At 41.6% G+C, this 144,179-nt stretch overlaps 1 protein-coding gene and 1 long non-coding RNA gene across 3 annotated transcripts; one reads left to right on the top strand and one right to left on the bottom strand.

The window, feature by feature from the left end:
* Positions 1 to 37,184: 37,184 nt before the first annotated feature.
* zeb2b (zinc finger E-box binding homeobox 2b) lies at positions 37,185 to 115,709 on the bottom strand. 2 transcript variants are annotated; one of them, XM_079263789.1, is made up of 10 exons: positions 115,493 to 115,709; positions 114,109 to 114,247; positions 57,665 to 57,916; positions 52,928 to 52,996; positions 50,279 to 50,467; positions 48,614 to 48,828; positions 45,665 to 45,773; positions 43,082 to 45,096; positions 40,241 to 40,421; positions 37,185 to 38,503 (listed from the first exon to the last, which is right to left on the bottom strand). In XM_079263789.1, the coding sequence occupies exons 2-10, from the start codon at positions 114,179 to 114,181 to the stop codon at positions 37,935 to 37,937; spliced, it is 3,672 nt and encodes a 1,223-aa protein (XP_079119915.1). In that variant the 5' UTR covers positions 114,182 to 114,247; positions 115,493 to 115,709; the 3' UTR covers positions 37,185 to 37,934. The 2 variants fall into 2 exon arrangements, with proteins under 2 accessions (XP_079119915.1, XP_079119916.1); XM_079263790.1 differs by having other exon boundaries at positions 40,319 to 40,421.
* A 300-nt stretch (positions 115,710 to 116,009) lies between these two features.
* Positions 116,010 to 117,459, top strand: LOC306773767. Its single transcript, XR_013771810.1, has 3 exons — positions 116,010 to 116,123; positions 116,498 to 116,553; positions 117,339 to 117,459. It is a non-coding gene; the product is annotated as an uncharacterized lncRNA (long non-coding RNA).
* Positions 117,460 to 144,179: the final 26,720 nt, after the last annotated feature.

Below are 144,179 nucleotides of genomic sequence, written 5' to 3'. Positions count from 1 at the left end.
TAGTTAACCCTGAAACTCGCCACACCATCACCTAGGGGTAATTGTTATTGAATATGCAACAAATATATCCTGCAACTTGTCACTATGTTCCAAACACAACAGGCTCCTTTGGCTGAGGAGTGTGTATGACATACATCACATGGTTGATGTTTCTATACAACTGTCATGCAAAGTGTGTCAAAAAACTCTTTGGGAAGAAGGATGTGATTAAAGAAGAGAAGCAAACTTCTGGTTTCCAGACATTGTATGGACAGTGAAATTGAGGTTCAAGAAGCTGCTTGAGACCAGGAACCATGTGATGGGGAACCATATTCCTTCTTAACATACACCTCTGCAACTTCAACAATGGTCAATCAGAGCACTTCCGTAAAAGCTGAGTAAATAAGAATAAATAAATTTGAAAAATGACATTGCAGTAATGACTACTATATGGTGTTCCCCATAATTGGTCCATCAAAGCCACTGTTGTGCAACAACTGGTTAATCGGTAAGAGCAAATAACTTGACAAAGTGGAGGTTGCTAACTTGAAACATCAAGGGAAACATAAAGGTAAAAAAAGTAAAACAAAACCAAAAGATTTCAACATGTAAGAAAATTGGAATTCATCTTTCAAGGTTGACCATGTTCATATTTTATATTTGTGCAACCAATTAGAAGAAGTCAAATATTCATGACATTCCGAAAATCTCATAAAAGCTGCTTCCATCCCATTTATGCTCATCAACACGGCTGGATGGCAATGCAAAGTAGTTTTTCAAAAAGTGACTGGTAGAAGATATAATTTTGCCTTTGGGTGCAGTTTGTGGGAAAATTTGGGTTGCATCTTCAATACTGTAAGACAGTTTGAGAATCAAAAGGATTCAGGCAGCTTTATCTTTTTTTTTTTCCATTTCACCTGACACCCATTGTGTTTAGACACTTCTGTAGCTAACACTGTAATAAAATAAAACCTAACGGTAATTATGAGTCAATGAACTACTGAGGTAATTCATTCGAAATGCCTCCTTTGACCCTTATGAAGGCTTTCCAGACTTACAGCCAGGTGTTTGAATCTATGTGTCTTTAGGAATGACAGAGTATCAGGATGAATACAAAGGTTATAAAAAGCCCTTTAAGCCCATCTTATCCTTTTAGTTGCTGAGTCTATAGTTGAATTTGGAGCTACTGTCAACAATATTAAGTTTGTGGACAGGATTGGGAGGCAAGCAAAGTTTAAGCTATACAGTGCCAAACTAATGCCAGTTTGATTAAATGCTCAGGACACAAACAGCAGGGGGTTCTGATCCCTTCACCATTGTAGTTTTCCAGGCTCACAGAGCTCCAGTCATTGTGCCGCTCCCTTTCTGACCCTTTTCAGCTGAGGCCAGCCCATTGTGTCATCAGCTGGAGACTATATTGTGTCACTTCAATCATCTAAAAATACATTAGTGACTTTGAAGCTTTACTTTCTAGCAGCTGAATGGCAGTGAATGAACATTTGTTTACATCGCCAGATACATGCAGCGTTTATTTGATAGTAAATTGTCACTTAGCGATGCCAGCTCCAAGTCCAATAAGCCACGGGTCTTTAAAAGTCACAAAGTGCCGCTATGTTTAACAGGGTTAAACACACAAACAAAGATGGATTTAATGTGTAATTTGAAGCATTTAAATTTGGTGTATGGGAGAAAAAAAAATATCTGGAGGAGCCTTACTGCATATTAATTCTTATCATGGTGATGAATAATCATGCTTCTTACGAGGAAGAGTCAGTAGAATACAGGAGCACTTTGAGCTGTCATAATTAACAGACTCTCTCAACAATGGGCACATTCTCAAAGAGACTTCTTATTAACATAGACATAATGGCTAAAGTGCATATTAAAATGGGTATTTAGAGTGGAAGGGATCAAAAACTACCAATGAAAACTCAGCTTTATGCTCGACGTATTTCATTGTTTCAACATCAACTGAATGTCAGCAGACAAGCAAGGTCTGGGCCGTACTGTACCACTGCCTTAGGGTGTCTAAAAGCTTTGGCGTGACACTGCCATTACCCAAGGGGGCCCATGCACACCTCATTAGCAACAGAGTATCCTTTGGCCACCCATGGGCGAGATTCAGTCCCTTAGTGGCTTAACAAGATCACATTTAAATCTGCAGCGACATGGGGAATCGCTTCCTGATGAACATTCATCAGCAGCACACAATTATTTCCAGACTGGCTGAATTTCTGATCTGGTGTTGTGAGAAATTCATAAAGATCTTGATTTATTTCCTGGAAAAAAAAAAAAAATATGGGGATGAAAGTGGTTTAAGGGTGAATGCAATCAAATGATGGATAATTGCTAATTTATGCACATTTTGTGGCATCAGGGCATGCAGATTTATTTCTGAAATACATGTTCTTAAAGCTTCTGCTTCCAAAATGACAGTTTTAACGGAAAAGAAATGCTTATTTGTAATAATATTGCAAATATCAGAGTATTTAGCAGCAGTATGTTTTGTGTGGGTGACGTACAAGCCAAAGAATGGTGATGAATGATGCTTTGTCTTCTCTGTTGGTGCCCTTGAGCAACTGACTCAGTCAAAGGGAAACCAACACACATTCGCACAGGTAAGTTGCCCCCAATGGTGGCAAAAGAAACTTAAAGAAATCCAAACAGAAAGAAAGAAAGAATGTCCATCTTCTGAATGTTTCCTCACATCATAAGACGGATGGTTGAGGTCCGTCATTCAGTGATGAGCCCTGAATTCCCGCTGAATAGCCTGTTCCACAGTGTGCTTGTCAAGGGTGATTACAAGCTTAGCAAGAAAAATGAGATACTGGTTGACCTATTTCTGAGCACATTGTTTCATGCTATTCCCCTCCCCATCATCTCCCCCCTTCCCACCATTCCAGTCCTTTCTCCCATCCAGCTTTGCCCGCTCCTTTCATTTTTTATTCCAACCTCTCTGCCCACCGGTCGTCTCAGAGTAGGGGTCAGGTCAGAGGCCACCTGGCTCGTCCACATTGCAACCTGGCGACAAAGGCCTCCACTGTTTGGGGCTCTGTTGCCCAGTGCCAAACTTTCACCTTCACTCCCCCCCGCCTCCCCTCTCTGTGAGCCCCTCTGTGAAGAAAACCCCTGCAGGGATGCTTCAATGGGGGGCCTGTGAGCGCCGGGTTCTCTCTGCTGCAGTAAAGTTTGGATGCTGTCATGAGGAGAGTCACACTGGGAACTCACGGGTGAGAAAAAGGTGGGAAATAAAAGGAGGTGACGCACCTCTGCTTTGGCTCGCTGACAAAGGCGTTCCAGAGACGATGCGGCAACCCTCAAGGCCGACACATAATCGACACCATCGGATGATGAGAAGCCTCATTTGGCTGTCAGGATTTATTTTCCCAAATGTGTCGAAAACACCACTTGAAAAGCCTTTTTTTTTTTCCTGTTTCAAAAACAGATTTTCAAGCGACTCATAAAAAATAAGAGCCTAATTGAAACAATATGCTGTGTAATTAGATGAAAGAGTATTAGTTTCTGAGGGCCACTGATGTCCAGAAAATCCTGTGTGTTGAGTTTTGCAGATAAGAAACCGAGTCTGGCAGTGGGCCCGACGCTTCTCACATCCTCAGCAAAGCAACATGGGAGACCAGGGGTTTGGTCTTAAGAAGAAGTAAGTAGAGTTTGTTATTTCACCGCCTTTGACTAAGGTCATATCAAATTAACAGACGACTGACTGAATAAAAATAGCATACCATTAATTCTTTTTTCTCCTCTCTGCTCAGAAATCTTAAAGGTTGACCTGATTTTTTAACGTTAAACTATGTGGAGAAATTAAAACGGAGGAGGACGAAGAGGGGGGAAGAAAAAACAGTCAAAAAAGCCACATGGACTAATTTTAACCATGTCGCTGGCTCAGGTTTCATGTGGGCTCTGTGGGAACTAAAAATATGTTTGCTCTTTTGTGTGGAAACAATTTAAAAACCCTCACAAACACAATGCTCAGTCAAAGCATTATAACGGGCATTTTCAATTACGCCGGCAGAGATTTTGAAACTTTGTGGTCAAGCAATGCTGAGAATTATAATCAATTTTCAGGTGATAAAAAAAATAAACAGTAGGAGGGGGGGGGATGAGCCATTTAATTGCCACCACATTTGTTAACAAGCTTAACTCTTGTCTCAGCATTGCGCTCCACACTCAGCATTCAAATAGATCCTAATTATTTTCTCGTTGAAGGTCTTAAGATTGCCAACTCTCGTGTTGGCCGATGATAAAACATGGTGCTTTCAAACTTAATCATTACAAGTACATTCAACGAGCATAAATGGCTCAGAGGTTAGAGCTGTATTAACTCTCGTTGTCCATTTTGGTTGAATGGCCTGGCATCCGCAAAAGCAGATTACGTCTTCAAATCAAACCAAAACTGATGATCGTGCTCATAAACAGTCAATTATGGAATGTTTACTACGGCGTTGTTTGTTTCTGTTCTCTTGATAACATGCTAGACCGGCTTTAGATTGACAAGGATTTATGGGAAAAGCAGCGCATGGAGTAAAAGCCAATCACGTAAAACACCAATTACAAGTCCGCTGAGGAGAATTAAAGCTGCCAAATCAAGATTTATTTTTGTCTTTTCTTTCCGGTTTCTAAAACAGACAAAAGGAAGGCGAGGTACCCTGATGTTTATTGAGGAGAAGGGATGATGGGTAGTGCTCGCATCGATAATATGCAAATGAGAATTATAGGAAATGGTGTCGGATTCACTTGTGGACCGTGGTGGATGGCGATGGATAGGAGGTCTGCTTTGGGAAAACTGGAAAGCTAAACTTGTGTCATCATATAAGAAAAGAGGATCAACATCTATTGTGAATGATCTTTTGAAAGGGCTGACAGTACGGTTAAGGTGCAAGGGTCAAACTGTCATGACAACCATTTCCATAAACCAACTAGAAATCTGTTCAAGCTATGATGTATAAGAGCACCCTGTTGGAAATTATCTTCATTTTTATAGAAAAGCACTAAATTTTAACTTTTTTTTTTTTTTTTACAGAAACAACAAAAATATATCTAATTTTCTTGAATGTTATGTAGCATTATAAAAAAAATATAAGTAAGATAGTATCTCACATCTTTATTGAGTTTGCATGTTTTCTGGGTACTCCGGCTTCCTCCCACAGTCCAAAAACATTCATGTCATTCATGTTAATTGGTTACTCTAAATTCTCATCATATGAGTGAGAGTGAGTATGAGTGTGAATGGTTGTTGGTCTCTCTGTGATGGACTGACGACCTGTCCATGGTGTACCCTGCCTCTCGTTCCAGCTTCCCTGCCACCCTTAATTGGACTAAGCAGTTAGAAAAATGAATGTATTTGTTATTTGACTGCAAACACTGATGATGATGGTCGAAGCTGTGGTCATGTACAGTTCTGTACTGGGTAAAGACACCCATTAAATCCAGTAAGGCTGGTCCAAACGGGCCAGTTAGAGGTGATCATGCTAGCTGTTAACAAAGTTATAATGAAAAGCTCAAAACACGTCAAGAGCTGCCAATACCCTGGTTTCTCCTTTTACACTACTTATGAAAGTGATTGAACTTGAACTTTGAGAATTTCAAACAGGAGTAAAGTTGGTTAACTAGTTGTGTTCTCTGGTTAAAACAGCACATCTCTAGTTTAGTTATTTTTTTCTCTTCCCGAACATTATTCATCAACAGATTGCTGATTTTGATTAGCAAATAGTTTATCATTGGTTGCGGGCAGCTATCCAGGTACTTTTGGGTCATAATTAGCGTTTTTGGACAATAAACAAATAAAACACAAAGATTACTTATTTAGCATACGCATTAGTCCTAATATTGATACCAATGCAGCCGACACAGAGACACCGTTTCTACACTTTGTCCTTGAAAAGTTTCTTTCATCTGATCCCTAATTTCTCATGTATGCTCTATTTCTATTAAGCTGCATTTTCAACAGTGCACTGGAGTACATTTATTTTCCAAACAAATGACCATAAAGTGTCCTACCACTCATGTACCTGCTAACTTACTAAATAGTTTTAGTGGTTTTGAGTAGTCGCATGCTTGATATTCCCTTTTAAAGGAACACAAAGATCTGTGGGGTTCATATTCACATATGGATCTGCCTGAGCCAAAATACAAGTGCCAATTTTCTGTCCCGTACCACCCTGCAGGTGTGTTTTTATAAGTTTAGGCATCAGTAGGGCGACAAATTTGTTTTTGACGGAACGTAACCAGAGCAATGGAAGTCAGAATGTTAAGTTTTAAGTCTCTGACACATATGCAGGATTTTCCATGCTTAGTATTCCTGTTCTACCTTCAGACTGTGTGTAAGCCCACTCAGAGTTGAGCTTATATTCACACACCTTCCCATATGCTGGTACAAATTGGTAAATTTCACACATTGCATGGTGATGTTCCTACACACTCATTATGTACACATCTGTGCATGAAGAGGGTTAATAAACGGAGGGGCCTGGTTACCATATGAGAAAATGAAGATTCCTGAAGACTATTAACATTTTCCAACAGGATGATATAAAGACAGCTTGGGCGTACAGAGCACTGTAACTGAACAAACATTTTCCCTCCCTTATAATATCATTGAATAAACTGATACCAAACTTCTGATCTTTTTGAAGAAAAAGCAACATCATGGAAAATATTAAAGCTGTTCTTTTTTAAAAAAAATCAGAGTACTAAAGGACCGATAATGAGATAAAAACAAGAAATATTAGTAGTAAATCCCCTAGATGCCCTTTTAGCTTGTAATCAAGGTGTAATTTTCTCTGAAGCTTTGAAAAGAATCCTTTCATTCTGCCTCACATTGCTGTCGTTCAAAGACAATGGAACAAGTTGAGAGCAGAAACAAGAACTCCACCGAATGCTATTAATAAAAGACACATCTCGTCACTCTTAATATGGCAGGCCAACCTAGCGTCCTTTGAAGTCCTCCCCTCTAGCTTAACTTAACCCAGTCTCCACTCATCTCTCGCTCAAACTCTCCCTTTAATGTGGCGAGCCGACGAGCCTCCACGTACCGTCCCAACAATCACATCACTGGACGTCTTCAGAACCGGGATTATTTGCATTTCCTGGTCCGTTTGAGCTTCAATCACACAAAAGGAGCCAGAACTGCTGAACATGGGAAAAAAAAAAAAAGAGCAGGAAAGAAACCACCCCTAAAGTAATGTGGTGCAGCGCAACTCAAACCAGATGATTCCTCTCTATTTTTACCTTTTCCCATTGCCAAGGAAACATCAGGCACATCCTGTACGCTTCAGCGAAGACGGGCTGGCTGCAGCTTTCCAGCAAGCAGACGGAACAAAGATGTTCAACCCCCCCGCCCCTTAGACACATCTCCCCGTCCAATGTTTGCATGATTCTGCTGTGCATGATCTTAGAGATGGGGATATTGAAAATGATATGAACACACACTCATATGAATACACTTCTTTGGGGATAGAGCCAGGTATAAGACATGCAAAATCTCTTCATGTGGCATCAAAGCAGCGCAGGAAAGGTGAAAGACAAAAGACAGAAACCTGAGATTTTTTGCACAGATGCAGATGTCAGCAAAGAAACACTTCAAAGAAGCGGAAAAAAAACACATAAAAGCTTTAAATTCATTGTTAAACATCTAATTTCAGATGCTGTCGGTTGCAGATCTGAAGACTTGATTGATTTCAGTGGCACGACACTTTCAAGAGACAGTTTGAGAGGTTTTATCAAGAAATCAACACAAAGAGGTATGTAGGATCACGGTAGAAGTTGCTGCAACCGAAGAAGCCAAGGGAAATTTTAATACGTTGTCTGCCATTTAACCAAGAAAGTAACGATGACAGATTACAAATGGCGGAACTTGGAAATGTGGAAATGACACATTTCCAAGTGTCATTTTTATAGACCTTTAGCATTAAAAGTTAGCATTCAGAAGCACTCCAGCTAAGAAAACACCAAAAACATGAGAACCAGGATGAAGAATGTCCAGATGCTGCCAATCACAGGAAAATCCAGGTGATGTTAACGTACACTGAGGAAAAAGTCAACCAAGTACCCCTACCCACTCCTTGATCTTCTACAAATAAAGATGGTAGGCTGACCATATATCGGATGAAAGTTTTCAGATAATCAATGCAGTCCACCAATTTGCTTATTTCCTTGATTAAACACATGTTTAGCATAAATTCTATGAGTAGAAATACTTATTCTTGGGCATTTTGGGGTGGATACTACTGTAGATCACAGATTGGATGTGAAAGATGCAATACGTCACTTTCTAACCTTAAAACGCCATGTCCTGGACTTGTTTAATGACACAGCAACATCCATCATGTGCATTTCTATAGCCGTTGTTACCCTGCAGCCTCCACCGCACTATATAACTTTTACATCCAGGATGTATTGTGATGTTGCAACAGTTTTGCAGCATGGTAAAATAAGGACATGGCTGCTGTTAACACGCAACATTGCTGATTAAGTAAAGAAATGCAAATAAAAGATTAAAAGAAAGAAACAAACAAAACAAGTCATCGTAAGATCGTCATTTGCTGGCTAGAGAGAGCTAACAGGTCAGGTAGGATGCAAGATGGATGCCAAATTAGCCGTTGATAGAGGGCGCGTGATGGGGAAAAGGGCAAAAAAAATCTTTTGTGTGTCTTTAAGGAGTATCTCTGAACTTCACTCCAGAAGTAAATGTGGAGAGTGTCTCTGGGTATCTTTTTTCTTACTTTTACCGATGCAAATGTATTTTTAAAAACCTGAGAAATCTGTGTTAAACAGACTTGAAATGGTTTCATTTGTTGCAACAAAGCTAATGGACAATAACTTAAATATGTCTGGAAACAAATATGGAAAAGGTAGAAAGTTTCCGAGATCATCCCAGAAGACCTCACCTGGACACACAACACCGACTGATTAAGACTTTCTACCACTGCTCTGTGGAGATCATCTTCACTCATGATGTCCTCATCTGGTTCAGTAACAGTTGTACATCCAACATGAAGGTTCCACAGAGAATCATCCAATCTGCACATGGATAATTAACACTCAACCACCTTCTCAGAAAGAAATCTTTTACCTCCCGCTGCCTCCTGAAGGCAAAAAACATTTGGAAGACTAATCTCACTCAGCACATCATCTCTGAACTGCCACCTTCGGGCAGATGTTACAGGTGTCATAGAGCAAGGACAAGCAGACTTTTGAAGTTTATAACCCCAAGCTGCCACCAGACCTAATGCCAGTCTTAAACCATAACTTTTCATTTAAATTAATGAATCCACAGCAGCTGTACTGTAAGTCGGCATTTGCTGTTGTGTGTGTGAGAGAATGGTGTGTATTTTTTATTTTATTTTAATCTATCAGGATATTTTTTTATCCTTCACATGTCATACAATTACAGTAAAGGTGTGTATATATCTGTATATGAGTGTATATATACTAAAGAGCAGCATCCAATGAATGCATTTCTGTAAAAGTAAACCTACATACTGTTGCAGTTCAGCTTTATTTTTAATTAGATATATTTATGAGAAAAATGTGCTAAAATAGACACCTTGTCAAGATTTTTTTTTTTAATTAAACCAACTTTAGGTCCACCTGTTCTGTGGCTTTATAACAGCGATGGCTTGTCAGCCCTTCACATGGCATCAACTCAGTGCATTTACTCATGGAGACGTGGTGAAGATGACTTGTTGAAGTTCAAACTGAATGACTCAGAAAGACGCTGGTTTGTTGGTAGACAGGCTGGTCGGAGTATTTCCAAAACTGCTGATCTGCTGGGATTTTCAAACACAAGCTATGATTCATATCCAGTGAGCAGCAGTTGTCTGGGCCACGATGTCTTGTTGATGTCAGGGGAGAATGACCAGACTGAAAGGCAAGAAGAACTCAAACAATCAGTGGTTACAACCAAGCTACGCGGAACATCTCTCAATGCACACCGACACATCCAACCTTGAAGTAAACTGGCTATGGCAACAGGAGAAGACCACAATGGGTACTACCATTAACTAAGGCTATAATTCAATGATACTAACCAAAACTGGAGAATAGAAGATGGAAAAGCATCATCGGTCATAATGTCACAAAGGTCAAACCATCTTCAACATGGCAATTTCACTGTACTCCAACGGCCTCCACAGTCACCAGATCTCAGTCCAGTAGAGCAGCTTTGGGATGAGGTGGGACAGGAGATTCTTGTCATGGATACAAATGTGCTGTTGTGTCAGTCTGGACTAAAATCCAAGTTTCCAAGACCTTGATCAATCAATGCCACCAAAAACTAAGGGAGCTTTGTAGGGGGACAAGGGTCCAACCGAGTACTTTTAAGATCCCCCCCCCAAAAAAAAAGTGGCCTGTGATTGTTCAAATTAGTAGTAACAGGTACGCTTTTTCAGTAGTTTGTGCCACTTGTCTTTCGTAGCTTGTCCAAATTTTTCATTAATGTTCCTTCAAATTCTCGCTGCTTTAGAGGATAATCTTGACTTTCAGCTAAAATTCACCTCTTCGTCGCAATACTCCCCTCACAATGTCTTTTTTTTTATCTTTATTTTGATCTCTTTTTGAAAGTATTTTACACTTTCTTCTTTATTTTGTCTCTCATGTTTGCTTCCGTATTTTGGTTTCATTGTTGTATTTGTCTTTTAAACTGGTCCCAAAATTGATCCTGTGGATTGCAATTTAATTCCACTCATGTCAAACATGACAATAAAAGATTGTTGATTTCTTTCATTCTTTAACCTACAGAAGCCCCTCCACTTCTTAAACACACAAAGTTTGTACAGCGCAGAATTATCACTATTTGACCAAACAGTTTTAAAAGCAATATGTGATTTTTTTGTTTGTTTTATCATTTGCAAAGGACTTCTTATTTGGGCTCCTTTTACTGCATTGTTGCATTTTAAGACTTAAAATGTGGTGTGAATCCACATCAATCATTGCTCCATCGCACCAGCAGTGGTTGACAACAAAACAAAACGGCAGCATACAAAGAAAAAAAAATAACTTTCCTCCATCCAGCGCGCTTCCATTCAGCCAATGAGATTACTGCTTCATGTGTAAAAAACGTTTGCGTAACTAAATCTCCAATCCACTGATGGCCACATAAAACAGTCTTTCATTCTGAAAAGACTTGTGTGCTCTCTTCCTGCAAAGAGAGAGAAAAAAACCCAAAACACTCCAGCTATGTTTTGCTTGATTCAAACAACATGGCACCTGTGACTATTCAACGAGGGCATTTTCGAAATAGTCCGTCATCAGTAAAAGCTGCAATTTCTGCCACAAAAAAAAAAAAAAAAAAAAAAAATGGGAATGAAGATGCACAGCCTGTGAAAACACACACGGACCTCAATCACTGTAATCAGATTGAAATTACACACACATTCCTGCTGCTGTGGGGGAGCACTGATATACAGCAGGACCACATCCTGAGCTTAGTATGACCGAAATATTATTAATTTGCATCTTTTTTATGATCATATTTAAATTAACGGGATAAGCAAACATCACTGGCTTGAAACTGAACTTTCTCACATTCAAGTAAAAAAAAGAAATCAGTGAAAACTGCTTCCAGATTCATATCTATCATTGCTTTTGCATATTGTTTCATAAAAAGTGAGTTGTTTCACACACAGATGAGCACACACACACACACACACACACACACTTACTCAGATCCATAAATGTGCGTAGGGGCAGCAGAGATTAATGTGTTGTGTTTAAAGCTAACCTTTTCTGGAAGTCAAGCGCTCTGCCGGGTTATTTCTAATTTAAAACTGGAGCCGCGGCAGCCCCCTTTACATCCTCATCCTTATTAAAGACATTTCAGGACGTGCTGTAGCCAGGAGGCACGGCTCAAATATATATGATTCAGTGTCATGTGCAGAGGAAATCTGGGTTTTACAGGGAGCTAATTCTGCTTTTTGTGAGTGCAGCTGTGACAGATGTACAGTATGCAGTCCAAGCTTCTTTTTAACCGAACAGCACGAGGTGCTATTGTTCTTGTAAACTGTCACTAATTACAGCACAACTTCATTCAAATGCTCTTATTAGGCTTTAATCCTTCCTCCAAGCATGCTAAATACTGACATACCAGCGTCAGGACATATATGGATAATTTTTTTAAACACATGAGCGCCACACATGGGAAGGTATTGGAAGATGCTCGTTTCCTCGCCAGGAAGGGCGTCAAACATTCGATTTTGTCATTAAGTTTTGGAGGACTTGTTGACTGTTGCAATGGCGTTTTATGCCGCAGAAAAGCCGCTCTGCAAATTTATGTCCTGTGTTCCTTGCAAACAACTGGAAAACATCCATCTGTGGCCGAGCTTCGCATGTGAAAGAATCATAATTTAAACTTCTAAGAGAATTGAATGGGAGGAGTGTCTCAAACTTAAGCGTTTTAAAAGGATTTTTTTTTTTCAGCACTTGTAAAAGAAAGAAGGCTTTTTCTTTCTTTTTTTTTTTCCTTTTTCAAAAAGTCCCTTTACAGAGAGCAGAAGTTTCTGTCTCAGATTTTTTATTTAGTTCATTTATTTCTTTGACAGCTCAAAATGACAAAACTTGTGTGCAGTCTTTCTCCAGCTTTCATTGAAAAAGACCTGAAAAGTCAATGTGCGATTCTGGCTGCAATCATAGCAGAAGTTTTAGTGGCTAAAGAGGCAGATTTAATCCCCACGGAGGTGGAGACAGACGCAGCTAAAAGAAAGAATGAATGCTGCACTTATTTTTGTCAAGTGTCAAAAAAGACAATTCATGATAATTACAGTTTGATGGCTTTGTGTCAGCTGTTCTCAAAGAAAAAAACTTCTTTAGAGTAAAGTTTTCAGCAGTTTCCTGCTTGGAGTTTATGCTACTTCACTTTGGGATCATGTTGGACCCCCTTTTACCTTCAGAACTGCCATAATACTTGGTTACAAAGATTCAACCAGGTTCCACATCCCAATCGTGCTCTGTTAGATGGAGATCTGGTGACTGTGGAAGCCATTGGTGTAGAACAAACTCATCATGGTGATGCAGCCCCGTGCCTTCTAATAAGAAGGCATCCAGTGTGGTGTTCTGCTGCTGTGGCCCATTTGCTTCAAGGTTGGGCATGTCGGGTGTTCAGAGATGGTTTACCTTGGTTAGAATCAGTGGTTATTTGACTTCATGTTGCCTTTCTATCATCTCCAACCAGTCTACCCAATTTCCTCTGGTGCATTGTTTTCCTCTGAAGCAGTTGTCTGGACCAACACAAGACGTGTTGGTCCAGACAACTGCTCTTAACTGGAGACCATCCCCTGTAAAACATGCCATGGTGAAAGTCACGTAAATTCCTCTCCTTCCACATTCCGATGCTCAGTCTTAACTTTAGAAAGTAATCTTGACCATTCCTAGATGCTGAAAGCCATTAAATTGTTTTTTTTTTTTGTTTGTTTTTTTAAGGTTTTTTTTTGCTAAAAAGCAAGTGTACAGATGTATCTAATAAAGTGATCTGGCATGTGAGTAAATAATGTTGGTTTGTTTTGGAAAAATACATTTTCATGTATTTTTTTTATATATATATTTTTTTTAAGATGAGTCTTGTACTCATGTAGCAAGTAATAAATTTGGTTTCTTCTTTTATCACATCCATATTACAAGTGTTACAGTTCCTATATTTAGGCTTCTCACCTGTTAGCTTTGTAACAAATGCAACTTCCTGGAGTTTTGTCAAATTTGTCAAACTGTTTTTCTATTTTTTTTTTTTTTTTTTAATTTATTTATTTTTTCTTTTATGAATCCAGTAAAGTTCCAAATTCATTCCTGGAGTAATACTCAGACGTTTCTGAACATCCAAACTATTTTCCGGAAAGATCATTTTACACTTGTGAGAATCTGTTTTTACAAAGATAAATAATATTCAAACTAACTATCTACAATCTGAAGCCAGAGTAAAGGATGAATAAAACATTTCTCCTTGAAAAGTAGTGGCTTACATGAACTGGAGCCTTACCTGAGTCATAGACATGATCTTTAAGGACTCTCCAACTATGACATACCTAGAAAAGTTGAAAACAAGTGTTGCGAATTATTTACAGCTCCTACTTCACTCGTCTCTGGTATACATTCCCAGTGTGTTTATTTGAAGTGAAAGGGTGTGGCAAAAAGCTGGATAATGAAGCCCAGCTGCATGCCACAGAGACACTGGATGGCTTCCTTCATAACACGGGCCAGATATTGGGGCAGACTCGGAGGATAACTCAACACGAAAATCGAAAAAAAAAAGAAACAAAAAGGACGGATTTTGCATTCAAAGGAAAAATGTAAACAAGTGGCCGCGCTACTACATACAGATTTTTTTCTTTTTTTTTTTTTAAATCAGTCTGACAATGGCAACCAATCAGCTGCTGGTTCCTCAGTAACACAAACCAGTCAGGACTCACTAACTTTATCTGGAATGATGCTTTAAGACAGAAAATGTTGCCTTCCTCACCCCTCGCTGCCATTCGAACATACCAGGAGAAGCGTGAATCCTGAGTCGCCCCAGCTCGAAGGAAGAACGGAAGTTTAGCTTTAGTGCATTTTAAAAATCACAAAACGAGAGTTTAAACATGTTTTTGCCATAAATTACTCCTAACTGTGACAAAATTTCTCAATTTTTCCAAAGTATTCTAAATGTCCCTAATATCCGAGAGCTCGGAACGCTTCTTCCCCAGCAACACTTCCTAACCGCTCCAAAACTAATCATTCCCCTTTGTGGAGAAAGAGCTTATCATATGCAAAGTGCTCAACATCAATGTCTTCATATTCTCGTTTGAGGAATTCATTGCGTGGTGAATTCCCTCGGGAACGTTGCTGCCAAGTTTCTTCCTTGCAAAAGTTTTTTTTTTTTTTCTTCTTCTTTTTTTTTTTTTTAATTCTCACTTTAATTCAACTTGGCACGTTATTTCTCAGAAATACCATCAGGCTCCAGGGAGAAACATAGACGTGGTTTCACTTGTTAGTGCAGGTTTTAGTGCTGAATAAGGATCAGACAATGGCTGAGGGGAGAGGGGCTGCAGTGAGGTATTGACACAGGAGATATTTCCTGAACAAAGTGGATCCGTGAGAAAAGAGAGCCAGCGAGCGTGAAAGAAGAAGAAAAAAAAAAAGAGAGAAAGATTATCTTAATTATCATTCAGGAGCTGCTTAGTGCAGCACCTGTGCATGAATAATGTCATTTATAGGCACATTGAGATGTGCATAATTCCCCCTTAAATCATACACATTAGCGGCATAACAAGGGATGAACAAGTTGGGCTCTCGCAGGCTCAACAAGGAGCGAGGAGCTTCATTGTCAGCCCTTCACCTCCACAATAAGAATGTATTTCTCTATTCAAAGGCTCCACTCTTCTCTCATTTAACACTTGCTATTTGGTCCAAAGGAGCTACGAGGCTACATATCCTGCTTCATATTACTGTGCTGGATTTCATTTCGGCACTGCGTGACTTCAGAATAGAGGATCTTTCAGGGCTCAGAGCATGATTTAAGTAAAAAGTAGCAAAGAGCTCCTTCTAATATGCATGAATCCCTGCAATGCTCTTCTAGGCCAGAGCTGGTGTAAAAATGGAGCTTGGATGTTTAACATGGTGGATATTAAAGTTTTTTTTAATTTTTTTTTTTGTGTGTGACGAAGCACACACACATTGTCTTTTGAACTTTAAGTGGTAATGCAGCTCAGCTGACAATCAGGTCATGAATGTGTTTGTAGTGTTTTTTTTTGTGTGTGTGTTGTCCAGCATTTAGGTAAGCAGAATGATCGTCTGGATGCATTGTTCTGCAGAGAGTGATAGAGATAAAGAGAGAGGAAAAAATACCTTAAAAAAACAAAAAAAAGACAAAGAAAAAGAAAAAACAACATACAGATGTATACCTATATATTATATACACACATATATACACATACATATATACACACATACACAAAATGTTTGTAATTACTGTTGTGCTAACAGAGTCGTCATGGTGAGATTGTAACGGTTGGGTGGATTAATTTTTTTTTTTGTCCCCCACAAAAGAAAGATGCATTTTTAGAAATAGTTCAAACAGACCAACGCTATCAGAATTCCTCTCTGAAATATCACGATTATTAAAGATTAAATTTCTTTGCAACACTTAGGCTTACCGTATTTACTTGTACTTGAGTGCTTTCATCGTTCAGATGCCAGTTTGTGCAGCAGATACTTTGAAGACACGTTACACAACTTCCCATTTTAAAAACTGTGAATTCTGGATTGGTTTGATGGTGCAGTGATATTTGTTAGTGTTGTTATCTGGAGTCACTGCCCAACAACATTTACACACTAGATCCCGTGCTAGCAAGCAGATATAATACATACTGGCAATTTTGAACATGCAATGTGGCTTATTCCGCAAAAAAAAACACAGAAAAAACCCAGAACAAGAGATAATAAACCAAAGATTATGAGATTCAGAAACCCCGTGATCACTGCAAACTCTAGCATGCTTCGTCAAGCTCCTCTAGACCCAAACAAGCCTGTTTACATGACATAATTTTGCAAGTCCTTGGCTTTCCCTCCATTTTTAATGGGTTTACTGGGATCCTTGTGGTAATCTTGATCAGTTTCATGATTGAAACAATTAAAACAACCCAAAGTGAAGACCAAAAACGTCAAAGCAGGACATTTTGCAGGGATGAACAGCATGTTATCCACATGCGAGCTGATATATGAACAGCAGGAGAGATCATATTTCACCAGTTTTAGCCTCTCTACACTGGCTCCCTGTTAAATCTAGCATAAAGTTTAAAATTCTTCTCCTCACATATAAAGCTGTCCATGACCAAGCTCCATTGTACATAAAAGATCTTATAACTCCATATAGAGCCATTCCAAATAGAGCACTTCACTCTCAGACTGCAGGTTTACTTGTGGTTCCCAGAGTCTCAAAGAGTACTATGGGAGGAAGAGCCTTCAGCCATCAGGCTCCTCTCTTATGGAACCAGCTCCCACTGTGGGTTCGGGAGGCAGACTCCCTCCACACCTTTAAGATCGAGCTGAAAACCTTCCTTTTTCATGATTCTTATAGTTAGGATATGAGCATCTCCTGAGTTGGAGTCTGCATGTACGGGACCCAACTATCCAGGTTTTGCTCTTTGCTCTTATAGTTATGGGTAGTCTAGCCAACCATTACTTATGTAGCAATGGGGATGTTACCTGATGCACCTCGCTCTATTTCTCTAATATATCAATGTATAAATATATGTCAATATTGCCGTCTCTAACTTATTTCTCCTTTTTTTCTCCGCAGGTTTTCCTGAATAAGTGCAGTTGTACATGTTGTTCTGTCTTTCCTGTCCTCTCCATCCCAACCAGTCGAGGCAGATGGCTGCCCTCCCTGAGCCGGGTTCTGCCGGAGGTTTTCTTCCTGTTAAAGGGGAGTTTTTTCCTTCCCACTGTCGCCGTGTGCAGCTCAGGATGGGGGATTGGATCGAAGTCATGACTCCATGCAATCAGTTGGTTTCTATTATAGGATATGTAGGAATTGACTTGAAATGATGTGTATGTTGATTCGTGTATGTAAAGTGCCCTGTGACAACATTGTTGAGAAGTGGCGCTATACAAATAAAGTTGAATTGAATATACAATGAACAAGGTTGAAAACCACTATGATGTATGTCTTACAGAAATTGGTAACAATGACAAGCCAGGACCTAAAGTTAGTTAATCAAAGTTGATCCTAGTTTTTTCTTAACACATTTACTCATCTGCTCTCCGACAGAAACCATAGCAACATTAATACAAAGTCCCAGCATTTTAATCCTGAGTTAACATGCATGCTGGATATAGACAACAACTCCTATGTGTTAAATGCTAAAAATGCATTTCTCCCAAATGTCAACCTCTCTGAATACCAGCCTTGTTTGACTGCTGCGCACATTGAGGAAGGATTTGGGGGTCACTAAACTGAATGGCATGCATGACAACAGTGAAGTGAAGGGTTATACTCGAGGCTCTGCTCATGAATCGCTTGTGTAAACTTGAAAGAGCTTTTTCATACTTGCAATGTTCAATGTGTCCCAAAAGAGAAGATCCACGCCCAGGAAGTGTCAAACAGCTCTGCTCAGGCTTCAGTTTTGAAGCACTGGCTGGAGTTTGCAGAAACAGTTGGAGCCGGAAAGCATTTGTCATCCAAATCAGATTTTTTATGTTGCCACGGGAGATCCGCAAGGAGAGGATGCATACAGTACAAAATGAGTAGTAACAAGGTTGTCATCACAGAAAAATGTCAAATATTCCACCCCCCACGCAGTCAAAAGTTCACAACAACAACAGAGGGCATTGTGGGTTTCCTCTAATGAGAGGGGCATACCCATTACAGCCAAGCTCTTCTGAATTCTAACTATGCCAGCAGAGATATGCAGTAGGATTGAACTCTGCGTATTTTGTCCTCCTCTGTGTTGAGGCCAAACTGCAATTTTAAAACACTTTGAGCACTCGCTTTCAGCTTGGGTGGAGGACCTGGTGGGCGGGTTTATTCATTCTTGTAAAAATGTCAGTCGGTCACAGAGAGACGCGATTGGATAGACTGAACCCTAGGAGGAGAAAGCGCACATTCTCTCCCATGTTATCAAAACTGAAAGCAGTTGCAGTCATTGTTCGAGATGAAACAACACTTCCTGAAGCCAGAAGCCACAAAAACTCACTTCCAAAAAAGAAGCCTCACACTGAAGATGATTACAAGTCTGTGATGCTCCTTTTGACACCAGTAAATCATCAACATATTCATTTCCAGACATGAGTAACAACACAAAAATCTACAGGGGCAAACAAGACAGTAGGTTTTTTTTTTTTTTTTTTTTGTCTTTTTAAATATGGAAAACAAGGATTCAGTCAAAGCTGGAAAAAGAAAAGATCATGAAATGGTGTTGCAGCTGTTATGAAAAACAGCAGAGTTTCAGCAGGGATGAAAAAAAGCCGAAGTACAAGGTGAAAGCTTCTCCTATTTCACAACATGAACAAAAAGCAAAAATATGTAAATATTATTCAGTCATTGTCTTGTTTCCTGTTTTAAAAGCACAAAGATTTTTAATAGTTCTTATTGAAAGAAATGAAAATTTGCTACAACACACATGGATTGTTTTGGACAAAGAAAAGAACAACTAAATTATTTAGGTGAAGGGGGATCAGTTGTTGAATTCAAATTGTTAAAAATGTGTTTTTGATCTTGTTTTATTAATTTAATATGATGGTCAGTAGTTAATATTTCCCAATGTTGTATTTTTGCTTTTATTTGTTTAAATGATCAGACTGCTTAGTGCTTAAAGTTCGCATCAATGTCTTCATCTATAACATTTAGAAACAGTAAAAATGCTCAAAGACGGACCATGAAACATTAATTTTTACATAAATGACAAAATTATTGTAAAAAATATTTCGCACCCACCATGGCGAGCAGATTATACAACAGAAGGCCTTCAGTCAGAGGCTTCTTCAGGTTCTGTGTCTTAGCAAATAGAAAGTATTTCCGCAAGGTTTTTTTTTTTTCTTTTTTTCAATCAGTTTACTTCTGTTTTGCTATTATGGAATAAATAAATATTCTAATGACTTGTTGCAGTTGAATTTCCAATTTCAGCATCTTTGAAGTGCTGCCAGGGTCAATTAATTTGCTCCAGATGTAAATTTATGTCATTCATGGACAATTTTTTGGTTGGAAAGTACTTGTTTGAAAAATTATACAAAAAGTTTACATTTTAAAGATATAAAAGACCACTAACCAGTGATGTTAAAATAGCATTGTGTAGGTTTGAGTCCGTCTCCATCGTGGCTTTCACCTCCACAAGCCCTGTGGGTCCAGAAGATTCTCCTCCACTGGTTCCAGATCATATTTTTCACGCTGTCCAGCTCCAACCTAGTCACCAGAGGAAAACATTACCAAGGATATGCACAATCCTAATATTTTGTGGTAAAAAATCTATAAACAAACAAGCTGTGAATACAAGGTTGGAAACGCCACTGGAATGTCCAGAATTCCACTTCATAATGAGCCCAATGCTTTAAGTTCAGGCTCAGATGTGAGACCACTGTTTTACTTCTGTTTCACAGATTTTATTTTCTCCATCCCTCCTTTTTATTCTTTTTTTTTTTTAATTATTCAATTTTCTTGGTATTGTTTTAACTTCTTAACCTAAAAGTAGTTTTTATGCTTTGACTGTAGTTTACGTATTTCCTTGCTCAGTTTTATTAGAGTAGGGAAACATCTAATGCAATGCAGGCCCAGGACTGAAAAAAAAAAAGAAAACTATGGTTTAGACAACAAAGTCTGGAAGAATACAGTACTAAAGCACTCTAGCAGCTCATAATTCAAATTAATAAAAAGAGAGAGAGCAAGACTGATATCTGCATGAAGCTCCTATTTATTTTGAATCCAAACTTCCTCCTTGATGCCATCACAACTTCAAATTCCATCTCATTCCTCATGTTCACCCCCAACCTCAGGAGCAACATAATAATTCACATTCAGATCATTATTCTTAATACCTCAGAGTATTCTGGTAATATCTGATAATTGCAGTGGAGTGACCTTAGGACAAATGCCATTATGAGTTGAAAGGATGATGGCTAATCTGAAAGATGTAATTCCCTCTGAAAAATCGGAAGGCCTCGTCAGTGCTGGATATCAGGTTTTGAACTCAACTTTTATTTATCAAGCGCTATTTGAGATATTTAAGATACTGCAACACAAATAAATTATTCATGTCAATTAGCTTTTCATCTTCCAAGATACAAACTTGTGTGATCTCTTTAACAACTATTTATTTCATACAAAACAGAGCTCTCCCTGGAAGCCCACTGCTTTCGCCCGAGGACATGTCTTTTAAATAAAAGCATCAGAGCTTTGCATACCTACAATTTGCATATTAAAGGCGTTGGGAGACAGATGAGAGAAGAATTGGGTGAAGCAGTTTAATCATCACTCAACTCTGACTGGAATCCCAAACTCTTCTGGCGTTGGCCTTCAGAGACGCAGCAGCAGAGAAACGTTCGCAATTTAGCAAAAATCTTTTTTTTTTCTTTAAATTATTAGCGCTGGAGCTCGGTGGTTGTTCCTGGAAGCAATTGGCCACAGTTGGGCCGAGATTTCTTTGTGTCTGATGGCATTTCTGATGACTCAATTCATGGTACCATTGCACAAATCATGCGAGCAGTTAAAAAAAGTCAGACTATAGAGAACTATAAAGTTAATTAAGCCTCGGATATGTCATTGGGAATGGAAAAGTAGAGTAGATATTTTAAAATCTGAATATTTATTTCAAAAAGAGCAATACAGAATAAGTTAATCACTCTTTAACTTAACAAATTATTCAAATCAAACAGCACTCTGTGTGATATCCATGTTGAATTCACTCCCAGCATGTTTTCACATCAGACACTGAATATAGAAGCTCCTTTTGTCTCTAAAGGTTGTAAAATTTTAACAACTTTTGAGTCCAACGCTGCAACAAAGTGGAGCTGTGAGTGTGTGCTACTGCTTAGCGGGTGTAGCGGGTGTGTGCGGCTTCTCAGCCCGCATCATGCTGATCACCTCTGATATGCTGCTGCCCTGTGGCTACACATGCCCTGTTTAGGCAAAGACAAGAACACACCAGCTACTAATATCATAGTCAAAGTCTTGCATCTCTGCATATTTGTGGCAAACAGAACCGAATAAGTTGATCCTGAAATGATTCATGCTACAGTTTTATCTTGCTCTTATGTTTGGTTCTAGTTATGCAAAGTGGAGGAGGAAGAAGGTTGTTGCATTCATTTACAGATTTTGCCAAAGGAAATCAGGAATATCAGTTGATTTAATGGCAAGTTTAAACAAAAAGAGGTTGAATGTGGTCAAGAGTGTTGGGAAAGCGAGTCAGAGCTGCTGTGAATGTGGGTTATTTGTCAATAAAAGGTTCAAATGTTACGAGCAGCAATTTCAAAATGAATTCAAGAAAATATTACAGCCACCTGTAAACTAGTAAAATGTTACATTTTCATTTCTCATTTCAGTTTTTTCTTTATATTTTTACCTCTGCCATCATCCTGACAGTTTTACTGGATTCCCTGCTCCAACCCACCTGAGTGTCCAACAGCTTGTTGCCACCTGATTCAACTCAATGGGTCAGTTTGAGAGAAAGTCAAGAGTAAGAACAGGTTAGGTTTTAATGTTGCCAAGAATTTACTAGCTTAACATGTCACAACGGTATGTCAGAACTTGAACTGCATGCACCACTTGCTGCCTTAGCTTGGTTTAGGATTATAAAAAATACTCGTTTACGTTCAGGAAAACCTGGAATATTTGATTCAATTCAACTTTGTTTGTATAGCGCCACTTCACAACAATGTTGTCACAGGGCGCTTTACATACACAAATCAACATACACATCATTTCGAGTCAATTCATACATATCCTATAATAGAAACCAACTGATTGCATGGAGTCATGACTTCGATCCAATCCCCCATCCTGAGAATGCACGCGGCGACAGTGGGAAGAAAAAACTCCCCTTTAACAGAAAGAAAACCTCCGACAGAACCCGGATTTAAATAAGACCTCAGAACCTGGATGTTGGAGGGCTTATGAAAGTGAAAAAATCTCCTTTTTTGTGATGTAGGTGTGGAAGAAACCTGCAATCGAGCATGATGTCACAAGGATTTGTCGTCTAAGTGGTTTTGCTTTACAAACGCATTAAGATTAGTCAGACTGTGACTCAGAAGTAGAAGGAGGCAAGGTCATGTTAAACTAAGGAAGGAAAAGGAAAGGACGCAGATAAAGTATACGCAATTAAAGAATGTTGTGTTTGGGACTGCATACACTTAAAAACAACAGAAGCAAGTCCAATACTCTGAACAAGAACGGACATTTGTAAGATCAACCCGCAACAATGTGAGGAATCTTAAGCAGAGCAGCAGCACAGAGCATTTCTACTTGAGGAGAGATGAAGTGGAGAGCAGTAAACTCAGCCAGCGTCACTCTGACTTCCTCTGATTTGTTTGCCCCGTGGCTACCAGTGTCCTGCATTGGCCGAGACAGACAGGACGAGAGCTGCCCCCAGTCCGTCCACCCCACCACTAACGGGTCACATCACACGCCGGTGTCACTCGCATGTCCACTCGCTTTGGACCTGACCCACTTCATCCAGTCCACTCCGAGCCCTACGACATCACCACCACCACCACCATCATCATCATCCTCAACATCCTCTCTGCCTCTGCCAATAGACCCTGACACCCTTGCAATCTGAGCCTGGCAGCTAATTAAAGCCTTCATACGCAATCAGAGGCAGCGGCCCTATCACACACATCGTCACCGACAGCAGATTGATGCTTAGCGAGATCACGCAAATGAGGGTGGTGGGGCGTCTGTGAAAAACAGACCAATGCAATGAAGAAAACTTCTCTGACAAACTTCCTGGCGAATGTGTTTTTGGAGATGTCAGGAAGTGGGCTCCAACGGACAAGGAGATGTCGGAGAAAGCTGAAAGTAGATCCAACCAATGTTCATCTTTTGGGGTTTGTACTCCTGCTACTCCATCTCATCGTCACGCGTGACACGTTGACCAGACGTCTGGGAGCGACGCAGACTTCCTCAGCACACATGGAGGCGAAGCTGCACAGCTCGCCGCCACCCTCGCCAACCCTCCAACCCATTTTGGAGCCTCTTTCCTGGAAGGTTGCACCTCACTTCGCCCAGGGGACAAATGTGAAGCGTTACACAGTCAGACCAGCTTTGTTACAAACACTGCGCTCTCACTGCTAGCATGCCGGCTGGGCCCTGCTGATAGCTAGTGCCACTGCCAAGGTGGGCTCAAACACACACACACACACACACACACATTTACACCAGTGAGTGCGACAAAACTCCTCCAAGCTGCCCAAAAGCACACAAGGCCTGAATAGAGATTTGAAGGAGAAAGCCAAGAACATGTTGATCCTAACAAGAATTGTGTTGTTCTGAAGTGACTTTTGTGTCCAGATTTGACTAAAGCTTGCAGGTACTGAGGCAGATTGGCACATACGGGACTTTTAAGCCTGGCTTCCAAGGTCGGAAGAAAGAAACTAGGCGGTTCAGGCAGCTGAGAACTGAAGCTTTGAATCCGCATGTTGATGTTTTAGTGAAGTAGCAGCAGCTGCAACTTATACTAAACATAGTCCTTATAGTTATTGTGCTGCACTTTTAGATTAATTGCCGTCCGTTTCTAATGTTTTACTTGGGATTTTGCTTGAGTTGCTGTGATTTGCTGTAGTTTAACAAGCAAGCTTCTGAAAAAAAAAAAAAAAAGGCACTGTAGGATTCATTCAATTTTTTCTGGATTTTTTTTTTCCTTTTTTTCTTTTTTGACCGCCACTTCCTGTGAGCTGCTCTACTTGTTTACCAATTACCTTGGAGTCTTTAGTACCAGCAAGGACTATACTCTTTGTATTCTTTAAATTGACACTTTATGTTCTTGTTATTTGGCAGTCATCCTTTCCTTGAGCCAATCTCGCCTTTAGTTGAAAAAGGACAGAGGGGGAAATGTTTTGGGTAAGCGTTTGTGAGGCTTCAGAAGGTTATTTGGATCCTGGGTGTCGAAGATAGGCAGTAATAAAACAGCAAAAAGAAACAGAAAAAAAAAAAAGAAAAAAAAGAAAAACACCCACACAAGTTCACATGGCTCTTTCCTTCCCTCTGCCTTCCTGTGCAAATTTGGACATGATTACAAGTGAGAAAAGCCGAGGGGGGTCTGGCTTCACGGCGGAGATGGAAGATACCGCAAGTGTGTGCGTTTTTGTGCATATAGAGTTTTGCATGCAAGTGTGTAAGAGGAAAAAGATCCCTCCAAACACAAACACACACACACACATTCTGGAGCCACACAGAACAGACAGTCCCAGCAACATGAAATTCCAAGTAAATTTAATATGCAGAGTTGCACAAATGGCATGACTCGGAAAGCCTCCAACCCTCTCTGTCTGAGGTGAAAACCCTCCTATAAGTACTTCAACAATGGCATTTTCCTGGTTTAACATACCAGTTATGATTGAATAATACTTTCTCGTGAGTCTTTGATCTGGAAAAAGCAAGGCAAACCTAAATTTTGTACAGATTAAGGGTTGTTCAAAGCTGCAGAATGACGGCAGTTGCTTGCTTTCTTTTCTTTTTTTTTCTGTTCCCCTCTTCCCCTCCACCTTTTAAGTCGCCTGAGTGGAGAATCATTACACTTCAAAAGTACTGGCCCCTCGCTGTAAAAGCCAATCATTAAATAAAAACTCAGGGAAGAAATACACCTAATTACCGGGCAGACAAATGCACATAATTCTCCCTGCGGAGCTCAGAAATGCTTAAAAAAAAATGCACGTCGTCAACCGTTTGGGGGATTAAAATGTACAACAGCTCAAGCACTTTTCACTTTTTCACCGTCTTGAAGAGGAGAGAAAACTAATTCAAGACAGGAGGCGTTTCGAAATGTGTCTCTGCAACACAGACGGCGGGACTCAGTGTGGCATGGTCGACTCATCCCCTTCATGCATTTGTGAATGTACTACCAGCACGTCATTATGGGTGAATGCTGTCACAGAAGTTTACTCGTGCAACTCCACCACTATCACCCAGTGCCAGGAAACACGTTTGCTTTAATACTTCTGCGGAGAGAAAGAAGCATAGATTTAAGTCGTTTTGTTTTTTGTTTTTTTGCTGATCTGTGAGATTGTTCCGTACAGCCATGCCGCTCCTGAACTCATCACAAAGATCAGGATATCACTTTACTGATTTTATCTGTGCACCATTAACCACAGAACCCCTAAAAGTTCCTTTTACCATTACTCCTGTCCCGCATGTTCATTTTCTTAAGATATTAGGCAATTTAATTACAGTTAAGAGCATTAAGGAGCAATTTTAAGTATAATTTGCAGTTCATGAACTGTTTTTGAAAATTACTCTTAATATAATTAACTTCTGTCATTAGGCCTAATCCCTGCAGGCTACAAAAGGGAATGCTTCCTTTAAGAAATTACATACATGTAACACTGCATTCATTCCTTTTCATCGGGAATGTTGGGCCGCGAAGGTTTGCCTGCACGGCGGAGTAATTATCTATTTCCAGTGAGAGAGTGCAAAACACTGCTAAGTCCATTAATGACTGGGAGGCTTTCCAAAATGAATAGTCATAACCTTAAAAAAAGGAATTGTTGAGAAAGGAAAATAAAAAAAGCACATCTGAAGTTCAGAATTTCGGGGGGAAAACGCTCCAAAGAAAAGCAGGGCAAAGGGCAAGAAATCATGGATTTTTTATGACCACATTAACCCAACGTTGAATTGCACTGTCTGCTCTTCCTCTGGTGAAGTATACCGCTTAATTAGAGCAGATATTTCCTTGTCGAATATAGTGGGGGCCAACGTCTAATTAAATCAAGAGGACAGTGGCATATTAGTGATGGGAACGCCCAAGCCGCCATCCACCACTGGCCACGATCGCCTTCATAAAAAATGCATGCAGCACCCTGGCAGGAAAGCTCTCATTTACAAGAAAGAAGAGGAAGAGATTGAGATTTGGTTCAGGGCTGAGGGTCTCTGCGGGGCAAGCCTCACACCTTGACGGGGATGTGATGGTTTGCTTAACGTCTCCTCTGATGAGGTTAAAGACGTGTCACTTCGTCTTTGGCCTGGCTTTAATCAGGCTCCAGCCAGCCTCCTGGCACGAGCCGAGGCTTTGCCGGTGCGTAGCTGACCGGTGATTTAGAATGATATGATTACACCTACACCGGCATGCTGCGCAGCAGTGTGAATTAGCCTCCCCCCCCTACTCCTTCTCTAGAAAATGTGTAATGAGCGATGTTCCCTGTGCCCAGCTGGGGCCCTGCGGACTCAGCCATGAGCCGGCATCCTAATCAGCCGTCAGCCAAAATCGCTGCTGTTGCGGCCGCATTAGAATCTGTGTTTGTGCATATCAAAAGATTTCCACAAACGCATTGGCAAAACACATAATCACTCAACCCGTAGAGGGGGGGGGGGAGAAGGAGGGGAAGAGTCTGGATGAGCGACGGACATACAGACTGCAATCATTTCCTTTGAGTGTGGAAGGAAATGGGCTGTGTTCATGTGACAACGCCTGCGACTGGTCCAGGCCGTGTGCTAATTGAAGGATTCGAGCTCCTCTGAGTGCTGAGCAGAAGAAAACTGAGCGTTAGCACTCTGAAAGCGTAGAAATGATGATGAGCTCATGGAAGTCTTGTACAGAAACTTCAGGGTATCCAAAAACAATGTCCACCACTGAAAGTTTAGCGACAGGATGTGCACATTTTCATTCCTGTTTAAGAGCTAAACAAATAAATAATGCTGGGTTTTTTTCCCTATGGAAGTGAAAAAAGGGAGGAAAAACAGGCACAGAAGTAAAACCAAACAATAGCATACGTTAAGTTTTGGCACAGAGTCCCAGACTAACTGAACGAGCAGAAAACTGTCAGACAGTTGAATTTATTGACAAAGGCATGTCTAATGCAAATAGGTAAATCCTGATAATTTAGTGTTTATGAAGAGACGGTTAAAGGTCTCATGATATAAACCTTGTGCAACAATTTCATCTGGGTGTCAGAACTGGAAGTCCAACAACTCCCTTTTCTAATTGTATGACCCCAAATGCAGCATCTTTCTTTCATTTCGGCCATTTGGAAAGTTGTTCTAGTGAGCTCCGCAGAGATCGGGCTGTTTCTGGATCTGAAACTTTAAATGTTTTTGAGCCGTACCTGTCCACGCCCACACCACGTTCCTCTCAGTGAGAGGATATGACTGTCGCTGGTGCCTGCCCGGTGAGTTTAGAAGCCAGGCTCAGCTAGCTGTGAGGCAGGTCAACAGCAGTGTCCACTAGCGGGAAAGAGGGGTTGTTTCCTTCATGAGGTCACAAAAGGAAAGATCTCAAACTCACCTGTGTGATCACACAATCACTAGAAAGCTGAGCACGCAAGTGATGGAGGTGACTGAATCTTCTCACTTTTGAGCCTTATACACAGGATATGGGGACAAGTATTATGGAAAAAAAACCTTTAGAAAGTGAATTTTGCACAATATGGGACCTTTAAAGTAGATTTTCAGAACAATTAATTTACCTGTACCAGTATTTAGAGCTATCTAAATGCTGGTTTGTTGGATGTTCGGCTTTAATGTTTCAGATTAACTCTGCATTTGTTTTCATTTTATGGGATCAACTTCATGTGTTACGATTTGGGGTTTTCAGGTTTTTATTGTGCTCTTGTTTTCATGTGGAGTCACCACCTTGTTAGTACAGGATTGGAACATTTTACCTTCAGGTCTGCTTCAATTCCTGGGGGTATAGATTGAAGAAGGTGTTAAGCTGCATTTCCATACAATTTCATGAGGTGGTTTTTAAGATGTTTCAATATAGAAACCCTAACCCTAAAATCGCAAAAGTGCAAAGGAAACACTGTTACTGCATGTAAATGTCCCCAGACATGATGTATATAGGTCATGTGACCAGTTCGTTTGCAGTAAAGATGCCGCAGGATGGAACAAACAAGTGCCAATTTCAAAGTTTCACATTGAATTAGAAAAAGAACTGAAAGAGAATGGCTTCATTTAATGGCGCAAGTGACATGGTTCAGTGTTGCCAACATAAGATTTTACACTGTTATCATTAATATTTGGACATGATCAGCAAAGATACTAGAATAGGCTGTGGTGTTAAAACCATGTTTAACCCAAATCTGACTGCTGCAGATGAAATGGAAAGAGATTGAGAAACTTTTCTCCAGCTTCTATTGTCCAGTTTTGGTGAGACTGTGTGAATCGTAGCCTCAGTATGCTGTTGACAGCTGACAGAAGTGGGGGCCGGTGTGGGCACCGGCTTCAAGGTTAGATAGGTTGTGTGTATTCTGCATTTCTTTGGGTTGAACCAGTGATTATTTGACTTCCTGTTGTCTTATCAACCTCCAACCAGTCTTCCCATTCTACTCTGACATCAACAAACATTTATAACCAGACAACTGCTGCTCTCTACGGTTTTTTTTTTCTCCTTTCTCTTTTTCATACTATTTTCTTCAAATCCTAGAGATGGTTGTTTGTGACAATCCCAGCACTAGGGTCGGAAATACTCAGACGAACAACCATCTCAACATCAAAGTTACTTAAATCCCATTTTTTCCTCTGTTTTCATAGTCGGTTTGAACTTAAAGTCATCTACACCAAGTCTACATGCTTAAATGTATTATTTTGGCCTTGCCATGCAAGATTTTAACTGACTGCAAAGTTTAGGATTGTAAAACTAGAATTTTGTCCTACATTATTCAAATAGTTCAACTGTGTCTCATTGGTTTGTCACCAAAAATATTCATTGGTCAGCCCTTTGATTCAATGACAACAGCAAACTTAGCAAAGCGCGCTATAATGCTAAATGTCATTCCTGTCAAAATAAACTGGTCATATAATGAGATGGATCAGATTTGCATGCAACTGAACTATAACCTGGGGTGATCCCAGCAAATTATTTTATTCATGGCCTTTTTTTTTTTTTTTTTTTTTTAAATTGTTAATCATTTGAGTACCTGAAGGTAACATCCCAACAATGTCCTTTTCCAGAACAGGAATATTCCCTACAACTCTTACCCTTGACTAAACAATTCTTGCTGATTCTAATGAATCAGCACAGCATGAGTTGATAAAAACAAAACATTTCTCCAAAAACAACCTCCAGGGATTAGAGATGCAATTGATGGAAGATATCCCAAAAGAAAAGCTGAACTAAGTTTCATATCGCTGCAGAAATAACATTTTTGGACATGTTTATGGATTTATCTTTTGCTTCCAACCAAAACTACTTGGTTAGTGTTTAGAAAAGATAAAATAGCCTCAATGTTTGTTCTGCTGCACAAACGCCAACTTAAATCAGGTCTCACGTCAAACTTCAGACTGAAGTCCAAACAGAAACTTTTCTGGACAACAAAAACTTCTCCTTGTCAGTGACTTTATGCTCTTTATACTCACAGAAGTTGAGTTGTCCAGTTGATTAATCAGTGAGGATGTTGGTAGATGTTTTCTCTTGCCATCATGGTGGCAATCTGGACAGGAAGCCTTTAAAAAAAAAAAAAAAAAAACTTTATTGAAATGATCAATACTGACAAAACGACAACCAGTAGGGGGCTCAACTTTGTGGTGATTCCTTTGGTGTTGATTTAACCTTTACATAATTATTTTTCCTTCCTTGTACTATGTTTTTTATTGTTAACTTTCCTTTTTAAATGACCTGCTAAACTTATATGAGGAGATATTTACAGCAGCATATTCCCAATTCTCTGCAGGGGCTGCTTCACTGTTGGCAATACCGCAAAACACGATGATTTGGCGTGAGCAAGCACATAAAACGATAAATGCAAATTAATAAAATTCCATGCTGGGATGCTTAGAGAGCTGTCCAACACCACCAAGGTGCAGCGAAGCCCCTCTGACCGTGGAGGCATTGTTGTCTTTGTGAAGCTCTGCAGCTGCTGTATTCATTGGTAGAAGCGTAGATGGCTCGGTGTCCTCCAACTCACACTGGCTAAACCAGTTCACACGCAGATAATATGTTCTCAGTCCCTCCTTTTTTTTAAGCTGATGCAGATCTCACAAAGAATTCTGGGAAATGTAGGAAATTACTATTTAGAATGGGACACTATCAGCACAAATAAACTATTGAAACCATTAAAATTAATTTTCATACCTTTATATGATATATTCTGCATATCAGTAAGTATTAGAGAGTGTCCTGGAAAGTAGCGTAGACTAGAAAACATGAAAACTTTGAATATTTATGCATGAAAAGACAACTTGACCACGTTGGCAGAAAAGGAAGAACAGGACACCAACAAAAAGGAATGCGGTGAAACAGCCACATGAGGCAAGGAGGAGTTTCTTTTATCATCTTCTTGCCCTCCTCTGTAGCACCACTGGCACCAGGCTTCACCACCTGCTCCAAGGCTCTTTCTCTTCCAGCCAGAATGAACAGCTGGCTGCTCTTCTGACGTTCTGATTGGCTAATCCCTGCTGGTCACTTGCACTTTTCCTCCCTGCGTGTCATTGAACTTTCTCTTGCCGGGTGCCAGGTCCGAAGAGCACTCTCCCTCGCTCGCCTTTGCCCGGGCCTGTCCTTCATGCACCCGCCGCGAATGGTGGCATATGGGGATATGTAAATAATTTAATGAGGTCAAAAGTATGAGAGTCTCCTCTACTTTTCCCCTCATCCAAGTCATTCCTGTGGCATCGTTGGATGTAGAAATGGTGCATTTGCTGATGAGAGGTCTGCAAGGTGTAAATATTCCCTTACAGATGTTGCAGTGCTGAAGATGGTGATGTTTTTAAGAGTAAATACAAACTCAAATGCATATATATATATATATATATATATATATATATATATATATATATATATATATATGTTTATATATATATATATATATATATATATCACATATGTATATCATAGTTCATAGTGAAAGTTAAGGAATCTAACATGCCTTTAAAACTTTAAAAACTGCAGGGTATATTTCAAAATGAAACAGTAAATACGCACAAATGACTTCTGATTCACTTTTATAACCTTTCCAAACTCTGACAAGCCTGGGAATCAAACAAAATGACAAAATGGGAGATCTTTTATGTCATTTTGTTTGCAAGGCTAAACAAAAGTGGTGCTTTTTCTATTTTTTTTTTAATTTTTTTTTTTTTATATTATTTGAATAAAAATTTGTATGTATTGCTTGCATGCAGTAGATCTGATGTTTGTTGTATGCAGTAGTTAAACACAGTGATAGTAACATAATCTCATAACTAATTTTTTTTGGTAGAAATTTAAAAAAAACAAACATAAAAGTCTGTGGTCATGTCTCAGCAGGTATACTTATCTGTACGGCATGCAGCCTGTTTGCATTGAGAATTATGTAATAAATGCTTCTTATTCAAACATAAAAGAAGTTTATCTAATGTAAACTTGAAATCCCTTATGGTTCGGCTTTTTTAGTTTGTTTAAGCTCAAAACATAGCATTTAGTGTTTTCTTTATAGCTGTTTTCATCAATTGAAAATTTTCCTTCAAATCTAAGACATGTGCAATATAACAGTCTCATCATGCTGACAACTTTCCTAACTTTCCCATTCTTGTTGTAACCAGTCTGATCTGTTAGCACCTTTACTGTAATCTCCATCCAGGAGAGAGAAAGTTTCTCAAACCCAACTTTTACATTCTTTCCAACAATGCTAGCTTTTGATGACCACAGAATCTATTTTTTTTATATAATTAAGATATTTTCTAAGTCATGCGCCCTAACTGGCAGCTCATTTGGTATCCATTCTTCATTCTATCTCTTGTCTGAGCTCTGTCTTCCCAATAAAAGTCAGTCTGATGTTGACTTCTGCTTCCTGCCTTCCTCTTATGTTGAATGAACAAGCTACTATGTGCCTTCAAATATGCATCATATGTGCTTGCTAGCATGTGACATGGTGTGTGAAGCGATACTTAGCTATAGCATCATGCAGCATCCCAGAAACAAAAAGTTAAGTGTGGTTTCTTCGCCTCAGGACATGGCTGGGCAGCGACAGTACCAGAAATGTGCATAGTCATTGTCCATGTGACATCAAATGAGTCAGCAATGCAGAGTTTAAAGGTTGAAAATTTGCATTGTGTGAAGTTAATCTCAAGAGATCAAACCCAATTGCTACTTTTGTTCTTTTCTAATGTATGCGCTAAACTTATAAAGGTTCAAAATGATGTGACTTTAATCTTTCATTTTTAACTTTGGTTTATCATATGCAGCTAAACATCCCATTGATGTGCTTAAATCGCATGCTAACTCCTTGTAGCTCAAAAATGTCTGACAGAAGCTACATGTAGCAGCTGTAGTGCTAGATAAATAGACAGCAAAAGTGTATTTTCACACTTAGAGAAACTACATGGTGAAATAACCCAGTTATGTGAAATTATTTGCTTTTTTTTTTTTTTCTTTAAAAAAGAGTATTTTGTCTGAAATCAGGATAGAGGGAACTAGCTTACTTTAGCAATGATACAAAAGTTTGGCTATTCAGTCAAAAACTACACAAAAGTTTTTTTAATTCTTGTTTTCTAACCAAAGTGATTTAAATTGTAGATATTAGGGACTTTGGAATTGCATGGATTGCCCACACAGTTCCATGTGAACTGGAAAAGTTAGGGTTTAAACGGACAATTTTGCCTCCTGAGCTACAGCTGCTTGTGTTAGCTCTGACGCCAACACTGTAGCCATTCACAAGCCACTGTTAACAAGTTTAGACACTGAAAATGGGCAAATACAGACTTACTGGCTTCTTCCAAAGCTTTCAAATGCACTGCATTGTCTTCCTTAACAGATCTCGTTTCCTCTGAAGGAAAAAGAAGCCCAGTGGTCAGAAATGACTGACAGAAATGACATCTAATGGTAATGTGCGGTGCTAATTGCTGCAATGACGCTGAAAGAAAGTGTTTATGTTGAAGAAAGTTTTGAGGGACTATAGCTGAAGAAGAAACCATGTTTTTGTTTGAGACAGTCTTGGCTTATTTGCTGCAACAAGACTTTAACCTGCCAAACTGCAGGCTGAAATATCAGTATAGTGTGTTTCAGTGATTTTTATTGGTTGTAAATATCACCTTTTTTTATGATGAAAACTACTTTATTTTAGAGACTAGTCTGTGCTCCAGAACTGCTCAGACTCAGTTGAAAAAGGAAAAAAAAAATCTTTGAATTCTCAGTTGCAAACCAAACCTCAGACCTATTTTAATTCACTTGCCACCGCCATGTTCTGTCATGCTCTATCACTCTTTTTTTGTGCATTACAGCGTGATCTTTTTTTCCCCTTACTTCTTCTTTTCTATGCTGATGCTCCTCGCTCTGCCTCTCTCTTTTTCCATACTGTATCATTTTTCTTTTTAAGCATGCTTTATGTTTTCAAACGGCTGCATGACTAGTCGACGTGACAACCAAATGTCGACATGCTTCCACTACATACAGAAGATGTTTTGTGTGTTCAGGAATATACGAGATGTGTTTAAAAGATTAAAGTTGGAGAAGATGAGTTAAAAAAAAAGAAAAGAGAGAGAGAGACGAATGAGTGTTTTACTACTAAGTGTATCCGTGGAGGCAGCAGAGTAGCCTGAGGCAAAATGTACACTTAGCTTTGGTCTATACAAGGCCCAGCAGTGAATCATCAGAGCTCAGCTGTCCAAAATACACCACCAATCTGGCCCGGGCATATGGCTGCATGACACTCGTATGAATTACTACTACACGCTTGTGTTGTTGTTTTTCCTGCCTTCTGAATGTTCTTCAAGCCAGGCAACGCTCCCAACACTGTTTCACATCGCAACAGATCAAAATCACCGACGCCTGAGAGGAGAGGCCGAACAGGTCTGCATGTCGGAGCAGACAACACGGCAGAGAGAGGTCTAATCATGCGTTTTACTGCACTGTTTTACACTAATCTGGGATTAACTCTTGCATGTTATTCGCAGAGAAGTTTGAAAGCAGAGTGTCTGCGGCCTTTTGCAAGGAGGGATCGCTGTCAAAACATAACATAAAAAGTGAAATTAAGTGCACAAACACACTAAAATCAATCGAGGGCACCAGCGTGCAGCTTGATTGCAATTAGAAGCCGCCATCGTCGGCGCCCATAGCTAATAGCCTGAGACAGTATTGATCATTAAATGTAAGACTAGAGTGGATCAACATCACTATCGGCCAATATCTGAGGGTGACAACTGGAACTCGAAGAGACAGCAGGGAAAATGAAAAGGAGCCGATGCCTCTAGGAGTCCCACTTTCATCAGTTAGCATAGAAAAGTCTCTTTCTTCCACACCTTTTTTTTTCCCCCCTTTGCGTGTTTGGATCTAATAAATGTTCATTTCCTGTTTCCAGCGCTCTGAAGTTGCAGGACTGTTTCATCACACCTATCTCCACCTCTGACCTCCGTATTAGTCGCTTGTGAAGTCAGACGGCGTGGAATATAAAAGATGTAAAAGAAGAGGAAGGTTGAAATTTTCTGTCTTAATGATGGCGAAACTCTACGGAGGATTCCCTCCTCGCCCATCTTGACATAAGCACTCATTTTTCTTGCATGTGTAATAGTCCGGTCGGTTCACAGCACATTATCAAATTCACCAGCTAATCATTTAAGACCCTCCTCTTTTATCTAAGAGATGGTCGGCGAATGATCCGGTGGTGTGCCGATCGATGGGAAAATCGGAATATGCAAAGCGTGTTCTGATGTTTGGCATCTCTCAACCTTTTGCTGCTTTCATCTCAGCCTTTTGATGTTGCTTTTAATCTGCATAACGTGGTATGAGTGGACAGCGGAGTGAGGCATCTCCTCGGCTACAGAGGACTCCTCGGCTGGAGTCCACCTGTCAGGGCAGAGGAGCGTTTTCGACAGAGATTTGGAATAAAACGAGATGCTTGTTCGTGGAGGGAAAAATGAAGTGATTAGAGAGGGAACCTCTGGAGATCTGACCCACTGAATATTGTAGAGACACATATAAAATAAGTAAAAATCAGAATCCTGTAAAAAAATATGCTGCTTAACCTGTGACATAACTAAGTGAGGCCTTGAAATGTCTCATAATGAGGCTTAAATTTAAGCAAAATTCTTCAATTTACATTGATAAAATATGAGCAAATTTGGCATTTTAACTGATAAAAAAATAGCAGATTTAAGTACTTTCAAGTCTTTTTTGTATTATGCTACAACCTACATCTATTCAGGAAGCTTTAAAAAAAAAAAAAGGCCTCACAAGAAATAGCACACATTGTCCTTTATTTCATCTAATATTTAAAACAAATCAGGTATTTTCTAATGATGCATGAAGAATAAATGAGGTTTCTCTTGAAAAATCGTTTAACCTCCAAACACAGGTGGACAAAGGAGCAAAATACCTAAAACATATGGAAGTAGGTGAGGTGTGAGGTGCTGTTTTAAGCGGTAGATTACAACACACTGTATCAGTATGTACAGGACGCATGCGATGCAGGGATCCTTACAGACTATTAAACACGTCCTGATATTCACTGTTTTAAAAGTGTATGGCAAATACAGGTGGGGAAAAAAAATGTAGAATAAATGTTTGGTTTCATCTAAATGTGAGATAATAAGCAGCAGAGCCGGGGTCAATTCACTTTGATCCATTTGAGAATGTGCACTGAAACTGTATCTTATTAACATGATAATGAGGAACAGACGCTGCAGCTTCTGAACGAACCAAGAGGACAAAGATTTGCAGGTTTACTTGTTTTAGACTATTTACCGTCACTGGAACCTGATGCTGCTGCAGTTTCTGAATAAATACAAGCGCTGAGGGTTTGGTACTCTGTAATTTGGCTACTTTTATTCGAGCAGGGTCATTTTCAAGAGAAATTACAAATTAAGAATTCAATAATACTTTTACAAAGACATTTCAGGAAAGATTTCTTCTTCAGTCATGATATCATACATAGTATTTAACAGTCCCTCTTCATTTTTTTTAGCTTAAAAAAAGAAACAAAGATGAAGAAAGTGGAATTTTTTCAGTCGAAAATACAGTGTTTTCACAATTGTATAAAAGTTCCCAAATTTGGAATTTTCCAGCAACTGGAAAATAAAGGAAATAAAATAAAATAAGATTAAACTTCGCATTTCACAATGTTTCAAAACACAATAAATGCTCTCTTTACGTAAAATTTGCCCCTATGATCGACACGATGTTCCTTTTTACTAAAATATATCTATATATTGAAGAACTATAGTACTGTACACAACAGTATGAAATAAATAAAATTAGGAAATATAAAATGGGCCACATAAATAATGTTTTTTTTTTTTTTTCAACCTACAAATAAATGAATGCAATTTGCGGTTTTCCAAAAAAAAAAAAAAAAAAAAATGGTTTGGTGTAATACTGACAAAAGAAAAAAAGAACTGAGAAAACATTGCACAACATAATGTAAACTAAGGAACTGCTGCCTATAAGTCTTAATACTGACACGGGTGCTTCAAAGAACAACAGTGAACCATTTCATAATACTGAAGCTGGTGAAAAAAAGTAACCTTCCTTTTACACAATACGAGGGTGGCACTTGCAGAAAACACACAGGTTAAAAGGTTTGCATATAAGGCTTCTTTTTTCTTATCAAAAACACCTTACAAAGGCTTCATCCTTTACCCCCCCCCCCCCCCCCCCCCCCCCCCCCCCTTTCGCCAACTGTTCATAAACTGTATTTTTCCCTTAAAATGAAGTTCTCCTTTTAAAACTTCATCCTCTAAAAGAAAAAGAAAGAAAAAAAAAACCTTCACACAGTTTAAAACTCCTTCATTTGAAGTTGATTCAACAGGCCTAAAACAGTGTGGCTGGAGATGTTTGCAACATGGCAGAATGAAAAGACGACACCGTAGGTAGGTGGGTGATAACGAAAAGGTAATATCGAAGGACTGTAGTGCAGAGAATACTGCTCTTTTTCCAACACTGTATAAATATATACATAGGCAATACTTTTTATTATTTTTGTTCATGATTATAGAAGCGGAGTGCAATTTGTACAAGTCACTAGTTGTGCTATAAATACTATGGAACACAGGGGGTTTATTTGAGGAGGTTAGCACCACACATATTTTTAGGCCTTAGTACTGTACATTTTTTGAAATGTATTCATTTACTTGTTGTTCGGTTTGCATAATGCAGCTTATTTCACAAACCCATGCCTCCCTTCCTTCAACGCCTCCCCCAGATTGATTTTTTTTTTTTGAGTCCGTGTCTTGTTCGGCAGACATCGTTTTTTCGTCCCCCAATTCAAGGAGTCTGTCAAAGAAAGCTTCCCGGAAGCTTCAGGCACGTGCAGCTTAAAACACGGCGTTTTAAACCGAGCAGGTAAGAATACTGAACCGAAAGAGAGAAACTTTAAAAAAAAAAAAATAAAAAAAAAAATTTAAGATGGGAAGCTTCTGAAAATGTCGCTGATTACATGCCGTCCTCCATCGCGTCCTCGTGATCCGATTTGGTTTCCGTTTTGCCGTCCAGCGAGCTATCGTCCATCGAGTGCTCTCCGTTCTCCTCCTCGTCCCTCAACGTGTCCGGGTCCGTGTCCATGCTCTTGCTCTCCTCCTCCTCCTCCTCAAACTCGTCCCTCCGTCCGATCTTTGCATACGTTCCTTCCACTTCCTTATGTCCCTCTCTGATCCCTCCGTTCACGGCGTCGTGCCTCAGGATGGCCTCGCGCTCAGCCAGCTCTGGGTAACCCTGAGGAGTCATGCCCTGCAAGTACGCCCTGCTCATGAGCAGCTCAGTGGGCTCCAGGTGGCCCTTCTCTCGGGCCTCCCTCTCAGCCGCCTCCCGCTCCTCAGCCTCTCGCTTACAGTAGGAGTAGCGGTGGTTCATGTGCTGCGAGTAAGAGCCCGAATGGGAGAACCTCTTGCCGCACTTGTCGCACTGGTACGGCTTCTCTCCTGAGTGCAGTCTGGAGTGCTCGATGAGATGGTGTTTGTGTTTGAAGGCTTTCTTGCAGATCTGGCACTGGTGTGGCCTCTTGCCTGCGGAGACACAAACCAAAGAGCGGACAGGTGAGCGGCCTGCTTCGCACGTCCTGCTGCAGCAAACAAATCAGACAAGTCAGAGGAAAGCAAAATGTTGAGGAGGGGGAAAAAAACTCAGACGAACTGGATGGCTGTGGAGTAAAAATGACATCACGGAGCTTTAAATCCAACTCGGACTTCCAGCTATTTGTTTACCAAAAAAACTGCGAGCAGGATGAGAAAAAAGTGCGCTCGCATTCGCGGGCCTACATTATGGAAATTCCCTCCTGTGGTTAAAGCATGGAGAAACTCAACCACAACTACTTATTTTAGGTCAGCGTGCCGCTCCGATGAATGCATCGGGAAATAAACGACTGCAACGCAAACAAACAGAGAAGGCGCAACAAAAGGAGTAAACAAACCGGAGATGAGACGGAGGGAGGCTCCGAGGGGTTACCCTGATTATCTTCCAACACAATTCAAGTTCATGGTGATGGCTGTCCCTCCTAAAGGTTTTGGGCTGAGGCTTCTCTCTCTCTCTCTCTCTCTCTACTAAATGTGAGCTTGGATGCCAAAGCAAAAATGAGAAACCCAAGCTGGCCGCAATGGCAGGGTGAAACAGTCCCATGACACAGGGCCATAAACCGTCTGGCTAAATAAATGCTCTCCGGCTTGTAATGTGGTCGAACGTCCGCTGTGCACTTTTTCCAAAACATTGCTCAGCAAGACCTAAAGCTACCTGTATTGTTGTTTTAAATATATATATTAGATTTAATCTACAGCTCCTCCTCACCACGTGTGGAAACATGGCTGCTTGCCTTTCCCAAATCACATGACCCTCCCCCAACCCCACCCCGACACTCGAATGCTTTTAGACTGTGTTCTTGTCCAACATCTAGCTGTCTCAGCTACGCTCAACTCCACTTCTGAGCCAGACATTACTGCTCAGAACAACGCGCAGTGACACCAACATGAAAGCGCCGCATTTGGTTTGGGATGCAGAGGAGAGCTTGGAGATAACACACCTCTCTTTAAAAAAAAAAAAAAAAGATAGTTCAGCGCACTGTTTTGACGGTGCACCCTCCCCTTCCTTTTATGTCCGAGCAGATAACATGAAGGCTGCATAAAGCACTGAACGCTCAGCTACTGATAGCGGATAAAATAAATGATGCAACCTTCTGAAAGAGGATCTCTATATAATAACTGTAATGAAAGACTTGTTATCAGTGCTCTGAAGCTTCTGACCACCACTCTGCTGATGTGATCTATCGCCAATAATGGGGCCGATAAAGGCATTATAAACCTTTTTTTTTTTTTTTTTTTACCGGCTTTATACATCTAGGTGAATTGATGTGAGTCTTTTAAGATAGCAACGTGGTTATAACAGCAGGATATAATTGGAAAATAAAAGGGTACAATCATATGTAAAGATAACTCCCTCTTCACTTCATCTACCTGCACTGATTAGTTTTCAGAGAACACACAAAACTTTCAAAACATCAAACAATAAAGTCAAAATTAGAAAATTGACTGTTTAAGTAGCATCTCAACCCTGTCAATGAAGAAGCAAGTTAGGTGTTGGTTTACATATACAACTTAAAGATTAAACAGAGAAGGAAAGGAGGAGGGAAAAAAAAGGGGGTAACAGAATATATATATTTATATAGATTCATACTGGTAGAGTTGGCAACACAAACATATAAAACATAAAAAAAAAGAATGGGGTTTAAAATAAGGGTCTAGAACAGTATATACCTGTGTGTTCATATTTGTGTCTTAGAAGGGAACTGCTCTTCTGGAATGTTTTGTCGCACAAGTCACACGCGTACATACCACTTTCGGTCTTCTTAATCTTCTTCCGCGACAGACAGGAGTCGGGGTCTGTCATGTCGTCCAGCCCTGACAAGTAATCTGGTGTACCGTCGAGCAGGTCCCCCTTAGAGAACACAAACAAAAAGAAAGAAAACAAACAAAAAAAATAATAAGAGACATGGCACCTCTTGAGAGCTCCATTTTAGCTCCTGTCTTTTTAAAACCACGCCTCTAATCTTCTTTCCAAAAGACACATTCTAACCTGATTGGTCAGTGGATTGATTTGAAAATGGTCATAGGTTCACATTTCTATGCTCAAATAAAGACATATGTTTTAATTTCCACATCGAATTGATTTGTATTGCACTTTGCATTGACAGAAGAAGGACCCCAAAGCATTGATCACTTTTCAGAAGCAAAATTATAATATATTTACAAAAAAAAAAAAAAAAAAAAAAAAAAAAAAAAATATATATATATATATATATATATATATATATATATATATATATATATATATATATATATATATATATATATATATGTAAATATATTTCATGTCATCAAATATAGAAAGCAGATACCGGATTCAAATGAGACCTTGAAGATCTTTTTCAAAATAATAATTATATTTTGTGTGGAGTCTTTTTTTTCTCAATTCTGTAGAATTTGCACATGGAGAAACAGAAAGAAACAGATGAACCCAAACAAAGAATAATCGTAAAAAGCTAAATGTGCCTATAGCAAATGTAAGAGTTACAGCTAAAAGCTGTAATGTTTTTACTGTAAGCAACACGACTCTTATGATGTCAGACAAAAGGAATGTGACACTAAGTTTGCAACAATATATTTTTACAGATGTGCTAACCAATAAAAATGTATCTAATGCTAGCTTGAGAAGCTGTAAAACTGAACGACTCCAAAACATAAAAAACAGGAATACGATATGAACTCTGGTTTCTATTAATCTTTATAAATATATTCATCTTTATTAAACTTATTAATCTTTATACCCCATCTACAAAAAAAAAAAAAAAAAGAATGAACTTTGTTTAAATATCAGAAAAGTGTAATTGCAGCTGCATCATTTTACATTGGTTTATTACTTTTATTTATATGTGTGTTGAACAAACACCAAGTGTGCTCTGAGATTTATTCTCAAGATGTAATATAGGCGACTGTATTTTGATGCTAACTTTAGTGTACTAATGTGTTTAAATGCTAATTGCTAAACATGTCTAATGCTAATTTTTGAGGGGAGAGGAACGTAAAAGCTGAAAACCTCCTAAAACACTTTTAAAAAGTGATGTATTGCATCGATTGGCTTTCTTTATTACAAACTTAAACAAATTGTTAAAGTCCAAAAGCTTTAACTATTAGCTATTTTTGATATCAGGACAAGGTAATTGGATGCTACATTTTACAAGAGGAAACATGTATTAATATGCTAACTGCTAAATATGTATCTGATGCTAATTTGAGAGTCCTCTAAAAATAGATAAAACCTCAGAACATCTCGTTCTTAAGAAAGCTTAAATATTTCAGGAATAAACCGCTTAACATGCAGTGAGTTGCTCCAATGCTGTTAAAGACACCTTCTGTTTCTCTAGTTATAAAGTTGTAAACTCAACACAATGCTACACGTTCTCATGCATTTTTAATTACTAGCACACACCAGCGTTTATTTCTTATAAAACTTTCAGCTCTGGAAAAATATCTCCCATCTATAACTGACAGCTTCCTCATTATAAAACACAGCCAGTGTGGGCTAATTTTGCACACGCGAACTGGTGTTAATTCTGCACATTCCTTTAAAAATTCTCTTTTATGATGAAGATTAGTCTTGAATATGAATTGACAGAGAACAATATTACAACATTAGAGGAGAAGCGGTGAACCATTCTTGAAATTGCAAACTCATATAATGATCATAATCAGAAGGTGCACCTTAATGGCCAATATTGAGCCACTAAAGCCTGCTTTAATGAATATGTGTGATAATGTGAGGACAGCGCTGCACTGTGTTTTAAGAACGGACCACTATCACTCTGCAATCAATTTGAACTAAACGCCTGTAGCTGTATTTTTAAAATCTAATTTAATAACTTAGAATAGGAAACATTATTAATACTTTTTTTTTCATCAAAATGGTTCCCTCTATGTTAAACAGCCTTCAGCATTCACTAGTAATGAACATGGAGCCTGTGCATTATTAATCCACATGTACTGGAGAAGCTCATTTTGGCTTTGGCTCTCTTTAAAATGCAGCAAAGTTGCAGTGGGAAATTTCAGGGAAGTGCACAGCTCCAGGGCTCACCTTTGTCATTTTTACAAAGGCCTTTCACCCATATTTAATAACAAAATATCTGAGCTCAGGCCAGCTCTGGAGGAGGAGTTGGGTACATTAATGTATTCTACATCAGCAAGTAGAATTTACAGCAGAGACTGGAAACAATTAAAGTTTCCCCTGGGATTAAATTTTAGGGCTTGTTTCTTTTATTTGAACCTGACACTGTTTATGTTGTTAGGCAAATTCTGAGGAAAAAATGAAAACACTACAGACATCCAGAAATGTGAAAATACAACTGAACTTCTTTCCTCACTTTTCCCCACCTCTGGGTGGTATCTCTGCTTTTTATCCCCATCATCTTTGCCAGTTCAGTGTACCTCAGGTGAGCCATTTTCTCTCCTGACTCTTTTAATTAGCACAGAAATGAGTTCAGATCATGTTAGAGAATATAAGCGAGCCTGGGGCTTTTACAAAACCACAGGTGGCTTATTTACCTGGAAACCTGGTTTCCGCTGGTACTTCCTCCTCTGCTGCATCTCGGCAAAGGTAGCTGCCCCTGCTGCATAAGTGTAGGCCATGTGCGGTAGGAAGCCCATTTGATCCATGCCCGGATAGGGCCTAAGACCTGGTATGCTGGCCTGCATTGGGGGCATAAATGTAGCAGGTGGAAAAGCGCTCTGAGGTGGAAGTGATGTGTACAGGGGCTTGGCAGCAAATGGGTTAATGCCAAAGATGGGGCTAGTGCTTTTTTCAAGGTTTCCATTGTTAGTGGAGCCTGAGAATTCCTTCTTGAGATAGGCCAAGTTCAAAGGCTCTTCGAAGTGCTCTCTTGGAGAGGGGATGCTGTTATGGTCAATGGTAATACTGTTGACTTTAGGTCTGCTTTTGACAGTCAGTGCATGCTTGGGTTCCTTCATTAGTCTTGGCAGAGAAAGGTCAAGCGGCTCAGCCTGCAGGTCTTCTGAAGTCAAGCTGTTTGGAGTGTAGGAGCTGCTGTGAGAGTTTTTGGAAGATGTGGAGGACAGGTTTAATGGAGATGGGGTGTTGCTGCGGGAGTGGTCCAACTTTTCACCTGTGGGTTTGGTGCTGCTGCTGAACTGGTGGTTCTTCAAATGTCTGAGTGGGTTGTCACAGTTGTTTACATTGTTATGGAGCTCTGCGATGGAGGGGGATGTGATGCGGTCAGCAGGTTTCAGAAGAGACACAGGTGACCTAGCTGCCAAAGAGTCTTTTGGTGGAGTGTGATGGTTATTTGTTCCAACAACCATGTCTGTGTTGTTTCTGTGCTCTAGAGGTGGGGTTCTGGTAGTGCTGTACTCGTACATCTTTCGCTGCTCAAACCACTCCTTGACGAATTCCTGAGGAAGGCCGACCGCTATGGAAATCTTGAGCAACTCCTCCGAGTTGGGCTCCATGTTCATGGCGAAATACGCCTTCAACACAGACATGTGGTCCCTGTAAGGGTTAAGAGGTCCAGTGAGTCCCTTCTCAGACATCATGGAGATAGGTAAGTGGGGGTTCTTCTCCATGAATATCCCTGGTTTGTTGGACATTATATTCTCACTGGGCTGCAGCACGGCTTTGATTTCCTCGTTCATTTTGCACAGGTAGCGTTCATGTTGATGCAAAGGTATCGGCCCGGGAAAGGTTTCTTTGCAATATTGACAAGCATAAGGTGTAAACATGTTGTTTTCCTGCACCTTCTCATCCACACCTCCTTCAAGCATGTGGTTGGGTTTCTCTCTTTTGATGTCATTGATCTGTCTCTTTGAGTCTGTTGTCAAGCTCTGGAGACAGGCTTTGGCTTCGTTCACTTTTTCTAACGTGTAGTCGATGATGCTTTTGGTAGCTCCATTGTGATTGACAAGCGGAAGACCAACCTGATGCCCCCCTGGTGATGTCAGCCCCCGCTTCTGCTCCTCCACTTGGTTACCAAGCTCCTTCATGTAGGCCTTGAGCTTGGACAGCTCCTCCGGCTTGCAGTCCATTTTCTGCCTGCACACAGTGTTGTCCACTATCTGAAGAACTTTTTGTACCTCGCTCAGGTTGTTCCCCAGTGGACCTGGGTAGCCCAGTAGTTGTGACTCCAGCCCAGCCATCCCCAGATGCTGCAATGGGCTCTGAGCTGCTGAGTTGTGGTGGACTCCAAGTGGGCTGTTCCCTCCCATGCCTCCATTCATAAATGAACCAGGAGCGCCAAATCCATGAGAAGCCATCATTAGCTTGTAGTCATTGAAATCAAGCGGCTCTGTCTTGATGTTCAGGTGGTTATTGTGATCGGCAAGGCCAAGCGGTTTGCCGTTCTCAAGCTTTTGCCGCAACTGGGTTATGGCAGTGTTGGTGGGCGAGGTGGAGGCAGAAGTGGGGGAGGAGCCTGGCTTCATGTTGCTGCGCATACGGCCATTGACAGCAATCAGACCAATGCACTTCTTGCTGCTTATGTGTGAGCTGTAGGAGCCCGAGTGGGAGAAACGCTTCTTGCAGTTGGGGCACTCATAGGGTTTTTCACCTGAAACAGAAAGAACAAAATAATGACTATATATCACTTATCTAACTAGCACATATCTAACTATCTGCAATATCCAGTATCCAAATAGCTCATTTTTCTAATGTTTACCTAATTTGTCTAATGTTTACTTGAGCAGAAATGTGCAATTTTAAGTGTCTAGCAAGGTAAATAAACTACAGCTATTCAAAAATATGAAAGGAAATTCAAATGAAATCAATTCAAGTTTGTGCAGTAACAACGTCATTACTTGAAGCTTGATTGAAGACAGTAGGAAATATGGAGTGATCCTCCAGAATTATTTCTTATGTAAATAAAGCAGGTTTTGCATGTTCCTTGAGGTACTGTTAAGCAATATGTAAACTAATAAACGCAATGAAAACCCAAATATGCCTTACATGCATTTCAAGGCAAGTATTTGTCTTGGCAGCTGGAATGCTTTCAACACAGTGTCTGTTACCAGCAGGGAGGGTCAAAAATAAACCAAAAGGAATTCCTGCAGGTTTGTTGTGTTCTTAAATCACTGCTGTGAATATTCAACGGGCAGAGCGACATTCCTCGTGCGACTTACCACTATGAATCCGGAGGTGCTCCTTCAGATGGTGCTTGTACTTGAAGGCCTTGCCACACTCGGTGCATTTGAACTTGCGGTTTCCGGCTGCTTGGTTGAGCAGTTGGTGCTGTGGCAAAGAGAAAAACAGATTATCTTTTCAAAGAAGTAAAGAAAAAAAAAACCAAATAAAAAGATGCTTAAACATTGTGGGGTTGAGAGTCGAGTAAATAATCACAATTGTTGGCATGACAACAAGCAACAAGCCACATAGCTTCTGTGGCCAACGAGGCTCCTTGGCTTTCTGCTCCCACCTCCGTCTACAAGCAGCGGCGGTGATAACAGAGAGAATCACATACCTTTTAATTTCCTGGCTTCTCAGCCAAAGGAGGCATGTCTTTAGAATCTGGCAGCCCAGAAAATGGAATAAATGAAAAGACGTGTTTTTTGGAGCCTTCATTAGAAGTGCTGATCTGATCCACTTTTCATTCATTTGGGCCTAATCAGTGTAAAATGTATTTAGAATCCTCTGTGAGAGCTTTTACCCCGCATACCTGTATCCACGCCATATGAATGACTTTTTTTTTTTTCCAGCCATTTCCAATGTGTTACACAGTAATTGGGTCTTTTTTTCTGGAACCTCAAAAAGTCTCTAATAATCTTAGGATGCACAACTGAGCATATAGGGCCGGCCTTGATTCGCTGTTCAAAGGTAAACATCAGTTGCAATCCATCAAATTTGCAATTCAAACACGGCTTTTCCCTTTGGAAAGGAAGAAAAAATCAAAGTATAATACTGAGCGACAACAACAACGCTGGGTATTCTAACCTGGCTCGTCACATGCAAAACCATTAATTAAGTAGGAGGTGGGGTTGTTAAATGGTTAGTAAATAAATGGAAAAAAAAAAAGATATTCTCCCTGAGCTCGCTGGGGGGAGATGCTCAGTGCCTCCTTCCTCCCGCCTCAGCCTTGACAAATGCTGGGGTGTGTGCTGACTCTACCCACATTCCTGGGGAGACAGATGGTGGCGCACAGGACACTGGGAGGACTGGGAGGAATTGTTCAAACAGCCCCAACCTTCAAAGATCAAGCGGGGGGGAGCTGAGGCCCCGCCAAGCGTCGGAGAGGGACCCCACCGCTCGTATGTTGCTGAGTTGCATAAACAAACAGCAACAGCTGCTTGGCTGCCTCCGCCCCCACCACCTTCCCCCTGAGGACCCCTGCCCTGTAAAGTTTAGTCTCGCCACCACTGCTAATAAGACACAATTGCGCTGCACTCTTAATTGTGAATGGCACCAGCAAACTGCTCTCCTTCATGGCATGTGGGCGGGGAATGGATCGGACTGGATGTTTGCATATGTATAACCTCTAATTAGTCATATTCCAGCTAATTGGTTAAGAGGAGGAGGAGTATTAATGCTTGTAAACATACAAGACAGAACAGCTCAGCACATGTTTACCTATCAGGACATTATTCTTTATGATAATGTGACTGTGGCTGATTCCTCCCTCCGTTTGTTGCTAATTAGCAAAAGTTCATTTAATATAAATGCTTGTTTCTTCTGCATTGATTAATCAGCAGATAATTAGAATGAGCGGTGGGAGGAAGAAGAAAAGAGCGCCACCTAGAGAGGAAAGGTCTACAAAAGAATTGAGTGAATAAGACATCACCTCAATCTCATCTGGAGGATTAACACTTAAACAATCCAGATCATTTATGAATCAAGATAACCAGCTTTGTGCCTGCTTGAATAAGAGCCTTTGGCCATTGACTGGACCCTGGAGGGGAGCAGCAGCAGCATTGTAATACGAGGATTGTGGGGCAGAGACTTTCTCAGCCGGGCCCATCTGCTCACGTTTACATCCAGCTGGTAGATCAGGTGAAAGTGCTGGCTGCTGACATCTGATCAAATCAGCCACAGTCTGAGCCTGCCATCCTCGCTTCAGAGAGCACAACACAACACAACACAACACAACACCCACGACCTGGGACTGAACATCGCAATGCATCGAGGTACATGATATCATCTGTTATTGGCTAGATGGCCGAATTCTTTTCTTATAACAAAACCATGGTTTCCTGGCAGAGGATGCTCTGGAGAAAATGAGATATCTGGAAGTGATGAATCATTTTTGCGAGTGCTTTTATTACCGCTGAACTATCATCATTTCATGTCATTAAAACAAAAAAAAAACAAAAAAAAAAACAACAACATAAGAAGTCGTCAAATTTTGCAACAAAACTACAATGTTTGAGCCCAAATATTTTACTGAATCTTTTAAAAGATAATCCTTCCAAGCAGAAACTCAGACTTCATCTACTTTTAAAATTTACTGCTCCAATTTCAGCAAGCAGAGAACTTATAATTACCCCCCAATGTGCAGAAACTCTACTTAAAGCTGACAAGCGAGTTAAACACCCGGAACTGCTGGATGCAGGACTTTAAGGTGATTCATGCTAACTGCCAGCAGATCCACATTACATTTCAGGGATATATGATATAAATCGGAGGAGAAAATTCAAGTATACACAGATGTTTATGCAGTGCATGAAATTACAAGTCGGAGGAAGGGGGTCGAGGTTGGAGGGGGGGTGCGCGTTGATGGAGTGGCACCACTGCAGGCTGCACCAGAAGAACATTAAAGGCCAGGAGTGAAGTGAAGTTAAGGAGCTGATAAAAATTTCCAAATTGGAAATTAACACAATCATTCGATCGTGAACATGAGACTTGAAAATCATATCAGAGAGGGCCATCAAAAAACCATTTAGGGCCTCAATTAAAGTTATTACCATTAAAGGATCTGCATCTTCAAAATGCCATGAAAAATTAATAATGATTGCCAATCAGAAAAAAATGATCTCTTCTCTGAGGGATCAGAGCGCAGCGTTAGGAATAGAAAGAAAAACTGGGGACAGCAGAACTGCAAAGTGGGGGAAAAAAAAACAGGAGAAGAAAGTTCCTCTCACCTGATCCCTCGCAGGCTTGTGTGTGGCCATATGTCGCTCAAGCTGAGTGCGGTAAGCAAACGTGTAGTTGCACAGGGGGCAGGCGAAGTTCTCCTCGTTCTTCTCATGGCGGTACTTGATGTGCTCCTTCAGCGATGTCAAACGCTTGTAGCCCCGGTCGCAGTAGGGGCAGGTCAACAGTTGGGCGAAGGCATCTGGCGTTCCAGGTGGCAGGTCTGTACGGGAGACAGCGGGAGGAGGAGGAGGAGGAGGGGGGGAGGGGAAGGGGAAGGGAAAGCGGGCCAAAAGGTCAGCGAATCAATGGCAGCTAACGGGCGGGCTGCCCAGAGTGGTATGGGAGTTATCTGTGCAATCTGCTCCACATGAGAGCCTCAGTGTCAGGCTGGCATCCGCTCCACCTCCTCACACCGCGCACTCCTCATTCTCACTTTCCTTGACATGGTAACGAACACACACACACACACACACACGTTAACGTACGCACACAAACCCATCCATGAACTTGCTGACACACACTTCACTCCCTCCCTAATTGCTTTCAAGCAGTTTGTCTGATGCCCCTCCCTCTGACACCATAATCATGTCTGCAGCATGAATCATAAACCCGTTCAAATTCGACGCCCCCGGGGAGCTTCAGAGGTGCGCTATCTGATTTCAAGCCCCTGCCCAGCTGTTGCTTAAGACTGTAGGTAAACACCCAGGCATCCGGCGAATCTGTGGGACCAACAGCTGCCCAGTCGTGTCAGCGGGGAGAGCTGCTGCTCTGTCTGGACTCTTTTTTTTTTTTTTTCTCCTTCAACATTTGCTTTGTTAGCTGAGCAAGCTGTTCCTGCAGGAGTTCTGCTGCAACATGAGGCCGCAGATCATTTCTCAGGTGTTACTTTATTTGATTGTTTTGCAGCTTTGAATTAAAGATTTCCACAGAATATGGCCAGTATGGGTTTGTTCCTGCTACAGCCTTTCAAGGCCATGGTTATTTCCAGACTCATGTTGGTCACCAAACTTAGCCAAAATAACCAAAGTTTTAGGTTTTTTCGACCTAAAATGATTACATTTTAGGATGTTTAAGTGATTACCCAGCACATGTTCTTAAACTTGGGAAGTATAAAAGATATAAATGAGTAAATGAATGAAGCAGGGCTCATATGTTGAGTGTTTTGCCTGAGAAGGCTTGTTTTCCCTAAGGATGTTTTTATGCATGCATCAGTCATTTTGGTTATGACAATACAAGTATGTTAATGGTTGACAAGCAAAAACTGAAAATAATTCTTTAAAATAAGTTTTTTAATCTGATCACTAGTTTAAAGACATCAAGGAGGTCTCTGAAAACTTTGTTTTTGTTGTACTGAGTTAACATGACGGACATATAAGGGTCTGTGTGTTCCATTTTATTGCAAAAAGGTAAAATAAGGATGAAAAGCGGATGCTGATTCAACTTGAAGGACTTGTTCTTTCATTTTTCTGGATGTTGATCCCCGCTTGGTGACCTGATAAATAGCATCGAGTCCAAATCTGTTGCTAGTTAGTGATGATGCAGAGCACAGCTCGTATTTTGGCAAGTTTAATCTGAGTTTCTTAGTCAACATCTATCTTTAGAGCCTCGTCATGTCCCCGACTCTTGATTTTCAGCCCCCTCCCACGCGCCCCCCCCGATCGGCTTCATACCGCTCTCCTCTGGTCCTGTGGCCTCTGGCGTGCCCAGGCGGCTCAGCTCCTCTGGGGCTTCTGGGTAGATGATGGCGGTGTCACCGCGCTGCAGGTACTCGGCAATGCTCACCACATGGCTGTCGCTGTCATCCAGCTTCCGCTTGGCAAAGAAGTCCTCCAGCTCTGAAGTGCAATCCATGCTCTTGACTGAAGAGAGAGAAGAAGAGAGAGGCGGTGAAGGAGGAGACTAAGGAAAAAGGAGTGAAGGGGTGGGGGGGGGTAGCATGAATCTGATTCACTTCTTCCCCCAGAGAAATGTCTTAACAGGAGAATACTTGGGAACATCTTGGTGGAAACTCAATGACAATCGCCACCCTGAAACATTACAGCATCGCTTTGGGGAGCATAGATCTGAATTACAGGGCTTGCTTGTCACGCCATGTCTGCTAAAACAAGAAACGTAACTTAATTAGGCCAAAAAGTCAAAGATAAATGTGCTACTATGAGCTGCTGAGGGGGCAACGTGCAAGAAAAACTCCACTGATTTAATTTACTCCTGACAGAAAAATCTGATTTGAAGTTTTAAAACTGTAAAATGAAAAAAAAAAGAAAAAGAAAAAAAAAGAGAAACACCCTCCTTTACATTTATACACACGTATACGCACTCCTGTTTTAATCAGCAACAGAGCCACGTTTCACTGTATCGACTTTCACGTAGAAGGTCAATCAAGAGGCTGTGGCTTTTGTTGATTCTGTGTTGAACAGATTACCACAGCCAAAACCACAAGGCAGAGCAGAAAGGAAAAGAAAAGACATGTTCTGCTCAGCTATGGCAGAGCAGAACGTGTCTTAAGCCAGCCAAAGTGCTGAGGCCACACAATGCGCATTCTCGAACGATTTCCCAGTCCCTTTCTCTACAGGGAAACTCTTTAAGCTGCAGTGTGGAGATAGCTGCCTCCAAAAAAAAAAAAAACCCCAAAAAACTAAACAGAGCTAAAAGAAATCAGCTGCCTTCGCCAGTCAACGGGGACGACTGACTTTCTGAAACAAACCTGAAGAGATCTTGAGGCTGTTTTGACAGCGTGGAAACAAAAAAAAAAAAAGCAAGTGACGTCTCATCAGGCTTACTCCCCGTTAATGAGGCGTTTAGACTACAAGCCAAGGTGAGGTTTAAAGAGCCATTTGTTAAGCCGCGATGATTCCCCGAGCCAATTTGCGAAAGGTCAAGGTAGCAGATATTTGGATGTCAAAAATGGCACTGAAATGTCATCGGTGCCAATGGATCACTTTTGATAATGGTGATGGCAGAATTTACGCCGTTCTCATTAGGTGGTTCTTAGAAGGCAGCGAAGCTAATTGAGAGAGTTGGAGTGTTTTTGCTGATTGACTGATGATTGAGGAGGGTGCGGCTCAGTCCAATCAGTTTCTGGACTTACATCTGAAAACTTTCACGGCGATGGAACGTTGTTTGTTTAAAGCCGAACCTACAGATGACATCTGAATGGAAAAATTCAAAAGCGTTGCTTTAAGAAAAGCCTTCATTTCAGCAGAGGAGGAAATCACCTGGATCAAAGTGTGCTTTGGCATCAGGGACGTGATCACACTGCTCATGTCTTTAAGCAAAATCACATGTGATCTGGTGGCGCACTGTATTGTTTCCAAAAGTCCTTTAAGCGCTCGAAATGGAAAACATTTGCCCTGCCTGGATTTGCAGCAGAAAAAGAGAGAAAACACCACGAGGAACAGAGGGTAATCAAAGCCGAGGGGGAGGCTTTTTGAGGCTGCGTGGCGTTCTGTGGGGCCAGTTTGGTTTACCAGAGCTGCATCCAAGGCCAATTGTTGAGGTGGCCAGGATGATATCATGGAAGGCAGGGGCGTGTTGCTGCAAATCAAGCGCACACTTTTAATGAAAAATGGCAGATCGGGTTCAGCCCCACAAGAAGAAACACTTAACCAACCAAAAGGACTGAAAATAGCATGTGAATCAAACATTATGGGTATCGGAATCACCCAAGCGGCGTGCAAACACACCTTTAGTGGAGATTAATTACACAGGGGAAAATTTCTTTTTAAATACAGCACACAATTTGCCTTCTTTTAGGTTTTCAAGCAGAGGTTAGGAACCTGTTTATGGGTGGGAAGAAGCTGACAGCAGTTTACAAGCGCTGCAGTTTGTTCATTTTCAGAAAAGGGCGATAATTTCCCAACTCGGCCCTCTCCGCTGTGCTTCAGCTCTGCCTCCAAAGAGGGTGGGGACTAGTCTCCGGGCTGCCATTGGTTGTTGTCACTTAAATTCTTGAATGAATTCTTGCTAAACATATTGAAATGAACAAAAGCCCTTGCCTAATTGTTTACACTTTTTTTTTTTCTGTTTTATTTTCTACACTTCAGTAACTAATATGTTTTTTTTTCTTATTTTAGATTCTGTTGTTTTCTTAATTTCTAATTATTTTATCTTATTAATGAAATTTTTGTAGCTTTTAGTCCAGTTTCTATTTGGAAGACCTATATATGTTTTGTCCTATAAAAGGATTTTAACTTTTATAGGACAACAACAACATAAGAAAACAATGTCAGATTTAAAACTTATTCTGAGGTCTATTTATTGATAAATTCAGATCCATTTTAAAGCATTTGGGGGCTAAAAAAAACAATAAAACAACTCACCTGTACCATTTCCAACTGCCTGCAAAGTGGCATCAGGCCCCAGGGCATCAAAATCATCCTTTATTTCATCTGCAGAGAAACAGAGAAGAAAAATAAGACGGAGGGAGGGTGAGTAACGGCAACAATGAGGCCTTTAAGAAGAAGAAAAAGGTACGAAGAAAGCAATAAAGACACTGCTGTGCATTATGGTGCACCGCAGCTTTGTTCAGCATGCTTAATGAATGCTATCATCCGGACCAGACAGTGACTTATTTACCTTTAACATGACATCAAGTGGCGAGGAAGGCAAAGAAAGCTTCAATCGCCAAACACAGCGATTAAATACAACACGGAACACATCCACCTGAGCAATCACGGAGCTCCAGCCAACACGCAAGCTGAGCTTATTACTCCCCGGCTGTGACGCTGCTGCAATCCTCTGCATGCAGGATCACGCGTGTTTTATCACATGTCATTTGGTGGATGCTTTTATCCGAAGCTGCTGCGGATATTGTGAGCACACACATTTTTGGGATCCGCCACAAGCCCTGGAAGAGTCGGTGTCTTGCTCCTGTGACTAAAAGCAACACAAGCCTTTGACCGCAAATGGAGAGTTTGAGCTGCATAAACATTTCTCAGGGGCAGAAATAACCTCATTGGTTGGGGGCAGACCTCAAGTGGGCGGAGCCAGGGAATACATGCTTTCTGGTGAGGAATAAATGAGGAGAAAGAACTTTCTTGATCTTTTTCTACTGAGTTCATGGACCTCAAGGTTCCAACTCTGAAATGAGTGTCTTTTGTTTGTTTTTTTGGCTCCGCCCCTTTTTAGATTGACCTCAACAGTTCAGCTTCCTGTGGAAACCTCAAGAAAATGCTCAAATAACTTCCCCTTTCAGCGTTGGCGCACATAGCATAAGTTCATACTGCCTAATCAGGGTAATGGCACCCAGCCTGTGCAGACAGGGAGATATTGTCCTGGCACAGGTGAGACGGCTGTAAATAAACAGAGGACTGACAGGCTCATAAACAAACCCTCTTCTGACAAATCCCCCCCCCAAACTCACGGTCGACAGTAGGACGTGGACTGGACAATCAACTTAAGAAGCCCCTGGTTCCTCCTCTTCTGCCTCGTCGGTAAAAATCAAATCAAGGTGCTTCCGAGAACATGTGGCTTTTGTATTAAATAGGGAGCAAAAAAAAAAAAAAAATCTGCATTGTTTTCATTGCACGCATCTGCTCTTGCTCTACGGCTCCTGCAAGGATAACATCAGTGTTGCATTGTGAGGGGTTCTTTTTGACAAGCGAGGTCTCATCTTCCTGACTTGTCCCTGGGTTTCTACACCAGGATGAGCGCCCACATTAGAGAAACCTAGCTGAGATAATACAGGAAAAGTTGTGGGTGTGTTGTTGATAATAAAGTTATCCTGCTTACATTACTCCGCACAAAAGCCAGAAGCAACAAGAACTTTTATTTGCAGTGGAAAACAATGGGCTCAATAGTTGTGGAATGCTTTCTGGGGTCTGCAATCCAGGGTTTTGCTTGAAATTAAAGATTTGGCTTCTGCGGTGAAATGATAAATACTCCTGTCAATGGCTTCAGAGAATAATGACAGACTCCTCTGGAGGGGTAGTTTAACTTCCTCCTTGCCAGAACTTTTCTTTTTTTTTTTTTCTTTTCCTTTCCCTTTTTTTCTCTGTACATTTGATTGCACGCCAAACAGCATCCAAACCACAGTTGCAGTATGGGAAATTAAACGGCCTTTAAACAACATAAATTAAACAATGACAAAACAGATGAAAAAAAAAAAAAAAAGACCTCTGCCACAGATTAAAATATACCCACAAGTATCAGATATCAGCATGTATGGAAATCTCCCTCACATTTCTGTCCTCGTAGGCACCGTGTTTACTTTGGGTAATCAAATTTGACTGCATGCTTTTGGTCTGACGCAAGCGGGATGACCGGTGGGATTAACTGGCCCTTCACTCTCCCCTATTTACCTTGGAAAACTTTTGTTATCTGTGGTCTAAAAGGGAGGGACCATTGCTTCCAGTAGGAGGTAGGCTAACACCACATTCACCTCTCTGCCGAGGCCTCTGGCACACATACATGCACACATCCATGCCAGTCCTGGGCTACATTCAAATGGGACAAAGTGTCATTGTGGCGAACTGGATGTCTGCTCGTTCTGCAAGTAAAGGCATTAAAAGCTGAGAGATTGTTTTTATCAAATACATTCAGACGACATTAATGCCCCAAATAGGTGCTTGTACTTTTTCATGGGAAGCCTTTAGAGGTAACTGTCCACTAAACGGTGAAAAGAAAACTGTGTTTTGTTAGCAGTAAATCCCAGATGACCTGAGGCGGTAAGGTACACACCTCAATGAAGAGTGATGTTGGGGTCAGAGGGTTGACTCCTGGGCTCAGGAGGAGTCCAGACTACCTCAGCTTGACTGTAATTCCACCTATTTTCATAGCGGCTTTGATGCTGTTTACCTTGAAAACATTCCTATTTTTATGGTTAGTCGCAGCAGTCGCAGGCACTTTAAAGTTCTGCCGTTTTGCTTCAATTATCCTGGACCTGTCATTTCTAAGCAGCAAGTTTCAGAATCATACAAGCAAAATTAGATTGGATCAAGAAGGTGCCAGTTTGGATATTTTCAGACTGAATGTAGATAGCAGACATTTTGTGTTTTTTACAGTGTTTTCCTTTTTAATTTAACACCTTGCAGTAAGGATGAGCGTCCAAAACACTGCAGTCGCTGCAAAATACAGTCAACTCCTGGATGCGGCGGGTGTTTGAGTGGCAACTGCGAAACTTGCTCGATGTGCAAAGAAAACAAGAACCACTGTTCAATCAGAAGCAGAAGCCAAATTTGGCAAAAGATTGTTTTGTTTGAGCGAGCGAACATGCTGCCGCAGTCCAGCAAACACGAAGCAAACTGTGCAAGCTGTGAAGTCAGACATCCTCCTGACGCCTCGGAAAGAAGAAAAAAAAAAAAAAAAAAAAAAAAGAAAAAGGCAAAGGAAGGCAAAAGGTGATTTATTTGAAAATATCTGTCAGCAATAATGATGTCATGCTTTCCAGCACATCACGTCCAGTCTCACTGCGGGATTAGGAATTGTCAAGGACAACGCCAGACACGAGATTCTGATTGTGCCCTGAAATCACAAGCGATAAACTTGACTACTTTCAATGCATATGTCTCTGTACATGATATAAACAGCCTACCTTGAATTCACCACCATTGTTCACATAAGAATTTTGGGGGGACCACGCAACCTTCTAAGCACCTATAATCTGCTACTCGCGCTCTCTTTTCTGAGATCTGTGCAGCAGCTCTTGATAGGGGAGTGACGACCAAATCATGTAGGAAGGAGGGAGGGTGCTAACTTATCTCAGGCCCAAGTTATGTGCTGAGGTATCACTGTAGACACTAAGGCACCGCGGAGGGAAAAAAAAAAAAAAAAAAAAAGGGCTGGGAAACACAGCACCCACAAGATTGGGAAAGAGCCTCCCAAACACTAATGAACTTGACTTGCTCTCCGAAATATGTCAGACACTTTATCACACAAGAAGCATATTATCTGGAAATTGCAACATAGTTGAATTACAGACATTATGGCACCGCAGGTCTTTATCAAATAAACAATTACCGTATGCAATGACAGCTTGTTTATCCTTTATCTTGATTTATTTACCAAAGTGTCTCCTCTTTCTTCCACCCCCTTAAGGAGCCAATATGAAGTGTTATTTAGGAGAAGTGAGTGTTGATATCCACTTTTTTTTTTTTTTCCATCTCTAATAAATGTGCAATTTTCCCCCATATTAAAATTTAAGACTGCTGAATGTTCCCCCATTTTTCGGCACCGTGCGCAGCTAGTTCATTAGCAGAAATGAATAGCAAAGCCCAGCTCATTTAAATGGGCTGTCTTACATGACTTCTCGCCATACTCTGTTCCTGTCACATGCTTCCAAGAATCATTGACTCTTATTATACATGTAAATGGCTATCATAAAAATAAAAATTTCATTTAAGATTGTTAATGACTTTTTGCAGCAGTCTGGCTTCCTTTAATGATTATACCCTGCCCCCTAATTAAAAGTATTTATCTTTCAAGCATCCGTGACTGGAGCCCCTGCAATGGAGGTGGAGGAGGAGGGGGGGGCAGCTCAACAAAAGGCAATCAGTCAGTCAAGTTTTGGAAGGTATCACCTGCCCAGGAATAAAACACGCAACCTCAAACATCCTGCTGAATTTTCTCCTTTCTGATGTTTTGTTCCGCTTCTACAGTCCTGTAAATATTTTCTTCCGAGCGGGACTTTTCTTTAAGCATGGACCAAATGGTCTCTATCGCTCACAGAGTAACTGTTTATCACGTCTGTCTGCTGAGGGAGCATCGTTGGGGCTTCACAGTCAGACCTGGCTCAAACAGTGTTTGCAAAACGCTTCGTGAGGTTTGTTTAAGTCTAAACGAGTACCAGATGGGTGGGGTTTACGGTATAAGATGGCAGCGCAAGCAGCAGGATGTGCACACAAAGTATCGGAAGGTGAGCTTACTGCTAGTATTTTACGACTGCTAGCTCACCTGAAAGCACACGAAACAAAAGCTTGGTGTAGAATATTAATTGGTCAACGTTTTAGAGGTTGATTTTGAAAAAAAAAAGGCTATTTGGTTATTATTAATCATGAAAAGATCAGAAGTCAGGTGTTTGTTCTGCTTTAATGCAGCAGCCTTCGATCTGAGACACTCACCAGTACCGTCAACCGAGGCGCTCAGCATGTCGTTGTCTGGCCAGATGTGCTCAACGCCGCTGTCCCGCATCTCATCGTCCTCTTCCTCCTTGGTGAGCAGGCCGTGGCTTTCGGCACGTGGAGAGGCCTCGGGGTTGGTTAGGCTGGCCGGGCTGCCCGTTCCATTGATCAGGGGGTCTTCCTCAGACACGGGCAGCTTGTCCTCCTCTTCTGTCTCTGAGCCCGTCTCCACCACATTCTCATAGTTGAGAGCTACAACAGACAGAGAAAAGGAAGGAGAATGTTGATCATTCATTCATTTTCTAAACTGCTTATCTAATTCAGGGTCGTGGGGAAGCTGGAGCCTATCCCAGCTGGCTTTGGGCGAAAGGCAGTGTACACCCTGGACAGTTCGCCAGTCCTTGCAGGGAATGTTGATCATATAGGGAAGTATTAGGGAAGACCAGCGAAGACCATTTGGAAATGGAGGTTAAAAAGAGATTAAAAAGATAACCCCCACATCACTGCTTGCATGAAGGCGTAGCCTCCACTGCACTTTTTTTTCTTTTTTTTTTGTGTGTTTTTTGAGTTACACCCCAATTACAGCATCTGCGACTGGAATTTGTGACTGAACCACAGCAGCGGGCAGACAGCTGTCAAGGAGATGCGGGCCAAAATAGCCACTAATTTTCAGTCCTGCTCACATGCCTCAGATGCCAACAGGCTGCACCTTTCAGGATGGCTCTTCTCTGAGGCATACCGGTCAGGTTTGAGATGCTCCGAATAACACATGCAATATTACAAATCTCGTTGCTATGCATACAAAAGGCTTAACCTATACTCATTTAGATTATTCATTCCATGTACCCCTCGGATGTCTTCACATTTGCACTGCCAGTGAAGCATGAACATAAATATAAATGTTCCTTAACTCAGGAAAAAAAAGCACAAACATGGCAAACCCTTTGGGCCGATTGGGGATACAAATTTTGGAGGTGGATTGAAAAACACAACACACACACTCACAAGCAATGCTCCAGAGCAGCATCTGCAGGGCTCACCCACTTCTACAACACCCAGGTCCCAGACATATGCCTGCTTTTCTTAAAATAGACAGCCTGTAAATAAAGGCTGTGAACTCAATCAAAGGTGGCTCTCGTGCAAATTAGTCACCGCCATCGGCTGGTTCTCAGTGAATACGCACCACAGCGTAAATCATTGCAGAAATGGACGTCAGAAGACTTATTGGAGCGGTGCAGATGGAGTACTAGGCAAGCCAGGAGCATGGCATCACATGGGGACACACCTCATTGGCAGCTCTTACAAGAATGTTCTGTGGTGAGAGCCAATCATGGGAGGGCCCGGAGTTACAGCCACCACAGTGAAGAGGTGGAGGCTTTTTTTAACGTGCTTTAACTGAATTTATGTTCCTGAGAAAGAAAAAAAAAAGCTGCATGGAGTCCATCAGAGCTTTGCTGAAAAAGAATAGATTCATCGTTTGACCGTATAACTTCAGTATGACCCTGTAAGGAACCGAAAAGCTTAAAGGTAGGCTTTATGGCAAAGTAAAACCTACTGAGGGATTAAAATGTTCGTGCTTCTGGAACCTTCTCAGAATCAAAAGTACCAACCAGATAAAGTCCATGCATGACATTTCTTAAAACATTATACATATCAAAAGATAAGCCTCCCCACATCTCCTCCTAACACGTCTCTGTGCGATTGGCTGGTCTGCACTTGCCTTCAGCGAACAACTGCACAACAGGTGCAAATTAAAATGAAAACAGGGCTTTCAAACGTGGGAGGGGAGGCAGGAGGGGGGCGAGGGTGGCAGGCAGGCAGAAGGGGAGTGGGATCAGGAGGAGGCGGAGGAGGGTGGGAGTGCGATGACCTGCCTCGAATACCAATCGGCGGAGGAAACAAAACCTTTTCAAGAGGTGTGATCACAAGGGTTTAGGCAAGTTCAGACTCAGTAATGCTCCTTATGGATGACAAAAAAGGCAACTGAGACTCGAGACCAGCAGCAGAAAGAGATGTTAGGAATTCCTGGGTGGTCCATGTCTACCTTGGTAAAACTGAAATTGCCCCTTTATTGGAAAAGTTGCGCAATAATACACCTGCTTACCTTCAAATATCTCTTTAACAGAATGCCCAAAAAGTTCATGGGTATCTCACAACCTTTACTAAGAACGAAACAATCACCTCTCTGATCTGTCACTGCAAAGATTTTGGACTTTTCTCACCAATGTCCCATCAGCTCTGTGTCCCCCGGCTTCCAGAGGAGGGGGTGCAGCAGTGCGGGGCTGGTAGAACAAAAGGCCAAGAGGCTTGGGAAGCTATCAACCCATCCCTGTGAACCTGATCCCTGGATGCAGATTCAATGACGGTAGAGCAGGGGCCGGCTGAATGAAATTATCTAAGGCTGGACAGGTTTTAAAGGGCCTATTCTTTCCCAATAAAAAGCGCGAGGGAGCTTCTTTTTGTTTAGCAACACATCCACCGCGGCAAAGCACACCGTTGTGACTTCCCACATAAGGAATGAGGGAATGCAGAAAACCGCAGATCTTCAACACAACTAACTTTTCAGAAGACGATTAAGACCTAAGACTTCAAAGAAATTCTTCAAGACGAAAATCTGAGCTTTCGTGCAATATTTTTTTGTCACTGATTTCAAGCGTTTCATGTCTCCTGCTGTTTTTTTTTTTTTTTTCCCCCCACTAATCTCTTGTGAAGTCTGTTCCTCAAGTTTCCGAACAAATTTAAGCATGGGGGCGTTGAACTGTCTGTGAAAGCTACAGTAGATGCAATCTTCTCCAAACGTCAGCTGTCAACGTATACCTCCAAGAAGGCAAAATGACAGTGGGGTGCTCGTCAAGTCAAACGCGTAGTATTAACGTAGAGAATGCTGCTATTGTTTAGGTGCCAATGTTGACAAGAGCCTCTCCTTTTCTGAACACCAAGCATCTATTGGTATTGTGTCATGCAACAAAGTAATTCTAACCTACTAATATTTCGCAGGCAGCTATTTCATCTCCCTGAACCTCCATCTTAATCAGCCTTTTGTGTCGCTGAGGAGGGAAGAAGACAAAGAGGAGATAATGTTTACTCCTCAAATGCCTCTTCTATCCTTTTCTTACCTTAAGTGTCATCCTTGACAAAAGCAATTATGGATGACGTTTTGTAAACTGTTGTTACCTGTTTGAGATTGCTTTCTTCTCTCTGACTTGAGTTCTGCGGATAATTAAAATGACACATGTAACAGTGCAATTCTTGTTTAATATTAGGTTTTAAACTATTTGACATAACCCTTTCACAGGCCTGGCTTTATTCTGTCACTCACCCCAAAAAAAGGACTGATCGAAAACTAATATTGTATATTGATTATGATGGCTAGAGCCTGAGAAGTGACAGGCTGAGAGAATCAGAGTGTTGTTGGAAAGACTTATTAAAATCTTTCTTTTTTTTTTTTTTTTTTTAAAGACAAGAAAAAGAAAACAAAAACAATGGTACAAGCAATCCTTAAAATGTGACAGTTGTATTTTACAGACATGCAGAGCGAAGTGGTATTAATCTAGCGCAGAGGAGCAAACCCTGAACCTAACATGATTGTATTTATGAAATGTCACATTTGACGGCGGACAAATCGCCGGAGCAATAGAAAATGTCTTTAATGCTGGAGTTATTATCTACTCCTACAAAGCACACAGATTAACCACTTTGTTGCACTTTTGACAACAGCTATTGAACCAAACTCTTAAAAAGACCCCTAAACTTACTCCGAAGGAATACACGGCCACTGACTTGCATCTTTGATGCTTATCGCATTAGCATCTGTTATATGAAATCTATATTTTTCTAGATTATTATGGCCTTATTTGTTGAAATGTTTGAGTTACAAACCATGCCTTAAATGCAAAACCTCAGCTTGAAGTAGTAAAACTGGGTTCAATCTCCTTAACAAAGCAAAGCTTTAAGAAAACAACAAAAAATCCTAAAGAGAATCTATTGTACTTTGTAAATAAAAGAAAAGGGAATATTTGCAACACATTCCTTCCCGCTACGCTGGTAATCCTAAGTTCAGACGTGTTACACCTGCAGGCTGCCAGGGAAAATAATTTTGCAGTGCTAACAGGTATAATCACATTTATTTAACAATCCCCAAGAAGTCATCTAGCACCCACAGGAGGCTTCACTAACAGCCCTTCCTGCTCAAGTCTTGGAGCCAGAGAGAGAAAAAAGTGCTCAAACCGCTCAGCAGGCCAGCGGTGGAGGTGATCGCTGTGGGGAGAATGACTAACACCCACGTTGGCGCTCTCATGCTAACCCCGGCTGACTTTTTAGTCAAGTGTCGAGGCTTAGCTTCAGGTGACACGCTCGGCCTCCTACGCCAATAATGAGCCAGGACATTCTCCCTATTGGACGATAACTGCTCGCGCTCGCTCCCTGTCTCATGAATGTGAGCCAAGCGGATCACCTGGATGGCTGCGAGGGAGATGGGGAAGCAGGAGTGCTCTGCTAGTCGGGGTGAGAGTGTTTTGTGTGTGTGGGAGGGCATTAAGGTGGAAGCGAGGTCGCTGCCTTGTAGCTATGGCCAGAGGTAGCGGATTTTCATGATGACCTTTTGTCTGCCATTGTTCCTGTCTGCAACAGTTTAAGCACTTCCTCGGGTAAGTCTCACTCCGCTCTGATAGAAACCTCACACTGATGTAGAGACACTTTGCATGTTAAGACCACATCTTTACATTGTTTTATATCTTTTCTAGCACTTATTATCAGTGGCCGAATTTGATTCAAATGTCTTCCAACTCGTCCAAACTGAACCATAAGGATGCAGCTTGGAAAATAACAATAAGGAAATAGTTTTCATTTTGGTGAAGTAACGAAAGCGAAAGTGACTGCAGCCTATTTACAAAGCCTTAAAACTTTCTTGCTTGAATGACTTCTATAACATAATATGCATAGCCATCCAGAAACGAGCTCAAAGCCAAGTCACAGCAGACAAAAGAATAGCAGACATGTTTGGATATTTTGTGCTATCTTGTCTCAGTATAATGGCGTGATCGAGCACAAGGGGCAAATCAGGGCCAAGTCGGTGAAAGGACGGTGGCAGAGGGCAAACAAAAGCTCTGAAAAGAGACAGAGAGAGTGAGGGGTGAGGGCTGGGGAGGAGGGTGGGAGGCGACTTGGGAGAGACGATGAATGGTGAAAACTCAGTGAAGTGTAAATGCAACCTGTGTGTGTGTGTGTGTCTGTCTGGGACGAATCTGTGTGTGTGTGTCTATAGAGACGGGGGAGGGGGTGTTGCTGAAAAGTGAAGTGACTAAGTGTTTGTTTGACAGATATAAGTTGTTGAGGGCAACACAGTTTTTTTTTTTTTTTTTAACATTGTAGGTGTTTAAAAGTTGCGTTTAACCTTCCTTAAGATAGAAAGCGAAGCGCTACACCACTTTAAGTGTGTGTTGTGATGCAAAATTAAAAGATTTCCAAACTTTTTCAACTTCTAAACAGAAGTCATTATGAAGACATCCAAGCTTGTCAGCTGCGTGGAATTAAAACGAACCAGTCATAGATTGGGGTTATTCACATGATGTGAACAATTTCAAAGAATAAAAAAAAAAAAAAGTCATATTTATTGCATCTTCTGAATTGAATTTCGGGGCCTAATATCATTCAAAGTTCAAAGTAGAGTCAAATTTTAAAGAACAAACAAACAAAAAAAATAGAACATCAGGACTGCAAAACGCTGGCAAACGTTTTAAGGCGAAAGGGGAACTTCCAGCTTGTCGCCACAGATCCGTCAAATCGCCACTGGTTTTGTCCACGAGGAGACCCTTGCAGCAGCGCTGACTCTAATTCAATTAAAGTCCCATTTATTTGCAGAAGAAGCCGGAGCAACAGGCTGGGGAGGGAGAGCGAGGCAGGGAAAGCTTCGAGGTTTACTTGACAGCTATGAGGTCCCACCTTTGCTGGGTCCTGCATGGATTCACCATCTGTGCCCCCTCCCCTCCTCCTCTTCCTCCTCCTCCTCCTCCTCCAGTTCACACATGTTCCTGCCTCCAACAAATGTTCGGAGTAAACCCCTTCTCCCTCCTCCTCCTCGTCACACAAGCCAAAGAAGAAGAATAAAAAAGACACACAAAAGCTTCCCCTAGCTGCCCTCAGGACTCCCAGGCCAGGAGAGTGGGAGGGAGATCTCAGAGGGGAAGAACAGAGCAGGGGAAGGTTGTCAGGAAGGGGAGGAAGAGAGAGAGAGAGTGTGGGGGGGGGGGGGGGAGGGGTTACAGAATATGTATATGTGTTTTATTCCAACTCAGGTGAGCTTCCCTTTGCTTGCTGATGTTACCCTGACACACATCAAGCAACAGAAAGAAGGGGGAAAAAAAAAAAAACGGTTAAAATTAGAAAATTTAATTTATTTGATAATTTCCCAGAATAATTAGAGTTAATATGGGTTAATTAATATGCAAATCTCTTAGCAGATGTTCAGCAGCGAGGCTGCGCGCGGCTAAGGAAAAACAGCCCCCTTCCACTTTCTCCTGCCTGGTTTTGGCTGTCAGTTATTGGCCCATAATTACTGTAACTAACCAAATACACACACACACACACACACACACACACACATACACTGTGACAAAAAAAAGAGCGTTTGCTGGATGAACTGCTCCCAGTTTTGGAGTCGTCGCAGGCAAAGTGGGGCTTCTCACTCACATAAAGGACGACCATCGCTAATTTCCCCTCAACTATAAAAGGCCTATTTATGCTCTGAGCATGAATGAAAAGCAGCGAGCACTTTAAAGCATCTGAAATTCGCGGCGCTTTGTGCGCGTATGTGCGCGTATAAATATAAATTGTAAAGAAGACGCAGCAGCCGAGGAGGCAGCAACTGTACTGTGACAAGAGCACCTGCAGGTTAATAAAGGACATGTGGGGGGGAATCAAACGCGTGTTTACGTGTCTGTGTTGAAACAAAACGCGGGGAATTAAACTATTCCCTTTCACTGTTTGAGATTTCGCCGCCGTTTGAGGCGGAATTTTTAGATTTTAGAGCTTCTTAAAGGTGGAAATGTGCTGTTTGACTTTTGGAATTTCTTTGTTTTTTTGTTTTTTTTTTCATCAAAAGTCGTTGATATGTGAAAATAATCAGGATTCTTGCAGCGGTGGAATGATTATGTCTCAGCTTGTTTGTATCCTTGTGGGAGGAAGGAGGTTACCTTTAACAGGAAGATTTAATTCATGAATTCTTCCCTGGGGAAGGAGGGGAATATCAGAGTCTATCTCGGGGTGCTTGCCAGGGTTCTCCTGTGGTCAGCTCTCTCCAATAATAACGTGCGTCTGATAGCAGCAGAGTGTGCGCGTGTGTGTGTGTGTGCGCGCGTGCGTGTTTGTGTGCCTGCCACAAGCTGAGACTGTTATCTAAATCGTTCCTCTTTCTCTACGGCCTCTTTCTCTCTCTTCATCTCCTCCTCCTCCTCCTTTCACCCACTCTCAAAGGGACACTGTGGCTCAATGCCACGAATCCACGCCCCAGCCAACACACACACACACACACACACACACACACACACACACACACCTACATGCATGGACATGGCTGCAGCACGGATTTGCAAAAATAGACGCACAAACATGTATGATGAAATGGCATGTGGAACATTTTTATAAATAGGAAGACACACACACACATGCTAACACACACACTAGTGGTGGAATCTGCTGACATGGCCTTGTAGTTAGATTTCGAGGTGGAGCTGTTATCAGGTCTGACTCTTTAATATGGAACCTGACTTTTAAAGTGTGTGTGTGTGTGTGTGTGTGTGTGTGTGTGTGTGTGTGTGTGTGTGTGTGTGTGTGTCAGAGGGCCCCAGGAGAGCTGGTGTGGCCTTGCAGTACTTTGTGCGCAGCACCACCATGATAACACATCTGCTTTGGGTTCATCTGTTTATGAATCATTCTTATCTGCCTTGGAAGTGCTACATCAGTCCTGTGTGTGTGTGTGTGTGTGTGTGTGTAAGAGTGTGTGGGAGTGTACGTCTGAATGTTTCTGAATGTGTGTTTTCTCCGTTTTGTGTTGCCGTGAGTATTTACAAGGGAGGAAAGTAGGGATGAGGAGGAAGATGGTGATCAGAGAGATCAACTTTGATCTCAGCTCTGCTGTAATAAAATCCATATTTACATTTGGATTTTTTATTATTTGATTTTAAATCTCCCTTTATGTTTCTCCGGCTTAACAGTTCTGTTCCCTCGTTAATTTATTCGTCCTTTTTATTCGCACTTTAAGTCAAAATTTGGCTTAGTTATTTACAAAATGTCAAGTGATCAGCTAAGATGTATGCATTTTAATTATTTCTTTCCTTTCCTAAATTTAAAATATAATAAATAAAAACAGGAAACAACAACTTGTTGTCAATACAAAAAGAAAAAAAACAAAAAAGAAATTAAAATGGCATAGCCATCTAAGCTGTCAAAGATTTACCATGAAACTTTGAGAAAACAACATATAGATTTAACATGACTTCATTTGATCTGGCTGATCAGACGTCTCATAACCTCTTCCACAGTCTCATGGCATTACCAGAACTCCAAGCAGTTCAGGTGTCGGGACGCCTATTTCTCACACTTCTGAGAAAAACTCTTCTTTCCAGCACAGAGAAGCAAAAACTGAGCAATTTTTCATCCCTGACGCCTTCCCTCTGTGCCTCCATTTAATAAAAAAAAGAATCTATAAAAATAAATTACTCGCACTAAGTATATGCAAATTCAAATGTAAGCAATCATTGCAAAATTAATTTTGCCAGAACTGATTAAAAGCTTTAATAAATCTATATACAGTATTGCGCCAATCTGATATTGTAAATTTATTACGCTCCCTGTAAGATTAATTAGAAAGCGACGGTAACATATTGCACTGCCAGACCAGATTACTGTACTTTTTTTTTTTTTTTTTCTGTTAATAACAGTTAAGCAGAACCTGAGCTGTAATTACCAGCTAACAGAAGCTTTTGATGCTGATTTCTTTCACGAGGAGAAAGAATGAGACCCAGAAAAGGGAGACAAATGAAAGCGCCTCCTTTCAAATGTCATGCATTTATTTTGGAAGAGAACACTTAATCACCAGTTGAAGTTTTAATATTACTAAAAATGAAACTATTAAGTAAGATGTTTCATTCATTTGAGTTGGGCAACAGTCTGCAGGGTTACATTCCCTGTTGAGCAACTCAAAACACTTTGAGTTACTTTGGTAACACTTACAGCTGTTAAAAAGGCATCGCAGGGGTTGCAGGCACTCATCCCAGACTACTTCACCTTATTTTTTTTCTTAGACGCGCAAACTGTCGAAGTTAGACGCCAGTTAGCGGAAGAAAAACAACTGGTTTGATCTGGCCAAGGTTGTTTTGCATTCTTGTCCGTGGCGATGGGGCCATGGCCGCGTTTATCTCAGCAAAACAGCACCTGAAAGCTCAAACAACTGTTTCTCACCTCCTTTATAACTCCTCAAGAGCAATTTGACACTGTCCCAAGTTCCTGTGCTACAACTGTGTTTCTGTTTGGCTTTTTTTTTTGTTTTTTTTAAATCAGCTTTTTTGCAGAAAAGTCCCAAAATCATTTTAAAAAAAAAAAACAGGACAGAGTGACACCTCTTTCTGTCATATAACTATCCCAGTCACCAGTTGTTTAAAGGTCAATCTTTGTGTTTATTTGTGTGTGTGTGTGTGTGTGTGTGTGTGTGTGTGTGTGTGTGTGTGTGAGATGGGAGAGGGGAACAGAGGGGGAAGTCAACCAGGGACATCAGATGGACTAAAGAGATCAGACAGGATGAACCAGGAGGATGGGGGGTCCAGGTGAGGGGGGTGCATGAGCGTGAGGATGAGGGTTCAATCCTCTTCTTCTTCTTCTATGGTCTGAGCCAATATGGGGGCCCGGGGCCTCTTTCACATGTTAATGAGAGTGTAAAATCACATCTGTTACCCCTGCCGACTCACATGCGTGCACGCACACACACACACACACACACACACACACACACAAACGTAGCTGATCTCTGTCACCTGAATAGCATCCCCACCAGGTATCAAACAAGCACCAGGAAATGGAGGATTGTGTGTGTTTGTGTCGGTTTGCATCTGTGTGTGTGTGCGTGCTCCTCATCCCCAGCAGGCAGCTAGCAAACCATCACACACTCACACACACACACACACACACACACACACACACACACACACACACACACACAGGAGAGGTAGCCTGGGCTCGTGCAGAGACTGACACTGTTACCAACTTCCCAATTAGCTACCAGCCAGATGAGGGTTGAAAGTGGGGGTGGGATTGTGGGGGAGGACTGAAGGGGTTGGGGTATGGACAGATAGGGGGCATGGCTTAGTGTCACGGCAACAACCTGAGCATCCAAAAACATCTCCTGCAAAGTCTTCTCCACAATGGATGTGATTTTTCAGTTCAGTCTGAGCAGCGTCTGCAGCCTGTGTGGTGCCAATATCACACTCCGTGGCACCACAGAAGAAGAAATGTGCTCACTAAGCATTGCGATGGAGTTACAGAATGGCAGCTGTGTTGGATAAGCATGGGTTAAAAGCCATTAATCAGGTTTGCATTTAGTTTATGTGGTAAAATTGCTGGGTAAAGGTTGGGATTTTTTATTGTCTCGCTGAGATCAGAGTAAGACTTTGTGCACCTTCTCGTTTCACTAAACGTCTTTGTGTTTGTATGCGTGTATGTTTGACAGAGCCAGCGGCAAGGTATGCCAGGTGTGAAACAGCAACAAGATGACACAACTTAACCTCACTCTCGATCTCTGTAAACGGCACAAACAGGCATCGCTGCAGTTGGAGGCCCCAGAGCCCATGACTTATACATGATGTGGGTGGGTGTAAACGGGAGCAGACCGAGGCATTTTGTTGCCTTTTCTTTCCCTGTTGCTTTTCTTTTTTTTTCCCCTTTCTTTCTCCTGTTCTACCTGTCTTTCTTATGTGGCCGCAGGTGGGCGAAAGCTACACTTTAAATTACATGGTGGGAGTGGAGGGATGGAAGCGGCGGAGGGGGAAGGGGGGAAGATACCGACTGTAGGGCTTTTATACATGTTCTGCAACACCTTAATAAAAACGCTAAGACCTTTAGTCTGAGACTGAGAACCTGATGGTGCAAATCGTATTAGTTTAGCCTTTAACCTCGTAATTTACTCTATTCCTGCAGCTTAAAATCACCTCGTAAAGATTACATTTTCCATTTTAGACACATAACTGAGGAAGATAATTGGCTTAAATCAGGCAGTTACTACAATGGCTGCTTGACCTTTTGATGTGTGTATATTTGCAAGGTTTCGAGTAATTTGTCACACGGTATTGCATGACTGAAAGGTTCGGTTGGGCTCTTTTTGCGGAAGGTTGCTTCGGCTACGTCAGCTAAGATGGCACAGGCTTACATAATTGAGCAGCTGACATGAACGGCTGCACACACTTTCACACATGCTCCACGTACAGTGAGTAAAAAAATGAAATTTTGATCTAAGGCTTTCCCCCCCTCCTCCTGCTACCTACCCTTGGGTTCTGCCTCCCTGTGTTTCTGTCAATCCCCTCTACCCCCCTCTTTTTTTTTTGATCAGTGACTTGAAAGAGTCGAGCATGTGCGAGTGCTCAGGTACCTGGGGTATGCAGAGGTGCTAATTAGCTCGGCAGGATAATTGATGTGTAGATTACACCGTTGAACAAATGCTCTGACTTGTTTGTTCTTCGCACCTCTTCCAGGAATAAAAAAAAAAAAAAACAACTTTGCCATAGCGGCCCATTTTTTATCTCGCTCCTAATGAACAATTTACCTGGCTTGTAAAGGGGGGTGGTGGTGGTGGTTAAGTCTGCCAAAGCAGAAGGAAAACAAGGAGGAGGTTGCACCGAGTTCATTTCCCACAGGTGGAACTGTGCAGTCTCCTGTGCTACGAGACCTGCCTCTGCTCCCTGGTGTTAGCAAGGCAGCCTGTGGAATATGACTATGTGTACATACACTTTGCCAAACCCTGAAGGAGAGGATGGCGAGCATGCATAATTCCAAAAGGGAAACAATTTTCAAAATGAAAGAGCATGCCATTAAGTGTGCCGGTAGGCTTCCATTGTTCTGCGCTCCCCCCTTTTCCTATAATGCTATTTCCTCCATCTTTTGTCTTTAGGACGCTATTATTAGCCGAGTATGCACACGAATAACCCCCCCCTCCCGCCAGCGTCCGTTCAATAGGGTTTGAATTTGCTCATTAACGGCTAAGAATCCGCAAACACATTCACCGGAGCTTTTGCTACTGCTAATAAACTAATCATGCCCTCTTGTCTAATTGGGAAATAGAATGAGGGAGAGCAATGAGAGCTTCGCCTGAGGATTTTAGGGAGCAGGGTTTCTATCGCGCTGCCAGAGAAGTGGAGCCCATTAGCAGGACAGATGTAGAGGCAAAAGGTGAACGGCTGAGACGTCGGCTCCTTGCCACACTCCTGGACCGCCCGTAATCTGTCACCCACACTAGTTTACAAGTTAAACACATTATTGTGTTTATTGAGTCTCATTTTCTAGGATGCATGGCTCCGGCTGCTTTCTTTTTTCTTTTTTTTTTTTTTTCTTTCCCCCCTTCTCCCTTGTGGAGCGCTTACAAACCTGCCAGGGCACTGTCACCACATGAAAGCTATTAGCATTTTTCTTAGCAGCACTGATTAGTCAGGCTGGCAGGGTAGATACAGAGCAGAGGAAGCGAGAGAGATAGGGCAGTTAAGCTAAGGCGATCTTACAGGGAGTCATGCACTCATTGTGTCCTGATACTTCCTTTACATCCCTCAGAAATCTTGTCTCTCTGCGGTTCAACAAATCACCTCCCCAAAGGACTTCACAGGTCCCGGATTTTCAGAGTTTTCCGGAAATCATGTCATTTTTATTTTCCTGTGGAAGTGCTAAATGATTTGCACAGTGTAAATAAAAGGAAACGTGTTCTGCATGATGTTAACTCTTTATTTACTGATGAATTTAATGCCCACCAGGACATAGTTCAGCCATGATAAACGCGCTCAATACAGCCTTCCTTAAGAAGATCGTTTTATTTAGTTGTTATTGTGTTCATGGCCCCGGGCTTCTCCAGTTTGCTATGTCGGTGTGATAAGGCAGAAAAAGATGAGTTCTCTGTTTAAGATCAACCCTGAGACAGATTACCATTTCATCAAAAACCCGCGGCGGCATGTTTGGACTACACTGGATTGGGAGTCTTGCTGACTAACTGGCAGTTTCCGTCGCCAACCTGATAACTCTCCTCCAACATCCCTCACCCCAGTTCAGCGAGCCAGCTAGCCTGCTAAGGAGGCAGGCATTTTCTTTTTTTTTCGTTTTGTTTTGTTTTTCCTCCCTGCCTTTTTCCTGTCGCCATCTCGGTATTTAATCTAACACCGGCAGGCGGCAAGAAGGGTTTACTTTTTCCCCTCAAAGACAGCTTTGCGAGGCAGAGAAGGCAAAAGTGGGAGGAAGAGAGCCGAGCACTCAGGCAGGGAGGGACAGGGGAGTCGAGGCAAGGCACAGGAAACCTGGGCCGAGCGTCATTTTTAACAAAAGCCTTTCATCTTTCTCTCTGCTTTCCCCCAAGACAGTGCGCTTCCAGCAGTGGGATCCTTTTAAGTACATACCTGATAAGGAAACTTTTTTCTTCCCTTTCGAGAGTGCATAAAGGAAAAGTATCCCCCTCCCACACACATATCCACACATCCCAGTGCGGTTTAAACCCTCTGATCACTTTGAACACCAGATACTGTCCCTTTTATCCTTGGCAAACGGGTTTCCTATGGCTATTAACTCATTCAAAATAAGTAATTATGGCTGGCAAACAGAGACTCCGCGGATCACAGCGAGCCGCTCAGGCACACTCCACCTTTGCAATCAAACCTTAGCTGGGGCAGAGGTAGTGACGGATCCATTTGTGGATAACTGCACCTAATCCATTTTAGTCAGGAGTCGCTGTGGCAGGGTTGTGTGTGCACTGGAGAGGGACCCATGGGATGTATCTGATGGAGAGGTCATAAATCACGGGGAAGAAGTTGAAAAAGTCGAGCTCCCACAGAGGGAGAGGTAGCAGAAGACAGGGTGGGGGTGGGAAAGGGGAACGCCCCCCTCAAAGGAAAACAACCAAGGCTATCATCACCTTAGTTAAAATATCAGCAACCTCAGGCCAGCGAGGGTGGGGATGCCAAACAATACCCTCTTCCCTGTGGTTGGGAAGGAGACAGATTCATGCAGAACCTCTGGTGGGTGGATGTTATTGCAGAACAATTCCCTCAAGTGTATTTAACATAGTATGAGCCAGTTGGTGGACATTTTTATCCAGAGCCCTGTCGCTGGATGCATTTTTAGCATCGTTGATCTCAGTGGGAGTTGGCGAACAAGTCTGAACCTCTTACACAGAATCACAAACCTATCCCAAGCAGATCAGACTAACCATTTATATTGAGGTGAAGGGATCAAGAATGATGTTGTGCATCACCGAAAGCTCCAGAACCCCACCAGAAATGATAACGTAAAAGAGAAAGGACAGAGAAGACGGAAAACCCAATCTCAGGAGCCAAGTCGTCCTTTTTCACCTATCGTCTCATCTGCACAGGAAGTAAATGGCGCCCCGGGGGAGCACTCACTCTTTCCTTCCTCGTCTCCTCTTTTTTTTTTTTTTTTTTCATCGCTGTTTGTTGTTTCAGGTAATGAAAACAGAGTGTCTGACAGAGACGTTTTCATGTTGTTTTTGTGACCCGGACGACTTGCCAAAGTCTCCCGCAATGCTCGTTCGAGGCAGAGGTGAAGTTTGACAAGATCCTTAAACATTCTCCCCCTCTTCTTCTTCTTTGCCCTCCCTCTGCTCACATTTCGAAGCAAGCTGTTGCATTTAAGAAACTCTCTGTATCTATGGTAATGGGCAGCTAATTGATCCCGCGGGGTTTCACTGGCATGGGGAGAACTTATTTACTCTTGCGACACAGGAATATTTCAGCTCTCCCTTCTCTCAAGACTTCCTCTAATGTGACTATAACTCTTAAATTCTCTTATCTGTTCAGGGCACAGTGAGGTGCAAAGAGGGGCGATGCCTACAAGTTGCCAATTTGAGAAAAGGGTAGTCACAAGGTGACAATCAGCAGAAGTCAACCAATCAGGTTTTAACACTTTTAGCCTTCCTTCTGAATGTGGCTTCTGCAGCTTTGGTGTCGGTTTCTACGTTTACATGGGAGTTTTAATTCCTGTTTGATTCAGAATAAAAGTTAATAAAAGTTGAATTCATAGGAGAATAGGTTAAGTCCGAATGATTTAATTCCGAATTATCTAATTCCGAATTATTAATTCCGAATTAAAAAAACATCATGTAACCATAGCCAGTGCAACAAATTGGCTTCCAGCGGGAATTGAAGGTGCCAAAAGGCCATTAGATAGACAAATACTTGAAGTCAAACCAGCTGTAAATGTTTCAAAATCCTTCGTTGGGGCAATACATGGCAATCGACCCTCTTTATTTGGAAGAAGCAGGGTTTTTGGACGGCTCGATTTATCTCATAAGGTTTTAGGTCATCTTATATCTTACAGACTTTCACTGCTTTCAAATGAAATGTTAAGGTAATATCTAAGGTGGTGCATGCAATTAGTATTCTGTCCAAGCTCTTTCTGACAGAAATGCAGCCAATACATCGCTGGATACATCATGATGATGAAAAGCACCAACAAAAACACCTGCACCGCTGAGCAACAACAGACCCGATTGTCAACGAAGCCCATCTCCAATTAAACAAAGTCGTAATCTGCCCCTGACAGAGCGGATTAGGTTTTGTCCTGGTGGGGCCTGTGGGGGGAGAGGAGGTGGATAAAGGAGGGGGGTTAAACCGTGGTTGGCAGTTTCATTTCCTGTGAATACACCCTTGCATCCTACCATTGAGTTACCTGACTCAGCGCAGGGCGGGCGGCTGACCGTCAGCTGACTCGCCTTCTCCTTGTAGGAATCAAGTCCTGTCCAAGATAACAGCTAATCATTTGTCACCCTGAGAAGCAATTCCCTCCAATCACCCGCCAAGAGAGCGCCACTTTATTCCGAAGCGCTGTCAGGATGGGAAGAAATTACATTCCCCACCCCCAAATCTCTCCAGAGTCCCGTTTGGAATGACAGAACAACAGCTGACAAGAAAAAGATTGTCCTTCCAACTCCAAACACATGTTCCAGTGACTACACCTGACTGCATTTCCGCTGCTCTAACCCCAAATCGGTCCGAACACCTGGGCCATGGAACATGTGGCCCAGAAACACAAGAACACATAATCACAAGGAAGCATTGGGAAAACACATGCTTGCAGTGTGCATGTATGCAGGCCTGTATGAAACTCACAAACACTCCAGTCTGTCCATGCAGCTGTTTCCTTTTGGGATTCCTCGACTTGTTACTGTGTGACTCTCACTGTTAGGAAACCATTTGGACCAAAGGCTGAGCTCTGAAGACTCAAATTCTCCAAGCGTCTAAACACATTCACAGTAATTTGCAGACAAGTTGTCAAGGAAAAGGTCTAGTCCGCGCAGCATTGCAACGTGGAGAGGATCACATACATGCACACTTATTCACCAACACAGGAAACAGTTGTCACAACTCAGTTTTCCCAGACAGACGGAGAAAGCCTATCATAGTTTTCTCCTGAACTTTAGCTTTGTTCCCTTTTTTCTTGAGCAAGAGGAGCCATTTCACAATTATTTCTGTCTTCCTTGAACTTTATGTTACTTTTAATGAAAATAGGAAGAATTTCTTCACCCTTTTACAAAACATTGCTCTGATTTGGTGAACTAAAAACTGAGCAAACTTGGGGTCAGACTTATTAAAAAGCCACATCTTGGCAGATGCTTTTAGTAATAAACTGTCGTATTCACATGAAATACATACAAGCAGCATCTTATAATGCAGGGCAATTGTTTTTTTTTTTTATTATTATTATTTTGGTGTGTAAGAGCTTGATGATAGCAAAGCAAAGCAGAGAGAGTTCTTCAGGTTTTATATTTTGAGTTAGTGACTGGCTCTGGGATGGTTGCCCACATAGCATTGGTCATACTTAATTACATTATGCATGGCGTGGGGATATTCATAGCATACATGAGCAGCAAATTAAAAGGAAAAAAGAGACAATATTGCCAGTGTGGAAAAGGACCTCTGACATTGAACGAATTTGGCAATTTATTTAAAAAAGACACCATCCTATTTGATTAGCAATGCTAAATTAGCGTCAATTTAGGAAGAAGAACGCAAGTCCAACCTGAGAGGAGATCAGTGCGGTGGTGGCGTCTGGGAGACACTAGCTTGTTGATGGCATAATGCTAAGTCTGTGCGTTGCAGATAAGAGTGCCATACAGTAGGCCTAAAGCTGTTTGTGTGTCTTATGTGTCAGAGACTCGGGGGGAGGAAGAGGAGGAGGCATGTTTGTACACAGATATATATGAGTGCATGTGTGTTAGCATGCAAGACAAATGAGAAAGGTGCTTGACGGTGTGAAGCGACTTATCTCTCATTATGTGGAACAGCGGATGAATAAAGCAGTCGATAGAAGGGAGAAACAATTAGAGTAAAAAAGTGGAGGATTTAGAACAGACTGAACAAATTCAGATGTGTGTGCACGTGTGATAAATATGGAGAGGAGGCAAAATAGCTCTTCACAGGTATGAAAAACGAGGAAGTCACAATCATTGCATGAGATTTTGCTCTTTCAAAACAGTAGTTTACGAATAGCTTGTCAATAACAGGATGGAGCATCTGAAGAGCTGTTCACCAGCTCAAAACACCAAGGGAGACATTGGATTTTTCTCCAGCTTTCTCTAAATAATGTATGCATACTTTCACTTGAGCATGATGAAGCAATTCTGGCCTTCCCAACCTGTGAGAGCTGCAGCGAGATCCACTTCCTGCACACTTGAATAATTCAAACGGCCAGGTGGAGAGTCTCAGAATACTTGCTGCTATCTTCTCTTTTTCTGGCAAGCCAAAGAGCTTGAATCTTCTTCCAAAACGGCCTCATAAAAAATTCAAACAGGTGTAAAGACAAGAGACGTGTTGTTCGTTTTGACACCCGTATCAAAGTTCAATTTGAATCGTTTTCAAACCATATCAGGGATCCTTTCGCTGACACACACACACACACACACACACACACACACACACACATATATGTATATATATATATATATATATATATATATATATATATATATATATAGATATATAGATATAGATATATATATTTATATATATATATATACATATATACATACATATATGTGTGTGTGTGCGTGTGTGTGTGTGTATAAACATGGCACTTCCTCCTCACCTTGCATCGCTTCACCTACATGTGAACATTCAGGTTCAGTCCGCTGTCGTGCTCTTTGCAAGTCACCCTGAATAAAAGCGTCAGCTAAATGGCTAAAATGTAAATGTAAAATGACAGGCCCTGGAGATCTCCCTGCCCTGAGAGAGTGTGTGTGTGTGTGTGTGTTTCCATGGAGTTCAGGTTTGCCCTTGATAAAAGAAAGGGGAAAAATTGTATTTGTGCCGAAGAGCAGAAAAATGAAGGGATTTGCCATCACAAAGTGTGTCTGACAGGTTGAAGGGCTGGAACCGTGAGCGAACGGACACCTTGGTGGGCTTTTTGAAGCAACCACTTCTGAGCAGATATGAAAGAGTGAGGATACGTATGATTTTGCGATGTGCAGGAAGTCAGTAGCAAACAAAAAGCAGCCTGAATGGGAAAATGTGCAGCTGGGATCCTCTCTGTTTTACAGATATAACTTGTATTTATTGTGTTGCACCTTGTTGCTGACACTTAAATTACCCTGTGGGATGACTAGCAGAGAGGCCCTGCTGTTTTAACACATAAGCACACAGTGAGCTGTCTGAGAAAAACTCAGGTACCGGTCCCTGCAGAACCTTCAAATTACGTCAAATCGATGCAGTAAAATAAAGCAAAATGCATAATAATGTGTTAGCTCTCCAGCGGGAGCGCAGGAAAACTTGAGCGAGGAGGATAAAAAGGCAAAAGGTTTCCTGGGCCAAGCAGCACTGTTGGTTCCTCCATCTCTGAAACACCCCACGCTGCTTGCTCTGCTCTCAGTGGCCAAACAAAGAGGAGGATGTTTGTCAGTAAAAGTAACGAAAATCAATAAAAGCAAGACCCCACCACCAACCACCTGGCCAAAGGCTCGCCGTGTTCACGCACGCTCCCTCTTCCTACGCTAGCTGCATGATGAAGGAGTGGGGAGAGAAGAGGAGGAGGACGCCGAAGGAGCAGCTGGGCTAGATTTAAGGTATTTAAAATGGTGACCGTTAAGTCAAAGTACTTGTTTGTTTATTTATTTTTTTTGTTTGTCTGCATAGTGGTCACATTTTTATGGAGCTTGCTTGGCAGTCAAAGTGCTCTGCAATTCAAATGAAAGGTGGATGAAGGTGGATTTGCTCAAATAAAATCACTGTCTGAAGCAATGTTTTAATAAATTCTTGAAAAACAAACAAAAAAAAAAAAAAAATTTGCACACCTAGTGGGAAAATGTGATCATTTTAATTTAATTTATAGTTGTTGCATTTTAAAGTCGGTGCATTGGTCTGGTGTAGTTATATTTTGACCTGAAGGGCTTTTTTAATGCTTTGCTTTTCAATTGTCCTTCATTTTTTAATGCACATTTCGTTATTGAGTGCTAAAGTTTGGTAAAAAAAAAAAGCAAAAAAAAGCAAAACAAATACAGTGTTTAAATAAACGATGGCTCTTTGAATTGAGTTTACCGCCTTTGTTTTCTTTAAAACAGCCTGTTTATCTTCAAATTCACTTCTCAGTTTTGACTAAATTAAAATTACAGCTAGTTTTTTTTCTACATAACATTTTTTTTTGTATTTTCCAACTAAGCAACAAATATAAAATGCTTTCTGTTCTTTTTTTTTTTTCTCAGCTGGCACGCTCATATAGAACATGGTTACTCCCTGAAAATGGGAATTTCATTTAGCCGCTATTTCAGTCTGACATCATTTGTAGGTTCACAAAATCAGCTGAACGACTGAAATCAAAATATGACTCAACCCTCCCTCCCTCTTTCTCCTTCTGACACACTGTTCTGGCAACATATGGCAAAACAACATAAAAACCCCGAACATGCTCCAACTCTTGACTCGCCCTGAAATGCTGCTGCACCCTATAAAGCAAGCACTTGTTACCTCCCACACAACACGAGAGGAGGCTTGATCTGAATCACACCCAGAGGTGGATGCCGTTTCACTCCCCCCCCCTCCCCCCCACCCCCCCACCTGAGTGATTGGCGACCATTCTGCGAGATTCGACTCCACTAACCCATGGCCAGGAGGGAGTAATGCAGTCAGCAGAAACGGAGGCTGGAGATCGACAGTTCCCCACCCTCACCCTGTAATCTGTGTTAGAGCAAGTTAAAGGAAGGCTTTAAGTGATCTGGAGAGTTTTTCTTGTAGGTGGAGGTTGTGCTTCAGACCTATACGGAGGAGTTTGGAGCCATTTAGTTGTTTTCAAGCTGATTTCCGCCTCATTTTCAAATCAAAGGCTTGTAGAGTGCACACATGCCACATCTTTTCATGACATTTTCCATTAGAAAACAAGCTCTTTTATACATTTCTAAGGCTGTCGTGATGTATAAAGGCACCAACTACCAGCAACCACTGCATAGAGGAGAAAAATCAAGCATAAACCTCTCATATTCCACTCTTACCTGCTTATGCCTTCATAGAGGAGAGTGTAAGGGAGGGTGAGTGGAGGTGGGAGGTTTGAGGACAAGGACAGGCGTGTGTTTTTGTATTTTGAATAAACATGACCCTTGTGGTTTTTCCCAAGGCGAGACATTAGGGGGAAAAAAAAAACAAAACAGATGCATGGGTGAGAGTAAAAGGAAAAGGCTCTCAATGACGACGATACCTTCGCCTGGACAAAAGGAGACAAGAGGAGTTATCACAGGGAGGCTGGGTGAGGGGACTTTAAGGTGGGGTAGGGTGCTCTCTCATCGAAGCAGAAGTGCCATTCACTGCCACTTAGGCCTGCACTCTGCACACACTAAAAATAGCAAAGAGTTAACCTCATGACAATCGGGAAATGAGAAATGAAGAAAAGAAAGCCTGAAACCAAGAACTCATTGCGGCATCTGTTTGGCTGCTGGTGCTTCCTGGATTTTTCAGAGAAGAAGCGGACTGTCTGAACTGCTCATGCAGCCAAGAGCACAGTGTGCCTGCAGATAAGAGCGTATCAGAGAAAATAACAATCAGAGTTTAACAGGTAAAAGTTCAACGGCAGGAAAAGTTTCGACTGATTACTTTAATCTCGTTTTTCAGGGACATTTGTTGCATCTTTATGGAGAACGACTCCTTCGTAGGTGTTTGTAACGATAACACTCCTGGTGAGCTGAAAAGACGGACATTTGTGAATTTCACCATCAGAGGAAGAGGGTGGGAAGGAAAAAAAAATGGGGAAAGCAAGGGTGTGCTTTGTAAAAACCTCCACTGAAATCTTCCAGTAAGGGATTATGACACAGATCATAAATATACTCAACCTTATAAATATTTGAGCTTGGCTATTCCCCTTGCTCAATGTGCTGTACAGGCCCTAATTAAGCCAGTATCTGATAGATGCCGCTGCATAATGATGTGCGGGTGTCTGGGAGCGGGGATGGGAGGTGGCAGCAGCGGCGGCGGCGACAGCGGCTGGGGACGCAAGTATCATCCGAACCGCTCGCTTTGTAATAATGATAGCAATGTTAATGATGGCAGTGCTACTTCAATTAAAACTACTTAGCTACAACAACGGCTGCCGACGCTCTGACCCCGACGGAGCCCGTGAGAGCGGAGAGGTAAGCTCCCTCTCTCTCTCTTTCACGGCTAAAAAACCCTGCTTTCATCAGCTCATTTATGCCTTTTGTTGAGTCTAATTTTGTAAAGCTGAGTGAGAACATCAGACCTATGTCCAATGGACGGCAATGCCCTGCAAGATGAGTTGGAAATAAGGGTATAAGAGTCAGTTTTCTCTGCAGAGAATGTCAATTTTATGGCGAAATATTTGATAAATGTTAGAACTTTGGCTTAAAGAAGAAATCTTCTTAATATAAATGCATTTTAAGCCTGATGTTGAAGCTAAAAGATTCTGTTTCTGGGTTTTGAAGTGATTCATGTGAACGCAACCCAACGAGCCTATTCAGAAAGTGTGGCTTACTAATGAACATTGTCAAGATTAGCCTTAATCTGTCTTCTTTCAAGACACTTGTCGAGTTCAAATTTAGAATAAAGTGTTACTGCTTCTGAAATAAATGTCCCTGTTGTAAAATAGGATGGTCCTTTGACTTCTATATGATAAAAGTGGGTATAAACTTACAATTCTAAACTAACCTCATTCAAAAACAAGCAACGTTTACAGATTTAGGGCTCATTAAAAGACAAAAATGGCTAGATTAGATGACATTGCTCACTGTCTCAGTGTGTTTTTGCTTCACACACACACACACACACAAACACACAGCTCCTATCTGCATGAGATAGACCAGGCATTGATTTACACATCTTACTTTCACTCCCTCCTATTTCTCCTTTTCGATTAAAAGGAACTACCTTCTCTTGCCGTTGTCGCCGGTGCATTACTCATCTATTTGTAAATTCCCTGCTAAACTTTGCAGCAGTGAACGCAGCTTCAGGTTTTTGTTTTTTTTTGTTTTTTTTCTGCTGATGAGGTCCATCCGCCACGTCGGACTTGCTTTGCCAAGCACTATTTGAGCTGTGATTCACTCAGTAACATGCTCTCCATGTTTCTGTGTAAAGCGGTTGACACAGAGAGGAAACGTCTCACTCTTGAACCAATGTTCCACTGCTAAATTATTCTAATAAAAGAGCGATAAAAGGTTATGTGACAATATATGTTGCCATTTTTAAACTTTTATGGCTCGCGGTGAAAGCTCCGAATAAAGAGAGGAAAAACCTGGCCTAGTTTTGGGTCTTGAGGCGGTTTCGAATAAGAATATAGACGCAGGAAAACTTGCATTTTTATGAGCCTCCAGGGAGCTGGCCAATCTGGCCCCGATCGATTCTTCTGGGCTTCCCTTAATTTAAATAGTCAACTTGCAACCTTATTAAGACCCGAGACTGACTTCTCAGCTCGAGTTCGCCATTGTCTGATGAACTTCTGCTCCACATTTGAACCATTGAAAAAGGAGTCGCAACCTCAAAACTTCATTCTGCCATTTGATTCATGTTCCAACCAGATAATCAATGCAGACTAATTATGTAAGAGATGTTTTGGCGACACGCCACCTGCAGCAGAGGTAAGAAAAACAATAATAAAAAAAAGAATATTTTGGCTTGGATTAAGGGGTAAAAGCCATGCGGGCGGTGGACTACCTCAGGTACTGAAGAATTATTCAATTACCACAGAGCTGCACTGAAAGCATAATATCTGGGTTTAACACACACACACACTCTCCCCCTCTCCGATGACCTGCATCGCTTCTGACAAGCTCTTATTACTGTGCAAACATGCCTGCCAAGTAGCCATGAAGCAGAGCCTATAATGAGCACATTATGGTATTTACCTTAGATAAGGTGAGCCGCCCAAGGCGATAAGAGACAGATAACGGCGTGTTTGGATAGTGGATGTATACATGTAGAGGCTCTTTTGGTATTTTGCAGCAGGCTGAACGAGAAACGTGACACCATAAGATCAAAGTGATGCTTTGAGCTGCAAATCGGAGACGTGTTCCTGGTCATGCTTTCAGTCAGGGAGAGCAGAACCAAGCAGGAAGTGGAGGTTTTGGACCTACTCCTCAATACTGAAGGCAGAAGTTGCCCTTTCAGTGCTGCTACTGAAGAAGGCGTAGATGACCACTAAAGAGACACCTCCTCCCTGTATAAAGGGGACTTTATAACAAAGAGGGCCCCTTAAATTTATCACCAAATGAGCACAGTTCATGGCAATAAATTCATGGTCTACAGATGGCCACCTCAAAGCTCTGTCAGCTCCATAATACCAACTGGATATGGGCAGAGAAGAAGAACAAAGCCCCCAACTCAGTGTTGTGTGAAAAGGTATCCGCTCTTGTCAATCCCGCTTCCTGATTTGGACTTTTTTGTCCCCCGGTGGCACCTATAGCATGCCAGATGTGTGTCTCCCCCCCCCCCGCCTTCCAATGACTCCCTGTTCTCCTGCATGTGACCCGAGACAAGCCCAGGGGCAGAATTCTGGGTAATTTCTCGCTCACATTCTACACCGTCGATCGCGGCGCCTTTTTGAGGTGAGAGAAAGTGACAGCGCCGACTCTCCAGGGCAGAGCTTCCCAGTTGAGTGGATCAGCGGACTGAAATTCGCTTATGAATAGTCATTAGGCCTTCATTACAAAGCCCCTCACTACCCACTTCTTCCTATGCTACCAAATGCCTCTTGTCATCCTCACAAGGTGTATCATTTATTTGCCAATTGATTTTTCTCCCTCCTGCATGTGACGTGTCACACAGCAAAATGCCGCCTCGACCAGCCCAAGGCGGCCGCATCTTCCTGGCATCCTGAACCGCCTCTGAATATTCTTCAAAAAAGGAGACAGGATGCTTCAACCCAACGACAGCTTAAGCGCTTCACACAATAATTAAACACAGAAAAAGAGGCAAAAAAAAAAAGAAAAAGCATTCTTTGTGCGACGACTCGCAATTGTTTCTTTGTGACCCATTTTCTGATTCAGAGGCCACAAAAGCTCTGAGAGCGTATCCTCCTTTTTAATGTACAGGGTTGACTTGTCATGGTGGCTTTTCTCCCCTTCCTTTATAAAGCTGTACATTCTGCACCAACGTGCCTGTATACTGCTCTCACTCACTGTCAGTGCTATTAGCGGAAGTGACACACCTATTTCGTCTCAAAGTAAATGTAGGACAATCGCCTCTGATCGCAAAATATACCAACATTTCCAGTGACAGCTCGACAGGCGACCACTCAGATCTGTCTTTTTACGCGTTTTCTGTCAGACTGCAGGTTCACGCCCAGATACTGGGTTGCATTTGAACTAAATAAAAAAAAAATAAAAAAAAATGCAGGATCCAAATGGAGAAGAGGCTAATTGCATCCAAATCGGAGAGGGTTATCTGTCAGGTGCACTTTGCCTCGGGTTCGACTCCGGGAAGGCGTGCGCGCATTGTGGTGCAAAAAGCATTACACGTCGTCTGTATTTTACAGAGCAATTTCATCCCGCCTGCACGCGTGGAGGATTGAGCTCGGAGTCTCGTCTTGCCTTCAAATGTAGCAAATCAGCACAGTCGCCCCCTTTGACACGAAATGCGGCGCGATTATCGAGTTGGTGCAGCCTTAATAAGCTGAATAATGAGGGAATTTCAGAAATGCCCAAGCGCCATTATACCCCAACAATAAGAGCTAGGAGTGAGTAAACCAGTGCGGGGCAGAAGGTAGGCGTCAGGGATATAATGAGGCCACTGTGTAAGTAATGTAGTCTCTATTGTATACCCTTGTAAATGCCCATTTCTTCACATGCACAGCAACGACGGCATTAAGCCAGTCAGAGATTTCTGGAAGAATGGCACACACTGTGGCGCTGTTTTTTTTTTTTTTTTTCTTGCTTCACCCCTCTCTCTGTCTTCCTTTTCTCTTTTTTTTTTTTGTCTCGTCTTGGTGACAGCCGGTGACAGTGGCTGGCAGCCGCTTGGCTTCTTGAAGGCAAACATTACAGCAAAAGATGAGCTGCAGGTGTGCCAGACTTGTAAACATGCGCTAATTACACTTTTTTTTTTCCCAGCAGATGACAATGAGGTCACTGAAATAATTGCTGTTTCTTTTCTTTCTCTCTTTTTCTTTTTTACAACACAATGTAATCTAAGTGAGCTGCTCTGCTGCTGTTTAACTCGCTGCAGCTGAAACAATCTGAGTTTATGGTTTACTCATCGTTTTGTGGTCAGCTTTGTCTCAGAATCCTTAAACAAATTAATAAAAGGCCTTTTTTTTATGCGTCCCCTTTAACCTATTTCCCAACCCCTGAAGACAAAGCCAGATCTGTACCCTTTAAATGCACACATGGGGTAAGAGGGCAAACAATTTCCGCATGATCATGATCTCCATTAATTATATTGGCAGTTCATTCAATACCATTTGTTCTCATTTTTTGAAATATGAGTCACATGGACAGTAAATTATGTCAGGTACCTCACAAATCATCCCTTTGGCTGGTTGCTTCAGCTGGAAGATAGCGGGGGAGGTCTGTTTCAGGAAAACAATCTCTCCCTTGCATTGTCAGGCAGGAGGGGTGGATACACAGCAAATAGGCACATACATCAAAAGAACTGCCAAACAATTGTCTGTTTTTTTATTAATAAGCTCCAAATATTGCTGCTGGACAAGGCCAGGAGAAGTGCCAGGCTTGCACTTTTCTCAGCAACAGTATGCAGGTGCAGAATTTAACAGTGCTGCGCTCAGTCGGGGTGTGTTTCCCCGTAAACATACAGAGGCTTGTAAAGCGCCTTAATCTGTCAGGCTGCGCTTTGGCTCTGCTCTGTTGAGACAGGAGATAGGCCTTCACCAGGATGTCTGCTGCTTTCTGAGCCGAGGTCACAAAAATCCAGGTGGATCAGAATCACTGGCCAAGTCGTCACTTTTAGTCCCATAAAGCGGTTAAAGATATGAATACAGATCGCGCCTGAGCTCTGCAAGGCTGAGGTGAGCTATCTTCATCTTAGTGAGTCAGTTTTTCTGTCAAAAATGCACTTGTTAAAGAAATTTGTTCAAATGAAAAAGTATTAAGGAGTATTTCAATTTAAAAAAAGTTCATTTTTTGGTTTTCCTTGGTGTTATTTTTTTCACTTTTCTTGGTCACTTCTTATACTTTCTTTCAGTAAACTGACTAGAATAGGTGAAATACATCATTTGCTCACACTGAAACTTGCTGAAATGTAAATCAATTACTGTGGCACACACTGTTTTTGCTCCTGTCTCTTTAAAGTTTGCTTTGATTGGTCAGAAAGCTGCTGCATTTTCCAAATGTATGTTACAGTGAAGTCATTAAGTAAAAGAAGAACTATCTGGACAATTAAGAAGGCCTTTTTGGTTTCAGATTCATTTTGTGCAAACTCTCTGGTTCTGTATCACTTCAATATATGTCCATATAAAAAAAAAAAAGAGATAACACTTGAAATAATTAAAATTGTCCCCAAAGACTGGAGATAGACTTGGATTTAAAGGGACATATTAACCTTTCTTTGCAAAAAATATCTATGTGCAGCTTCACTGCATTAACAAACACTTTACTGGAGTTCTATTTGCTCCACTTTGTTTAAGTATCTCTTTCCATTTGTGGAAGGGGAGTGGGGGGGCAGGGGGATGGGGGCGAAAGGGGGGGGGGGGGACCTTAGCCTTACTTTTTACAAGCTGTTAATATTGATTGCTGCCGTGGATGAGAGAAGGGCGGTTCAATCTCAATAACGGCATTCCATTATATGGCAGACGACAGCCGTGCCGAGTGTGCATCTTCCATGCAGCCACGCATTTAGAATATTATCAAATTGATAGTGACTCAAATTGATTTGGATAATGAAGGTCGCTGCACCTTGAAATATAATGGCCACTTATTGTAATTACCATCACAATTATCAAGGTCACCGCATCAAAAACAAAAAGGGCTGACATTGTGACCACTGCAATGGAGTCTGATGAGCCTTTATTACTTATTCTGATCACAAGGGGGGGGGGGGGGGTGCTGTTGTATATTATGGGGGTACATGCAGACAGAAGGTCATATGATTTCCTTGTCAGACAAACAGAACTCAAAATGTTCATAAGGTGGTAAAAAATGCCACATTACACCTAGTCTTCCCTTATTTCACCGCCTTCTCTCTGCCTCTTACAGACATCGACGTGCTAGGGAAAAATGGGGATGACATCTCTACATGAGCAAACTGTCATGCCTGACATCTCGGCCACAGCACTGAGACATTTTGCAAAACTCATGAAAAATGTGAAACCAACACCCTAATAAACGCAAACTGATCTGCTTGATAGCAGTAATATGGTCCAAAAAGCACTTAAAGGAAACACCAGGGATGCCTGCCTACTATCTCCGAAAATCAAACAATGTTGGAGCGTGTTTCCTTTCACACAGTTGAGCCTGCAATAAACCCTTGGCCTTTGTTTCGACTACACTGAGCAGAAGGATGACCTCAGCTTTGAAACAATAAAGTGCCTGTAATGGTCTCTCTCCAGAGGCCTGCTGCCTCAACTTTGTTTCTCCTGAAAGTGTGAGAAGAGGGCAAGAAGGCAGAAAAAAGGCAAACTTTTCCTGCTCTTTAGCCAACTGGAGAGAAAGTAAGATGTCCGCAAGGAAAACCGCTTGTTTCATTGAGGTGTTTGACAGGTAACAAGACGAAACGGAAAAAAAACCCAACAAAAAAGACACAGAAGTGGACAGACAGCCAATGAACGTGTGCATGGGCGTTAATAGTAGCAGTATCAGCGACGGTGGAGGGTAGTAAGGGGGCGGAGGCATGGCAAACTGCTAAGAGGATCAAATATTGAAGCACAACAAAAGCCGTGTCACAGGGGCGTTTGAGTCACAAGTCTCCCTTCGACAACCCCTCCTCCGCCACCCCGTACCTCTAACCTCCTGTTACCACGACAGCGCTCTGCCACAAAGACAGCCCGTGATATGACAAAGAACAAAACGGCAGACAGATGTAGGTATTGTCATGCAGAATGTTCCCTCCCTCCTCCTTCTCTACCCCCTCCCCTCCTCCTCTCCTCTTCTCACAGAAGATAAAAAAAAAAACAACCTGCACTTGTGCCTCAAACACCTCAGGAAAAAAAAAAAAAGAGCAGCCAGATCGCCGCTACCGAGATGCCACCAGCTTTCAGGCCAAGACTCTGGTCGCTACAGTTTTGGCCTTTCAAAGCAGACAAAGATATTCTTAACAGCTGCAAAGGTGGTAGTTTGCGCTGATATTTTTGTGCAGAAAATGTGGGTGATTCTAGAGCCAACAAAAATCAAAAGATTCTGGTTTGTTTTATTCTCGTCGGGTTGAAAAGCCACAGCCTTACTATCAAGGCTCGAGACTGGAAGCCAGACTAAAGAGGAGTTTGCAGCTCCTTGAGGCCGGCTGAGGCCAGCTGATGCATTGATCCAGTTTCAACATCAAACGTATTTTATTTTTAGCCTGTTGGCAAACCGAGCGAGACTGAACTGTCACGGTTGCTTGTTCCACTGCTTTGGAGAAGACTGAATTTGGTTATTTTAGTTTGAGAGACAAGTTCTCATCGGTGTCCCTTTCTTCAGGTGTCGGGTCATCTATGTCGGGACTGACCTGTGTCTGAGGTGGGTTCTCGATGAAGCCTGGGACATGTTATTACAGCTGCGAGACCCGTGGAGACACTGGCGTGGGGACGAGGTCTGATTGATTCAGACCAGATGGGCGTCCCGACATGTTTGCAGCGCTGCAACTGAAATAGCTGCACGCCGTCTCGCTGCATTCCTCAGGAACACATTGTGCATACACTTGAAGGCAGAGGTGGACGATCTACAAGCTCCATATCAAGAAGACATATGTTGGTTTATCAGAAATGGACAAAGCAATGAGATTAAACTCCACACCCTAACATTAACAATCTGTCATTGTACACCCAAACAAGGGAATCAATCACCTGTCCAAAGCTATGCCAACACTTTAACACTTGAACAACAAGGGTAGTGTTCGTGTGCACTTGATTTTGATCAAATCCAGTGTAAATCAGATCACCAAGTGAAAGAATTTACCTGTGATTGTTGATGGTTGCACTTTCTGCTTGGCATGTGCACTAAAATAACAAGTTACTTAACACTGAGGGAGCTGAGCAGTCCAATGAGGTACCTTAAATTAGCCAGGGGTTTCAGCTAATTGGTGAAAGTCATCTGGTACAACCTTTACTGTGCCAAATCCCCTTTGCTCCCCAGTCTAGACTGAATTCTTGACACTCCTGCACTAATGTCCTGGTGGTGCGGAGACAAATGCGGAGAGGCAGGCCAATTTGATGTGAGACCTATCTCTTGGGTGTTGATGCCGGGTGGCAGCGCAGGCCTCTTTTTAAGGAAATCAATTAAGGTTTAAAAAGGTGATTCCTGGACGCAGTGTCTGGGTATATTCCTGTGAGGTGGAGGGGAGGGGAAGAAAGGACGGGTGGTCCCGTGGGGGTTAAATAGAAACCACACACACATATAATCACACACCTCAATGGCACCATCGTCGTAAGAAAACCACACAACAACAGATTTGGTGGTGCTGTCTTTTCTGAACTGGAAGGTAACATGGATTGACTCTTGGACCCTCAAAACCCATTGGAATTGTAATTTCTCTCCCTCCTCTTCCTCCATCATATTATCTTCCTGTTCATCTTGTTCTTTTTCTTTCCTCCTGTCTCCTTCAGCAATGTTTTTGTGCAAACTAAAAGAAGCATGGAGTCGATATTTTTCAGTATTATCATGACCATCTTTGAAAAGAAAGTGGCCATAGTAAACGACAGTTTCTGAAATTCCTTCACTGTTGGTCCCTTTAAATGCTACCTCCCAAAACAATCTCCATGAAACTCACATCAAAACTTTCAAACCTGTGGGAAAGGGTGGGAAGGTTTTTAGCTTCGTTCTGCACCGTTTAGCAGTGAGCTTGTTGGATTTCACTCAGTTACACCATGTATCAAAGAGAAGGAGGTTTAACACACACAAAGGTGCCTCTACACCTTAGCATCGACTTTAATCTCTGCCCCGAGGCACCAAACAAACTATTCTTTCCTCTGCGAGGCACCTTGCATAAGATGTCGAAATCAGCTTATGACATGATCTTTTAAGAAAGCTCACTTTTGTGTGTGAGTTTACAAGGTGTGCATGCTGTGCAAGAGCAGAAAGAGCGCCATTGTGATCTGTGAAAGATGAGCATCCTGCTCACCTCCTGATCACATGCCTTCAGCACTCAGATACACGTAAACAAATCCAGGGAGCGAGGCTTAATGCATAACTCTTATTTATGTCATTCAATTTAGCCCGGCTCGCTCGGCAATTCATTTTCATGATCAATTACAAAACCTTAAGGCTTCTGTAATGCATTTGGCCTGACAGGGCGCGCTCGCAGACGCAAACATAGCTGTAAACCAACCCAAGCGAGAAGAGCTTGGCTGATTTTTCAGCTTCTCAGAGTGTATTTGTTTGGATTTATCCCCTGAGAGTCAACAGTTACCTACACCTTTGATGCTAATAGCACTATTTGTGTTGTATTGTGCTCGCACAACATCAAGCGAAAACATCATTTGTACAGATGAAAATAGGTTCTTTCATCACACTAAAGTATTAATGAAAGTTCAATTTGAATGTCTTACACAATCTGAAGAGCTAAAGAAAGCATTCTCATTAAAAGAAAATCCAGTATCATGGTAAAAACATGTTTAATTGCTACATAGCCAATGCTAGCATATATTTTATGGGCTAAACAATCAACAAGCATTGAATATAAGCTACATTTTGACACCAGGTTTCAGACTTTTTGCCTACAAAGCTTGATTTAACTTAAGCTAGCAAACAAAAATGAGCCAAAGACTAAAGAAAAAGGAGGTGGTAAAATTAGCAGCGTATGGCTGAACCAACTTACTGCTGTTTTGGCAATTAGAAAAGTTTCTAGTATGAAAGGGCAAAAGCTGATACACGAAAACAAAACAAATAAAAAGCCCAAGTTTGTCCTCTGCTGTTTCTCTTTTCTCTCTTCACACCGAGTTCCTCCTTCAAACAGGTTCGATTTTATGAATCACTGCTCGCCCCTCAAGGGAACGCATCGTGCATTCCTACAGCCGCGGCCTCTGCTCATATACAGGGATAATTCATTTCAATATTTATCTCCATGAATATTTTCTTCCTCTTTTTCTTTTTTTTTTGTGTGTGGGGTGAAAAATAACGTGGAAATCACAAAACAGGTTTTGTCGAAGGGGGTGGGGGGGGGTGAACGCCTGGCTGCAGCGTGGAGGTGGGAGGCTTGGAGGAGATCATCAGAAAAGGGAAATTGTGCACAGCGGGAAGAAAAATCATTGTGTTACCCCAGGTGAAAAATATTGTTGCTTTGCTTAAAAGTGCATGCAAGGCGAGCTACATTATTAGAATGTTTAAATATTAATTCTTCTGCTGGGTAGTAAAGATGATGGAGTCGCCGAGTCAACTACTTTGTTTTTTCCTCCCCCTGCTTGCAGGCCACAGCTGCATTATTTTTTCCATCTAACCTCGCTTTGTTTCCTATTCCTGCAGAAAAAAAACCAACAAAAAAAAAAAAAAAAAAGACTTCCCACTTTGCACTCAGGGTCACTCTCATGTTAATTTTTGATGTTTAAACAATACACGGTGATATTACTGGAAGGATCCGCGGGTGTAATGTGTCAACTTTGATCTGAGAATCAATACTCCTTGTCTTTGTCCTGACTGAAGGTAAGGTCATGTTTCAAGCCATAGTTAGAGGTTAGTTAAAGGTACAACAACACACACTTGAAGCAGCCACAAACAGCAGCTTAGAGCGGCTCAAAAGTGGCTTTTTTCATCAAGGTGAAGCGCGGAGTTTTCAGTCACAAGGAAAACACTGTGAATACATTTCAGGAAGTAATTATCACCTGATGCTCATTTCCACATCTTCACTTCTGGAGACGTCATCAAATAAAAATGCGTCTCATTTCCCGCAACGTGCTCGGAGAGGAAACGAGACGAGAAGTGTTTGCCCAACAAAGCCAGGTGTGATTTAAAAGGATCTTCAGGTAAAGTGGGGTAAAGCTAAGTTCTCTTGTAACGTCACAAAAAAAAAAGGAGAGATCTCAAAGCTGCCAGCTTAAAGGTGGATATTAAGCTGCTCACATGTGGAATACTTTGGGATCCTTCAGACTGAAATGGATAAAGATACAAAGAGCCAGGGGCAGAAAGGGAGGGGGGGGAAGGTGGAGGAGAGGCTGTGTTCACACCACAGCTGAGATCCTGCTTGTGAAGCTGACAGTTTTGGACATTACGGCGTCTTCTAATACAAACAGAACAGATGCAGTTGTTTGGTTTTAGCTTTAATTAAATAAGTCTAGCAAAGCAAAAAAAAAAAGTTTTTTGTGCATTTTTTGTGGACAGAAATGGCTGAATTGAGGGATCTGGGTGCAGCATGAGGTTGAGCAGACCACAGATAGAGACCTTGAAGCTTTTCAGAACATGTAAGTGAGAGTGCTGTCACTCCCCACTACCCCTGCCAGTCTTTCTCGCCCCCCTCCGCCCCACCTGAGAGCGATTGCGATGCATGTTCTAGTCACTCATGCAGAAGAAGCAATACACAAGTCCAGTGTACAGCCACTTTAAAAGCTCATCAGGCGCATACTCTGCTTGTAGGAAATACCTTATTCATGACGGTGCCGGCTGAGGCTTAGGTAATTACTTGAATCAAGGTGGCCTCGGAAATGTTTAAATCTACAAGGACTGGGAGAACGCATGAATAATGGAAAATAATTTGCATCTAAATTTTTTAAGTGTGCTTTATTCGAAAAAAACTAAAATGCGGGGTTCGATTAAACTTTGATGAGCGGGAGCTGCGCGTATGCATGCATGTGGCAGAGTAAAACCTCCTCATTTGAAGAAATTATTTAGAAAGACGATAAAGGGGGGGTAGGAGAGGAGCGAGGGAAGGGGAGGCGGGTGAGAGGTGGTGGCAATAAATAATAATTAAGAGAGAGGTATTGCAGCGGTGGGGTGTCCGCAGCGGTGCCACCAAACAGGTTGCAACATCTCGTTTGGAGGGGTTTTTTCCCCCTTCATACACACATTTTTACAGCTTTAACCCTTTGAATATTGATGAGAATGTGTTGTTCACACAGCGATGTTTGCCTCTGTTGCAGCTTTCATTAAGGCTGAATGTACACCACAGTCAGTATGCATGATGGGAAATGATGAATGCAGCATGTAAGGAGGTAATCCAGGTGTTGTTTATGTGATGGGGCATGCGCAAGCAGCTGGAGGTTAAAGGCTTACCTGCTTTGGAGTGAAGAGCCACGGGTGGAAGTGGAGGAGCACCGGTAAGAGAAAGAAAAGAAAGAAATTTGTTATTTTTTTTAATATTAAACTTTAGAATTTTTCGTCACTGAAATCTGTCCTGTTGGAACTTATAACCTAGCGAAGGTACAAGTTAAACTTTTAGGGATTTTTACCCAATTATATTTGGATAAACCAGTAAAAATCTGCAATTTTGCCACAGAAAAACCCCCCAAAAAACCAGGAGTTGAGAAGAAATAATCCAGCTCAGACTCTTCACTTAAGTCAGAATGCCTAAACTTAACCAAATCTATATCTTGGCCAAATTCAGGTGATTAGATTTGGACCATAAATGGTCTGAATGTGGCTGAAACTGGACCATTTCCAGGCCAGACCAGAACTAAATGAGTCCACTCAGCCTCCATTCAACTGTCTTTGGGTTGTAGAGGCTAAATATTCTCATTCAGCAGCGTTTGAGTCGAAACACCTCAAACCAAACAAAATTTTAAAAAAATTCCTTAAAAAAAATTTGTCCACAAACACACACACACACACACACACACACACACACACACACACACACACACACACACACATGTCTTTCTCTCTCCCTTTGTTAAACAAACCATATATCTGCTTTTCCCTCTGGCTTGGCCTGGACTGGGAGGGCAGGGGAGGTGATAAAGAAGAGGGGGATGAAGAGGAGAAGGAGGAGGAGGAGGTGCACGCTGGGTATTTTTAAACAGAGGCTGGAAACAAAGGCCCCTCCTGAGGCCGGCCCCCTGCCCGCAGGATCACCTAGTCCCAGGCTACCCTGCTCCACTTTTCCCACGCTAACCTCCGGCCTCATTTGCATCCCCTGCTGCCCCTCGCAGCGATTATTTTCAGGTGAGCTGCTCTGTAAAGAGGCTTAAACGTGGACGTCCCCCTGTTTATGTCTATGTGCATGTGTGTGTTTATCTGATTCTATATTCCTAACTCTGTCCATGAGACCTGGTGTGTGTATGTGCGTGTCCAACCCCCCCCCCCCCCCACCCCAATCCTGCTCTTAATTACAACTGACTGGCACCAGACACAATCGCCCTCTTGATTTGTCAGTTTGCCGCCCCCCCCTTCTCTGTTTAAGCAGCCCGCGGTGACCCGAATCATCTCCCAGCAGCAGCTGGAGGAGGACAACCTTGCCTGCACACGATGACGACTCCAGCCAGCGCTCGCCGAGACAGAGTTGCGCTGTCTTCCTCCTCCACAAACAGTGCCCAGACTGTCGCTGCTATTATGCAGCCTTTCTATAGGTTACAACAGGCCTCTGTGTGCTACTGTATGAGTCCCAGCACGGATAGGGCGCAGAAGAGAAGCAGCAGTGTGTCCTATTCATTCATTAACACAGCTGTCACACACGTTAACAAGTCTCACCAGTCAACAGCAGGAACACTACAGGCCATGATAACTAATGGTGGCTGCAGCATGTAGACTTCAGGTGGTGGGAGAGGCTTTAGTGTGGCATGCAGCAGCAGCTAGCCACCGTGACAACAGCTTAGTCTCACATGGAAATATGTAACAGGTTTGTTTGTTCTCGTGTCCACATCAGACGAGCAAAAACCGTCAGATGGTCATGCTTTACTTTATGTTGTTTCAAATAGGATCGTGTAACATGATTGTGAAAGAAAAAAGAAGTAACTGTCTTGGGAGTAGGTCATTCTGTGACTGTTTGGAAAGGGAAATGTCAGCATTTACAGGTTTGATAAAGTAGCAATTTTACAGTTTCATATGATGGAAATTGTCGGCATTTTAAAAGGCAGACACATTGGCAACTTCAGGGTCCACAAAGTGAAGTTAATTTCTTAATCTTTGTAATTACACATCCTGGAATGTGAATGCATTGATAATAACAACATTTAGCTTTAATATGCCAACTTTTCAATACAATATCATGCAGCTAAAAGTGAAATTGTCTATTTAAAAGATTACTTTTCATCAATAAGCTTTGTTTTGTTGTCATTTTCTGCTTCTCAGCCTTCATCAGTCCTAAAACTAGATAAAAAAAAAAAGAGTAAGAAGAGACCATTTTATTCAGATCAGAAGTGATCACGCGTGCAGAAAATGCAGAAAAATGTCACGTGACATCTTTCTCTCTGGCACTGATGATAAAGGTTCATTCTTGACCTTGCACATGCCTGTTTGACATCATTATCTTCACTTAGGGTGCATGCATTTATGCTAAAAAAATGTTCACATTGTTCTCCCCCTAAACAGACCTGAACTCTCTCACCCCAGCTGTGTCAGTGTCTTGTTCTTCCCACTGAACGCCGCGCACAGTAAACCCACTGATCTCGGCCACAGCGCCTCTTTAGAGACGCAGCAAACAGACAAAAACAATGTTTGTCCCGCTGCAGCCGGGAGCCGCACTCACAACTACACCTTATTATTTCACATCATCATGAGCTTCGAACTCTGCGGCGAGAAGGGAGGGGGGGGAGAAAGGTAGCTACAAGGCAGGAAGCAAACACACACATGCTTAATATAATTGTCAGCATCTGTCCCTCCCCATCTCAGAGTGAAGTCCCGGGGTTCAGAGAGAAGGGGTAATTATCGTGCATCCGAATGGAGGGATGCAGCCGGCTCTGATGAAAGAGGACAGGAGAGAAGTGTCGCCTCTCTTTTTGTGAGCCAGCGTTTACGAGGAGGCGCACCTTTCAACCGGCCAAACAATGTCTGTCAACTCCTATCAACAGCTGCTGTGGCAAGAAACAGCAGCCGAGGTGATCCAGGCAGAGAAATGGGCAGAAATGGAGCGAAAATGCATGAACCGCTGCACTTCTACAGGTTTTGTATCATGAATCGGCGTGTCAGACAGTAAAATCCGGTTTGTGTTGTACCTGGCAGCTCTTTGGAGAGATGTAAAGCGAAAAAATAATCTCTTAGGTGGAGAAGAAGAAGAAGAAGAAGAAGAAGAAATGAAAAAAGGAGAAGATTCTGTCAAAATTGGTCTTGTCAGAGCTTTTTAGTTGGCCCCTGTGTCACGCTATGCTCCTCTTCCTGCTTCACTCCCTTCACCTCATTTCTCCTCCCCAGAGGTTACCATCTGCACTCCCCCCCTCCTCCTCTCCTTCCTCAGTCTTTCCTGCACATTTCAACCTCATCCTTCTCCTCGTCACAGCGTTTTGACATTTCAAACTCAGCTAGCTTACGTGCCGTTTTTGGTTTTTTTGGGGTTTTTTTCTCCATTGAGGGTAAAAGTGAAAACCAACAGCGAACACAAAAACACTGAGAAGAAGCTGCGAACTTCGTGTTCTGACTGGCTTTAAAGTTCAAGGGAAGGAAGTTTGCTGCCACTCGAGATGTCAGGGCTAATTGTCCACCGCAAATGCAAGCATGATCACACAGGACAGTGAAAGCAGATAATAGAAAAAGTAAGGGAACGTATGTATGAGGTCTCATTTAGTCGATAATGAGCTGAAAAAGAAAATGAAAGGCAGAAATGTGTCTTCAAACTGCGTTAAAATATTGGAAAAGATGATCAACTTGTGTTTTTCAGCTGCAAACCTCATGAGAAAGAGACAAAGTAAAGAGGAAAAAGAAAAAAACAACTTATCAGCAGTTACTCCTTCATTTTATTTCATTTATGAATTACAAGGGAAGATGCCATTATATATTATTAATTCTCTGCTGTTGCTCAGGCTCTGGCTGCTGCTGCAGCGGTGAGCTGCGGATGTCGGCGGCGGTGTAATTACGTTCTAGCCGGGCAGCCATCCGTTTCCTTTCAAAAATTTACAGGATTCTTAATCACGTTGCTCATTTGGGTGCACGGTGGCGGGGATGGCGAAACACAAACAGGGGCACGTCTGTTTGCACGGGAACACCTGCTTAGCATTGATAGCAGATGTCAGTCAGTGAACTGAACAACGAAAAAAAAAAAAAAAAGAGACAAAAAAGTGCAACGAGGGGAGGGGGGGGGGCTGGAATTAAAAATGCAAGCATCACCAACTTCTTATTATTTACTTACACCGAAAATGAACTACTGGAATGGGAGAAGGAAAATCCTGGCAAACGCCCGAGAAGCTGGGTCTCGTAATTGTGCTTCCTCCCCTCCCTCTTTGCATTCGTCCTCCTCTTCTTCTCTCCTCTTTCCTGCCAATCTCTTTCTCTTTTTCAAATCCAACTAAGTAGTGAGCATCAAGAGGCCTTTTTTTTTTTTTTTTTTTTTTTTTTTTACCTTTTCCTTTTCCTCTCCCGCTTTTTTCCTCTCCCTTTCCCCTCGACGTATTGAGCGCTGGAGTTTTATATTTCTATCCGTTTGCATCAGTCTTTGCTGCATTATTCATTTGCATTATAGCGCTGGATGGTAATTAAATCTTGCCTGGGATGCTGTTGTATTTAAATGAAATGTGAATATTTTAGCGGGGGAAATGCAGAATGCTTAATCTGTCTCTCCCCCCCCTTTCCAACACACACACACATCAATACCCTGTTTTTTTTTCTTGTTTAGTTTTTTTTTCCTCCTTTTAAGAGCCTGACTATTGGCCAAGCTTTTAAACTGTTTATTGTGCTGGTTTCTCTTTTTAAACGGCTTTTTCTAAAGAATAATAGTGTTGAGTCAACATCTGCATTGACAAACATATTTCAGCTGATGCATTTGCCTGGATGGGGGATATTTGATACCTCACACACATACACACACGCACACACACACACACACACACAGCTTCCCACTTAACACACACCCACATGGAGACATGTATGGAGTCAAACAGTCCAAATCTCGCCCACAAAATGGCCACTTAGGACCTTTGCCTCACAAACGGAGGGAGACCTTGATGATGTACACAACATAGGAGAAAGAATGAGGGAGGAAGAGAGAGAGAGATAAGAAGAAGTAAGCAAACCAGAAGGTTCCGCTGCTTTTAAATCACAACAAAAAACTTTCGCACCTTAATTTATTCTGCATATCCAGTTCAAATGAAGATTTTCTGAACGAACATTTTGCTCTGACTCATAAAATCTAATCAATTTAAAGTACAGGAAAGCATTGGTGACTCTTTATAAAACATTTTAACTACTTATTTTGAAGTAAAAACACAAAAATCCTGCTTTGACATCATGCATTTAGAATTGACGTTAAAGGGGATGTATTTCTTGTGGCTTTAACTAAAGTTTCTATTAATTATTTCGCCTAAATTTATGGATTTTTAAAGGAAGTAATGTAGTAAAATGGAACACTAGTCATGTTTTTTTGTGTAATTATTACAGAAAAAAAGAAAAGAAACAAAAAAAGAAACGGTGGTATTGTCTGCGTTTCTATCAAGTGACTGAGAAAAGCGTCCCTCTCTGCTGTGCTTCAGCTCTCCCTCCAGGTACAGTACAATCTCCTGCTCTCAGCACAGATATTTATATCATCCTCATGAAAAAAAGAAAAGGAAATGATGTTTATTAATACAGAAGCAGATGAAGTCAGATCACATTTATGCTAACAGGAAGCTAGCTTTAGCACCGCTTATGCAGCCCTACAGGTTCACACACAGCAGAAGCAGAAGCTGGCTGATCTGATGCTAAGTCAACAAAATGCACCCTGTCGGCTACAAGCACCGGATTGTTTGCAGAACTGGTCATAGTGGGAGTTAAACACAAGAGAAACTTTTGTCACATCTTTGCAGATAGCGAGGAAAAACGAGAAGCGCCGTAAGTCTAAATAAAGATGCAGAAAAGAGGAAAGAAGTGGAAGAGGGAACGCTGACAGAGAGAGGCTGCGAGCGAGATGACAGAGCAGAGAGGGAGCTTGAGAAGCAGAGGGATGAGCTGTGCCCTTAATGCCCATCTGGCCCGGAGATGTAATAAAATTGACATATTGATTCCTTTGAATTTACGAATGCCTGTTTCATAAACTCCATTTCCAAAGCCGAGGCCTCTTTAGAGCCCTGTCATTTTTCCCCCAAATGGATCAATTATGTGCCCACGTAATCCTGTTACCTGAGAAACCCACGCATACTTCTCCCATTTGCGGCGCTTCACCGGGCGCACAGACTCGCATTATAAGCACATAAACAAACTCCAGCTTTTTTTTTTGTTTTTTTCTGTGTGCATGTGTGTGTTCACCCCCCACCACCAACTCCTTTCTTCCTAATATTAGCGATTGTTTTCTCCCCCCCCGGTGTCATCGCGTGAGTCTCTCCCGGAGGGCTTTACCGAGGCTTTTCCTCTGTTTTCTTGTTTTTGAAGTCATCGAAGTCCCTTTCACCCATATAAAAAGCGCAACCCTGCCACCTCGACATCAACACAAACATCACAACACGACCCCTCTGAACAGCCCTATAAACATAAATTTCATTTCCAGCAGGAGACCTCTTCACCTCTTCTTAAAAACCAGAGTCACAACTGAGACAATTACAAGCTGCAGGATGGTTCTTCTTTGATAAATACACCTTCCTCCTTCAGCTGCGCCTCCAGTGATAAACAACGGAGATTTTGCAGTACTGCACACAAGAGATTTCTCCGATCTGCTCTAAGATAAATATTCTTTTGTGGCTCTTGAGTTGATGGTTAGCGAGAGCGAGACACTAACTGAAACAGGAGTTGGGGTTTGTTCCTGCACCCTACCAGAGGGCTGTCTTAGATAAAAGAAAATGCATGAAAAAAAAAAAGATTTGCTGAATTTTTAGGGTTAAACGTGTTTTTTTTTTTCAGAAATAGATAAAATAATTCAACAGAATCCTGCAAAGGCGAAAGAAAATCCAGAAATAAGAAATAAATGCCTGATTTGCAGCTAATAAAGTGCACTTATGATGTAGACGTCCACGTATGAGCAAGGAACATGAAGTGGTTTTGTAGGAACAGGAGCTTGAATTAGTCTCAGAAACATGTCGACAACCCCAACCAGGGGACTGACCCGTTCTGCTGTTCAAGGCACAACCTGGATGAACACAGAGCAGACAGTTTGGCGAACGCCTGCGCGGTAATAGCGTAATAGTCAGCTACAAGTGGTCACGGGTCAAACCGGTGCGAGTGTAAATGTTGGAGCGATACGGCGAGCTGTCAGGTGGAACGGAAATGTATGAAGAGCGACAGCAACACTGGCTCGCTGGAGCTCTCGCCTCAGCCACTGGATATCTATTTTACTATCACACATTGTTGTAAAACCAACTCAGAGGCAGAGACAGAGGGGAGGGGGAGGAAGGAAAAAAAAAAATCCGTCCTCGATCTTATTTTCCACACTCCGGCGAGCTACAAGCAGCTCAGTTACACTACACTTGCACTGAACAATCAGTCTGGCAAAGGTTCACAAAACGACGAAATACCTTGTCACTTACTGCCTGACCTGTTCAGTGGAGTGACTCAGAGGGGGAGACAAGAAGAGAGGAGCGAGGATGTCGTCGAGGATGGCGGGAGGGGGGGGGTGTCATAAAATAATCATGAAGGAGTTCTGCGGTGGGTGACATGAATGAGAGTTTGAACGAATTCCTTTACAGTTCTCTTATATTGGAGCACAAGAAGTTTGGACTCTCAAACTGGTTTTCTGAAAGCTTCTAGTCCAGTTTAGAAATATGAAACAAACTTTGCCCTTTATGGATTTCATGACCTGTGATGATTTCTGACCAAACTGACTGCATTTATATTAGTTAAACTGGTGCATTTAATATATTACTTATATTATTGGGTTTTTTTTAAGAGTAAGAACCAAGAAGCATCTCTGGTGTCAACGAGCACGAGGAGGTTAGAAGAGGTGGGAAGGATGAAATTTGTCACATAGCAGCTGTAAAAAGTTCATGGAGCTTTGAGGTGATTGTTAAAAAGTGTAGAGGAGGAGGTGGTGGTGGGGGGGGGGGGGGGGGGGGGGGGGGTTGTTGGGCTTAACGCGCTGACAGGCGGCTGAGTTCTGCTCACTGGACTTAATCTAAAAGAAAAAGGGTCCAGTTATGATGAAAGGTCGGCAGAGTATGTCTCAGCAAATTGGCTTTTCCTTTTAACCTCGTGCTGGCTGATGCTTCAGCTCCACCGCCTAATGATCTACGGCCTGCTAGCTCACCCCCCCCCCCCGGCCATCTCACCCCTCTTCCTCCCACCTGTCCAGACCCGCTCTTGGTTCCCATTTCTGGGTGTCATCTTTTTTATTTTATTCATCTATTTTCACCAAGATCAAGGCTTTAATATGTTTTTTTTTCTTTTCTGTCTGTTTTTGGTTCCAGTTTCTGGGTGTCATCTATTTTTTCTTTTTTCTTTTTTTTATTTTATACATTTATTTTCATCAAGATCAAGGCTTTCATTAGCTTTCATTATGTTTTTTTTTTTTTCTTTTTTTTTCTGTCTGTTTTTGGTTCCAGTTTCTGGGTGTCATCTATTTTTTCTTTTTTCTTTTTTTTATTTTATACATTTATTTTCATCAAGATCAAGGCTTTCATTAGCTTTCATTATGTTTTTTTTTTTTTCTTTTTTTTTCTGTCTGTTTTTGGTTCCAGTTTCTGGGTGTCAACTATTTTTTCTTTTTTTTTTTCTTTTATACATTTATTTTCACCAAGATCAAGGCTTTCATTGGCTTTCATTATGTTTTTTTTCTTCTTTTTTTCTGTCTGGAAAGCATCTTGAGATGGCATTGCCGTGATTTGACGCTATATAAATAAAGTTGTATTGAATTGAATTGAAAAAACTAGTCACCAGTCAGGCTTGTTTTCTTTCTGTGCCATCTAAACATGCTAACTGTGACATATTTCAAGGTAGACGAATAAATTCGAGAGAAATGAGCCAATGGGGAGTTCAGAGAAAGAGCTGCGACCTGATTGAGGCCAAGTTTTCTGAACATGGTGGAACGGTTTGGCTCCATCTCCTTCTCCTGACATCTTTCCGTAGCCAACCATAATGACGGACAATGACAGGTAATTACAAAGCGGAGGGGGAGAATGGAGAACGGCAGTATCGGGAGTTTCTGGAAACTTTTAGCGAGACGGCAGCGACGAATTCCACTCCGAGAAGGGAAAAAAAAAAACCTCAAAACTTTACAACCATCATTGGCTCCTCTCCTCCATTTCCTGCAGACATGCATTCCCCTACTGCTCATCTTGCAAGTAATTTTCCTGATTCCTTTTTTTTTTTTTTTTATCTCCTCGAAGGAAAAAGAAAAAAAAAAAAAAAAAAGGTGCGCATGTTTGTGTGCGATGCCCTCGCATGTCATTATTTAGTCTCGGTGTTTGCGTTGGGGGGAAGCAGATGAACTCCAAATGCGCCGCTAACTAAGACAGAATACCAAGTAGCTTCAATGTTTTGCAAACAGCTTCACCTGCATGCTGGGAGACCAGGGATGTGGTGAGGGTGGGGTGCGTTTAAGGGGGGGTTGGTTGGTGTTGCAATCTCTCATGTTCCACAGACTCCCCCTTTATAAATTACCTCATCAGTGAGTGAAATTAACACCGATTCTTGCAGGCAATTTCTCAATTTCCAATGCTAATTAGCTTTCTCTCTTTACTTTTAAATTCTGTAGCACCTGTTTAGGGGGAAGACATCTTAGGCAGTGCAGGCGCATTTAATCACAATTTTAATTAACCATCCCCGTAGATGTGAAAGAGAAGCAATTATAATGCAGATGAATGATGATTTTTCCACATTAAATTGTTTTGTTTCTTCGTTATGTTGATTGCATAAATACTGGCGCCGTTCAGTTTTTATCTACTGTAATTTTGTAATTGTTTTGCAGGGGGAGTAGAAAAAAAAAAAAAGAAAGGGTTTGCAGAAACTGAGTTTGCCTTTCTGACAAATTGTTTCATTGACTTAACCCGTTAATCGCCGCGGCGGCAGCAGGCGGGAGGATTTGGCAGGGAAGTGCTTTCTTTCCCCAAAACAACAAAATTCGTCAGTCTCTTGGGTTGTCAGTCATCCTAAGGATTGAAGGCTTGCCGATGGGAGGGGATTACACTCCACGTATCTTGTTTGACCTTAACAAACTATTAAACCAAATGAAAGTCATCTCCTGTCTTTGCTCAGCCTCCACTTTAACTACTGAGCATATAGTCGCAAATGAAAAGCACAGATGGGCGCTGCTGAAATGGACTCATAATCTTTACGCGCTCGTGAAAATATCATTGTGTTCGATGAAGGCGCTTTCGACTGTTTATTGCTCCTTGTTCTTTGAAACTTTGCTTTTATTTTAATGTCGGAGTTGTAAATAAACACACAAGAACGGCGGCGGAGGCGGAGCTTCTTCAAGCGCTTCCGACTTTCATCATCGAGTCGGTTCCGGAAAAGTCTAACAATCTTTGCATCTGATGCAAAGATTGGAGCGCTTTTTCGGTGCACGTTTGCAAAAAAAAAAAAAAAAAAAAAAAAAGCAGTGTTTTCTCTTCATGGACGGCGCTGCTATAAGGCAGAAAAACAACTCCCAGAATCCTCTTGTGTTCTCTCCTCCGCCCTTCGCCACCCCCAGCAGCACTCATTCTCTAATCCCACTGAGCACCGCTTTCAGTTTGCCCAAAGACCATGCAGGACAACTCCAACGGCCCAGACTTACACACACAAACACACACTCTGCCCTTTGCTTCTGCGTCCCACACACACACTTGTTTCACAGTGACACTCACCGAGGGGACTTTGTTTGCTCTGCACAGTTATTTCTACCAATCTTTCTCCATTTTCTCTCACTTTATAAGCAGCAGCACACACTTGAAAGACAGAAAGTACGGCTTGATTCACTCCTGGACGATCTTATGTGAACTTAAAAGGAGAAACTCTGGATATCAGAGGCGACTAACTGGAGGTAAACAGAGCAGCAAATCCTGCAAAACGGTGGCAAGGCCAATATGGGTGCAGGGGGGGACAATGGTTCGGCCTGGCATCTCCGAGCCTTTGTTCTCGGCTTAACAAAACTCTGCCGTCACACCGTTTTACCTCAATGCCGCCCTGTCAAAACGGCCGTCAGCCCGTCGGAGCACATGCAAAGCTGAGGGCAGGGAGGGAGGAAGAGGAGGCCTGGGGATATGGAGACAGATTAAGATAGAATGAAAAGTTAAAAAAAAAAAAAAAAAAAAAAGAGGGGAAGATGAGAAAGGTGTGACAAGAGGAAGAAAAGGGGGGAAAGACAGCTGAAGTATCAGGAAATGAATAAAAACACAATGATAGTCACCTCTTTCACTCAACCTTAATAAGAATACATAGCAGCTGAGGAGGAGGGGAGTCGAGGGGCAGAGGAGGTTGGAGCTTCGTGACGTGGCGGCGACAGAACTGGAGCAGCCAGATTCACTAAAAGTTTCATCACAAACTGCCTATCTGCTTCTCTCTGAGGGCCACAGCGAGGTAAAAGCGAAGGAAGAAGAAGAAAAAAAAAAAAAGAAACCAGCACATCTGCGTCTACTGTGACCTGTCAGTTTGCCAATTAGTGTGTGAACATGTGTGTGTGTGACATGGAAGACTATTGGTTGGTTGTCTACAAATGTGGATATGCCTAAATGTGTGTGTTTATTTGTTTGTGCAAACATGTGAGTCTGAGCGTCCAAATTGTTGGTTCTGAAACAATCTGATGCCCTCCTAGAAGACGAATAACGCGCGGCCATTTTCCTGCCAGAAAGCAGCTAAAAATGCAACTCAAACTGATCACATCGGCCCTAAAATCTCTCATATCAGAGAAGTGGGCATCCTAACGTGGTATGCTATTAACTCTGTTCTAAAAAAAATCACTCAGCGTCTCCTCAGTTTCATTTTGTACCATCTGATCAGCACTTAACCGCCAGAAACCGGACCTCACCACCTTGGATGAAGCTCAGGCTTCAAAATCTGTGATTTGTTCTCTTTGGTTTGCTTCCTCCCTCCCTCTTCCTCTCCTCCACTCTCAGGTTCTGGCCTGCCAATTTCCACTTGAAGCTTGACTGGGCCTGATTTGATGCAAACTACCGCGGGGTGAGGTAGAGAAGGGGGGAGGAAGAGGAGGAGGAGGAGGGGGACTGGAACTGATGAACAGTTATGTCAAGTCGATTTTGCACCGTTGGGAAAAGGTAACCTCTCCGTCGGGGAGGAGACGGTTGGGGAGGAGGAGATAAAGGTAACAGGGTTAGTGGAGTGGAGGCTGCTCAAGGGGGAGGAGGTGGGGTCTAAGAGGGTGGCAGAGGGGGCGTGTAGTCACACCAGGGTGCACCCACCCATCGCTGCTTCACCTCGTCTCCCTCTGCTTACCGCCGAACTGTCAGTGTGAGTACTAATTGCAGATGTGCCAGTCTGCCATCATAATAAAATCAGAGGCAGGGCGGACATTAAGCATGGCTGGCTCATTTGTGAGACTGTTGATAAGGTAGCAGAAATGAATATTTCATTACCTTAATTACTAAGGAATACTCCTTTCTGCCAGTCGTCGAATGAGTGTTGCTGTAACTAATTATGAAAAGTAATAACATTAGGGATACTGTGATTGCCAGTTTAGAAGGTGGCTTGCCGTTGAGGTATAAAACTGTGTTGGGAAACAGCTCGGAGCAGAAAAAAAAGGCAGGAAAGAAGCGAGCGAGGGATTTACACATCTGCAAAAAAGAAAAAAAAAAGTGGGGTTTGCAGGGATGAATGGAGCTCTGATTATTTACTGCTTGAGAAGTGGAGGCTTTAACAGGTATGAAGGGGCTTAAAAGGTTGTGAGCCTCGCTGGCTGTGTAAATGACGGCGCAGGAAGCCCTTTAATACGCCGTTTTTTGTTGTTTTTTTATTTCCCATGAATACAAACAGAGAATCTGAAAGGATGCAGGCGCTACGGCTACCTGGAATGCCGAGTGCAATTTGACAAATCCGTCACCTCGCAGCCCTGAAGTACCTGCACGGCTAGAATAAAAAAAAAAACAGTAAAAAAGAAGGCAAGGCTACGGTGAACCGCCGCCAACCACCACATTTGCATCGCTTCATCATCCGGCAGCCTTTGATGTCAGACGCATAGCTCAATACCTCTGTCGGTTATTCACCTCTGCAGCCCGTGGGCACGTCCCATGCCCAGCTGTAATGTATGACCACTGATAAGGTCGTGAGGAGGGGTGTGAGAAAAAAGGCACAGTACAAGGTCTGCTTTGATGGCCATGCTAATTCCAATACCCCTAAGTAGTAAGAATAACAAAGTGGTGGGGAATTTATCTCAGGAATGCCGGAGCAAGACAGCCGGGCGATAAGGAAGTAGCTTCCCTTGGGTGGGGGAGAAGTAATTAGAGTGGGCTGACTGGTTAGATGACTCGCTGGCTGGCTGCTGGGATGGATGGAAGTAGAGGTGGGGGAGAAGGCTAAGTTGGAGACGGAAAAGACAGAGAGGAAAGTGACAGTAGCTGGATGAAAGTTTTAGGAAACAAGCCCGAGGTGTAAGGAGAAGCAGTAAATGGTCGAACTCGTGGAGGATATAACGTCTTCAGGGTTTTCCCAGTCATCAAACCTTGACCTAACAAGAAACAGTGTCAGGCTGAGTCACAAGTTTGAGCTCGAGTCTTCTGATTTAAACCTTTTTTTCTAGGTCAGGAAATACCCTTCCACCCAACAATCAGCAAGGGAAACAACCAAAGTCAGCCTGGAGTTGGGCTTCGTCGGCCGCACAAACCTCACTTTTATCACCTTCCCCCGAAAAACTTTCCTTCGAACCTTTTCCAACGTCCAAACCCAACTCCTGCTTTTGCCAAAACCGACTCTGCAACCACAACCGCGCTGTCGAACTCCGACCTCCAGCTTCTTAATTTACTGTCGCGCTTAAAATCCTCCTGCTTGACCACCTTGGCCGAAAGAAGCCAGAGCTCCGTCGGTCCTGCGTGTCAGAAAGGCTGAGGACAGGCCTGTCGGGGTGATTATTCCCCCCGCTACCTGAGGAGGCGTTTGTTTGACATTCGAATCTGACAGCGACGGGACATGAAGCGTTTCAGAGAAGTTAGGGGGGGGGGGGGGGGGGGCTCCCTCTGCAGTCAGAAGCCATTAACACGTGAATTCACCTCTCAGACTCTTGAACGGGGTCGACGTGGCCACACATGTCCACTGACTCCACCGCACATGACATTTAAAGGGGAAGATGTTTCAGCTCTCCTTGACTCACTCGCTTTGCCAAAGGTTAAATGTAGGTTTAAATAACAAGCAAAACTCGGACCGTTTTTCCTCTCCGGGCTGCAGCCTCCGGTTAAGAAGGTGCTTGATCAACGGCGAGATGAAAGCGTGGAAGTGAGTGAAATTTGTACAACCGCAAAGTGACCTAATTTTGCCCCTAATCTTGCTTGGCAATCGGCAGCAATTAAATTGAGATAACACATCTAAATTTACTTCCATGCAAGATTGTAGGGGGGGGGGGGGGGTTGGGGTACAAAGCATAGCAGACAAGTCCTCGTTAAAAAAAGAAAGAAAAAAAAGGAAAAAGAGGAAACACTTAGGTGGCAGGGAAGCAGGACACCTACTGAATAATGAACTTCAGTCAGAAAAGTGAGCGCTGATCAAATAGCATGTTCTATTATCCCGAATTAAAGGTAGGATGGTGTGTGTGTGTGTGTGTGTGTGTGTGTGTGTGTGTGAAAGAAGGCCTAGATTTCCAGATGTCACCAAGCCTTAATCTGCCGATCTGTTATTGATTGTTTCACACGGTCCTGACCTTGCCAGAAGAGCTCTTCCACCCGACAATCAAACATACATCAAAGCGTGTGCATTTTCCCTAAATGTGTGTGTGTGTGTGTTCGTAGGGCAGCAGCGCCGACATCAGAGCAGAAAACTGGAGGCTGCTTTTCAACACTTGTTTGCACAAAGGTGCCATCTCTGAAGCAGCTGCCGCACAAATAAAACGGAGGAATTATTTTAATGGCCAGCTGAGGTGTTTGTTTCCTTAGAAATATCGGGATGCTTCTCATAACCACACACACACACACACACACACACACACAGAGCAGGACAGTCTTCACACACACAAGCCACAACCAGCTGTGATGCGTTTGTTCTTTTGATTTTATCAACATTTTGATCTTTTGCCGCTCTATTACGACACAATCCTGCTTGTTAGAGGAGAAACATGGCGGTTCAGTCCCAACTGCAACGGAGTCACAAGCACTCTCACACACACACACACACACACACACGCACAATCCGAATGTAAATAACACACAGCATTATGCACAATTACTCCTTCAGCATGCACACAAATTCTGCAGTTTTGAGAGGAAAAACAAAGAGGTTTACAATTCCTTCCCCTCCTTATCATCGCCGTGTAATTACAAAAATCTGAATGTTAGTTTACACCTGCTCAGCAACCTGTCGCCTGTCGCGCCCCGGCTCCCTCGCAAATGTGGAAAGTCTACTTGTGGAAAAAAAAAATGTCAGAAATCACAGCCGAGACTGCGTAAGTGCAAACAGCGGGACGAGACGGAACGGATGGGCCAAATAAAGACTTTGCATTTTTGCCCCAGAAACACTCAAATGAGGCATGATATTTAAAAAAAAAAAAAAAAAAAAAAAAAAAAAAAGGAAAGAGGAAAGAATAAATACAAAAACAAACAAACAAAAAAAAGAAGCTTCATCTTCCTCCTTCTTCTACGTGATGCATAAAACATGCCAGCTTAGGGTAAAGAGTGTACACACGTAAATGAGAAGTCCAAATGCGTGCAATTTATTTGCCGGACCACTGAAGTTTCAATTTCTGTGTGTTTGCTTTTTTTTTTTTTTTTTGTCAAAATTGCAAAGAAGGAAAAAAGAGAAAACAAAAGGATGAGGCGAAGACGTGGAGAGAGAGAGGAAAACAAGCAAGAAGGCATGAAATAAAGTCAGGGAAGCAGGAGAAAGACATCTGACTGTATTACAACTTTACAGGGTGTCATAGAAAAGCTGCAAAATGGTGGAGGAGGAGGAAGTGTGTGTGTGTGTGTGTGTGTGTGTGTGGTGGATGTAACTAGTGAGGCGCTAATGGAAGAGAGGAAAGGTTGGAGGTAAATTCGAATGAAGCCCGAAACACCTGGGAGTCTAGCACCAAAAACAAGGCTCATCCTCGACACGCTGCAGCCAATCCAGCAGAAACAAGCTAAACCCGATTCTTCTGAGACGATTCCTACAAGTTCAGCAACAGTTCAGCAAAATTTAAAAAAAAAAAAACTGGGACTGGTGCGGCGCTCACATGCCACGCTGCCTTCCTTTTTAGAGAGGCGTAAACAAAATGTAAAAAAGACGAGGGCCAGAAGCATGCGAGGAATGCCACGTTGTGTCACCGCATCGCGTTGGACCGTGCATCATTATTGTGGTTTGAACATGAAGGGAAGTCGGTGTTGGCTCGCTATTGGCTGATTCATGCCTCGGCGTTAGTCAGGCAACGGATCTCAGCCACTGCTCTCGCTTTCATCCTTCTTGGCAGTGGCTGTGTGTGTGTGCGTGAGCGTGCATCACCCCAAATAAAGTGCACCTTCTGTGGCTGTGCATCTCCAAACCGATGCATCCAAATGAAAATAAATAAATATATATATATTTTTCATGACCAAAACAGCCAAGCAGGTCTCTAAAAGAAAGAAGAAGAAGAAGAAAGAAAAAAAAAAAAAAAAAGAGCAGCTCCTCCGCCCCATCTCTCCAAAGCACGGGTTAATATCATGGCTGCCTGGTAAGGCATTATCCAGAACCCCTCTGAACAAAAGGTCCCTTTTGCAAACAGACTCCTACTTTCCCCCCAGTGTCCAAAGGTGTTTGCTGAAGTAAATCTGCCTAAATCCTGCGCAGCTTGGCCAGGAGGAGGAGGGAGGGAAGGTGTACCGATAATCCCTCTTCTTAACCAAAAAGAAAAAGAAAAAAAGTTCTGGGGTGAGGAACAGAAAGAGAAAGAGAAGAAAGAAAACTGGAATCCATATCACATGATGCCATTTAAAGAGCTGAGGTCCCCACACACACACACACACACACACACACACAGTCCCTCTGCAGCTCCACATCTTTGCTTAAGATTTGCATACATCCTGTCTGGGAATGCAGATGATGAAGCTATCTTTACTGATCGTTTTCATCAAGCTGATTGTGTCGTGTATGTTTACATGGAGATGCTTTTTTTTTTTTTTTTTCACCACTACAAACATTTGATTTTTACGTATTCAAAAGTTTAGGAGGCCTCTTGCAGCTGAGCAGACAAGAAAAAGGGGGAGAAAAAAAGTGCATCCATCGTGAGGACACCTGCTCCTGACTCTTATCTCACCCCCCCTCACCCCTCCTCACCCTTAATGCACAATCCAATCGGTCTCAGCCAGGACGTTTTTTTTTTTTTTTGTTTTTTTTTTTTCTTTTTATTCTTAAGTGTAAGTGGCCACGAATAGTGTGGGCATGCCATGTTGTAACACTATCTGTCTGTCAGGAGGGGCCGGGTCCCTGCTAGAGTAGGGGGGAGACTATAAAAGGCTTGTAACCAGGGGACAACCAACAAACAACCACAAACACCCTAGTTATTTCTCTCCAGCACCCACCCACCTCTTTCTGCCGCTATGTTTCCCTTCCTCTTCTTCTGCTTCTTTTTTTTTCTCTCTTCTCTACTCTCTTGCTCTCCTTTTTCTTTCTTTTTTTTTTTTTCGCCCCCCCCCCTTTTCATCTCAGGCCCTTTTTCTGATGCTGAATGCAAATGTGTAGCCCTGCTGCTGGCGGCGAAAGGGGCTGAATTGTGATTAAGAGGGAGAAGAAGAAGAAGAAGAAGGAGAAGGAGAAGAAGGAGAAGAAGAAGAAGAGGAGCTCCTTTCTTTGTTCTCCCCCCCGGGGGATGTTTACCAGGAGAGACACGGCAGATCAGATATGAAAGGCATTCAGGTCAGCATTGATGTGAGCGAAAGTGAAATCGTACCTAAGGCATTCCAAAGACCCGCGGTGTCAGGGGGTCCGGGCTCGCGGTGCCTCTGCAAGTGTGTGTTCTCTGGCCGCCAGGCACAGAAATATCTTCACACACAAGCAGGGCGGTCGAGGAAGGAAGGCGAAGAAGAAAAAAGAAAAGGAATAATAAAAAGAAATAAAAAAAAGGGGAGAAAATGTGTCAAAAATGTTTTGTTTTTTTTTACAGGAGGGATTGATGAAAGTTTTCTGTCCAGTGTCCAGAATGGAGTTGATCACTAGTTTTCTCTTTTTTTTCCCCCTCTCTTCTCTGTGTGTGTGAGTGTGTGTTTGGGGGGGAGGGGGGGGAGGGGGGGAGGGGGGGGGGGGGTGGGTACAGCCACAAGCCATGCTATTTGCTTTTATCTGCCTTATCAAAGCATAAAAAAACTGTGCTGCTGTTGTGTGTGTGTGTGTGTGTGTGTGTGCGCGCAAATGCTGCTGCTGAGCTACATTCCTGATTTAATTCCTCGTGGAAAGCACATATTAGAGGGTTTGTTGAATTACATGTGAGCTTGAAAGCCGAGGATATCACGCCGCATCTCTGCCTCTCTGTTGCACAAACAGCAAAATAAAATAAAAATCATGTGAGTTCTAATAACGCCAAATACCGCACCACAAAGCTGACACTGATGCCCAAAGGGAGCTTCTTTCCCCCCCCCACCCACCATTCTTTTGCTCGCTTTGCACTTGACATGATCTCATAGGGGAAGTCCATTCGAGCATTTTCGTGCTTGACCATGTTCGCCTGACTCACGCAGTTTGAGATGGATATATTTAGCTGCAGTCATGAGAGAGGAAGAGAAAAGATAGATGCATAAAAGGTGCGTGAAACGGACAAAACTGAGGCCTCTCGCCGCACACTTGTGACAATCCGTTTATTTCTTTTCTTTCTTTTTTTTTTTTTTTTTTTTGCATGTGAAGGAACTGGGATGCGTCCTGTTCGGCTCCACGGCGAGCTTAGGAACATCATCTGATGTCTCCCAGTTATTATTTCACTCGCTCACACAAAATAATCCCCCTTTTTTTTTTTTTTTTTTTTTTACCCCCTCAGCTGCGCGGCATCCCCCCCCCCCCCCCCCCCCCCCCCCCGCTTCTTCCTGCAGGAAAAATGAAAGGAGAAGAAGAAGGCAGGAGGAGCGCGGAGTGTCTGCTCCACACAATCGCCAACCCGTATGGGAATGGCAGCGGTGAATGGCGTGGCGGACAACCCCCCCCCCCCCCCCCCCCCCCCGCCACTATTGACGGTATAAACATGTAAATGAAACACATTACCACTGACAATCAATTGTCCGCGAGCGCCCTGCGAAACCTTGCCCTCCTCCTCCCTTATTTTTTCTCTTCTCAAACCCCCCCCCTTTTTTTTTTTTTTTTCTTTTTGCTCAGTGACCGATGGCAAAAAAAGAAAAGGAGGGGGAAACAGCCCCTACCTTGTGGAGGGAAAATATGGGAAAAGAAGGAGGAGAAGGGTGAGAAAGGAAGGATAGCACCTTGTCTAACCCCCCCTACACACACACACACACACACACTAATTCTCTGCAAACTTTCCAAAAAAAGAAAAAAACAAAAAGGCAGAGGAATAATAGAGATGGACAAATTGTTTAGATTGGCAGAAATCTGGCATTGTCTGGGTCTGAAAGAACACCCCCCTCCTCCTCCTCTCCTCCTCCTCCTCATTCGCTCAACACACACATAAACACACCCTGTCCCCCCCCCCCCCCCCCCCCCCCCGTTTCACTGGCTATTTGTGATATAGCCTTAATAACCACATTCAGATGATTGTATGAGAACACAGAGACGACGCCTGGCCGCGCCGCTTCTCCTTTTCCCTGCCGCCTCACATTATGTAATCGCTGCATTTCCGAGGGTATGTCCCGACACTAAACATGTCATGTGGGGAAAGCTAGGGGGGAAAAAAAAACGTAAAGCACGAGAAAGCTAACGCCACATCCTCAGTCTGCCACACTTTCATCCACTTTCAAAAGAAGAAGAAAAACAGCAGGAGTGTGTGTGTTTTTTTTTTTTTTTTGTTTGTTTTTTTTTTTTTCCTTTCTTGAAGTCGGTCGAGTAAGAAAACAAGAACAGGTGTGTGTTTCTGTTGGTCGCTCACAGCTGGATGTGACAAGCAACACCTGGCAAGGGCCAAACTCTCCAACGCTTCACGCTGCTGAGATCAAGTTTCACACCAGGAGAGGAGAAGGGGTCGCCTTCCTTGCTGTTGTTGCGGTTGAGCAGCGGGGAGCCAGACGATGATACTAAAATGTAATTCTCTCCTCTCTTGCTGTAAGACTCGACCGTGGCGTGCGGGAGGTTTGTATAAGTCATGAACTGTGGTTAAATACCACATGACAGAGCTGGGCAGTGAGTGAGTAAGGCTACTGTAGCACCTCCAACCCTGAAGGCCAACAGTCATCTGGAGGGAGAATGTCATTGGTTGGACAACTTAAGAGAGCAAATGCCTCATTAATACTAATTGGAACAAAAGCCAAAAAAAATCCATCCATCCATGCAAACGTGGGGGAAAAAAAATAAATAAAAGAAAAAATCTGAATCTGAGCAGCTCTAGATGTGGAATCTGTGCATTTTGAGACGACAGTCAGGACAGGAAGGAGGATCGCAGAAAGTAAAGCAGATGTCAAACGTTTAGCAGAGTTTTAAATCAAAATAAAGACAGAAGGCCCGCAAATTGGAATTTACTTCCAAACATGCTGGCACACACACCAGCGTTTCCAAAAGGCCATTAAGAGAAATTAGATGTAATTGCACTTATATCACATTTGTGGAGATTCATCCGATTTGTTAGTTAGAGGGAAGAAATGCAGGCTGAGCGCATCCAAGTTTGCATCTGCCACAAAACATGGACTCAACAACCCCCCCTCTCATATCAACACCCCCTCTGCTTAGAATTTTTTTTTTTTTTTTTTTTTTTTTTTTTTTTTTTTGGTGGAGTTAGTCGTGCCGGCCGTCACACGCCTCGCCCCGCCATCCCTCCATCGAGCCAGGCAGGAAGAGGACAGAGACACAGGCAGGGAGAGGGGAGAGTGGCCAAGCCTAAATAAGCCTCTGCATTCCCAGAGGGGGGGGGGGGGGGACCGGGGGTGATGAGGTGGTGGAGGAGGAGGAAGAGGAGGAGAAGAAGCAGTATGGTCATCAGGCACTCTTGTTGTCATAGAAGGGGAATTTAAAAAAAAATAAATAAATAAAAGAAGTGTTTTTGTTTTTAAATGTGTTTTCAATGCGTGCTGCTGTAAAGATGCCGTGGGAGATAAAAATATTCTTTTTTTACACACTCCGCCGCCTCTTGTCAGGTTTAAAGGTGTGAAAATTATATTTGCTTTCCTAACATTATTTTATCATTTCATACAAAAGCCAAGCCTGTGTTTTTTTTCTCCTCCTCTCTCCTTTAGAAAACAGGTGGCCACAGATAAACAGGCTGCCACGTCTCTGAATGTGTCTTATTATTCTCTGTTTTCTTCTTCTTTTAGAAATCCAGCTGATGCACATTTCCACGCAGGAAATCTGCACCTCGCTGCTGTTATTATGCTCTTGTGCTGTTTAGTGTGGAACAAAATGCTTGTCTACTATTGATTGTTTGGAATCAATAAATGAAATCTGATCTAGATAAATAACCTGTGGGGGCAGAGATTAAAAAACTGGAGTGGAGAAAGCAAATATAAGCCTCGATGTTTCACACACACACACACACACACACACACACACACACATACACACTCCTTGACTTCGCCAGTGCCTATATGGAATGATCAGGAATAACAGGGCCAGGAAATGTCACTGCAGATTTGCCTCTTGTGGGAAAGAATGCAGTGAAACGGAGAAGGAAAAGCAACAAATCTCCACCTCCAGACCCAATTAATGTCCAGCGTTTATCGGACATGTCATCCAATTTATTTATGGTCCCTTCACTACAGTAAACTTACTGACAAGTGTGAATAAAAATAAAAACAAAAAACAAAAACGCGTTTTTTTTTTAAGAGCTGAAGCCACCTCATGTGAAATATTTTATCCAGCAAATTCTAATTTAAAATAAAAAAGGTGTTTTATGTGGAAGGATTGGATGTGCGTTGATGGAAACAATGGAAACCAAAAACTGACAAGATGTGACTTTTTCCTTTTTCTTTGTTTTTCTTTCTTCTTATTTTTTTTTTTAAATATTTTTTGGGACACTGAACTCCTCCAGCCAGCGACTGTCTGTGTGACCGTTACACAGCCTCCCCCCCCTCCTCCTCCTCCTCCTCCTCCTCCTTGTCCTCCCACCTCCCATGGCTGGGATTTGTCCCGACGAGAGAAACCAGCCGGCTCCGCAACTTTCCAACATCCACAACTTCTAAACTAACCTCCTCTTCTCCACAGAGGAAAAGAAAAACACACTCTTCCAAGCAAATGAGCGCCAGTTAATCTATATTTATATGAAATAAATCCCAAAGCTATGGCTGCAACACGAACGCGTTGCGCGCACTTCTCCCTCGGACAGCGGCGCCTTTCTCCCTGCGTAAAAGGGGGACAGACAGCTCCGCGCACCAGCCGCGGACTCACACACCCTTAACCCGCAGTGGAAGCCTTCAAAGCAGGCTCCCGTTCAGAGATACACCCCCGCCATCTCCTCCCCATCAGACCAACTGGTGCGTGGTTTTCTTACCGTTTTTCCGTCTCGGGTTGGCTTGTTTTCGCCTCTTACACCTGGGGCCATCCGCCATGATCTCTTGCTTCATTGATAAGTGTGTGGGGGATCAGATGGCAGCTCGCATGGACTCGATTCCTTGATTTCAGCTTGATATCTAACGTGAAAACACACACACAAAGCAGCGGCAGCATTAGAAGTGGAGGATCCACTTGCGCGCCAGGCGCGGGCGAGAAAAGAAAGGGGACTTGGGTCGGAAAGGGGGGGAAAAAAAGCCGTGAGTGAAAGTATGAGACGGAGCTCTGAGGGGATCTGTGTCCATCTCATTTAGATGTTCAGCTGATCGGCTCGCAGCTTTAAACAGCAGGAGGAGGAAGAGATCGTTCCTCTTATGAGCAAAAACACAAACCGTTTGAAGGCTCCAGCGAAAACATCACACTTTTTTCTTTTTTCTTTTTTTTTTTAAACTTTCCCAACCCTGCTTTAGATTTTCTTTCCTTTAATAATACAAATAAACAACAATTTAATCCAATGTATTCATTTGGTCCTAAAGGGTTTAAACAGGTTGATGAAACCGCTGAGAATATTTTAGGGGCCAGATCCGGAGCGGAGATGGAGCAGAAGAAGCTGTGAGCTTGGAGGGAGTCGTCACTGTGTGGTCTGATTAAAAGTCATAGAAGTTCAACAAACACTTGGCTACGCCTGAGAAAATTTCACTTTTACGTTTAATAAACTGAATCCAAACTCTTTTTTTTTCCTTTTTTTTTTCCAAACAGCTGATATTTAATACATGATTAACAGTTGATTAAATGTGCCAAATGACTTCGGAGTGAGAGGAAAATCTTTTTAAAGCACACATGGTGCATTAAGAGACGCGATAAACCCTCCAAACCGCCTGGTTGTTCGGTTCTTTTGCGGATTTTTACGCGCTAATACTTATTAGAATAAGTAAAGAGAGATGGTTTTTTTTCTCTTTCTTTCTTTTTTTGTGCTTCTTGTGGCTGGATGATAGAATCTGATAATAAATAAATAAATAGAATTAAAAAAAAAAAAAAAAAAGAAGCTGAAGGGACTGCAGAGTGGAAATCGGGATGTTCTCTCCAAGCGACAGCGGTGTCGTGTGGCAGCAAATCCGCGGAGAGAAAAAAAAAAAAGAGGGTCTCGTTTCCCCGGCTGTCACAGCCAGACAGCACGCCGTTACTTCGCAGAGGTATGGAGGGGAAAAAAAAGAAAAGAAAAAGAAAGAGGAATCGTCGCAAAACGCACCTTTCTCCACCTGCGCAGGTAAAGGCAAAGTTGATCCAACTCTGACGCAGCGCGCGGAAGTTTAACATCCAACAAATCACCGGGGGAAAAAATGGTAAAAATATACAATAAAAAAAAGAAGTAAAGAAGTACATACCTGGTTGTGTGAGGAGGTTTAAAGAGAGGTCTTGCGGATAGGAGTCGCGAGGAAGGGATGATACCGGAGCGCGTCGGTGAGCGGATCCTGTTCCACCGGTGATAATAAAGCCTTAGAAATAAAGCCTTGGAAATAGTTGGGAGGAGGGAGGGACCGCTATTCCTGCTAGGGCAGGTTTACAACTGATGTCTTACACCCACTCCAGGAAACAAACCTGGGTAGGGACTGACGTGTTACGCCTCTTCTAATGACATTTTTTTTCTCTTTCCACCTCCTTTTCTTTGCCGTGGAACACAGAGGAGAAGCCCCCTGAAACGCACGCCACCTATCTTCACGGGAGGGGATAATTGAGGAGAGCAAAAAAAAAAAAAAAAAAAAAACGTGAGCATCTTCTGGGCTGAAGTTTTTTTTTTTCTCTTCTCCCTCCCTCTCCTTCTTCTTTCTCTCTCCCCCCTTCTCCTTTTTCCTTCCCCTCACTCTCCTCTCTCTTCCACCATCTCTTCTGTTTTTTGAGTGTCGCGGCTTGACGCGGAGAAAAGAGCAGGAGACAGAGAGGTTTTTCCTCTTTTTTTTTTTTTATTTTTTTTTATTTTTGGAGGGGATAAACTTCATCCTGATCGGCTGCAATCATGTAAGGATGGTTTTGTATCTACATTTATTCATTTCTACTGCGCTTGATGTACAGAAAACACAATGCAAAACTTTCCTCCCCAAAAATATTCTTTATTATTGTAATTCTCTGCGACTGCAAAAGGTTTTTGGGGATGTTTGGTTTGGATAACGCTGCAAAAAGTGTGTTTTTTTAGAGTGTAATGTCGTTTTACATTTAAAAATATCATGATTCATATTAAAGTTAGAAATATGTTCCTCGTTTTATTTTGATTTGTAATATTTTGTCTAAATGACTTTAAACAATCGTGTTTTAAAGTTCCAGACTTTAATCTGACTGGGGGAAATGATAAAGCTGGAAAGGGAACGTAATATTTGTTTAATTTAAATTAACAGGGGAAAAAAAGCAGCAATCTTGCTCTTCATCACCTGCTGTGACGCCGCATCACCAGGTAACCTTCAAGGTTTCCATTTAAAATATACGTGTATGTGCAAATTTACAGCGTTCAAAACCTTCTTGTATTTATTTTATTTATTCATTTAATTTTTTTTTTTTTTTTTGCTATTTTGCCCAATAAATAACTCGCAAAAGTCAGTTACAAAATAAATGCTTGACATCACACAAGTCTAAGCCCATTGGTTCACGTTTGTTGGCTCTAAAAGCAGCAGGAAAAGTGTGAAAATGTAGAATGAAGTGAAATAAAGCCAGAGCAGCAATCTGCTGCGGCTTCCTGATGCTGTATTAGCAGAGAAAAATATTATTATTATTATTATTATTATTATTATTATTCATTATTCTATACGTAGAATGAATCCGGCATTTATTAAAGAAGTTAACCATCTCAGTCATGTCTGACTTGTAGCACACACACGCACACACACACAGACACACATGCAAGGGGAGAGAGAGAGAGAGAGAGAGAGAGAGAGAGAGGAAGCTCCACCTTTGCAGCGCCCTGATTGGTTATGTAAATAAAGTATTATTTTGTGTCCTGTCCTCCTGCAGTTCGCCACTCTATGGCTAATTAAATCATCAATCAAGAGGCTGAACTGGCTGATGCCCCCCTCTCCCCCACCCTCCCCCACCTCTCCCACACCTCCCCCTTATCAGACAAAAAAAAAAAAAAAAGAAGAAGAAGAAGAAGTGACAGGCTTTTCTTTCCTGCAGAAACTGTTATATTGGAATAAATGTCTTCTCTAACTTTTCTTCTTTTTTTTTGTCTCTTTCTGACAACAGGAGGACTCGGAGGCGCAAATATGACGCAAACAAACAAACAAAAATGTGTCTTTTGGTAAGTTTGACTTTTCTCGCATGCGCTCTGACATGCTGCCATTTAATCTTCTCATCCCAAAAGCGGCGAAGAAGAAGAAGAAGAGGAGGAGGAGGAGGAGGAGGAGGAGGAGGAGGAGGAGGTGGTGAGTAGAAACGATGGAGCTGAAGCTCCACTGGAAAGTAGATCCAGTCCTGGGTGAATTATTGTCACGCGTAATTTACTACCACGGTGTTCGCATGTAAACGAAGCACTTGCACACACACACACACACACACACACACACACACACACACATAGACATACACATTCCTCTCTCTCTTTCTCTCCCTTGTCGTCTTCCTCTCTCACTTACACACACTTGATTGGTAGCTTAGACCACCCCCCTCCACCCCAACACCAAACCTCACACTCTTCATCCACATCCAGCCTGGAGTGGCACCTCTCGCGCGCGGGGCCCCCTCAGTGGGGCCACATATTCACCGTGAAAACGGATTACAGTCGGTGTGTGACCTATAGGGGAACCTTGTACTAAATGAATACATTGGTGTAAATGAGGTCAGGGGTGTGTGTGTGTGTGTGTGTGGGGGGGGGGGGGGGGGGAGGGGGGGGTGTTGATCTTTTTTTTTTGTAATTAATTTTCTTTTTTTTTAAATTAAAAGCGATAAAATGTTGCTAAAAGTATGAAATGACTGAAGTTGTCGTTGCCTTCATCTGATTATTTCTTTATTTCTAACCTAAATAAATGTGCTGATGCTTTCTCTGTTTGTATTTTCCCTCTCAATAAAATCCTAGCACCATTATCCATCCTGCCTTTTTTTTTTTTTTTTAAATATATATTTATATTTAAAATGTTGTTCCGCAAAAATCAATAAGTGTAAAATTCAGTTGGGTTTTAATGCTTTTTAATGTCCAGCACCTGAACTGCAGCTCTGCGCTTCTGCAGCCGTCTGCCTCGGGCTAGAATGCTGATTTTCAAGATTATAATTCTAATTTTCTCTCCTTTTTTTAGAATGTGTGACAGTGTGTGTGTGTGTGTGTAAGAAAAAAAAATCTTTATTTTTGGCTGTGTACATGCGTATAGACAGTCCCTGCTGCAGAAAGGCTGCTGGAATCTTTCTCAGCATTTAGAGAATCTGTCAGCTTCTGTTTGTGTGCTCCGCTGAGCTTCTACACACACATTTCATCTGCTCTTACATGACCGAAAGCATTCAAGTTTAAATCAATAAAGCATCCAAAAGTAGGAGGTCAGAGGTCAGCGCAGGACGACGGTTTCCGTCCAAAAGAAATTTGACTAATTTCAGGAAGAAAACCTGCACATTTCTGAGGTCAGCCAGACTAAACGCTGGACGAGCAGCAAGATATATCTTCGCAGACTTGAAACATCATCATCGCTGCTTGTAAATAAATGGCAGCATCATCCAGCTGAGAGATCACATCTCTTTTTTTCTTTTGCCCCAAATTGTTTTCCTATAATCACTTGTTTTGGTATGCAGCGAAACACAAGAGAGGGATGCCATCGCAGAAACACGCCCGAGGACTGAAACACAGTTGCATGTACATGTTGTGCATGCAACAGCTCAGCCGCCAGGCGTCCCTGATTATTGGCCTAATTTAGATCCGTGAGAGTCACATGACACCGAGGAGCATCCAGAGATGAATCTATGCCCAGTCCTGCTCCTGACCAACAACCCTGCTGTCATACAAGGAGTGTTAATGGTGATCAGGTTGGGGAGATGAGGTCTGGATGGTATTTGTGCATTCACACTCTGGTTTTAGAGTTGCAGCAGCAGGTAAGAAAACACGAGTAAATAAACTGCATTCATAATGTATAGAAAGTAGAGATAACATGGATTATGAAGGAGGAAAAAGCAGAATTCATGAAAATTAATAATAAACCTCAACTGTAATGTTGTGATTTAAATAGAAAAGACAAATAAGACCAAATTTAAGCAACTTAAAATTACCCATAAATAACAGCGATAAGGTCAAATGAGCATGCAAGCTGCAATACACACCACTAATACTGATGTGTGTGTGTTCTGCGAGTAGTTTTCCTTTTTTTTCCCACATTTTTTTATCTGCCCAAAGTCAATTCTTTAATTGTTGGGACAAACAAATCTGACACGTTTCCAAGCAAAACAATGATTCATCTTTTCCTCGCAGAGATTCTATCGGCACTGAAAATAGTCTGGAGGAAAATTCGGTCCAGCATGGGAAACATAAACTCTCCAGTGAGAACCGGCGGCAGATAAAATCAAGACAAACACCAGGTGCATTAGCAGCTCCATCAAATGGGTTTCATTCGAAATCCATTAAAAAAAAAAAAAAGGCTCATTAGCGTCATTAAAAATAGAACATCGCATTTCCCTGCTAGATGATCTGAATGCTGCATTAATGTAATTATTATATTTGACTTCTTTATCATTAAGAAATGAGTTGATTCCACATGCATAGAAGATGTTTTTGGGTTAGTTTAACACTGATCCCTGTCCACATCATGTGTCGGGTGGCGATGCCTCTCTAGTGATGCGTCATGCACACATTGGACGAATGACGTCAGCTGCATGCTGCACTGTAAAACTTTGCTCTTAAAAGCAACTTTCCCAACCAAAACAGTTCCTTTCTGAAGTTTCTGACCATTATTAAATATTTCAGCACAAAAAGCAGATCACAGCTACAAAACAGTACAGATGTCGGGCTTTTGGTTTCTCTCGTTAAGGAAGCTACTTTAACACACAAAACACCATTCAAGGTTGCTGTTTGCCTGCATACAGTGTGACTTTTCACATTTTTATTTAGTGATTTGATAGATGGCTGGAATGCAGGACATAATACAACAAGTTTAGAGTAGAAGTAGCTACTTTTTGGTTTGTAGGAGCAATGCGAGCGTTTTGGGGACGAAGCTCTTTCATATGATTCTGAACATTTCCACATTATTTTTTAGAGGTGGGAAAATCGAAACGAAAAATCAAAAATCGGGATTATTTTTGTTTTGCTCCACAATTTTAAAATCGATTTTTTTTTTTTTTTAACAAAAAAAAATCGATTTTTTTAAATAAAGAAAAATAATCCATACTAAAATTTTTGGTCATTTTTTATTGTTTTATTTTTTATTGATCTTTTTACTTGTCTTCTTGGGCATTATAGCAGCAGAATGATGGTCTGGCTGCTGTGTTTCTTTTTTCCTCCTTGAAATCAAGAAAAATGAAAAAAGGTTTTATTCATTTATTTTATTTTTAATCTACAAAAAATCAGCAATATCGAAGAATTGTGAGAATCGCAATTTAAATCGAATCGGCACCGAAAAAAACCGGAATCGAACTGAATCGGGACAAAAGCGTATCGTCACAGTCCGACTATTTGTGAGAGAGTTTAAGTATGAGAAATAAAGAATAGATGTATAAGAAACAACAACTTGTGGAAGAATACAAAAATGGTCTTATTGGCTAATCTGAAGGTTTTAGAAACATTTGAGCAGAAAATTAACTCATTCATGCTTCAGCTCTTCAGTTTAAAGAGAAGTAATTCTGTGGAATTTTGCAAATCAACCCACATCCAGGAACAATGAAACACCCCCATCCAGGTTCTGATCAACCCAGATGACGTTCAGGCTCTGATTCAGCCAGTTAGGTTCACTCAGATGTAATTTTACTTTCACCTTTCCAACAAATACTGTTACACATTTTCTCTTCTTCACGCATTCATATTCATGCATCATCATAGCAATCCTTTCTTTTTTTCTGCAGTTGATCGTAACTCTGATTTATACTGGCAGTGTTCACCATATATATATTCTGTTATCCTGAACATTGAATGTGGAGAAACAAAGTTATGAAGAAGGACAAAGTTTGAGCAACATGCCATCAGTGGAAGGAGTTGGTGTAAATACAATTAAAATGACTTCATGTGAGGTAGAAAAGCAAACAAAGCTGGTCTGACCACAAAGCAGGTCTAGAAAAACACAAGAAGAGGGACATCTTGTAAATATACTTCTCTTCAAAGCAGCTGTCAAGAGGCTGCAGCTCAGCCTCTCGAGTGTTAAACCCTTAGCAAACAGTTTGTGTTTTAGCCCCGAAAGCCCGTTTTTTTTTTTTGCTTCTTCTTAATTAAAATAAATTGTTGTTGGCGTTCAGAGGGTTTGAATGCACGACAGAAGCATCCCAGATCACATCTCCTCGCCATGCTTGTTTGTGACTCTTCCAACTCTGCAACATCAAACTCCACATCTCTCGACGGGGCTTGGCTCTGTGATAGCCACCGCGAGAGCCTCGACACCACAAGAGCTCCTGAGATTGACGGACAATTAAAGACGAAGAAGGCGAAGGCTCGAGCGTGTGATCTGCAGCGACTCCTCAAACATGCAAAATGAATTTGGTGTGTTTTTGCCATGAGCAAGAGAGAGCAACAAAAAAACTGCCTTTCTCTGAGCATTTCTGATCTCTCTCAGTCGGACAAGAAAGCTCGCTGGGAGAACAAGATCTCTGCATAGCTGATTGCTGCAGAAACAAATACTTACCACCCCCCCTTCAAAATAAAAAAGAAGAAAACTGTATTGATTTTTTTGTGTTGTTCTTGTTAGCTGAAAACTGAGCAGAAGCTTCTACAAATGAGCATTTACTCGACTGAGGCACTTGTGAAAAAGACAAGTGTATCTTGTGCTTGGCAACACTTTTTTCCCTCCTTTTCCTGTGGAAAGAGGTCAGATGTTTCGTGGCTTGTAAAACAATCGCCTAAAAAAAAAAAAAAAGACAACCGAGCAAAAAACTCAAACTTTTCCTTTCCGACCAGCTCGCATATCACACCTCTGGTTCAAGTCAAAACCTATGTCTTTCTTTTTGCTCTTTTTGATGTCTGCTGCACCACAGTCTGCATAACTACACATTTCCATCAACAATGTTCACATTTGTCTCCCTGAAAGTTTGGGGTGCATCATTATCATCCGTCTTTCCTGCAACATGATCGATCAGTTTTTTTAAGCCTAACGATGAAAGTCTAGACTTATTTATGCACATGTATCAATCTACTACTTCAAAGGCCAAGAAATAACTTTTCATGCCGAATTACTGTTTTGTTTTTTTTTTTCACTTCGTCATTGCTTGCTGCCCATATAGACTTGGCATGAAACACACTGCATGTGTACGCATGTAGATTGGCATGTGTAGTCATCAATGCAATGAATTAAAGTTTAAAGATACGTAATAAAAGGAGGCAAAAAAAAGGGTTCGAGCTTCAAAATGAAGTTTTCTAGAATGTTGCGGACTTGATGAAAGTGTTTATTTCCGGAGAACTTATCATTTTATCATAACTCTGGTTTAACTTCTATTACTATCCACTTTGTTTAGACGCCAATCCAATTAAAAGCAGTGGTAACTCAGGATGGTAGCCCTGGATGACCCTCATCTTTCACTCCCATCTCAATATGAGGATGTTCTTTTGGTTCTTAAGACCAAATGGTATGTTATTTATTTGATACATAGAAAAAAAAGGAAAAAAGTGTTAAGCAGGCGGTATTTTTATGGACTTTTTCTAGTGTTCTTGACCACTCAAAGTATTTCGTAGTACAATCCATTTCCATGTTTTGCCACAACACGACATGAGAAGAGCATACCTCTTTGTTGGAACCTTTAAGGAAACTAAAAAAGAACAGTAATTAATCATGTTCCTTTCTTAAAGGCACGTGAATAATTACTGGACCAATATTTAAGTCATAAAACACCTGAAAGTATCTCTTTGAACCTGACTAACCTCAACTTTCAGGGTCAAAGTCTGGTAAACCTTCAAAGCCCATTTATGTTTGTGCACATATATGTGCAAACATGTTAGGTCTTTGCAGATGTGCACGTTTGTATTCATACAACCGTTCAGGCCAGCTGCGCTGACGTAATGCACGTGCATCCATCCATATATAGTTTTATTGCCATAACCTTGTTACCTGGCTATCTGACACTTATTTACGTTGGTGGTTTATGCTGGCTGTCTTGTTATTCAGCATATTACGGTGCTAATAAATAAAAATGTCTCCAGGATTTTTGTGATTTCTTGTCAAGAGTTTTAAACCATCTGTTTGCCCTGCATGGCATTGAAAGAGCACATCCCACTTTGGATAACAACAAACATCCAGGTTGTGTCTGCTGAACTGTTGGTTTGCTGCTAAAAGCGTGTTGGTAAGAACGGGACCAGTGGATCCTTGTGGACTTTTGCAGATGGGGGGGGTGGGGGGGGGGTTGTGTGGTTGAGTCCTCCAGAAACCAGAACTTCAATTTTTTTTTTTTCTGTTTTTTAAAAAAAAAAAACAACAACACTTTTTATATTCATTAAAGCAAAACAAACATTAGTATACACTAGAAAACAACAGAAGACGGAAAGACCAGGTTTTGTGATGTTCAGTTGAACAACTTAATTTTGCACCTTTGGAAATTTCGAACAATTTATACTTTTACCCTGATATGATTTTTTTTTTGCCATCATTTGATAAGATGCTCATAAAAAATGAACATTAAATACAGTCCAGAGACAAGATGGAAGATTGTGGTGTGCTTAAAAGCAATAAACTTTCATGAAAAATGATAAGATTTCTGATAAGATTTGACATCATCTGCTTAAATAAAGCTTAAACTCATTCAAATGGTCAGTACATCAACTAAACAATAGCACTGATCATCCAATCATCTTGGAACCAGACACAAAGAGTGAGCACACATACAGAATATATAATGTGTAGAGTCTGACTGTCTGATCCAGACACAGAGTGGTGCCACCAAAACAAGTCCTGCACATTTACTGTACTTCACAAATAAAATGACTTTGATTAGGATGTTGATAGATCCCTAAAGAAAACTTTTTACTCTGAGATGAAAAAAAAAGACTTATCTCTCAGTGAAATAAATAATTGACAGTGTCTCCGATGAATAATTAATCAAACATTTGAATAATTGTTGTAGCTCTAATCTCAACAGACATTTGCATATCTGCATGTTCTTAACATGTGCCTCTGCATACGGGGTTACATCCTCTCAGGACACAAAGAAAGAATTAAAAAGATCTACAATACATCTGCAGAAACATTGTCCAACTTGTGTGGATCTCTGCCCATGAACTGAGCGCTAAATGGGATGTTGGATGGTTCATTGTTTCAGCTGATCCAGAAGAAAAGATTGTGTGTCTTGGTAAGAAAGCAAAACAATGTCTGCAGCACTACCGTTGCATCTGTACACCATACATACATACATACATACATACATACATACATACATACATACATAGCGAGTTCAGACTCAGCGAGCCACTGTCCTACTTGTTTTAGAGGTTTTCCTGTTTTATTAAACTCAATTGAATGAGTCCCTTATCAGAACTCGATAAGCTGTTGATGTGAATCAGGTGTGTTTGAGCAGGGAAAACATCTAAAACCTGGAGGAGTGCATCTCTCTAGGACCCAACTTGTCCACTCCTGTCCAAAGATTTCCAACTGAGAAAACAAGAAATGGACCAGACTCCTCTGTAATTCCTTTATGTAAGACTTGTCATTAAAGTGTGTATTCTACAATTAAGCCACCAGAAGAAGAAGAGTCAGTGGCCTGTGCTGGAAATGACATAAAAACAGACTTGCACCAAACTGAGAAAAATAATTTACAAATGAATCCCATGCCCAACTTGTCTTTTTGACTTGCAACAAAAATACTCTGTATGGTAAAAGTTGTTAAGACACTACACAGCTTTCCTTAACTAAATCTGCTGTATTGACATGCTGTGTTTTTATTGCCATACTGAGCTCCTGTTTACTGTGTGTGAATTACTATGGAGAAGAAGCATAAGACCAAGGATGAGACTATTTAACTGACACTATTTAGCATCTACAAACTAATCATTTTGAAGATCAGAAGCTGGAAGATGGAAGCTCTTGCTAGGCATCATAGCAGCTAAGGTAAGTGGGCACATGGATCGATACATGGTGAAGACACAGAAAGGCATTGGCAGAGGAACCAGAGGAACCAGCTGCTGGTTGACAGAACAGTCGCCAGAGACTGCAAATCCAGACAGACAAACCTGTGCACCGCCTGGATTGACTACGGGAAAGCCTATGACTCAATGCCACAAACATAGATCATGGAATGTTTGAAGCTCTACAAGATCAACAGCAACATAAGGACCTTTGTAGCAAACTTATTGAGGCTTTGGAAGACCACTCTGGAGGCCAACTTCAAGCCAATTGCTCAAGTCTCCATCAAATTTGGCAAATACCAAGGAGATGCCCTGTCCCCGCTGCTGTTCTGTATAGGCCTGAACCCCCTCAGCCAACTAATCAACAAGACTGGCTATATGGATACCGGCTCAGGAATGGGGCCATCATCAGTCACCTCCTTTACATAGATGACATCAAGCTGTATGCTAAGACTCACTGAATCACACCACCAGGATCTACAGCAGGGACATCGGAATGTCATTTGGAATGATAACAAAGAGATGGAATGTAATCCATTGGAGGTTATTGCACTCCCGGAGGGCAGGATAACAGATGTGGAGGAAAGCTACAAGTACCTGGGCATACCACAGGTGAATGGCAAGCATGAAGAAGCCGCAAGGAAAGCTGGCACAGCTACATACCTGCAATGCGTGAGGCAAGTACTGAGAAGTCAGTTCAATGGCAAGAACAAGATCTGGGCAATTAACAGCTATGCCCTGCCAGTGATCCAATACCCGGTTGGGATAATAAGCTGGCCAAAGGAGGAAGCTCAGACCACAGATGTCAAAACACTGAAGTTGCTCACCATGCATGGAGGGTTCCACCCCAAGTCCAGTGTCCAGGGACACAGAAAGAATAGGGCCGGAAACTAGTGCACATCAAGGCCACTATCCAAGATGAAAAATCCAAGCTCCACAAATACATCAGGAAGAGGGCACCAAGGGATGAAGCACTTAGTGAATGTCTCAATCAATGGAATCTGGAGGAACATGAGATGGAAGAACCATCATGGGAGAAAAAGCCCCTGCATGAGAGGTACCACTGGCAGATCACCGAAGTGGTTGATATAAACAAGTTCTATCAATGGCTGGAGAGGGCTGGACTGAAGGACAGCACAGAGGCACTAATCATGGCAGCACAGGGGCAGGCCCGGAGCACCAGAGCGATCAAGGCCCAGATCTACCAGACCTGGCAGGATCCCAGGTGCAAACTATGCAAAGGAGTCACTGAAACAATCCAGCACCTCACAGCAGGGTGCAAGATACTAGCAGGCAAAGAATACATGGAGCGCCATAACCAAGTAGCCGGCATAGTGTACAGGAACATCTGTGCCGAATATGGACTGGAGACCGCTAAGTCCCAGTGGGAAACTCCCCCCAAGGTGGTGGAGAATGAGAGGGCTAAGATCCTCTGGGATTTCCAGATCCAGACTGATAAAATGGTGGTGGCCGACCAACTGGATATAGTGATCATAGATAAGCAGCAGAGGAAAGCCGAAGGAATTGATGTATCCATCCCCAATGATGGAAATATACGGAAAACGGAGCCTGGGAAACTGGAGAAGTACCAAGGCCTCAAGAAAGAACAGGGAGAAGGCCTGGAGGGTGAAAGCAACAGTAGTGATTGGAGCATTGGGGGCCGTATCCCACACACTGGAGAAGTGGATCCAACAGATACCTGGTGAGACATCAGACATCTCTGTCCAGAAAAGCCTAGTACTAGGAACAGCTAAGATACTGCATAGGACCCTCAAGCTCCCAGGACTCCGGTAAAGAACCCAAGCTTGAGAGATGAACAGCCACCCGTCCTACACTGGGGAGATGGGAGGGGTGGGTGAGAAAGGAGTTATGTGTGTGTGTGTGTGTGTTATTTTATATGATATATTTTATCATATTTCTAGTAATAATCCATTCTATTCCTACTTGTCAGCCAATGCCAGAATTATTTAGTTTCCATTTTCCAAAAATAAACACAGCAAAATCAAAATTCCATATCTAACTAAACATGTTTATATAACTACAATATAAAAGTAAATAAAGGGCCTAAAAAACAAAATCATAAAAGAATTGTTTATTAACTAACTATGTAAAGATAACAGAATCAACAAACCTCTGAGATGACTACAGATACTGAATAATATTATTAAAAATGTCTAACTTTTTCTATGTGGACATTAATAATGAAAAAATTCTCCTTCACTTTAAGAAACATTTTCCAACTTCCGAAAAACAGACAATGTTTTCATAATGTTTACTTAAAAAGTACATTCAGAGCGACTCCTGTTCACCACTTTTGTGTAAATCAGAAACAGGAATTTGGATTACGGTCTGTGTTTAAATAGTTATATATATCAGCAAATTTACAAGAGAAGTTCTTGCATGTTCACTTCCACTTTTACTAAAAATAACTCCCACCCATGCTTTTATTGTTAGTGTACTTCAGCTGCCTCAGGGTTCAGTGCTGCCTAAGACACTTTTTACCTATTTAAAGAAATACAGAGAAGCATAAATGTTTTCCTGTTACTGAAATGATAATAATTAATCTAACAAGATTATTTGAGGACGTGCTTTGGAAAACCATATGATGCAGATGACACTCATTTTTTGAGAACAGATGCTAACATATTAAAGTTTTTATTTTTCATTTAAGCAAAGAAGAGAATAGAGAAGACACTGAAGAGAGGAAATAGATTCAGAAAGCAGAAAAAGCCCAAACAAATTCCATTTCTGGGTACATGAAGGTATGGTGTGACTCAGGAGACTGGAGCTCCAGTGCTGCCTGGAACTCTGTGGCTATTGTATAATCCTTGACTAAGTTTCATGGTTAAAGTTATTTTTGACCAAGTACTGTTTTCAAACATTGCTTACTTTACTTCTTCGGCCAGAAGTTTGAAGTTAAGTCCTTTATTTACTTTGAAAATTTCCACTTTCAAAATACCAAGATGGTGAAAGACCAAACCCTGAACCTCAAAGCTCCAGTCCATCTACCGCACCTACTTCCTTCAGTCTACAGTGACAATCTACAATGGGAAATCTATTTTAAAAATCTGTCAAACTGAATTGCGATAAGCAATACTAATGGAAATTACTCATCCATCAAGAAATATACAATTCCTCCTTTATTTTAAAACTATTTCTTACATTCAACTGCAAATTTGCAATTATGTACTGAATGTCTGAAAGAACAGGGGCTTCATCTTTTCGCAAAACCCTGAGAGAGTGACAGAAAAAGCTAAAGAGATCTGTGAACCATTTCCCATCATTTATCTGGTTTAGACAGATTAATTTTTTTTTCCATGTTCAGGGAAGAGGCTGCAGTTTTGGTTAAATATTGAAGAAGTCGTGGCAGCTTGACAGAATGGACTTCTTTAATATTTAACAAGAACTACAATTGATCCTTATAGTTAACCAAGAGCTGGGTTGTTTCAGCAAACACATAAAATAATCATGCTTTTATTTTTTTATTTATTTGGTTGCCTGGGGCACATATGATAGGATTGGTATTAATGTTGTGCACATCAAAAGCAAACAGTTCATTAAAAATCCATTGTTGGATGAAAAGCGTCAAAGAATCATAAGCACAAAACAAAAGTGCAGAAATCAGGGGACATAGTTGCTAAAAAGTGAACCACTATGTAACGTCTTCTTTCATTTTCATCATATCATCCTCCTCTTTAAAGATGAGTCTTTTATTCCATAAAAATACCTCATAGTGTGCAGAAAATCAGACTTTCATATTTCCAGGATAAACGTTAGAATCTTCAATATATTGCCCCAAACACAACTAAAACAAGTGCTTGTTTGTCTGCCCAAAGGATTACGAACAGTAAACTAGACAGTAGCAAATTATTTTTCACCAGTTGTGGCAGAACTCTGCAGAGAAGTCCGCTTTGAACCCTGGACTTCTTCGATAACATGCCAGAGATTGCTTGTTTGTTGCTCCGAATCGCTGCACTGCCTGAGACAAACATGTGTTTCATCCTCGGCTACGACGCCGTGTAGGACTCGTAGAAAATCTGTTTGCGGTCTGCTGGATAGACTATATCCTAAACCTCTGCTGCTAATTGTCGACATCTTTTCTGCTGTTTATTGTCTTGATGCTCAAAGGATTTTATTTTAGGGAGTGCTGATATAAACTGGTGCAGGAAGCAAATTGTGTTCACCACATCCTGCCATCTTTCTATCCTCACTGGGTAAAGCTATCACTCTTACCTCTCCCTTCAGGCCCTTTTTCTTTCCAGCTGCCTTGAACGCAGAGAGGAAGATGTGTGTGTGTGTGTGTGTGTGTGTGTGTGTGTGTGTGTGTGTGTGTCGGTGTATGTGTTTGGAGGTGAGTCAATGATTTGTCTTTTGATCCTAGCATGCTTGTTGTCAAAAGCTGCCTGGATTGAAGAGACTGTTGGCCACAATTGACTGTGACAATTAGGGCACGATCACAGTCTCTGAGTGGAGCACTTAAAGGCTAATTTACATGTCGGTTTCCTGAATTAAAAAAAAAAAAAAAAATCTGGGCGAAAAGATATTCTGCTTTGCATTGCTCACCCTCCCTCCCACCTTTTCTTTCTTCTATCTACCTACTCTTTTTTTTTTATTCCTCCCCGCCTTGTAAACTGTAATTTGTACACTGCTTAAGGGAACGAGGAAGAAGAGAGGCAACTGGAATTTCCATTTGAAAAGAGGCAATCACCAGGCCACTGCTGAGCCTTTTGTCCGGCGGTGATGGTGGGGGGTGGCGGCAATTTACAGGCGGCGAAGTTAACCTTCTGCTCAGGTACATTACACACAGGGTTTAAGCCAGCATGCATGCAGATCGTCTGGTGTTGGCTCCTACACTGGCCTGATGTCATTCACATATCAAAACCTGAGTATTGCTTGGTCAGACTGGGCTGCTGTAGACGCTCATTTCGTCCCTCAAGTTCTCACAGGCTGCTTTAATTCATCTCAGAAAAGAGTTGATTTTCCTAAATCTTATGGAACTCATCTTGTGACAGTGGCCACATTTACATGAGTTTTAATTCCGAATAAAAGTTAAATCCGCTTGAAACTGGTGGAAAATGACACTGTAAACACCTAATTCTGAAAGGAAGAGACTATTTGAAATTAAACTTAATTCCGAAGTAATTGGCTGAAATCCAAACTGGATATTTCCGCTATCATGTAAATGTTAATTCCGCTTTAAGTTAATTCCAACAGTGCTGTGATTGCTTGTTATCTTGTGTTGTTGACGCACATATTCAGTGCATTATTTTTTATGCGTTGTCTTTGGTAGTCTATCTTCCTTCGCCTTCTCAGCTGCTGAGAAAAGTGAAGTAGTATGCTCGTGTCAAGCTGGTGATTCAAAAGTATGACTAAAATAACGGCAAATCTGGTACTTATTATGTAGTTTACTATGTTTTGACCAAAATACGAGAAGCAGGAAGCTAACATTGTGTATTTCCGGTCAACGTCAATACGTCACGCCTGCCGCCTGTCCAATCAGAACCCTCCTCAACGCACCAATCGAAAGTGGAATTAAGTAAGGACGTGTTTCCATTGAGGATTAATTATTTCATTACAAATTATGAATTCCAAAATAAAAAAACATCAAGTAACCGTACCCAGTGATAGAAAATATATGAATACATGGTCAAGTGTAACAAAGTTGGTGCCTCAAATTACTCACCATTTAACTTGAGAACAAGTTTTAGCTCGTGGCCATGTGTTAGCTATGCGCGGGAACTTTCAGCTGTAGTATGTATCATCGACCATTTTGATTTAATTTCAATCACAGAAGGAATTATAACAAAAAACTGAAGTAAAAGGGATGGCCTTACTCAGTATTAAATGGAGATGGGACACCAGTGTCAACAGGTTCAGCCACTACTGCACAGATTTATTGATTTCTAAAAATGACAAATCCCACAGAAATGTACAGTCTACTTAATAGTAAATGTAGTGGGACATACTTCCTACTCATAAGCCATTACAATATCTTACTATCTATTATAATAAAGTACAGTGGCATGGCAAGCATGACACACTTAATTATAATAATATGAGGACTATGGGCAAGTTGTTGACTCATCAGGAACATGTGGGCAGAATTAATTTTTTTTTTTTTTTCATGTCTTAAGCCTCTTTTATACTCTGCGAGAAGTGAGAACTTTTTCTTGTTCCCAAGACCACAAGAACAAAATGGCATCATTTTGGTCTCATGGACCTGGGTGGAGACATCTTGCGGTATTGTTCTTGATGCATCAGCTGAGTAGTAGTCACTTCTGGATTTATACTGACAGCTTTAATTAACAGATAATCAAGGTGGTAAGAAAGTATGAGGAAGAATACAACACGTGGTATGCTAAGACTCTGCGTGCACAACCCTGCCATGCCATGGGTAAAGTTTCTCCTTAAATGTGAAATCATAGGGTCAATTGTTAATGGTACACAAAAACCTTGCAGTAGTTCATGCAATGTGAACAGACGGCACCAAATTGGGCTTTTTGCTTGTTCTTGCGGCTTTATGAATAAAATAAAAAAGTTATAGTTTCTCGTGGAGTGTGTAAGTGTTTGTAATCTGTAGCCATGCAATAATATATTGTTTTTTTTTTTTATGTCCCAAGACTGACTCTGTAAAATCTTGTCAATACCTGCAGTATTCTTCGGTCTTGAATTCTAGACTGACATGGACTAGAACACGAGTGCCCAAGTTCAGTACTCAAATTTACCATCCTGCAAAGTTTAAATGCGTCCTCTCTCAACACACCTGATTTAAATGAATGGTTCATTACCAGGCCTCGGCAGAGCTGAATCAAAAACCAGGCAATCGACATTTAATTTATATGGCACTTTTTATCCATAGCACTTTACATAATAAAAATAAAAAACTCAACATCAAAAACAGAAGTAAACTAAAATCCAACTTCCACATACCAAAACATATAAGATAAACATAAACATGCCCAAAAAAACACAAACATCAAGTCATTTTCTTACACATTTACACAGGTAAATAAGATAAAACACCAGTCTCTACTCCTAAACCCCACAGACGAACCCTTGTGCCCAAAATCAGGCTTAATGTGACGGATAAAATGATATCATGGGGACCCGTCCAGACTGGAATGACATGTGCGTAAGGGGATTCAGCCATTGGATTTAGGTACGTGAGAAGAGATGCATCTTAGGCTCACCTGGGATGGAAAAAAAACCTGCCCAGTCTGTTTTAAATCAAACAGTGGAATGGCTTAAACTACAGGTGCTTCTTGGTTTTTTCCTGTTTGTTATGAAATCCATTGTTCTCAGACAGTCAGGCCTTTCTGGCTCAAATGAATTTTCAGCCAATCAGCACTCTATCTAAGCATAACATCAGCTCTGTGGGTGAATGTGGTTGTTTCAACTCTGCCACATATCTACCAGGTGTGAATCTGTGTGGCCGTTCAACATCTGCCGTAACCCGAGTTCGGTCAAGCTCATGAACATTAGCCTACTTAACATTTAAGTATTAAGTACAACTCAGCCTAAATTGCAGACTATCTTAGATAATTTCATCTGAAAATCAGAAATTCTATAATCCATATTTGGGATTTCTAAAGGTCTAGTTTAGGGGTGCTCAAAATGGGGCCTTTGGGCCAAAATTGGCCCGCCAGTACTTTCCTTTTGGCCTGCTAGTTGTTGTTTATATAAATACCCTACAGAGCTTGATGAAAAAAAGACAATACTCAATAAGTCCAGACTCAAAGGGATCATGATGGACTCACACCTCTATAACATTCTCAACTTGTCAGTGAGTCGGTGCAACGTATCATTGAGAGGCTGTAATGTCCAAAGATCAACTTCATATGTCCAACTAAGCATCCGTACCTTGCCTTGTTCAACATGCACTGTTATTTATTGTTAACATGTTGCACTTGGTTGCAGTTTCGTAGCTGTAATTATTGTTTCTTGCCCCTCCAACTACTGCGATGGACTGGCGAGACTGCTGGGATAGGCTCCAGCTTCTCTGCAACCCTTAATCGGATGAAGCGGTTAGGATAATTTATGTATGTAAGTATGCCCCTCCAACTATGGCTTTATTGTTTTATTGCCATATAGATTTGTTTAAGTTACATTTTATTTGCCCTGATAGGAAAAAATCCACTTTATTAGCTATTGAACAATAATTACAAAAGCTTTATACATTTACTTGTGTTTCATCTTTAAAGCTGCAGTGTTTGGCCTGTGGCTCACCGGCTCATTTTCAGTTTGGCCATTGGGGGCAAAAAGTTGGGCACCTATGGTCTAGTTTTTGTGTTTGCTGGTGGCTAAATACCATAAGCATGGAGGCAAAATGGATTCGGCTACAGGTGAAACATGTAGTCACACAACTCCTAAACTTTAAAACTTGGCATCAAGTTGCCCTTCTGACAAATATGAAACATGTTTCGCCAACACACCCTCACCTCAAGTTGCCGTTCCAACTTACTTTTTATGGTTTTGTTTGACAAAAAGATGACAACCAGTTAAAAACAAACAAAAAAAAAATCCACGGCCAGTTATTAACTGTAGTAACATAGTTTGTCCTAAAATGAACATCTCACTCAGTACTGTGACAAACTGTGTTTAAAAATGATGGACATTAACGTAAAAAAAAAAAAAAAAAAAAAAAAATCAAATTTTGTTACAAAATCCCATCATTAACTAAGTTATTATCAGTCACGGCTCTAAAATCCTAAATCAGCTCAAACATCCCTCTCCTCAGTTCTTCCTCATGACTGAACTTTCTTTTCTTCTGCTCTGACAGGCTGTTTGTGACAGGTGCAGAGTGTGTGTGTGCATGACAGTGTGTCTGTGAAAGGACTCCCTCCCTTCATCCATCTCTCATGCACATACAGACACACACACACACACACACACACTCCTGCTGTCCTTTCAAAGAGAACATAGAGGGGACAGAGTGAGTAGAGAAACAGCAGGTTGATGGGATAATGCCCATCATCTGTTGCACCGTGTCATTTCTGTGCTGCCATAACCTGCTTTTGTAACGGCCCTCTACACACAGATGCACACAACGGACACATAAATACACCTTTGATAGAGTCCTGGATTCCTGTGTGTGTTTGTGAGCATTTCTACACGTGTATGAGCACAAAGGGAACAGGAGTGGAAGTGAATAAAATACTGTTAAATGGAAAAAAAAAGATCTTAAAAAGGAGGAAAATAGATAAAAACATGATATTCACAAGCACGTGTGTTCCAAAGGTGTGTGTGTCTTTGTGTGAGGTGTCCAGGCATACGTCAGCCCGGTCAGGGATTGTCATGCAGCTCAGCCTGCTCACAATAATCGCTGGAATAAATTCCCTCCTCTGCTGTGAATGATCTAATCCAGATTTGATGGTCATTATATCAGGCCTGTTTCATTATGCTGTAAACATACAGCACAGATAATCTTAATCGCTGTAATGCCACTGTAAATGAGACGAGCACTGCTGTTGCACTAAACCCACCTTTGGCTGTTGTATTTTTTTTTTTGCTTTTGTCAGACAAGACTCAAAGTTGAAACTCACTTTGTGCGTTTCATGGTTTCTGGATGAACTTTTTTCCTGCTGAATTCCCACAATCGTTATTTTTGTGGATACTCGAGTTAGTGATATGAGTATCAGGTTGAATGTAGGTTACTAATCCCAGCGATTGAGCCTTTAATTAATTGCACAGTTTTGTAATAAGGCTGGGAGGATTAGTGTGTGGACAGGTGGGCAGATTTAAACCTCACTGGACCCGACACATGTTGAGACTGAGGGGAAGCCATCATCCTGAACAAAGAGGGATTTTTTTTTTTTTTTTTTTTTTTATCCTATGGATATACTCCAAATGTCTTTGTGCAGTGACAAAAACAGCTTTAAATGGTGCATTTATTCCTCAACACAAGCTCTGGTTAATCATTTGCTGAGAAATAACATTATTAAGTAATTTTATGGTTATAAACTAAACAAAATACAAAGAACCTGACATTCATGCAGTTTTACTTTCTATGGAAGTGTTTGTGTCACTCTAAATTTTCAACACAAATAATTTGGAAATGCAAAATTAATACAAATAAACATATCATTTCAAATCACACAGCTGAATAATTTGCAACAACTGCACGGTGCTATTACATTAATAAGGAGTTAAAGAGCTGAGGATTGTTTCCAGCACCGTGTCCAGTCTGGGCCATTAAGAATTAAAGCAGTTCTACAGACAAAAGGGGTCTGACCTGGTAAGTGATAAATTAAAATCTTAACTCTCTTACACACTGATAGCGTAGAGAAAAATGCTGTTTCCATCAATAACACACACATTACGTCATTATTAAACCCTTGAACGCAGCCCAGCACATTTACCTGTGTTTTATCTCTCCTCCATCTGGAGTCATGGAGATGTGAAGCAACCTGCTGGGCTCCTCCACAGGAAGAGAGGAAGCAGAGATTCTGAGACAGAAAGAGACATGACTAATTTATATCTCATCACGCGTTTACACAGAGGTGAGATGAAGTACAGAAAAGGGAGGACAGGAAGAAATGAAAAGAGATATGATGTGGACTTGTACTGTGAATCATGGTTTGTGTTTTTTCAAATCTTTCAACATAGAGGTGGATGAGATGGACTGGAATTTAAATGGAAAAAAAAATAGTTGAATTTTTCCTGTAACATGACAAAATTATTGAAATGTCAGGCCAGGGAAATACGGAATGGGTTGACAAATACATTTCAGCAGGGTTCCCTGATGGAAAGTGTGGTACAACAACATTATAACAGTTTATAGGTGGCTACACATAAGCAAACGTTTTGGAAACTTAAGTTTAGCTCAACATTTTGGTTGTACCTTCGCTCCACATATCATAGCTATATAAAGTGCTGTTTGTAGTTTATTCCATCAAGTATAAGTACTGCAGCGATATGAACTGTAAACAGGAAACAGCTTATTGAAGTTTGCCACAACATTGTATCATGACATGATGAGTTGTCCACTACAAATCCAGGTTTCTGTCTGGATTTTACTTGTCTTTAAATTGTTTCAATGCATTTAGTGCTTTTTCTTTTCTTTTCTTTTCTTTTTTTTTTTTTTGAAAGTTTGCAAAAAAGATAAAAAAACAAATAGGATATCAAACAAATCTAATCATTTAAATGTATTAAGCTGATAAAACAGTGTGACGTCATTAAACCAGCTGCATTCTGGCAACATGGCATGAAAGTACAGCCATATTTCATACATATCTCTGATGACTTGCAAATATGCAAAACTGACCAAAATAAGGGAGGGCTAAATGGTAGGGCTTGAGCTTGACCAAGGCTTGGAGCTTTAGATCCATGTCAAAAACAAGAGGTTTAATGCTTTATTTATAATGTTACCTTTTGTTTAATCTGAACTTGCTCTTTGGTTTAAGAACCAAAATAACTTTGTATGTAGAGTAACAACATGGCTTACCAGATCAGTTGGCATAATTGGCTGAATGTAAAAAAAACCTTTTTTTTTTTTAACTTGCCAAGGTAAGAGCCTACCCCGGCTTCAAAGTCTAGAAAAAAGTTTCAGCATGAAGAAAAGATCCAAAATAAAGCACTTTACTTATTGGGTTTAGTAAGGTCTCTCACAGGAAATAAATAACAGAGTAACTTTCATAAATATCCAATATGGCAATGGAGATTGTTAACTTGAGTTATTGGAGATATATACTGTTGCACAGAAATACAAGTTAAAGTTATAAAAGCAGCTGCATTACCAACCGTCGTCAAACCATCACAAGCATTCACCATTTTTATCCTTAAAGGTGGACTATGCAAGATTTTCAATATTTTCTAAATAAATTAACTAATAAAATAACGACAATCATAATTAGAAAGTTTTTTTTAACATGTAGGTTCCAGTCTGTCCATATTTGATGCGTTATTAAGTTACAAGTTTAATTAATGACAAATGACAAAAAGCACTTTTTTTTTACTGGTAGGCAAACATTTAAGAAGGGTCTTTGTCATTAATTAAACTTGTAATTTAATAACACATCAAATATAGACAGACTGGAACCTACAGGTTTAAAAAAAAATCAAATTATGATTGTAGTTATTTTTTTAGTTAATTTATTTTGAAAATATTGAAACTCTTCCATACTCCACATTTAAAGCTCATTACTGCAACGGTTTTAAGACATCAGCTGACAACAACAAGACATTACATATGGCATCCGTCCAATGAAAGTTAATTGTGTATAAGGAAACAGGTTAATTATGTTAAATCGTGTCTGCCTCATTTTGGAAAAAAGAAAAAAAAAACTCTTCATTTATCGCTACATGTCAATTAGATTCAGATTTAATCAAATATATTTTAATGAATAAAACATTGTTGGTAGCACACTGGATGTGCTCATACAGCTCAGATTGTACAGTGTCTTTCATCCTGGATAAAACCAGTATTAAGCTTCATTATATCAAGTAATGCTTAAGGCTGTGCATTTCCACCAGATTGTGCTGGTTGTTGGAGATCCCAGTTATACAGCACATTTAGGGTTTGATCTTCTCATACAATGGAGCAGCATGGCTGAGCAGCCTACAACACGGTGTATGAGCTAACCACAGAAAGAGTTTCACCACTGTAACCTACCCACATCTGTCCTAACTGTGGAGAACGATAAAAAAAAGATGCTTTTTTATACCAGATTTACACAGGGTGAAGATTTTTTTTTTTTTTTTTTGCTAATTCAACTGGGAGCACCATGTGTCTCAGCAGCCCTTTTGGTGCTAAATCTGCCTTTATAATTAAAATCTCAATGTTTTAAATTCCTTGTGATAAGAAAGAACATCGTGTTTGGATTCTATCGTCACCATCACTGTTCACATCAGGTTAACTTTCAACCACAAAGCAAAGCAAGGCAACACCACTGGAATTCACTTCAGTAAGATGTGACTGTTAGCTGGAAACTAGGGAGTGGGAACGTTGATGCCACACGTTGATACACACATGTTTATGTGTGGGCTTTATGCTTCATTCAGAAAAAAAGTGAAACAAGTGAACTGCACTGGGCCGTTGCATTTAAAGTCAATTGAAACATGCTTGGAGATGCAATTTCACATCAGGCGATGTAAATAGAGGCCAATACATGAACATGAGTTGAAAAGTGCTCAATTGTAGCTCATAATTCACAATGAAACAGCCTATGAGTGCTGATATTGTGTTGCTACTGGAAGTGAGACGACAGGATTTATATATAAATGTGACATGGCTCTGTGGGCTCTAGGAGATATATGATGTCACCTGTGGTTGACCAAGACAAAATTGAAAAAAAAGAGCAAAATGGAGAAAACTGAGCAGAGCCATAGGACTACCTGTCATCAGGAAAGTGTGTTTGTAACTGGGTTTCAGCTGTACTTTACCCTGACTCAGCTTAGCATTAGCATTAGCATTAGCTGAATGCTCATAAGTTTGGTTACAGGAAGCCAGGTATCATATGTAACATGTTAAATGCAATGATATGTCACTTCTGTTTAGTAAGTATGGCCATTTACTCAAAGTAAATGGAGGTTGTTGGGTTTTTTTTTCTATTTGTGTGTGTGTGTGTGTGTTTAAACTACAACAGAGGAAAAGTCAAGCAAACATCCAACAATGTCTGCCGTATGCCTGAGTGGAGAGGACATTTGTCCTTATACAGCAACTCATAGAAGATGCTGTTGCAGTAAACTGTTACAGTCCTTCCATGTCTCTGGTATAGAAAGTTAAATGCAGATGACATTATTTAAAAACCAGTCTCTAATGTAGTTTCTACAGAATAAAAGCTGCAAGGGAATATTATGGGTTCTACAGGGTAATGAGGGAATGCCTGTGTTGGGTAAAGAAAGAATTAAACAGAGCAAGAAATCAGCATTTCCTGGTACTGGCAACATGGTCAGCATTAACTTGGTATCAACAATAAATGTACATTTTACTACTTGCTGCATAAAATCAAAACCTACCCCATCTAATGTGTAACTACTACAGTGCATATTATCACATAGAAAATAACAAAACAGCTTGCTAAGGTCAGGTTTTTCTAAAATAGTGCTTACGCTCAGTCCCCTTAATACCTGAAGAGATTGTCAGATGACCTGCTGGTGGGACAAAGCTACTTAAACTCTGGCTCATTAAATCACACACATTTGAAGCTTTAGATTGTGTTTTTGCCTTAAAAACAAATAAACAGAAAACCTTTAAACCTTCTTTATGTGACTGCACACAGTTCATTGTTAATGATGGACGTAAGCATGGCTAATGTGCATGCTATCTATATTGTTGTAAGAGCTTAAATGAAGCCGGGTGGGACATCCAGATATGAAAATTAATTTTGTGATGCTTTAAAAATATTCCAGTTGCTGAATTTGCACGGAGAAGGTCAATATTATACTTGTGTTTAAACCTTGCATTCATGTATGCAACCAGATATATGATGGATGTAGCACTTATACACTTGCGATGTGTGTTACCTGAGAATTGCACTAGGGGGCGCATTGGAGAACCCTGACCAGTTCATACGGTCGGATTCATAGGGTGTAAACAAAAGTACTAATTTGCAATAAATCAGTCATGCGACAGGTGGTTGTCGGAATTGAAAAATCAGCTCAGACATCTTGGCAGATGCACAAAACAGCCAATCAGAACTGCGGCTGCTCTGTTTCTTCCTCGTCTTCCTCTATGCATGGCTGCAATAATACTGAAAATAATACTGACCTGTTTCTACCAGTTGGGACAAGGATATTTGTCCCTGTGCAACAGCAATGATACATGGTAAAGCTGCACATAATTTCAGACTTGATGAACAAGCTTGTCTTCTAAATTATTAGCATTTTTGCCACCGTTGACCCCATGACCTTGCACCCTTTCAGTCTGGTCACTACACTGCCCTTACTGGTCACTCACATATTGCGGTAATGGTAATAAAAGTCTGATTTTTTTTTTAAATATGAGGTCTTTACTCAGGCCCTTTAACAGATGGGGGGGTTGGGGGTGGGGTGGGACAGGATATTTACTATTTATTACCATGTAATATGCCAAAATTATTATAGTGTAATCTTCTGTTTCCTGGTATTTATTAGGGGTCAGAAGACCAGAACCAGATTGTGTTCAACAGGATTTTTAGCAAAGTTTCTACCATAAAGTGATGCAAAATTCTCAGAAACTTTATGTATCAAGTGTGATACGTTTGGCTTTGTAGGGTTAAATATGGAGGACACCACTTTAAACCAGGGGTGTCAATCTCCACTGCAGGTTGTTGTTTCCCTGTTTCAACATTGTTGTCAATTTCTTGACCCTTGAATTTCAGTCATGTGTGTTGGAGCAGGAAAACAACAACAACCTGCAGGATTGTGACCTTCAAGGATCAGACTTTGCTTTGCCAGGCTGTGCTCTAAGCAAATGAAAAATACATGACAAACTTGGAGATAAAAAGCAAGAATATTGGGACAAGCATACTTGGAGTTTCAGATACTATTACCAGCCTAGCACAAAGTGAATATTTAACTTGTGCCGGGATCCGGGTTTTTATTTATTCTTGCCTTATTTTGATTCTGTTTTTGCACCTCTGGTGTTGTGATTTTGAGTCTAACTCTTCTGTCATTCCAATTATTTTGTCTGCCCCTCCCTCCTGTGTCATCTGCTCCTCCCAGCTTCCTTATCACACTCATGTGTTTCACCTGCATCTCTCCCTCCCTTGCAGTTTATTTAGGTGGCTAGCTGTCTTTAGGACTTGCCAGATTGTCTTGTGAGCCCCTCCTTGTGTTCCACCCTTGCTCCGTCTTTCCCACCAGTTTCCTAGTGTTTTTCAGTCCCGTTGTTTTTTCTGTGTCCCTCTGGCCTCATCCTGCCATCCAGCTGATCCTGCTTTTCTTGTTGTGATTAAAACAACTGTTCGAATTCACCCCTGTCCACCATGTGTGTCCACCTCCCTCCCAGACCTGACAATCTGCATTTGAAATTAACACAGCTTAAAAGTTAGATATGCAATCTGATTGGCTGGTTACTTCCTTGTTTTTTCGACAAGCCGAAATTCACTTATGATGGCAGAACAATGGCTCCTCTATTTATATAATCATTTGCCAAAATTGCTAACTATTTTCTGAAAAAAAACAGAATGATAAATTCCATTAAGGCTCTGCATGTTTGACCATTTAAGTCAGATTATACTCCACATGTTGTAATATGGATTAAAGAAGTTGGTAGAATTAAGTGATCAATATAGCTGTTAAAGATATTCGTTACACTGAATATTCCGTTTCCTCAAAATATTAATGAATTATGACAGGAATGACCTATATATACATCGTAGTAACAGCCTTAAGCGACAATAAACTCAAGGGAAATATAGACTTTGTATCTAAAGTACACAAGGTTTGGGTAATATTTTAAACACTGAAATAATACTGGATTATTGATTCTAACTTTCTGGGACTATAGTTTGCAAATCCAACAAACTGTGCAAACCTGATGTTTTTAATGAGACAATCTGGAAATATTTAAGGTCTCAATGAATATTTCTTTCCTTGTATGCTTCATGAAAGTGAAGCCTCTCTGGAAAATATTGAGATACTGCTGTAAAAGGACCCCTAAAGCCAAAAACTAAACACAAAGGCTCCTGCAAGCTGGACAGCAGGGGGTTTTGGTGCAGTCCTCCAATCAAGCTTTGTCACCTGTTTTTAGGGGCAAATGGAGAGGGGTAAAGGGGGAGTGTTTGCAGACTGGTAGTGTTGTTGGGGTCCGTCTTTACAGAATTGTCTATCAATAGTTGCAGCCAGTGTCAGTAGTCCTTCTCATCAAATCTGGGCCTGACAAAGAGGCGGTGGCGCATGGGAAAGGGGCAGCAAGGTGAAACTAATGCCATGGATGTTTGATTCATCAGGGCCTCATTGTTGGCGGCCACGGCTGATTGTGAAGGTGCAGTCAAGCAAAAGGGGTGCGGAGTAATCAGTTGGATTTATGGTGCCGAGGGCCTCGGAGAGAGGCAAAAAAAAAAAAAAAAAGAAAGAAAAGGAAAGAAAAAAGCCAGATAGAAGCTGTTTGGAATAGAACAGGTCTGAAAGACACATACCTCATGCATACAATCACAGCTTCTGAGACAAGTTGTTCATGATCCATGTTGCAGACACCTGTGATAATAATATCAAGTAAATATTACACTTCATACATGGTGAGTGAGTAATGAGGGCAGTCTTATTCATTCAGGATTAAGGAATCATATTATTTATAAAAGTAAGTGATTTACCTTTACCTTTGTGTATTCTAACAGAAAAGTAGAATTTACATGATTTTAAATATTCTCCACCAAAAACCTCTGTGGGTTTAGATTTCTGCATTCATGTCCATTTCATCCATTTATTTGTGCAATATAGTTCATGTGTTTGCATGTTTGCTCGGACATCCAACAATTTGGAATAGAAATGACTGAAAGGGTGCAACCAGGTTGCACCTTCTGCAGCATTTCAGGAGTACGGACCAGGTGTTACAGGTTTTTACATTGCTCTAAACCTTTCGGATATTTAGTTGAATGTATTTTTTTTTTTTTTTTTTTTTACTTCCGTTTATACCATTTATGTACTTAAACTATGAATTTGACTAATATTTTGAATATGTGCCACTTATTTCTCATTTACCTTTAATAATACTTTATTTTTAATTATCCTTTTCCTTTCTACCCTTCCTTTATTTCTACACACGACTTCTCTTTTTCAGGATACCATCTTCCTCCCCATCCTCCTTTCTTGATCCACCTTGCTTTCCTCCCTCCCTTCATCCCTCCATGCGCTTCTCGGATTGGTTGTCGCGGAGGGAAGACAGATGTGGGGCGAACAGCGGCTAAGCCGTTGTACTCTTAAGCCTAATGTGGAAGTTTTATATGCAAAGAGGTGAAGCAGGGAGGAGGGGAGGGAGGAGGATAGAGTTTGAACTGATTAGGATTATTCCTGCTTTTAATACAGCTGTCCCTCCAGCTTAAGGTAAACCAAATGTTGCCATCGGAGATTAGTGTACCTTGCCTGGTTATTAGCGACCCCCCTCCTTCCTCCTCACCCACTCACACATACACGTCAGAAATGTCTGTAAAGCCGCTCTCGCTGGCATTAATTTGAGAAAGAGAGAGGCGGGAAGGACAAGAGGAGGGAAGGAAGAAAAAGTGCTGCAACTTGATCTTCTTCTGCACCTGTTGGGGAAATATTGTGTGCTGGGTAGAATATTGTGCTCTACGGCATGTGCCTGCACAGAAAACATGGGAAGTGATGATATTCTGGCTCGTTCCAGACTACGACTCAAGGACTGGGTTGCAGGATGAAGTTACAGTCGGTACAAGAATAGTATGCATATCAGGAAAGCATTGATTTTAATTTCTTGTACTCTGTTTTTGTTTACTGTTTACTGATTCTGAAATAAATTCCACTGCATTTTCATATGAGCAGGGAGAAGTCAAACTTCCATATCCTGTTACTCTGGTGACATGGCGAGAAAAACCAAGGAATAAGGAAATTAATAAGCAACTGGAAAAGAGAAGTTTAATTAAACTCTCTAAGACAAATAAGATACATAAAAGAAGCTATAAAATGAGTAGCAAAGGTCTACATTATGTACATGTGAACACTCATGCTGGTGTGTGATTTTGTACCTCTACCTGTGCATCTGTTCTGGCCCATCTGTCGACAGGCTCTCAACCATTCCAGCCAGCTGGCGTAATACCTCTACATCCCAAGGAGAACAAAACACTCACACTGTCTAGCACTTGGCATCTCATGTCAAATATTATGTCACCCACTATGAGCCACAACCGGCAATGCAAACATTAGTAAGTCAGTACAGCAGACTTGGCTCAGGAGTTTCATTTGGAATCCCTTTCAATGGTTAAGCTGCT

This window comes from Telmatherina bonti (assembly GCF_933228915.1).
Source record: "Telmatherina bonti genome assembly, chromosome: 24".
Taxonomy (NCBI): Eukaryota; Metazoa; Chordata; class Actinopteri; order Atheriniformes; family Telmatherinidae; genus Telmatherina; species Telmatherina bonti.
Note: the sequence above shows the minus strand (reverse complement) of the source record. Positions and strands in the feature narration are given on the sequence as shown.

What these genes read in the sequence shown, in the direction of transcription:
- zeb2b (XM_079263789.1), bottom strand. Translation starts at nt 114,181, where the DNA reads ATGAAGCAAGAGATCATGGCGGATGGCCCCAGGTGTAAGAGGCGAAAA. An exon ending in CACAGGACCAGAGGAGAGCG is followed by an intron (nt 48,829 to 50,278) that starts GTATGAAGCCGA and finishes TCTCCCGTACAG; the next exon opens with ACCTGCCACCTGGAACGCCA. An exon ending in ACACAAATATGAACACACAG is followed by an intron (nt 38,504 to 40,240) that starts GTATATACTGTT and finishes GTGTCTCCGCAG; the next exon opens with GCAAGAGGCCACACCAGTGC.